Here is a 143389-nt window from a genome sequence, read left to right as displayed (position 1 = left end):
ATATTAGAGATTAAAAACTTATAACGAAAACATATGTTAAAGACATGGAGTAATGTAATTGCATCACATCTCTTATAGATAATTTTAGGCGAAAATACCTAGACATTTAATTAAATAGGTATGTTCGGTTATTAAAGTCAAATGTGACCTTCCTGTTTAGTGGACGAATGAAGATAAATCACTGGTACCATAGATCAAATTATGTATGGCAAAATCAAGCTAGTAAGAAAATTAACCAAGAATCCATTAAATTATGAAAACACATACATACAAAGTACAAGTTTAGAACTAGTACTTATCTACCAAATAGACATTAAGAACTTATTTTGTTAAGAACTTATATCTGTCATTCAGCATTACTCATCGCTCAAATTGAACTTCATTTTCTCAGACTCTGGATACTGCAACTCCTATATCAAAACAATTTTCCAAAGTATTCGCGCTAGTTGGTGCAGGAGTTACTGGACTAGTCAGTTTTGCTACTGTGGCCTCAGCCGACGAAGCTGAAGAAGGCCTGCATTCTGCAAGCTATCCATGGCCTCACCAAGGCATCCTTAGCTCCTATGATCATGCCTCGTAAGTACAATTACTAGACTACTAATTAATCATCATGTCACACCAACATATTCATATTAAAAGTTGTAATTTGGGGCTATTGTTGTTTTACTGAACAGGATTCGTCGAGGACATCAGGTGTATCAGCAAGTATGTGCATCCTGTCATTCAATGTCACTTCTTTCCTACCGCGATTTAGTAGGTGTGGCCTACACAGAGGACGAGGTCAAGGAAATGGCAGCTGAGGTTGAGGTTGTTGATGGGCCTAACGACGAGGGAGAAATGTTTACTCGTCCTGGTAGATTAAGTGATCGCTGTCCTCAACCTTATGCTAACGAGCAGGCTGCTCGGTATGCTAATGGAGGGGCTTATCCTCCTGATCTTAGTCTCATTACCAAGGTTCATACTTCAATATAATAATCTGAGTTCATTAATAATAAGTTCAAATAAAGGCGAATAACTTAATTTTATTAGGAAAAACTAGCTTGATCAGACAGTATATATGAACTTCCACTGTAAAATTATCAGATTTTTATATTACAAGGAAATTTTCCACTGAAATAATCTGAATTTCAATACAAGGCTTACTTATCGTTTGTGCATTACTTTCAGGCTCGGCATAATGGCCAAAACTATGTTTTCTCACTTCTAACTGGCTACCGCGATCCTCCTGCTGGTGTTTCGGTAACATTCAACAGTCTGAACTGTTTTTCATGCTGTTCTGTCATATAAGTACAATTGAGTCTATGTATTTGGGCTTATAAAATTTTTATCATAGGTTCGCGAGGGGCTGCACTACAATCCTTACTTCCCAGGAGGAGCAATAGCCATGCCTAAGATGCTGAGTGATGGTTCTGTAGAGTATGAAGACGGAACACCTGCAACCGAATCTCAGGTAAAACGGAAATCCCCTGTTTTGAGAAACGAAATTTGTTTCTCATGAGGGCATTTTTGTGAATAAATCAACAACTATTACATTATAATGGGCTCTACAATTGAATAAAGTTGAATAAAGTTGTTGGTTTATTTACAAAAATGTCATGTGAGAAACTGGGGCATCCCCTAGATAAAACATTTGTATACCTGTACTAGTCTGGTTGAATATTTAGGCACTGGAAACTTATTTGTTGTCGAATATTGTCACAGATGGCGAAAGATGTTGTAACGTATTTGACATGGGCTGCTGAGCCAGAGATGGAAGAGCGAAAACTAGTAAGTCAGGGCTACATTTTTCTTCTTCTTTGAAGCTAAGTACAAATGTACAATGATGAATGATGCTGATGAAATGGTTTCTAAAATGGTTGCATAATTGGTTGTTTCAGATGGGATTTAAGTGGATTTTTGTGCTTTCGCTTGCTCTACTTCAAGCTGCTTACTATAGACGACTAAAATGGTCTGTGTACAAGTCTCGAAAGCTAGTCCTGGATGTTGTCAATTGATCTCCCCTGTTCTATACCCTGCTTGATGCTCATAATTCATACTGTTAGAATAAAATGACACAAAATATATGTTAAAAAAAGAAAAACTATATTCTGAGTTGGTATTTGGGCCTTATTAAGAACAAATGAATAATTTTATTATAACAATAAATTTTAAAAAAATTGTAAAAATAGATACATTGATCCTGAAACATACACTTCATGAACTCTTAAACCAAATTAACATCTAGAAACCTTGAAAAACCTCCTAGATGGGGTTGATGATAGGCATATAAAAAGTACTACTAAGTACTAGTATCGCGTAATAAGTTATAAACCAATTATTTAAGCATTCTATTACACATGATTGGGAGTGTTACGGTATGAATGAGCATGAAGAACCTTAACATCGTCGAGAACAGGACCACACATAGACCCATCAATGGTCATAGTGTAGAATGTGCTCAAGAACCTAATGACCGTTTTATCCTTGTTGGCCTTAAACACAAGTTTACCTCTTGTAAATCCACCAGTACCCTTAGAGTTATATGTGACCCTAGTGGTTGCCCTTTCAGCGAATGCCTCAATAGCCAAAGGACCAACACACCCATTTTTGCCATCACCAACCATGAAAGTAAGGGCGTATGACCTGCCCGGTTGGGTCCTAATGGTTTGAGCAATGGCACTTTCTTTTCCTCCAACGAGCTCAACGGCTCTTTGGCCTTCTGGCACGAAGAAATGAAGGGAATCAATGTACTTGACGGCCTTAGAGGACTCGATCCTCCAGGCTGGTAGCGGAGAGTGACTGTCCTCGATGTTAGGAGGGATTAGGACACCCCATGATGAGCTATGGAACACATATGGCCCTTGTCCAAAGTCTCCATTCTTCACCAAGTTTCCTACAATAGATCAATAATTATAAGTCATTTAATCATAATATTAGTAAAGCAAAAATGTGGAAGTTTCCCTTCCACATGGAAAATTTAGGATGCTTGGTCACTTTTTTTGTCTAAGCATGTGCTTACACAATAACAATCAAATCTTCTCACATGACATCAAATCACATGTATTTTTAGCTAGCCAACTTTTACATCATTAAACAGTAGTGGAATTGCGGCAGTTATAAAAAAAATAATTTTAGTTCGGTAAAAATCAGTTGATAAAAATAGTACCTCCGGTAGGCTTGACTGAATCCAAAATAGTAAGAGCAATGATATCAAGAAGAGGTCCACAAGCAGGGTCTTCACCAGGCTGGCCAGGGTTGTGGAGGGTGACCTCGACGGCATTGGCCTCAGCACGGAACCCCCAAGCATAGGAGTCAAACCCAACACTAGAGTATACGGTTTGTAGGGGCAAGATCCCGGAATGTCCCTTAGAGCTAGGGGTGATCGTAACATTGAGTACTTCCTCTTGTGAGCAAGTCCTTCCAAAGCTGAAGGTAAGGGCATAAAATTTGCCTGCTTGAGTAGCCACCTTTTGCTTAATAGAAGCATTGGACCCTAGCCTTACGGCGTGTTTGCCCTCAGGTACGATTAAGACCATGTCTTGTTGCTTGGTTCCTGATGTTATGTACTCAACAAACCCTGTTACCTCCCATTTTGGGATTGCATACTTGCCCTCTATTTTGGTTCCGCTAATTTGAGTTGGGTTCGGCCTTGTCTCAAAGTCGCCATTTGGGAGCAACGCTGATCAAAATAATATAAGTAACGTTTATTAGTTTTACACTAAAAATTCATAAAGTATATGAACGATGGACTAGCTGTTACACTTAAAAAAAAAAGTCATAAAGACCAAATGATGTAGATATTTAGACGGGTTATCTAAATCTCGACACATCAAGGATAGTTGAAATCCAATTCAATAGGCATTTATTAAGCGTACGTAAATATCATCTACTTAATGAAATGAAATTGAATCACATAAGTTATAAGTTAACGGACCACTGACAACCATGACCCAGTTAATTATGAGTTTATGACCCATAATTTAGTATCTATCTATATTTTTTGATTCAATTAAAGTGTATTACAGTCATTGGACAACGTATATTAGTAGTAAATCTAAAAATCGTAGCAAAAGTAGTCTTAAACGTAAGTGAGCATGTGATTAAAGAGATTATTCGTCTACTCAAATCTAAATTGTCTGACATCCCACATAATAATAACATGGCTTGCATATATAAAACATCCTATCTGTCAAAAAAAAAAAAAAAAAAAAACATCCTAACTAATAAGAAGGTACCATGCTCCAACTGTAAGCTAATCAGTCACATTTGTTGGGTTGGATCCTAAATAATTTGGTTGTTAGCTTAGGGTGCTTGGTTGCGGTGCTACTCGAAACTTGAGATCGAATCATATCCACTCTAATGCTTTATTATATTATTATATTATTTTTTTAATTTTTGACTACTCGTGTAATGGCTTGTGTAATACGAAGTATATGATTTGTGTATCTATATAACGAGAAAATGAAAATAGTTTTAACATTCGAAAACTACTATATGATGTTAAAATTAGTCTATGCTTCATACTACTTATAAACCAAATAAAATTTTCAGCTGAATGGTTGTTTAGATTTCCCTCCTAAAAATAAAATTACTCCGTACTATATATGGCATTTATCCTCCATGTGCTTGGTTTCCTGCTCTCAACCAACCCTCAATCACTCATTAGAGCACATATTAAATATCAATAAAACGTCTCTTTCACACTAATTTATTGTAAAGCGATGTGTATAAAACTATCCCAAGATAATAAAATATATCTTGCTCGCATAAGGCTAATTAAAATTCACTTAAGAGTATATATGCAAGAAAACGTGTAGTACAGTGTTACTATCTACTATATTACTGAACAGTAATATTAAACTCTATTTAGATCTATCCACTCTTAAAGCTTGATAATCGAGATCTACTTAGTAATTAGAATAATAATACTCCCCATTTAGTTGTGTAACTAACTAAAAAATATTTTTAAATAGGGTGTAGTATTTCAACCACATTTACCAACCTAATCTTTCTCGAACGTAGAGAGAAAATGATGACTAATCTTTTTTGCAAATAAAAATGATAATTAATCTTAACTTCATCGGGAACTTCCTATGATGAACATGTAGTAGTTGCATATTTCTCGGCCTAAATTTCTAAACTAATGTTATTTCATTGTAGTAGTAAGTAGTTACCTAGAGTCCAAGCTTCTAGTCTTCTAGATAATATGGACAAACGTTTTTGCCACAATGATTGATTTGTTAGAATATATATATAAACTAACAACGGCTACAATAACAACAATTGACATTTTAATCTTAAAGATGAAATCGACTAGCTACATGATTCAAGATTTTATCTCTTATACTTACCTATCAGAACTAAACTAATGAATTAAATTTTAACTTAAAAATACAATTAAATGCGACATACCAAGTTCTAGACTCCGTATAGTGTCACACAAATTAATACTTGTACATTGAAAAGAATACGTTATAATAATAATGTTGTTTTGTAACATAATACAAGGGCTAAGATCATCAACTAACTAATTATTAACTATGATAGACTATTATATCATCCCTATCAATTTAGCATTGATGAATTGAAATGAAATAAAAACTTAGGAATATAAATAAATAAATAAACATACCTCCAAATGTAACACAAAAGCTAGAGGCTAAAAGTAGCACCACTACAAGCCCATTGAGCTTCGACATTGTATGTTAGAGAGAGAAAGAGATGACGTGAAGGAAGAGAGAGAAAGTTGATTTGAGAGTGTGAAAAATTAAGAGGGGGTGGCATGGAGTTTATATGTGTTTTGAGTTATAAAAAAGGACTTAATATTATTGGAATATTACATAAATGCCATTGGTTTGGACTGACAATAATCAACTGAGACTAGTAATAATTAAGTGGTAGTTTTTCATTAAAAAAATGGCTAATTATTAATTAAGTGTTAGTAGTACTAGTTAACTGTTTAGTTAATCAGAATTGATGATGACAGTTACTGGTGTTAGTTGAAAGTTAGGCAAAAACACCTCACCATTTTTAGAACATGCTCAGTTCATGGTCTAAAACAGCTCTAGTAAACATTTATCTTTATGAATATATTGTACAGTTTTATGTTTGGGAGTTCAAGTTTATTTATTTCTATTATTGATGAAATTTGAAGTGATTATAGTCGGGAGTTTTGGAGAGACTTTTAACGGTTATGATATATGTAGTCCTAATTAAGATCAAACAATCAATATAGAGTTCTCGACTTTTGCTAAATGATTTCATATATAATGTTATTTTCCTTTAAATAAGAATGTTTTAGTTTTAAAATACAACACTTTAATTTGTATGCTCTTTGTATCAGTGTGAAATAGCTTAAGTTTGTATGATATATTAAGTCATTTTTAATGTACATGAACAATTCAAGATGTGTTATACTTTTCAAATAATTTTTTTTGTAAACAAGGGAGACTATACAAAAACAGTGCAATTGTTGTATATCTTCTATTGCACCATGAACTAAGGGCTTGTTCACATTTACTGAACTGAGTTGAACTGAACTGAACTGAACTGAACTGAACTGATTGGAGCTGAACTGAACTGAACTGATTAGAGCTTAACTGAACTAAACTGAACTGAATTGAGCTGAAATGAATATTTAATGAGAAAGGCAAATTAGAAGCTGAACTGAACTGAACTGATTGAAGCTGAACTGAACTGAACTGATTGGAGCTGAACTGAACTGAAATTAAGTAAATATGAACATGCCTAAATGTAAATTCAATGAGTAAATTACATATTCTATTTAGTTTAAATATTTACCTTTTCAAATTCTCCACATATTACATCCTGTAGAAAAGATTACTTTGTTGACGTGGTGTAACCATAAAATAACTTTTGCGGTTGTAAAAACTGTGGTGATATACTCTAGATGTCATAACATTATGAGGTCGGTAGTGAATATAATTGGATATAGCCTATGTAGGAAACCAACCTCCTCAGTTGTATATATACATCATATACGGAGTATATCATAGCTTAGATAGCAAACAAAGATATTATATACAATGTTGAATTAAATGTTTAGACAGAAGATAAGTCTAATTTGAGCTCAATTTCTTTATAAAAAACGTTGCTTAAATTGTGTTACTTCTTAAGTGGAATGACTAGAAGAAGAAGGGGGAATTTCAAGGTAAATAACTCATGGAATCCTGCATAATAGAGGCGTAAAACCAGGGTTTTCTCCGGTGAAAATTTAATTAATGGACAACGCCATTAAAACTCAATCACATGCATTATGGCTAGGTTATTATCCTTATCTTCTGCTCTTCTAAGCATATCTGTCTTCTTTAAGTTTGACCATTGTCATTAATTTTCTAATTACATATTGACAATCTTTTAACATTAACTATTTGTGGTCCAAAATGCCATATGTTTATTGATTTGGTACAATTTTGGCGATTGTATGTGTAAGTGTGTAGCTAATGTAAGAATAGGACTAGGGTCTGTTCTCATAGCCTGAACTGAATATTTTATAAGAAAAGGAAATTAGGAGTTGAACTGAACTGAGCTGAGTTGAGCTGAAATGAAAATAAACGTATGAGAACAGACCCTAAATTAGTTATACGACAATCACATCATGTTAAAGTGATGAAACTAAATATTTTGTATGTATATAGCATCATAATAAAAGATTTTGTAATTAACCATATATCAATAACTAATAAAGAAGACAATATACCATGTATGGGGTTTTACAAGAATTAAATAATTATATTCAATTTGAGATTATTACACATATATAAGCTAGGAGAAAGTCCATGCCCATAATTACTAGTGTCATAAATGACAATAACAAGTATCTTTTGATATATTTATACCTGGATTCAGGATTGAGATATTGTATTTTATAAGAACTAGGGCAGCCAACGCGCGCGAAATGGCTAGCCATTTCGAGTTAGCTTTTTTCAGCTTGTGTTTAGGAATGGCAATATCCACTTATCACATGTGTACATAATTATCACAAGTGTAGCTAAAACTTGGTAGTGTTTGGGTGGAACAACGATTACTTTAGTTGTGGACGATTACTATGTTTAAAATAAGTGTTTTTTTTTAATTTTTTTTAATTTTTTTTATTTTTAAATAAAGCCTTACAAATTTAGGCCATAGTTTTAAGGTTTATTGGAACAACTAAAGCATCTAACATTCTAACCTAACGCATAATATTGTTAAACCATAACCTTGAAAATGTTACAAACAAAAGGTTCAAAAGCAACAATTACAACCAAACATTGAGCATAATGTGTTGTATGTGGCAGTGTTCTTGTATGAAGAAACACTGTGTACTTATTCATGTTGTTGCTAAGTTGTTTTAGTAGAGCCTAGGAAAAGGAAATGACTTTGATAGCCCACTTTAGAACCCGAAGTATAGTTAGGGATGTTGTTGATGCAATCTAAAAGTACATTAGCTTGGTTGCCAAGGTGGTAGTTATTACTTCAAATTCTTGCTAGTCACCGTGTGAAATAGTGCATTGAACAATACTAACTTTTTTTTTTAAAGGTGAAAGAGACATTAAGATTAAGGAGAAATAGGAAAGCCAAGTAAATAATTTGTTGGAATTATAAAAGAACTATCAGTTTCCTCAAAAAAAAAAAAAAAAAAAAAAAAAAAAAAAAAAAAAAAAAACTCTTGCAAGTTACAAACTCTAGCAATTCTTGAGCTTGGTTTTAATTAGAATTGAATTGATAATAGGAAACTAATGCACGGAATTTGAAAAGAGTTACAATTATTGTTTATGGGAATAATTATTTTCAAGTACAGTACTATTTTACGCTTTCTATGACATATTGATGACGTAAGATGTTGTGCAATAAATTAAATATAGCTTCCATTGATTGGCACACTTTTGGATTGTGCTTCATCTTCTCTGGGTTTTCTTCTACTCAAGGATGGTGAATAAAAATTAAGGAGATAAGAAATTAAAGTGCAAAACTCATTAATGGGTAGGGATTATAAAGGGGTAAGAAGGTAAATAAACATTTTGAAGGGTAAAAAGGTCCGTGCACTATTCATAAGAACAACTTTCCACTTTTTATAAGGTAGGGATATAGTAACCCATCAAAAGCACTTTCCGAATGAATTGAAAGATTTTTTTTTTCTATGAATATAATAATTTACAATCACAATAAGCTAGTCATCCGGCACCACTTAATTAGTTAATTTGGACCGAGGATACAATTTAGACTATCCGACCATAAAAACTAGAGAGCGAGGATCCTAACTTGTGCATACAACCCTCTTACCCTCATACCAACAAAGTAGAGAAATTCAAATTTTAAAATTTATAGGTACTGATTAATTAGTTATAGGAAGGATTACTTGGAGTAAATTCTAAGCAAAGTATGACTACAATGACTGCATCATTGGTAAACTTTCTTTATTACCTTTTTTGGATTTGTCATTGCTAATCAAGTTAAAATAATTGAAGGAGAAAATAAAAGCCAATGAGATGTCGAAACAGCCACAAAATATGCAATATAATTGATGAATCACCGAAAAAAGATATAATCCATAAGTCACTATTTCACGTGCATGAGGCACATGGAAGTTTAGATTTGCAGAAGTATTTGGATTTTTTTGTGAACCCTCTAAGAAATTGCAATAGATTCAACCTAAAAATTATTAAATTAAATATTACTTAGGAATCAATCAATCTCACAAATAATTTTATTAGTTAATTCAGAAAAAATCAAATTGGGGTCAACATATATCAGATACGAACGAAACATAAACCAGGTATTATCTAATATTCAACTTTGAGACATTATATTATAAATTATAATTAATATTAATACAAAGATCAATTAATCAATTAGAGACCTTAATCTCTTATGCATTCCATGTGCATTGGAGTGTTAGATCATGGTTTTTATGTATATGTGTATACATGAAGTTATTATTGAGTTTTAATTAATTTTTTTGGTGTAAAAATGATTGAGATTTCTTTTTAATTAATTGCATATTTTTTTATGTCTTTAAATTTATTCTCCATATTGTTTTTCTGCCTTCTGGTCGGCAATAATGTATTAATGGGTGTTTTATTTATAATTTGTGCCATACGTACGTACATGCATTGTTATGTTCTAGCTAGAGGTGATTGAGTTGTGAAGAAAGTATTATCTCGGCTTGAAGTTTGGACTACGATTATGCATTTGACACCTACTAGTTAAGTACATTTTTCCTGATTTTGATGAAAATTGTGACATTTAATATGTTATTAAAATCAATATACCACGTATATTTTCTAGTGGCAAATTTAGTGTGACAGTATGAGTTTAGTGGGTTTAAGTGAACATGTGCTTGTACTATATTTTGTATAGTAAATAAATAAATATATAAAGTAGACAACAAAGGATTTCTGAATCCGTCACAGTTTTTCAAAGTATTCTCTTCACTAAACTACTTAAAACTTAGGAGTAGTGATGACTGATGAGTAATATGCAACAAAAGAAATTATACTATTATAGCATATCGTTATATATAAGAACACAGTTGCGACAATTAATTTCAAATATGGGACTGTTATAATATAAATATACAAAGAAAAAACCATTTTCTTTAGCAACTCTTATACAAAGTATTAAAGAATAGATGGAGGGAGCCCCATTGATCTTGTTGATTAACAAATTATGTTTATTAAATGATAAAACCCAATTTCATTAATGAGCAGTAAAAAATTTGAGCACTTATTTACAATATTACCAGTACTAGATGAATTGTTGTTTATTTTGAATATCAACTTGTATTTTTCGATCCCTAATATATATATATAGAATAGAATTCACAGGTATACTCTTTTAATTAATTTTTTCCCTCCAAATGCAAGGATGTTGTCATATATTTTTATTCCTTTTAAGCTACCCTATTTATCATAGCTTTGAAAATATATTCTATTTGAATTTTTAAATTTTAAAATTTGGGTTTTCTACACATATTATGCTATTTAGTTATTTATGAGTTGTTAACGATTGTTAATAATATAATTTAATTGAAATATGAAAATTATGCACGTTTGGGAATTGTATATTCATATTTAATTATAAAAATTAGTTAGGAAAAATGAAGAAGTTATTTTCTTTCAATACGTGTTAAAAGTCTATAATTCAATTCTTATTTTAAAACCGTGCATCGCACATGATTAATCTAGTTATGTAGTAATAAAACTCTTTAATTTAAAATGTCTTATGTACCAATTACTGTCTTTATATGTCTTAGCACCTGGCAAATCAGCGCTAAAATGGGAGTTTTTAAATTTTCTCATCACTCAATAATTATTGCAATTGTAATAATTTGAAAATAACCAAATATATATATAAATCAATTATTACATGCTAAAAAACCTTCTGTTGTAAGACTATTCTTTCCTGATACGTACCCAACTAGCTATTGACCAATAATGAAAATTCTTATTCATATAATAATGTACTTTATAAATGGAAAATTAAGAAGCAATTTGTATTATTAAGTGGCAATAATGGTGAAACTATATGTCTATATGATTTTCTAACCGTGATCATCAAAATAAAGAAAACAATATGGTCAAGAGAATAATATGGATCTAAACGGATAGTTTTGTTATGAATACAACAATTTTTTTAGTCACGGTTAAATTTTAATCAATCATTGATTTTTAAGCATTAATACAAACATTCAATACTACTATGATTAGTCTCCAACATCAAAGGGGAAAATAAATTAATAATAACCATATTTATTTTATACTCCGTAATCATTTTTTTTAAAATCAATATATTTTGTAATGATTGGAAATCCTTCCATAGTTTTATTTGCAATTGAGCAAGCAAAAATTGTGGCCTTAAAGAACACATAATTCTCATACTGTGACAAATAATAACGTACACGCTTCTGAGAAGGCCTAAAAGCTTGTAACATAAATGAGGCATCAGAAGACACACAATTAGCTAATATACAATTGTTTAACAAAAATGATGAAATGATGTGACAAAACGAGTTAAATCTTAAATGTAGTTCAAGATAGTACGAGTACAACTAATATTGATATGACCATATGTAACTATCTACATCCATACTATCTACAACAAGTCAACAATGCAAATCATTCATTGAACATTAGACAGATGACAATTATAGTTTTAGAGCTCTAGAGATTTAATAATGTTTGGTTATGTTATGTATACTCAACTAGTTTGGTGTTAAATTAAGGACGATAATACTCAAAAGTGGGCTTTAATAGATGGAAAACTTTTGTATACACCCGGTTTTCAGTAATTTGTACATCAGGTACACTTTGTCAGATTTAGTGTCACTTTTGTCAAATTTAGTGTCACTTTTGTCAAATTTATCAGTAAAGCATAAATAACTCTTATATATGTCACGGTAACTTTTGTGCGTTTTAGTGTAACTTTTGCACATTTTATTGTCACTTTATAACGGATGTTCAGTAATTTACTGAACATCCGTTTTATTTAAAAGTTTGTATTAATAGATGCAATGTTTTTATAGATACGAAAGTTTGGGTTGCAGTTGATGACTATTGGCCCAAGTCTATGACGCCTAAGCCCAACTTCCATCCCAAATCCAGGCCCAAGTAAAAAACTGACACTATCGATGTTTCATTTTACGTCTAACTTTATTTTTATTTTTTTATTTTTATTTTTTTTTGGGAGAACATACATCAACTTAACACATCAATCACAAGAGTCATAACTAGAGTACTAGATTATGTCAAACGAAATCAAAGACTAATCATAGTTACGCAATCAAAACTAGACTTGACAAAAAAAAAATCCGATTTCAAATTCTCTGAGTCGACTTAACAAAATCAAAACTAGACTATGTCAAACAAAATCAAAGACTAGTCATAATTACGCAATCAAAACTAGAGTTGAAAACAAATCTAATCCTAAATACTCAAGTCAATATCTCATTTTCATGGATTTATTGAAATTTCACTTTAAAGCGTGGAGTAGTATTGAAATTTTAATTTAATTTTTTTATATTCTATCTCTTATTTAACAAATTAATAATAAGAAATCTATTTACCGATATACTGATTTTAAATAATATTGTACAGTAACACATCTTGTGTTATTTCAAACCAAAAGAATTGATACAATTTATTTACATGTACTACAAATAACAAATTTCATTAGTTTCCCGGAACATCAACTTAGGTTATCAATTTTTTTCAACTTTTTATTGTCTTCGATCATGATCATCAATATTATTTACCCTTGTCAAGATTGTACTTCTAAAAATTCTTCTTCTTTCAATCATACAATGTCTTCTGGATGGACCTGTACGCAAATATTATATATACAATTAGCCATTTAAAGTTCATACAGAGTGTTACCCGTATTATTATTTAGAGACAAAGAGAGTAATTAACTCCTTCTTACATACCTTAAAAGGTAGGTCATATCGGAAGCTCATAGCTCGGGGCTTCATTTCTTTTCTACCACTCGAAGCACATCTTTCGCTACGAAAGCTCATAGTTCTAATCTTTAACTCTCCTCTATGAGTTGTTAACTCATCCAAAATTTCGGAATCAGAAAATTCTTCTTCCATTTCTTCTTCATTGTCAAAAATGCTGTGGGTCCCATTTTCCTGTTCATAATATTAAGCAACATTATACGTACGTCTACACGTGTGTATGATAACACGGACTATAAAGTTGTACATTTAACATTTGATAGCAATATGAACGTACGTACCTTAAAAGAGAATGACATACGACGGAAAGAACGCCTAGAATTTCCTAGGACTTCCTCATATTCGTGAGCATCGAGTTCATGCAAGTAATGTGGCTCAAAATACCTTGGTAATATAAGAAATCTTATAATTATAAGAAAAAAGAATGGCAAAGGGAAGATAATTCCTACTAAGGGTATCCATGTCATGCCATAACAAATGATCAAGTATGCTAATTGGAATAATGTAAATGCCGCGATACATTTGAACGGTACGGTTTCCACATACGAAGCGTGATTCCTTTGTAAAACCCTGCCAATTAACACATACAACACACTAATCAGTACTCGTCGTTTCAAAATCAAATCAATAACACATAATATAACACGATAACAGAGAAATAAATAAACTTTAACCCGTCCTACTTGTTACATTTCTCTAGCACAAGTGCTAGATCTTAGAATTAAGCATGTTCACTAGTCAAAATTGACGTTAATTAGGCAATAATTTTGTGGATGACTATACGGAATAATCACTTTTGATTCATGTAACCGACCTCATTTATGATGGGATTATGACTTTGATTAATTGACTGATTGGTTTTATCATCTTTTTTTGACTTACTTGTGTAATCTACTTTTATTGACAAGTAGTAGTATGATTCTTTCCCAAAACTGGTTGCCAGGGAGACTATCAAAGGCCATATAGGCTAAGTACCCCCAAAGAAGTGAAGATGGAATTCGCTTTAGGGCAGGCATCGCGAAAACAGAAATCGCGAGGAGAAGAGATTGTATTAGGTTGCTCAATCTTTGCTCGTTAACACGCACCGGTAAGTAGTTCTCGATGTGCTTCTCGGGGTCAAATGTTGCATTCCCATTTTTCTCATCAATTTCTCCTTTCATTACTACTTGTTTTAACTCTTCAAGCTCCTTAACCACTCCATTTGTCTACAAATAAACCCAATGATGACATTAGATTTTTTTCATGTGTTACATGCACTTAGAAATACCTAAAAGATATAGTGTCATGCTAGTGTGTTTCTCATATGTATGTGTATACTACACTAGCAAAACCTTTTTTTAATTGTACTACCTCCATTTCTTATTATTTGCAACAAAGAAATATTTTATTTCTTGCAAATAATACTCTTTTGTTGCAGATAATAAGATACAGAAGTAGTAATTATTTTTGTATGGCTCTATATCATTTAATTTTTTCTTAGACTAGTATATCTTAGGCCTAATCTTTGCCTCTTTGGTATAAATTATGTATATACTATGCTAACTAGCAGCGAAAATTGCAATTAACGAAAATTTAGTAGTACAAAACTTACCAACTTGTTCATGTCCATTTGAAGGAAAATTGCTTGCATATTGCCATATATTTCATTGTTGCTAGCTCGTTCATGTATGCTCGCTTTGGCACTTTCAACCATCTTTCTTCGAAGAAACTGTCTTTTGAGGACGGCGAGTGCCTTAGTGTGCATAGGAGAATGTGGAATAAGAGCATAGGAAGGAGGAAGTCCAAGTAACCCACAAACCAAAGTCTGTTTTACACATTACACTAATATTAGTGATTAATAATTAATCAAGAAGACTATAAAAATGTTGTTATATACTTCTAGGAAATTTTTTAGGAAAAATTGTATGGGTTAGTGATGACAAACCATTAAGCCAAGAAGAAAGATGTCATAATGGTAAGTAGAAGGGTTTTTAAGATTGAAATCTCTTTGTTGTGTCATCTTTGAAGCTACATTTTGCTCGAAAAAGAATAGTCCTGCTACCATTAATCCCGGTATGAAGGCCCCTGCTATATATCTTCCAGGCACATCCCCCATTTTCTGCAAAATATATGCACTCTCTATAAATTAGGCCTACTTAAAAAGGTTTATCTTGAAATAAATCTCCAAGCTAAATATTCGTGGTTCGAATTGGTGTAAGACACAAGTTTACCTTAGCAATAGTCCAAGGGTGCAACGAGTCTGTGTCCCAAGGATGAGGACTAAATAACCTTCTAGGAACTTCTGAAGGAACTTTGCTAGGTACACCATATGACAATGCTGTCCATCCCAATACTATCAAAGGAACCCCAAAATTCGCGATAAAATTTCTAATACAACCTACACAAAAACCAGCCAATATTAATTTGAACGTTTATGATATTGATGATGTACCAAAATTCAATTCAGCCATAATATATATATGTGAGACAATTTCATTCAAGACTTGCACCTCGCCTACCTATATATATATAGTATCAACATAACAATTATCACTTGTTTATTAAATTTTGTTGAGTAGACAATTTATTAATGTTAGAGTAATTTATTTTAGTGAACTAACCTGTTCCATACCACCATGATCTTGCATTTCTACTTTTGAAGGCGGTATAGATAAACCCTAAAGAGAATATGACCGCGAGCAATCCATTGGAGTAAAGCCACTCGAATTCATATGCTTTAATATCATCTAAATCCTTCCCTTTGGGTACATGAAACTCGCTTATAATCCCCTGTAATAATTAGATCAATATATGAGTATACTCTAAATTAATTTACAATATTTATATTACGTAGTTTGTTGACTTGTATAATACCTTGATAGCCTCTTGGATGAAAAGAACAGCTATTAACATTTCAATAAACTCTTCAGCTATTCTTGTGAATCGGTCAATGATAACACACGCGTTAAAAATTGCCATTAGCACCAGTAAAACCGATGCCCATACACAAACCCTGCAACGTATAATCAAAGGTCGATATGTTAACACAAATTTACTCCCCGTTCAATTCATTTTGACACTAGATCAATAATTCAATATACTCTATCTTATATAGCCGTATAATCAAAGATATATACATAGTCAAAGCTCTACATTAATAAACGTGAAAGTCAAATTGTGTAACTAAAAACAATACAGAGTTGATGTTATTTTATGCATGCATATTATAAATTCCACGTGACATTAACAAAAATGTAGCAGTGTAATATTAAAAGTAAAATTAAATTACTAAATTACCATGCTGTCCAAGCCAAGAATAGTGGTCTTAGATCATCCTTTTGTTTAGCAAAATTGTACAAGAAAGTATACATAAGAACAGTTGGTTCTGCAACTCCTTGTATTAAAAGTGGTTGTCCACCAATTACTGATTGTAACACACCACAAATTGCTGCCGATGATATAGTTTGCACTGTGCCTAGGCTTCCGCCTATCAAATTATTCACATTCGTATTATCATGACAATATATAAACGAACACTAAACATTTAATAACATCAAACGACACGTGAAATTGCATTATTATAGAAAAGCTAAGCCTTATTCCGTTTATATTATTACGTACAATAATACTAAGAATTTAGACCTAATTTGTTACACAAATTTATTGTAAGATGTGAGTAAACAAACCTGTTTTCTTTTTCAAAAGCTCTCCAAAGGCTATAGCAGGAAGAGCCGAAGCAAAAAAGATGGAGGCAGCGGGTGTAAGTATCCTATAATCACATTTAGAATTAAGAAAGATTAACTAGGTTAATTTATATTAAACAAGATTAATAATAAGTTAAATTTGTGACAAATTAAGACCATACCCAACTCCATATTTGAAACCATTGGTCCAATCTTGTTTATAACATGATAGCCTTCCTCGTATATCGCTTGTAATTCCCCTAAATGGAGCCTTTATATCATCCATATATATTCCGCCTGTAATAATATTATTCTCCGTTAATTATTATGTGCAACAAACAAATATTTTATGTCTCACAAATAATACCCCTATAGTTAACGGAGGTAATATTATTATTCATGAAATATGATGAGGAAATAGTGTTTGTTATTATATATGATGAGCATTGAGCAAGCTAGAAGTACAAGTGCAAGAAAATATAGTTAGTGTAATTACGATTAATTAATAACTTATTATTTCATTTTAAACACATTTCTGATCGATTACATTGCTAAGAGATGATTGCATTCGATCAAGTGATTATATTAAAGAAGTTATCGTACCTTTGGGAGCAAAGTTGAAGGCTATAATCTATGGATTGAATGAAAAATTTTAACAAAAGTTTTTGAGGACTTTGGGAAGATTAGCAAAGGTTTAAGGGACTAATTGTGAGTTACTATGAAGAATGCAAAAGATTGCTTTATATAGTGAAGACGAACGACCTAGTGGACACCAGAACGATTTTCTAGCTGTTTGTCAATGATAACTACTTGCAATTTATTAATTACTCATAATTAATAAGTTCTATAATTAAATTAATTAAGGAAGTATTTTCTCGGTTCTTTTGTACTTGGCTTGTTTCTTTTATCACGATTGTCAATGTAAAACTTTAACGATCAATAACTTTAATTCTCCATAAGTAAAAATCATAAAATTAATATATTATGATAATACTTATTAAGACGACTTCAAAATGATCCAACATGAATTTGTTTTTCTTTACATATTATTCACAAAAGACGGTCAAAGAAAGAGGTTATAAATAGTGTAAAAGTCAAAGCGGGTCAAATAAAAAGAACGGAGGAAGTATTATTTTGCAAGGTTAAGCCACTAATTGTCTAATTCATTTTATGTTCCAATTTATTTTTGTTTTTTGGTGCCTGGTTCTTTTCCTAATTAATTGTATGAAACGTGGGCGGCATATTTATACTGCGTAATGGATAAATATATAGTAAGATAAAAGCGTTGATGAGATAAAGAAATGTATGATAATCGACAAGAATAGTAATTTATGTTTTTAAATAAAATTGCTATCACCATATGTTTATTGTCCATATATACATTGGAAGTATACTAGGAGGCTAGGAGTAATCTTTAAGGTTACTAGAGAAATATATTAGAAAGTTCTTGTCATTTGACTTAGTGTATATAAGTTGATTTGATCCCTTCATTTGGTTACCATGTCCAATAACCATAATATAATTTATCTTAATTTTATGAAAAGTTTAACGTTACAATATTGATAAAGATCAGATCTCGAGTTATCTTATAATAGGTATGTATCACATTTAGCAAGTACATATTCTAATATTGCACCGCATCACAACATATGTACACATAATAAAAAATACACGGATTGGAGAATCTAGCTATGTACAAAATATTTCTTAGGGATTATTGGAATTCTTATAGTAAATAATTCATTCACAATAGAGAAAAATTTATAAAGGCTTTTACTAAGCTTTAGTTTACAAGACACTATTGTTCAATCTAACAATTTTTGAATAACCTATAATTTCTTGTAAATCATCAATTCATTTAAATAATGGTTTTAATTTACTATAATGATTGTGACATATACAATCCTAATTATTAAATAATGTCTACATCTATCAATTTAGTAATGCATGGCATTATCATGTACTGATCGGAGTTATGAATGTTTATTTATTTGATAGTAATTCATTCATATACTTTCAAATTTATTATGGGATGGAGGTAATAGGGAGATAGTAACCAATTACTTACTCTAGCAGAGAGTAAGATATTGTGTGCGTGAAGGAGCTAATTCTTAAATTCTAACTTCTTCTTTTTTTATTTTTTATTTATTTATTTATTTATTTATTTATTTTTTGACAAGAAATTCTAACTTCATATATAGGATTCAAAGTCTTTGATCATCAAAAGAAATTAAGATAATGTCAAAATATATTTTAATACAAAGTATATATGATAATATCATCACCTCTTTTAGTAAAAGTCAACGTTTATAATTAGAAATTACAGACCATCCGACATCAAATAATTAAATTAGCTCCCATGTTTCTTCCTCTTAATCTTAATAATAAAAGTCACCTAAAATTGAACAACGATTATAGTGAGTTTAATCAACCAAATTTGTCTTATATTGTATCGTCATGCTAAGATGGAGACTCATGGAGTAATGTACAATTTCATGTTTCAAGGTTTTTATTTATTTTACTACGTATTTATTTATTTATTTATTAAGAATATAATTGTTAGAGGACCAACTCAACCAAAAGCTTAAGCTTATGGTTGAGGCCCAGGAATATGTTTTATACTCTATCACGCCCCCTTACACGAGAGCTCGTTGGGCTAGAAGTGTGGATGCAACATGGGCCCTCCACATACCCTGCGCTTAATATTCCACTTGAAAGTGGGGGGTGGATGAGATTTGAACCCGTGATCTTTGTGTCACGCTGGCTCCGATACCATGTTAGAGGACCAACTCAACCAAAAGCTTAAAAGCTTATGGTTGAGGCCCAGGAATATGTTTTATACTCTATCAACAATAATTTCAACTATCTAATTCATCAAACTTTTGCAAGATGTATGAAAATCATGATTATTTTGTCTATTTAGCTATATTTTGGTCTCGATCATCTTTTTCAATTACCTTGTTCTCTTTCATACTTTACTTGTAGAAGTAGTAATAATAAAACTATTAATGGACTAAGGGCCTATTCCAATTTACTGAGCTGAACTAAACTAAACTGAATATTTTATGAGAGAAATAAATTAGGAACTGAATAAACTAAACTAAATTAAACTTAACTTAATTTAACTAAACTGAATTGAACTGAAATTAAGTTGAAAAGAACAGACCCTAACTTAACCAAAAGGTTACACACTTAGAATTGATTTTATATTCTATATATTAATAGGTCCCTCACATACAAACCTTTAAACTTAAAGAGTATATGCAACATATATTGGCCTCACTATATATACCCAACGAATATCCGATCTTACTTTACAAGAGAAGGGTGAACGTGATTTGAACGAACGAACCTGTAATTTATTTTCTTGTCACATTGACTTTAATATTTAAGTTTGAGCGAATTGAAAGTAGTTTAAGAGAATAAGCAGATAATACATAAAAAGTGATATTTTGGTATGGAAATAACATCCGCTGAGTCAATCAGCTCAATTTTATATCAAATGAATATAGATAAAAACAATATACTTGGGCTTATTTTAATTTTTTCCCCTAATAGATTTGTTCATGTGTGTTAATGAAGCATTGCTTGGTAAGATGTCTTATCTACGAATCTGTATGATGTATGGTTATTTGACATTTAAATCAAACAAATCTAGAGGTCAACAATACCAACATCATAATCCAATTATCCACTAATCATGGGTATAATATAAGTCATCGTACCACAATGCAACTCCAGACAATTAGCTGTTGTATAATTACAAAATAATAAAGGTGTACGGTCAAAAACATGTACCTCTACTTGCATACATCTCAATATGATACGTTTTATTGCAAGATGCAACCTTACAATAATAATAATAATAATAATCCGCCACTCAATCAAATAAACCAAATAAGGCCCGTTTTACTCCACCTTATTTTTGCATATACTAAACTACGTTTATTTTAACAAAATTGAACTTTATTATACGAATTAAATTTTTTTTTTTTTTTTTTGAAAGAAATCGAAATCATTTTTACTGAAATAAAATTATTTTTAATAAATATTATTTTTATAAGATAAATAGAAGATGACTTAAATTAATTATGTAAATGAATAGATTTTTTTTTTTTAAATAAATTGACAGCCTACTTTGTATACCGTTAATTTGTTTCTTGTAGAAGCCAGGTTCCTACAAAAGTTCAATATTTCAATGAATACTTCATCTTGATATAGACAGCAAGCTAAGGATTCTTTTTGTTCTTTCTAATTTGTATGATCTTATTGAAATTTTTATACCATGTCATCATAAAGCTAAGTAGATTGTAGGCTTCGATATTAAATTATATTGCATATTCCAAACTGACTTTGTACTCATAAGAAGCAAGCTAATCGATATTGACTCAATAGTTTGTATTTTCAACGGTTTTGATATATGTAGCCATGTAGCTAGGGCTAATAGCCAAATGCTGAGATCCCGTGAACAACCCAAATTAATCAAATGAATGTAAAAGTTTACGTTTGTCTCACATGAAAAAGGTGAAAAGAAATATAACGAGTGTACGTGTTCCAACTTTCAATATCATTAACGGCCTAACGGGTGCAACTCAAGCCTGTTTTACTGTAACGGAATTTAATTTGGTACTAGTTATAAAGTAATGGCAACCCAATAATTTCTTATGCTTTGATGAGCTAAACATTTGGCATGGGGAGTTCATACATTGTAGCATTCAATAACTAATTTTTTCCAATTTATGTGATAAGCAAAGTGTGCACATATAAAATCCAACTGCATACTCACATATGTGATAAGATGCTTATCAATGGTCATCTCGAAATGGTAAACCTCTTATCAATTCAAAGATATTAAATTCATAAGCTATTTATGTATGTGATGTCATTTACGTAGGTACTATATTAGATTATATATCATATATTAGTTGTATAAGTACATGGGAAAATATTGACATTGTCAAAGAAAATCAAGCTACAGCTAGATTCAAATTATCAACTTCAAATTATTAATCACTTATTCACTTTAATATTTGAAAGAATTACTCGTAATAAAATAAAGTAAATCCTTTGGCTTTATTTATTTGTACTATTATTCTTTAAGTAAGACAGTCCAAAATGGATGCAATGCGAGCGGAAGTTTAACGGTAAACATTAATTGATGATTAATAATTTCGGAGATAACTTAATTTCAAATTTTAGCCACCTTCATCTCTAACAATGAGCTTGTTGATTAACTTGATAATTTTTTTATATAATTTTGCGCAACACGTAGGAACTAGCTAGCTAATTAGCATGATATAAAAGGTGGATGGAAGAGTTATCTTCTTTGACTTATGAACAGATAATTAGAAATAATTGTGTAATACAAAGTATGTATAACTGTATAAGTAAAGAGAGGGCCAGAGGGGTGGAAGTGGTGCGAATCTTTTACCAAAATGGCTAATTTTACAAAAGTATTTATCAAAACGGCTAATTATAAATTTAAATTCCCAAACTAGCTAATTAATTAACTTAGAAGGAGTTTATCTATTTCTTTGAACCGGTTTGGTTCATTTTTTTTTTATTTAAAAAAATAGCTTTTTTTTTTAAAAAATATTGGATTTTTGTATTTCTAAGGGAAATTCTTATGCCATAGTTTAAAATATCCCATTAATTTGAACAATAACATTCAACATAATATATTTGCAACAATTCTCAATTTTTAAAAATATTGATCCAAACTTCCAATAGACAATTTTTTTTTTTTTTTTTTAAAAAAAAAAAAAACACTTAAAGATAGAAATATATTAAGGTCTAAGGGCCCAAAATTTCTAATGAACTTTAAGGGAGAAAACGTGTATTAGAATAAGATAAAAGCCTAAATTTTAGAAAGCAAGTAGGAACATTCAAGTCTTAATATGAATACTTTATTTCCCTTATCGTGGTATAATTTGCGATAATCTTGATAGAACATTACTAGCTACTTGAAATTAATTTTAAATTTTTGTGACTGATATGATCTAGAAGAAAATTTATGGCTTTTTTTTTTATTGAAATTAGAGTTCTGCCACTGTTTGTATACTCAATATTTTTGTATATTGCTTAAATTTTCCTATCTAAAAAATCTTTTTGAAAATTAAGAAAAACAAAAAAAAATTAAAAAATAATAAAGTGAACCAAACAAGTTCAAAGAAAAATAATAAATAGTATAGATAAATTACTTCCAAGTCAATAAATTAGCTAGTTTGAGAATTAAATTTTATAATTAACCATTTTGGTAAATATTTTTATCAAATTAGCCGTTTTGTTAAAGATCCAAGTGGTGCCCACCTAAACTCAAAATATGCTATACCAATGGGGTCTTGACTTGAGTTAATTTTGATTAAGGGCCTGTTCCGATTGACTGAACTCAGCTGAACTGAACTGAACTGAACTGAACTGAACTTATTAATTAGTGATTTCTAACTATGGATTAGTGATCTTTGATTATTTATTGATTATTTATTACTATACATATGTGTATATACAAATGTACATATTATTATTAATATTATTATTTTTATTATTATTATTATTATTAATTTTGATTATTATTATTATTATTTATTGATTATTATTATTATTATTATTGTTATTATTATTATTATTATTGTTATTATTATTATTGTTATTATTATTATTATTATTATTATTATTATTATTATTATTATTTATTTGATGATTATTATTATTATTTATTGATTATTATTATTAGTATTATTATTTCAATTATTATTGTTATTATTATTATTATTATTATTATTATTATTATTATTATTATTTATCGATGATTATTATTATTTATTACTTATTGATTATTATTATTATTATTATTATTATTATTATTATTGTTAATATTATTATTATTATTATTGTTATTATTATTATTATTATTGTTAATATTATTATTATTATTATTGTTGTTGTTGTTGTTGTTGTTGTTGTTGTTGTCGTCGTCGTCGTTGTAATAAGAGCTTAAAAGAATGAAATTTGGCTTTATATCATTAGCAATATCATTAGACGTAAATTAAAAGCTGAACTGAACTGAACTGAACTGAACTGAACTGAGCTGAACTGAACTGAACTGAACTGAATTTCAACGGAAGAGAACAGGCCCTAAGAGTAACTGAGTAAGGGCATGTTCTCATTGACTGAACTCAGCTGAACTGAACTGAACTGAACTGAACTGAATTGAGCTGAACTGAACTGAACTGAACTGAACTGAAATGAAATAAATATTTTATAAGAGAAGAAAATTAGGAGTTGGACTGAACTGAACTGAACTGAGCTGAATTGAATTTCAACGTAAGAGAACAGGCCCTAAGGGTCTATATACGATAGGTTACAAGTTTAATATTTTCATACCTTAATTTGTAATTTGTGTTGCTTTTGCAGCTTATCGATTTAGGTTTTTTTTTTCCTCTCTCTCTCTCAATTGCCAGACAAAGAAAAGGGTAATAATAGCCCAACATGGAGACAAAGATAAGTTTATTAATCAAGCAAATAAAATGAAGTATACAATTAAAAAAAATGGTAATCAAGCAATCTTGCATTAATTGTTGACATGTGTTTATCTACTCAGCCAAATGGATCCAAAATTTGAAATACCTTATATCCTCTCTCTCTCTCTCTCTCTCATCCTAATAAAATGGCAAGGAGCCTGGTGAAAAAGATGTCCCAAAATTTGAAGTATATTCTTTTCCCTAAAATTAGCATGTTGATAATTAAATTCGAACTAAGGTGCCATATTTTAATTATTTCTAATTCCATGCGAGGAATTTGGAAAATAAAAATAAAAACTTTGTACAAAGGATTTTTTTTATTGGAATTACATGAATTATAAAACAACAATCAAGCCTACACGTAAAGATAGGATCATCAAAACCAATTGTATAATATTTTGTTTAGTCATATATATTCAACTCTTTCCAATTTACTTGTTACATGGTCATTTGTACTCCATATAAAATTTTATGAAAGTACTAGAAGAATAATAAGTGGGTTAAGGTGGACCCCAAATCGAGAGAAAGAAGTACTACATATGATGAAGATAATACTACCTCCGATTTTTTTTTTTTTTTAATTGCACATAAAAAAAAATCGGAGGTAGTATAACAAGTATCTAGGACTATATAATGAAAATTTCTGAAAATAGAGTGAGTAAAATGAGACGGTGAGTGTATTGTTACTTTAAAACACCGTTACATTTTCCTCTTGACAACTTCAACTGAGTTTAAAAATTTATTGTAACTTTGGTTATAATCCATTGCCAAGGCCCAAAGGTATCTCCTGTCTTGCATGCACTCCTTGGCTTTATACAATATTTTCTGGAAAGATCTGCTCATGTACAAAAATGTTGTGTTAATTAACAACCTATCTACCACAAGAATATGTAATCAACTAAACATATTATGTGACTTTTATATTATAATAAATATATCTTTGCTAGGTTATAATGTTAATTATAAATTAATATAGGGAGATATAACAAATATGTAGATGGTCATTACCTTGAAATCATGTCTCAAGCTTGCAGCTCTAGGGTGGTTCATCTCTGTACTTGTACTTGGAGCCCTTCTTTCGCTACGAAAACGCCGAAGGCTTACACTTCTAATCTTTATCTCCCCTCTATGAGTTGTTAATTCATCTAACAATTCAGAATCTGAAATTTCATCTTCTGCTTCTTCTTCTTCTTCATTGCCATTGTTGGCTTCATTATTGGTATTAACATCTTCCTGTTTATTGTATTTAGCATGCATTATAGTGAGCAAAACGTATATGGGGTGTTGAATGTTGATAACTTTTAATAATGTAACAAAATCAATTTAATTTTTTGATTTGTAAAACCATTTTCATTAAATTAATTCGGAAAATAAGAGATAATTCTTAAGAGATAATTCTTAAGAGATAATTCGGAACATAAAAATAATTAATTCAATAAATATACTCTGTAACCTTTAATTATATAAATTGGGGACAAAGAACAAACTTCATTTAACATTATTAATGAAAAAATAGTTTCAGTTAAAGATGGCCGCACCAGCCAAGCTTGGGCCTAGGCTGTGCATGAGTCATCCAATCTAACCTTTTGAAAACATCAACATAACATGGCATATAGCAAACTAAGTGAACTTAGTCATGAGCCAAACCAAACAGATACTAGACTAAACACAAGTCACAACCATCTTTAGTTTCAATATTATTTTTAAGCGCGAACAAAGGGTGTATTAACTAAAACTATGTTTTAAAGTAATTTATTATATTTAACAATATTACGAACATACCTTGAAAGAGAGGGGTATACGCCTTGAAGTGCCTAGGATTTCTTCATACTCATGAGAATCGAGTTCGTGCAAGTAGTGTGACCCAAAGAATTTGGGTAACAAAACCTGCCTTATGATTATAAGAAAAACGAATGGCAAGGGGAAGATTATTCCAACTAAAGGTATCCATGTCATGCCGTAACAAATGAGCAAGTACGTCAATTGGAACAATGTAAAAGCCAAAATCCATCTAAATGGCACTGTTTCCACGTACGAAGCATGATTCCTAGCCAAAATCCTGCCAAAATTTACAAATCAAACATTATTGGTCATATACGCGGACCAGCTTAATTGACACGTATAATTTTTAACCACATTATTTGGAGAGACAAGGTTAGTCAGACAAATTTATCATGTTCAAACGCCAAAAGAAAGAAAAAAAAATGTAGGACAACTCACCTGTGTAATCTGCTTTTATTAACAAAGATAAGTCGGATTCTATCCCAAAACTGGTTTCCGGGGAGACTATCAATAGCCACATACGCGATGTACCCCCAAAGAAGCGAAGATGGCAATCGCTTGAGAGCAGGCATCGCGAAAACTGCAGCTCCAAGGAGAAGAGATTGCAATAGATTGCTCAATCTTTGTTCATTTACTCGAACCGGTATATGGTTCTCAATGTGCTTATCAGGGTCAAATGTTGTTTTCCCATCACTTTCTCCCTTCATCACTACTTCTTTTAAGTTTTCTAGCTCTTTAACCACTCTATCCATCTACAAAATTGATGCCAAATTAAACATTTTATTAATCACAAAATTTATTCCAAATTAGTCTTTTTTTATTAAGTACTAATACAAATTAAATCTTACCGATTTGTTCCTCTCCATTTCTAGGAAAACAGCTTGCATATTGCCATAAATTTCAGAAGTACTAGCATTTTTATGTATGCTTTCTTTGGCACTTTGGACCATCTTTTTTCGAATAAACTGTCTTTTGAGGACGGCGAGGCTCTTGATGTGCATAGGAGAATGAGGAAGGAGAGCATAGGAAGGAGGAAGTCCAAGCAACCCACAAATCAAAGTCTGTTGATCATAACCATGTATTAAGCATTATGATATCGTTATTAGTACTAATAAGCGCGATTTTGTAAAAAAAAAAAAAAAACAAAAAACACTTATCCTAGCTTGTGTTAGATTACTTAAGAAGAGTGACTAACCGTTAAACCAAGTAGAAAGAGGTCATAATGGTAGGCAGAAGGGTGCTTAAGATTGAATTCCTTTTGTTGTGCCATTTTCGAAGCGACATTGTGCTCGAAAAAGAAAAGAATTGCTACCATTGATCCTGGTATGAATGCCCCAAAGATGTATTTTGTAGGCACATCCCCCATTTTCTGCAAAATTTCAAGTAGCTTGATTTATGAGATTATTAGTCATCAAAACACATAATATAAGCACTAATTATTAATTTTGGTCATTTAGTTAGTTATATGACTAGCTAAATTACTTACTGGAAAATTTAATTAACGGCTTATTTGATAGGTGATAATAAATGAATGATGTGACTCATATAAATATTAGAATATCTCGTGATAATCTTTACAGTGATGAAGTTACATATACGAATTGAAAGAGGAAGAGATTACGTACACTGGCAATAGTCCAAGTATCCCAAGAATCCCAAGGATGGGGACTAAATAATCTTCTAGGAATTCCAGAGGGAACTTTTCTTGGTACAGCATATGATAACCCAGCCCATATTATTATCATCAATGGAACCCCAAAATTTTTTATGAAACTTCTCATCAAACCTGCATGCAAACACATCAAATACAATTAATTAAATTAATCCTTATAATTGTGTTTAACTCATTTCATAAATTTTACAATAAAGGATATTATTTGTGAAACACTGAAACATATATTAAATTCAATTGTTGCAGATAATAAAAAAACGGAGGTAGTATGTAACTGTATATAAATTTACTTAGTGAACTAACCTGTTCCATACAACCATGACCTTGCTTTTCTAGTTTTAAATGCAGTGTAAATAAAACCTAGAGAGAATAAAATTGCTAGCAATCCATTTGCGTACAGCCACTCGAAATTATATGCCGGGTTTGACTCATCGTCCTTTCCCTTGGGAACTTGAAACTCGCTTACAATCCCCTGTGAAGAGAGTATCAATTATTAAATCACCTCTCAACAATATAACAAGCACGTGCAATTGTCATGCTAATAAGACATCAGACCATCTAGTCACGACGAAAAATTTAAGAGTACATATATACCCTGATAGCCTCTTGGATGAAGAGAACAGAAATCAACATCTCGATAAGTTCTTCGGCTATCCTTGTGATTCGATCAATGATAGCACACAAATTAAATATTGACATGAGCAGCAACAAAAGAGAGGTCCATACACAAACCCTGCAACACATAATCATTCATAGGATTTAATTTGAGTTGAATTATTCAAATGTGTATAAATTAATTTGGCAATATAAATGTATAAGTGTATAAATATGTATATATGATAAGTCGTGTAAATTACCATGCTGTCCAAGCCAAGAATAGAGGGTTAAGATCATCTTTTTTTTTAGCATAATTATACAAGAAAGTATACATAAGAACAGTTGGTTCTGCAACTCCTTGTATTAGAAGTGGTTGTCCCCCAAATATTGTGTGTATCAACCCACAAATTGCTGCTGAAGTTAAAGTTTGCACTGAACTTAGGTTTTTTCTTCCTGTCAAGTTATTAAACAAAAATAAATATATTAATGTTATTAGAAAATATGATTGATATGACTTTGATGAAATGAGCTCAGCGATTTGAATCTGTGACCTATTGTACACAAGACTTTTAGTTTTAATATATATAAGTATATAACCATTAGGTCCTTATAGTATAACCTTATGGCTTATGGTAGCTATGTGTAAAAAAAAAATAAAAAATTAATAGAGATTATATTTAAAGAAACCAAACTAACCTGTTTTCTTGTTCAACAGCTCCCCAAAGGCTATAGCAGGAAGAGCCGAAGCAAAAAAGATAGAAGCAGCAGGGCCAAGTATCCTACGCCATTTGAAAACATATATAATTAGAATAACCGAACAAGTTTTTAGAAGTTACATTAATTTTTAAAACGATTTATCTACGTTAAAACAAGAATATAGAACAAAGGTAAAATATTTTAGTTGTCAGTTTTCAAAATGATATTAAATTTAAGTTCATAATACAACACAGTAACTTTTAAGCTCATAATACAACATATATTGAACATACATACCCTTATTAAAAAAAACGTAACAAAAAAAAAGAACATACCCAATTCCATGTTTGAAGCCATTCACCCAATCCTGCTTGTAACATGCAAGTCTTCCTCTTACATCGCTTCGTATACCTTTGAAAGGAGCTTTTATATAATCCATCTTTCACCTGTAATATTTGGAGAAATTAAATAGAGAGAAAATAGCTTGTGAGTTTAAGTCGTGTTGAGTTATTAGCTGAGCTCGATCAAGCTACTCAGTTTCATTAGCACCCCTATGGCCTTATATATAGCCTTATTTATGGCATCATATCGCGTTGCACTTTATAAGTCTCAAGTTTGGGGTAGCAATCATAGTTGCGTACTATTTTTGGTGGTAGTGTTAGATATGTCAACACACAAGAGTTGTGTGCGCCCAATGCTACCAGCCTACCACGACAAATACATATAGATCGACACTCCAATCATGAAACATTGTGTCAAAACATATATATGTGTAGACCGACATATAACTTGAAATCCTATGTTATATATTGGAAAAGTCAATATATTTGAATATATAAACCCTTTAAATTATGATAATTGTGCAAAAAGAGAAAAGTAAATGAATATATACTCGGTTTATATGCAAAACATTATATGAAGAATATAGTCTTTCGACTTTGACTTATGGACAAGGACAGATCTAGGTGCGGGCTTACCCTAGTCATGACTTACCTCATCATCGATCATAATTTTTTAGTTAATCTTTAGTTTATATGTTAAACTTTTGTATATATTACACTAAAAATAGATAGTAGAGTTGGTTATATCTTCATAAATACCAATTTTATTTTATATTTAATCTGTTCTCTTACTTTATTTGTTACTCGTACTTTTATTTGTTGTTGGAAAAAGAAATTAAAGAAATTGCATGCATGCATGCAATGATGCAATCCTAGCTAGATCAATCCGTCATTGCTGATGTAAAAAGAAATAAACGAAATTACATGCATGAAATGATGCAATATGATAAAACATTAACATTTCTAAAAAGGACAAAATTTAATTTGTAAATGTCAATAAAAACGTTAAAATTATGTTAATATATACTTGTTTTCAAAAAAAAAAAATGTTAATATATACTTCGTATTGAATTCACAAAAAATGATGAAATTTCCATATATGTTGAATTATGTTAATTAAAAAAGCAACCTTCAATCACTGTCTAGCTTAGAAAACTATGTCAAATCATACAAAACCTACACCCATTTTCTTATAACTTGCCATTAATCTATCTACAGTAACATACATGCATATATACAATCTGAAGCATATAGCCTTTACAAGTTTGGTTCGAACAAATACCCTTATTATTAACCAATAAGTGTACAAAACACGTGTGACGTATCATGTATGCACCTCTAACTTGCTCAATAGTCAATATGCAAGAAGATAACAAATACTTCATAACATACGATTTCAATATGTATGCTCCATATACTCATATACATATATAGAGTCAATAGAGACAACCAATGTCATATCATACGATTGTATATCTTATATGCTAGAGATAACCAACTATCATATCATTGTATAGCTTATGTTAGAGAGAACCAACGTCATAGCATACAATTTCATAGCTTATGTCATACTTGTAAATAAAAGTGGCAAGAAAAAAAAATTAAAAGCTTACGTATAATGCATACCTTATTCACAGTTAGGTTGAAGACTACGAAAATAGATAAGATGGGAGTTAATTTTGAGGAGAAGATAAACGAATTGAAGGTGTGAAAGTGTGAAGAATGCAAAGGATCTTACATTGGTTTATATAGACTGCTGATAACAGGTTGATAGCGGACTATTATTAGCAAAATCTTTTAATTGACTAATTCTACTACGATTTTTTTTTTTTTTTTTTACAAAAACAGATTTATATCCTCGTACGGCATTATTAATAATTACTTGGTATTATTTACTCCTACTTCTAAGGAGTCCTACCCACTAACCCGATCCGTGTGTAATTTTTATCTAACTTTAAAAGTACGTGGCTGTTCACACCGTATGGCCAGGTATAATGGGGTTGCTCAGTTAGTCCTATAACTCTATAATGCCGGTATGTACTCTCTTACAGTTATAGGGGTAACTCGGTAATATAGGGGTGACTCTATCACGTATTGTTGTAGGTCTTACTTTGTTATTTAAGGGTTGCTCAATATATATAATAAGGGATTACTCTATCATCAGTGTTAATATATAGGGGCTACATACTCTGTTAATGTTATAAGGATTATTAATTTGTGTTTTTATAAGTGGCTACATATTATGGTCAGTTGCATAGCGCAAAAAATACTCGATTTCTTTATACTATCATTTCGACTGCATAAAATAAAATAAGAGACAACATTACATATATGAATCGTAAATTCGTATTCTATCTACTCTGTAATTCTTTATAATGTTTTTGTTTGGAACTATTTACAACTTGAATTATCTTTTAATTTATTTCCAATAGTTTAGAAATTACATAATTATGTGGGGTTTTCCTAAATTATCTCAACGAGTGTATTAATATTATCAATTTTTTTTCTAATTTTTTTTCTAATATGTAATGACTTTAGATACTAAATGATAACATGTGCAATGACCAAATATAAATATTCACATTATTTAGGAAATTAAAATTCATTATAGTATGACATTCACAAAGCATTACAAAACGAGTACTTTGAATTAACGATATGACAAGTTTGAAATGGCAATTGAATAAAAAATAACATCAAATAATTTCGTTTATTGAAAAGTATATATGCCCTCGAAAGCATAGAAAGTTAAACAGTTGACTACTTCGTATAATTTTACTGTGCAAAAATATAATTTCCAAACATATTGAATAGTAAATATGTTCTCGAAAAGCATAGAAGTTTTACAAAGTTAAAAAGCTGACTAAATCCATCTTCTTGGGAAAAATCATTATTGTACAAAATTCAATAATTAGTTTCATTAACCGTCACTTTATGTAGTTAAACTTACATTAAGTTGATAGTTATCAAACTCTTTTATACTATAATTAGCAATAATTCCAACTATATAGCTCTATTCCAAATCGGGAATAGCCGTTAGTATATATATACAGGGTATCTAATATATAATTGCAGAGTAAGTGAATGAGGAGCCTCCAAAACCCCAACCAAGCCTCCTCATTCACTCCCACCTAAAAAAGCTACTCCCTCCATTTCCTTTAATTCAAAAATTAAAAAAAAAAAAATATATATATATATATATATATACATAGAATACATCCAACTACTCATCTACTAAGGAGTACTAATACTCTCCAACTAAATTAATCTTATCTAAAACTAACTAATTATAATTTCAACTTCAAAAAAAAAAAAATGTAATAGACTAAATATAGTTATCTCAACAAGTCATCATCATTCAATCAACTCCACTTTCATTTACACTCCCCACACATACACTATTCCTTGACTACACATAAATTATGAAAGCTTAGATCACTACTATAGTATTCAATATCCGTAGTTAACCGAAAAAAAAAAAAATTAACTTTGGGATAGAATACATTTGTATTGGGTTTTATATGTAGTCCGATTTGATAAGCAATCATCTTTGCTTTAAATCTATGTTTAGTTATGATTATCTAAAATTTTAAATAATTTTTTTTTTGAAAGAAAGTTAGTGCATATTATTAACCATTGCTTAAGGACAAAGAGTCCGTAAGTACATACGGGGCAACATCACTAGGACAATGATTTTCCAAAATTTGCTCAACCCCAAAAGGCACTAACTTCGCGAGATGGTGAGCGACATAATTACCCTCGCGTTTAACATGTGACCAACTAATAAAATCAAAATGCATATTAGAAATAAGAATATCATAAAGGATTTTGTCAAGGTCGGAATAGATGTAGCTTGAAGTCTCGAAACTATATTTTGGCAGTCCAACTCCATAATTAGGTGCTTTAGACCATATCTTCATCCAAAGTTCACAGCAAACCAAACCGCACCGCCATCCATTCAGCAACCACATGTGGCCACCTGCCACACATTCGCCTACAACCAACAAAAAGAACCTTCCCTTTTTCCTTTCTAGCCACTACCCTAAGCCTCACCCAGCCTTCCTCCGCAAGGGATGCATTACAATTCACTTTAATAACCCCATTCACTTATAATTACTATGATTCCATTTTTATGGTTTTAAATTTGATTTTTCTGATTTATTGATTTATATTTTAATTATTTTGTGTAAGTAATCAATAATTATTTGTTTTTTTTTTCCACTATTATTTTAATATTTTTCCTAATAACACATACTACCCCAAAAAACTATCTATTTAATTATATTATCCAATAAATTTCTTTTTAGAAACATGATAGGCGTGTCGCGTACCTAACAAAAATAACCTAACAAGACCACTACTATGTAGACGGGCAAGTAAGGGTCGGATCCCAAGAGACTATGGTTCAACTAATTAAATAGACTCAAATAAATACTAAGCGAGTAACCAATCAATATCAATAGATCAAAACTAGAACAGTATTAACTAATAAGCAATAAATAATAATAATATGAAATTAATCAAGAACTAAAAACATCTAAGATTAAGTATCCCCACTAATATGAATCAATGCAATAGAACAATCCCTTTCCCTCAATTAAATCAATATATATTCCACAGGGCAGATGCTCCCTAAAACAATACTAAGAGTTTCTTTCGATCAACTAATAGCTTCCCTAACATGCAATCATACCTATTTCCATGGAATCATGCATATTAAAGACATTGAGAACGACATCCTATAAGTCCTAGCAAGAACAATTAGCTATTTTCATGCATAAAAGCTCCAACTTTTAATTAGGGTTCTAATATCAATTAAGAATCAACTTTCGTTGTAAACCTAATCACATTCAATAATACTATTTCTAGTTAATCATTGATAATAAAAACCAACCCTAACAAAGAGGAATTATTAATTAATTAAATTGGGAATTGGGAAATTAAATAACACATTAATCCATATTAGGGTTCAACCTAACCCTAGATTATGAAACTACTCACACATAATAATAGAAATAACAAGACAATTAATTAAAGAAAACATAATAACAATAATAAAATAAGAGAATAAGGAAGAGAAATCAATACTTGGAATTGGAATTAAATATGAAAACTTGAATCTTGAAAATAATAATGAAGAACGTAATACCAAAAGCTCTAAAATAATGTATGTAAAAGTGATAAAAAGTAGTGAATAAAAGATTATCTAAAACCTATTTATATCCTCTCATAAAACTAGGTATTTCTATCTTAATAGGACTCCTAAACGCTGCCCAAAACGAGCTGCCACAGGTGAGTTGTGGCATGAAGAAAACCGCCACAACCAGGCTGTGGAGCGGGCTGTCTTCGCCTCTCCTTTGCTCCAATAATGGACGCCCACAACCATGTTGTGGCCATAAGGTTGCACGCCACAACCAAGTTGTGGAGTAGGCTGTCAAAATGCTCCATTGGTGCTCCATTGGTGCTAGAAACGCTCCATATAAAGAAATATCTCGCGATCAAAATAAATTCCATGCAAATAGAGCCCTATTCCTATAAAAACAAAAACAAACAAACCAAGAAGAGTAGTATCGAAATAGGAAGAATAATAGCTCAAAAAGATTAGGAGAATGAAGAAAACACAATAAAACATGACCAAATATCACATATAAATCGTGTATAATATCGTGTTATCAAATTCCCCCAAGCTAAACCTTTGCTCGTCCTCGAGCAAAGCAACGAATATATAAATCAATACTTCACCCCAAAAATAATCAAAATCAAGAACAACCAATTCAAGGTAAATCTAACAAATATGCTTCAAAGTCAACCAATCTCATCCATTTAATCACTCATCCTCCCTAACAATTGTCAAATGGAGCAAACAACGAGAGCATATAGAATTCAAGACTAGTACTCACACACTCGACTCTCATTTATGTGGCGAGTAAAAGATGTACTCGATCACTCTCCATCCCAACCCCATCATGTGAACAATGCCCTCCCAACTCACGCACTCGTGTGTTTTAAAAAAAAAACATACACTCAACCTAATAGTAGACTCGGAATATGTCAAGTCATTCCTTGCATTGATAAGTAGCTACTTTCACATTCGCACAACTCTATGCACAAAGGTCGGAAGGTCTTTAAAGCTTGTAATTAAGGTCAGGGTAAGAGGTAGGATAAATTTGGGAAAATGTGAGAGAAAAGCAATGCTTAAGGGAGCTAAAATCCTAACAAAACCAAGACCAAAAATAGATAATGACCCATCATTTCCAACATAACTCAACTCCACCAAAAATTCACCAAACATAAATCCAATCATATCAAAAATTTCCAACACTTACAATTACACTCATAAAAATATAACAATGTAGAACTTGAGTGAATAAACAAACTTTGAACTCTTCAACTTGATTTTTCTTATTGAAGCTCATTTTTTCTTCTGATGAACCTTCACTTAGAACAATTGAATCATTAAACAATTTTTTTCCTTTTGAAGTTCACTTATTTTTTTTCTTTTCTTTTTTCTTGAACTTCAATTCTCTTTTTTTTTCATGCTTTATTTTTTTTTCACAAGAAATTCAACTCTCAAATCATCAAAAATAAACCACCATGAAAAACAATTACAACTTCTTAACACTACCTAATTGTGCAAATAATAAGCACACTACAAACTCTCTCACCTCACTCACTAATAGCTCCCCCAAGCTAAGCTTAGGACTAGTAACCAATGGGGCAAAATCGGCTTGTAATGTGGCTAATAAACAACAAAAAGGTCATGGCAACAACATGGGTAGCAAAAAGGGAACAATTGTATCTAATATCGTCTGAAGGCCACCTAAGAGAACAACGCCTTCGTCCTCCTCAATGTGCATAATAATGAGTCGTGAAACACTACTTATAGTCACAAACCAATACTCAAATTCATTGACATACCAGGAACTAACACACATTCCTCACCAAATCAACTAGTCAAGCACTATATTCACAAGTAGTTGGACAAAATTGACGCATGTTAAGGCATCAAATCAATCAAATTTCAAATCATGGCTAAACTATCCACAATACTCATCATCATATACCAAGAATCAAAACAAATTTCAAGTATGGGGCACAGGAAAGCATGATTTATCATTCATTGGAATGTATTGGTGTAATTTTTGAATTTTTCTATATTTTTTTTTCATTTTTTTCAAAGCGGTAAAACTATACTAAAAAGCAACAAATCTATACTAAACAAAAATGTACCATGCGTACACAAGAACCTCCCCCGCACTTGAATATTGCAATGTCCACAATGCAATAATATGATATGAATAAAATAGGGGGAAAAAGGCACTCACAAAGCTTCATTGAGGGGGGAAATGAGGAAGATTTTGAGATCCTCCTGATTGAATCCAACTGCTCAAGGTACCAAGAAAAGTGGATATGGACACCAACTGCTCTTTAATCTCTCTTTGCTCATTATTGATCTTATCAATTGAAGTAAGGAGGTCTGTGAAAACCTTCTCTGTCAATGTAGAGGATGAACTAGCGCCATTGGAGACATATGGTGCAGGCACTGGCTCAGAAAGAATTTGAGTCCGAGTTCGAGGGTGAACACCAACAAATGACCAGTTAGCCTTATCACGTAGAGATAATGCCTCTCTAGGGGGTAATTCGTCTTCATCATTTCGAATACACCAAAGAGTGGTGCCATCTTTCTTGCGAATCCAACCCATTAATGAACATGCAGGAATATCTATGCAATCGGTTCCCTCAATGGATTCTTCCTTCATAAGACGCTCCTTGTGTCCCAAATGAAGAGCAATAGGAGTTATGAGACCGCCAAGAACGATTGCTCCCTTTTTGGTAGTGGTGTGTGCCAACTCTTTCATCTGCTTGATGAGGAATGCACCTGTGTCAATGGGTTGAGCATGAAGCATTTGATATATCATGAATAATTCATCCTTTCGAGCCTTGCTCCCCTCTTGACGACCAAATACAGTGTTAGCTAATATCCTTTGGACATATCTAAGCGCTGGATGGCGAATATGATTTGTTGGGCTCATCTTTGAATCGTATGTACTCTCACCGGTTAATAGCTTCCAAACAGGATCTGCAGACCAACGCGGGGGAGTTAGTCTCAGGCCACCAGGGGGTAACCCAAGCACCTCATTAAACCTTGCCAAAGTCCAAGTATGCTCTTCATTGTACAACTGAAAACTAATAGACCCTTCACCGCAACCTGGTTCTGAGTAAGTAACCGCCTTCAAGGAGCTTAAAAACTCTAAGGTGACTCTTTTATATGTTGGATATTTATGCATGAGAAAATTACCCCACCCAACATTAGAGAATAGCCACTGAACGTCATCTTCAATATTTAGAGTTTTTAGGGTATCAACATCACAGAAACGAGTTGCAGTTACTCCTCTCTCAAACAATCTCTCATATTTCGCCTTGTGCTCTTCATCACGAAATTTAATGTCATAGTAGTCAACCACTACTTTATCCTTAGTCTTGGTCGATGACACCATTCCCTTAGTAATAGAGGATTTCTTCTTGGATGTAGAGGTCTTAGAGACGGGTACGGGTCGCGATACTCCAGAAGTTTTCTTATTCCTAGTTGTGGTGGAACGAGCCATTCGAGATTGAAGCAATTTCGATTGAACAAATCAATGATACGGTGAAATCAAGAGCAATAACCAAATCAACTAATTCCAATAGAACAGGGACACAACCAAGAAATCAAGCGTTTTAGGGGAGAACGGGCAATAATTTCTCGAAACCCAATAGTTTTCACCGGCAAACAACTGATTCAGAGGTTAGGGTTCGATAAAATACCTTGTCAATGAAACAGGGGGTTCAAGATTGCATTCGAAATACCCTTCGATCGAAAAATAGTATTACTCTCGAAATTTCTGCTGTGTAATTGGGAATTAATGCAACAACAATGAAGGTTACAAAGGTGGAGAGGTACGAAGAAGCTTGCTTGAAATCTCGTCTCTGCGCCGATTCTTGAACTTGTAATCTGATTTTTTTTTTATATATATATTTATGAAATCAGGTAGCAGGATGAATATGGTGGATGCTTGTGTGCCGCGGTGATGTTGCGGACTGCTCTGCCTAGGTAATCTGCCTCTCCTTTTTTTTTTTTTTTTTTCTTTTTTTTTTTTATTTATTTTTTTTTATTTCATCAGAAACTCGCCACAGGCTACCTGTGGATGGATGCTACTCACCGCGGGCCGGCTGTGGAGTGAACTGTGGTTATTTCCCTTAATGTACGCAAGGCCGCAAGTTACCTGTGGTAGGCTACTGCAGATCGCGTGATGGTTGTGAAGCTTCCTGTGAATATTTGCTTTGTGTAAATTGGTCCACCTGCATTCCACTCAATTGCATAAGAAGACAAGAAAAAGAGGTTATTAAAGCTGAGTGAATTAAAAGAGCTACATTATAATACTACCTAAACTACTTAAAACAAAATAAGGTAAAAACAAAAAACTAAAACAATACTCCAAAGTAGAAAAGCACTAACTAGACTACTACTACATAAAGACTAACGCACTAAGGAAAAAAATAAATAAATAATATAAATAAATAAATAAATAAAAACAGTAAAAAAAAAACGAAACTAAGTACTAAAAAACTAAAAGAACTACTCCATAATAAATTGAAAAGAATAAACAAAGAAAAAAAAATAAAATAAAATAAAATAAATTAAAATAAAATAATTGTAAAAAAAAACTTAAGTAAGAGTAGGAAAAATTAGGTTGCCTCCCAAAAGCGCTTGTTTATGAGGTCTCAAGCTCGACCTCCTATTTGCTCATTTTGAGTGAGGATCGGAAAGGGTAAAAACCGCTTTTCCTTCAACGGGTTCGCCTTCTCGATAGTGCTTAAGACGTTGTCCATTAACCTTAAAAGAACCAGTAGCTTCACTCCAAATTTCAACAGAACCATAGGGGAAAACCTTTTGTACTTGAAATGGACCGGACCATCTTGATCGAAGTTTCCCGGGGAACAATTTCAAACGAGAATTATACAACAAGACCAACTCTCTTTCGTGAAACTCTCGCCTTAAAATATGCTTATCATGCCATTTCTTAGTTCTCTCCTTGTACAACTTTGAGTTTTCATAAGCTTCCATCCGAAGTTCATCTAACTCGTTAAGTTGTACCAATCTCTTCTCGCTTGCTGCTTTAGCATCAAAATTTAGGCTCTTGATAGCCCAATACGCTCGGTGCTCTAACTCAACGGGAAGATGGCAAGCCTTACCATACACCAATCGATATGGGGTTGTACCAATTGGCGTTTTGAATGCCGTTCGGTATGCCCATAATGCATCATCAATTTTCATCGACCAATCTTTTCTTGTCCTTGCAACTGTTTTTTCTAAGATAGATTTGATTTCACGGTTTGACACCTCGACTTGACCACTAGTCTGTGGGTGATAACCAATACTGATCCTATGTTGCACTCCATACTTTTTCAACATTGCTTCAAATCGATGCTCCAAGAAGTGTGTTCCCCTGTCACTAATCAACACACGTGGTAAACCAAAACGAGGGAAAATAACTTTTTTGAAAAACTTGCTTACCACACGAGCATCATTGGTTGGAGTAGCAATTGCTTCAACCCACTTTGAGACATAGTCAACGGCCACTAAAATGTATCGATTTCCATTAGAAGAAGGGAATGGTCCCATGAAATCTATCCCCCACACGTCAAATAACTCGACCTCGAGTATGTTGTTGAGTGGCATCTCGTTCTTCCTTGAAATGTTGTCGGTCCGTTGACAACGATCACAAGCCTTGACATATGAGTACACGTCCTTGAACAAAGTTGGCCAATAGAATCCACATTGTAAAATCTTCGCGGCCGTTTTTGTAGGACCTGCATGTCCACCACAAGGTAAGTCATGGCAATGTGAAATAATGTTGCTTACCTCAACTTCTGGGACGCATCGTCTAATCATAGCATCTGCACATAGCCTATAAAGGAATGGATCGTCCCAAAAATGTCGCTTGGCCTCATAAAAGAATTTCTTCTTTTGCTGAGACGAGTAGCCGTGAGGCAATACACCTGTAGACAAGAAATTAGCTAAATCAGCGTACCAAGGTGATTCAATTGTAGAAAGGGCTAATAAATGTTCATCAGGGAAATAATCATCAAAAGGGAGTTCGTCTCCATCCCCCTTGTCAAGGAGGAGACGAGAAAGATGATCAGCAACGACATTATCTGTCCCTTTTTTGTCCTTTATCTCGATATCATAGTCTTGCAACTGAAGGACCCAACGAATCAACCGCGGCTTGGCGTGACTTTTACTCATTAAATATCTCAATGCCGCATGATCTGTATGAATTATTACCTTTGAACCAACAAGGTAAGAATGAAACTTGTCTATTGCATAAATTACTGCTAGCATCTCTTTTTCAGTTGTGGCATAATTCATTTGAGCAGAGCTAAGAGTTTTACTAGAGTAATAAATAGCATGAAGTTTGCCATCCTTTCGTTGCCCCAAAACGGCCCCTACTGCATAGTCGCTAGCATCGCACATAATCTCAAATGGTAGGGTCCAATCTGGGGGTTGCATAACAGGAGCGGAGATCAAAGCTTCCTTCAACCTGTTAAAAGCCTCAAGACAAGCATCAGTAAATACAAATGGGGCATCCTTGGCCAAAAGCTCAGTTAGAGGTCGAGCGATTTTCGAAAAATCTTTAATAAATCGTCTATAAAATCCTGCATGACCAAGAAAGCTCCGAACTCCTTTTACAGAATTAGGAGGGGGTAATCGCTCAATGACCTCTATCTTTGCTTTATCAACCTCAATTCCCTTATGTGATACCACATGACCTAGAACGACTCCTTGTTGTACCATAAAATGGCATTTTTCCCAGTTCAAAATTAAATTTACTTCTTTACATCTATGGAGCACCTTTTCCAAATTTTCAAGACATACATCAAAAGATGTTCCATAGACGGAGAAGTCATCCATAAAAACTTCCATTGAATTTTCAATAAGACCTGAGAAAATTGCCATCATACAACGTTGAAACGTGGCTGGAGCATTACATAATCCAAATGGCATTCTTCGATAGGCGAAGGTGCCATAGGGACATGTGAAAGTAGTCTTTTCCTGATCGCATGGACGGATGGGAATTTGAAAGAAACCAGAATATCCGTCCAAGTAGCAGAAAAAGGAATGCTTAGCCAAACGTTCAAGCATCTGATCAATAAAAGGAAGGGGAAAATGATCTTTCCGGGTGGCCTTATTCAATCTCCTGTAATCAATACACATTCGCCAACCTGTAACAGTTCTAGTGGCGATTGGCTCACCTTTGTCATTCTTGACAACGGTCATACCTCCTTTCTTCGGAACAACATGTACAGGGCTAACCCACTTACTATCTGAGATAGGGTAAATTATTCCTGCAGCAAGCAATTTAAGAACCTCTTTTTTAACTACCTCCATCATATTTGGATTAAGTCGTCTTTGAGGTTCTACAGAGGAGGCATGATCGTCCTCAAGAATTATCTTATGCTCACAAAAAGATGGGTTAATACCCTTAATATCATCAATGGTGTACCCAATTACACTTTTATATTTTCTCAAAACAGTAAGCAATTGCTCTAATTTTGTGTCATTAAGCTCAGCGTTAATAATAACAGGATATGTATTATGAGAACCAAGGTATGCATATTTAAGAGTAGAGGGAAGGGGTTTCAACTCTACCTCGGGAGGCGTAGTACTCTCCCCAACACTCGATACACTTAGGATTTCCTTCACTGAAGCTGTGATTGGTTTAGCTTTTGCTTCCTCAAGTAGCCTCGTGTACTCCCTTGTTTCCCAATCTTCATCATTGACACTCCCTACCAACACCGTTTCAAGTGCATCATCCGTTTTAATCAAGGGAAGTTGCTCACGTTCTAAATCATCAAGAACATCCACTTGGCAAATAGTCTCTCCCATGGAAGGAGTTCCCATAGCATTCAAGAGTGAATACTCCATTTTCTCGTCTCCCACCTCAAAAGTGATTTTTCCATTCTTCATATCAATGATTGCACCTGCAGTGGCTAAGAATGGTCTACCAAGTATAATGGGGACATGTGCATCCTCCTCCATCTCCATCACAACGAAATCGCATGGGATAAAGAATTTTCCCACGCGAAGAGGAACATCTTCAAGTATACCCAAAGGAAACTTCACCGACCTATCTGCAAGTTGTAGAGACATGCGCGTAGGCTTTAATTCACCCATTTGAAGCTTCTTGCAAATAGAAAGCGGCATGAGACTCACACTTGCACCAAGATCACATAATGCCTTGTTGATCTCTATATCCCCGAGCTTCACTGGAATTGAGTAGCTACCCGGATCACCTAATTTCTTAGGAAGTGTATTTTGCAAAATAGCACTACACTCTGCATTCAACGCAACAGTAGCATTCTCCTCTAGCTTCTTCTTGTTAGAGAGAATATCCTTCAAAAATTTTGCATAAGATGGCATCTCGGATATTGCATCTAAGAATGGAATGTTGATGTGAAGCTTCTTCAAAATATCGAGAAATTTTCCATACTTCTTCTCTAACTTAGCTTGGGCCAACCTTTGCGGGAAAGGAATTGTTGGCACATATGGGACAAGTGGTGGCGGAGTTGATGCCTTTGACTCTTCCTCATTCGCAGTACCATCGACCACCTTCTCTCTTGGGACTACCCCGTCAACAACCTCCTTGGATGGCTCTCTCATGGGAGGATCTTCTAATTGCTTTCCACTCCTCAAAGTCACAACATTCATATGCCCTTTCGGTGGTTGCTCTGTTTGACCCGGAAAAGTGCCCGGAGTCTTCAAAGATTGGCCAACTTGATGAGCAAGTTGACTTATCTGATTTTCCATGAGCTTGTTCTGAGCTTGTAGTTGTTGGATGTTGTGGTTCGTTGTGGTAACGAAGCTCTCAAGCATTAGCTCAAGGTTGGATTTTTGTGGAGGTGGTTGCATAGGTTGTTGGACTAGAGGTGGTCTTGCTTGAAAACCGGGTGGAGCATTATAGCTATTGTTTCGAGGTGGTGGTGGAGGGGGATTTTGTTGAGCTTGGGTATTCTTGTAAGAGAAATTTGGATGATGTTTCCAACCTTCATTGTATGTGTTTGAGTGAGGATCATATGACCTTTTGGGAATTGAAGTGTAGAATGCATTGGCTTCCTCAATCGACATCTCCTGTGAATTTTGTGGGCAATCAGGGGCAATGTGACCTTGTACATTACATATTTGACAAGTTTCAGCAGATGAACCAGAAGATGCCGCTTGGAACTTGTCAAACTTGCTTGTCAATGCCTGCATAGAACTAGTTAAAAGGGTTAGAGCATCAACATCATGCATACCTCCCTTTTTAACATTACGTCGTCCTCCTGGATGGTAATTATCATTTGCCGCCATCTTCTCAATTAGCTCCTTTGCCTTAGTTGGGTTCTTAGTCAAGAGAGAACCCCCAGATGCAGCATCAATATAGATTCGGAACTCATGAGTCAAGCCATTGTAAAAGGTTTGGATCAACATCCATTCAGGAATACCATGATGAGGGCATTGTCTCTGCAATCGCTTGAACCTCCTCCATGCTTCATATAAGGACTCATCATCTGACTGCCCGAAAGTAGATAGCTCATTTCTCAACCTCGCAGTTTTTTCCTGTCCCAAGAACTTGACTAGAAAAGCTTTCACCAGTTTGTCCCATGTGTCAAAAGAGCCAGTACCTTCATCTCTCAACCATTCCTTCGCTCTATCCCGTAATGAGAAAGGGAATAGGCGAAGTCTAATAGCATCATCTGTAACACCATTTAGTTTCATGGTATCACACTTTTCCAAGAAACTATCAATATGACTGACAGGGCATTCGTGAGGTGTGCCTGCAAATGAATCATTAGAGATGAATTGAATGAACTGTGGCTTCAATTCAAAGTTCTGAGCAGTAACGGGTGGTCTGACAATGCTAGAGAGGAGTCCCGTTGTGGTATCGGGAATGCCATATTCCAAAAGAGACTTTGTGCCTGGATCGACCATGTTTCTATGGTTTTGATTTCTCCTTCTTCTTCTACCTCCTCGTCTCCTTGCAGTTGCTTCAATTTCAGAATCAAATGGAATTAAATCGTCTGACCCTGAACGTCGAGTTTGCATGCAACAAAGAACTACAAGCAAAGAAATCAAAAACACAAGAGACAATAGCCGAAGCAACAAATAAAGCTTAGTAAAAACGAATCACAAATAACTAGTGTAAAACCGTTAGTCCCCGGCAACGGCGCCAAAATTTGATAGGCGTGTCGCGTACCTAACAAAAATAACCTAACAAGACCACTACTATGTAGACGGGCAAGTAAGGGTCGGATCCCAAGAGACTATGGTTCAACTAATTAAATAGACTCAAATAAATACTAAGCGAGTAACCAATCAATATCAATAGATCAAAACTAGAACAATATTAACTAATAAGCAATAAATAATAATAATATGAAATTAATCAAGAACTAAAAACATCTAAGATTAAGTATCCCCACTAATATGAATCAATGCAATAGAACAATCCCTTTCCCTCAATTAAATCAATATATATTCCACAGGGCAGATGCTCCCTAAAACAATACTAAGAGTTTCTTTCGATCAACTAATAGCTTCCCTAACATGCAATCATACCTATTTCCATGGAATCATGCATATTAAAGACATTGAGAACGACATCCTATAAGTCCTAGCAAGAACAATTAGCTATTTTCATGCATAAAAGCTCCAACTTTTAATTAGGGTTCTAATATCAATTAAGAATCAACTTTCGTTGTAAACCTAATCACATTCAATAATACTATTTCTAGTTAATCATTGATAATAAAAACCAACCCTAACAAAGAGGAATTATAAATTAATTAAATTGGGAATTGGGAAATTAAATAACACATTAATCCATATTAGGGTTCAACCTAACCCTAGATTATGAAACTACTCACACATAATAATAGAAATAACAAGACAATTAATTAAAGAAAACATAATAACAATAATAAAATAAGAGAATAAGGAAGAGAAATCAATACTTGGAATTGGAATTAAATATGAAAACTTGAATCTTGAAAATAATAATGAAGAACGTAATACCAAAAGCTCTAAAATAATGTATGTAAAAGTGATAAAAAGTAGTGAATAAAAGATTATCTAAAACCTATTTATATCCTCTCATAAAACTAGGTATTTCTATCTTAATAGGACTCCTAAACGCTGCCCAAAACGAGCTGTCACAGGTGAGTTGTGGCATGAAGAAAACCGCCACAACCAGGCTGTGGAGCGGGCTGTCTTCGCCTCTCCTTTGCTCCAATAATGGACGCCCACAACCATGTTGTGGCCATAAGGTTGCACGCCACAACCAAGTTGTGGAGTAGGCTGTCAAAATGCTCCATTGGTGCTACATTGGTGCTAGAAACGCTCCATATAAAGAAATATCTCGCGATCAAAATAAATTCCATGCAAATAGAGCCCTATTCCTATAAAAACAAAAACAAACAAACCAAGAAGAGTAGTATCGAAATAGGAAGAATAATAGCTCAAAAAGATTAGGAGAATGAAGAAAACACAATAAAACATGACCAAATATCACATATAAATCGTGTATAATATCGTGTTATCAAAACACGAATGTTATAAGAAATCCCATATTATAAGTGCACATTTTTCTTCCCTAAATTATGTACACTTCAATTTTTTAATCATAAGTTCCCGTACTTTTTTCTGTTTTAATTTCATACATTCCTATCAATAATTTAAAATGTGACATATTATTATTTCAAAAAAAAAAAAAAACAATAATGTACACCATATTTTTCTTTTCGATCATTTTAGTTATTTTTTTTTATAATTTTTTTTTATTTTTTTAGTTATATATATATATATATTTTTAAATCCCATTAATAATTATAACCCGTGCATTAGCACGGGCGCGTACTAGTAATTGTAATTTAGGAGAAAAAATAAGTGGTAGAGCCGTGTAGAAGAGATACAAGTAAATATTTGCCGTTAAGAAGATTATTGGCCTAGATTACTATACTTATGGACTTGTGGTTGCAATGAAAACTAATCATATGTCAACCATCCGTTTAGATTTTTTTTTTATTTTTTTTTTTTTGAAGGAATGCTTAGAATCGGTTTTTATACAAAGAACTTTATTAGTTGTCTTATTGAATTTGGATGTTCGAATCGGGTATGATGAGGTCGGGTCCGGTTCATTTTTAAAAGTTGAGTCATGTTAAATTATTATGTTCAAGCGAGTTGAAATCTGAATCGGATATTTTTCGAATTGGATGTGATTTTAACTAACACCTCTACATATTCGTACCATATTTACATTTTATGGGTATATAAAACCTTTAATCGTAACATCATCTACTTGATTTTTGGTATTTGCTCATATGCCTCGGAAAATAACTAAATTCTTGTTCTCCTTACCTTATTTTTGTTTAAATGAAAATGTTTTTGTTGAACTTAAATAATTTAAACTGATTAAAAATTATTTTTACAAATTCTATAATATTTGTTCTTTAAAATTACTATATTTTACTAATTTGCTAGAACTTATTCTTATTGAATTAGAACATATTTTACTAAATCAAAATTATTAAGTAGGATGATTAAAGTTTGTATTATTTATAAGAATGTCAGTGTAAAAAGTACAAACATATATCAAGTATGTGCTCTCCAAACAAATTTGCTTATTCCACATGATTATTTATATTTTGAACTAAAAAATAAACATTAAGATGATTCCAACAAGATCTTGGCAACACAAATATGAAATATTGTATTTTAATTTGTATATATAGTATCTACATTTTAGAATTACTAATACCGTTTGATTGACTTTCTGCATTGTTCATATACCGACTCTAATTATAGGGTTTTTTTTTTTTTCCTAATGGAGTATCCAAAGTCAAGGTTATCGTGTAAAATAATTGACATAAAGTTTCACAATCAATTTTAATTTTTTTTTGTACTAATATTCAATCATGATAATAATTATTTCGTATGAAAGTAGTGCATTAGCAAATGTGTCATGTTTGATTGTGTTAGTAATTCAGGAATTAACAAAGTATATTGACTTCTATTCATGCTCAATATTTCTCTGTTATCCAATAATTGAATATTTCAACCAACAACTTGAAAAAATAAGAAGAAAAAGAAAGACAAGGAAGTCTTACATTTTCTAAACTAGTTAACATCTAGTGGTTGATTATAGGGACATGCTTGAAATATACAAATCAAATTAAATCTCTAACTACGACTCTACAATTTTATCATTCAATCAGTCAAAGCCGTAATCCCATAAATTTTACCATAAAAAAGCCAAAAAAATAAGCATCGTAGTTTTACCAAATAGTTACACATTTACACTAGTGGAAAAAGACCTTATATATACGGTAAAAAATGAGCTTAATGTTGTATTTTTTGTGCCATGTATACAGTTAGCCACTTAGCCAATAGTCATAGCAGGACAAGCACAACACTCACACCCTTCACAAAATGTTTTGGTTCAAACCCAAAATCATAGCAGTTGGTAGTTCATATATTGCGGTTCAAACCAAAAATCATAGCATAAGAGGCCTCAAATAAGTTCTTACGACTCATGCCAAAATTCAGAGCATTTAAGGCCTTATATGAATAAATGATATTGCACTTTTTAGCCTGAAACACAACATTTGCATGATAAGTAGCAAATAAAATACATAGTGCATATTCTATGAAGTACTCGTATATGTTTAACACTTCTTTTTGTTTACTCTATTTTCTTGGTTTGTATGGCTTTGCTCTCACATATATACATTTATGGTGGAGTAGTTCCATAAATTTACTCTGATCTCATCTATCAAATTCACCTAATTAGAAGTTAATTAATTAACAAAACCTAATACCTATAGACCGAGTACTAGTACATCTGAAAGTGCACCCTATTCCTCACGTTAGAAAAAACTAAAGGGAAATTGACTATTGATGCATCTAGCAGACTAGCACCATTATCTTAAGTAGCAAACACGCTACGCTAATTAAGCAAGATCTTGAGTCAAATGCATGCACTTGGCTATATATTAGGATTATGCTACAAGACCCCCGGCATATGGCCCATTTATTTAAAGGGTCCCCGGTAATCGAATACACAAATAGTCCAATATCCATTCTCGAACTAAAGCCCATCTTCCCTCTCCTTTCGCATTAAGTAAGGCTCTGTTTTCTTCAATTAACTATATAATCTCGGAATAAATTAAACGCTTAGAATTTAAATTTATTTAATTAATGAAATATTTTAGATATAAATTATTATAAATTGGTCTAATTTAATCTGAGGGCATGTTCTCATATGATTATTTTAAGTTCAGTTTAGTTTAGCTCTAATAAGTTCAGTTTAGTTCATGTGCACTTGTTACTTGTGAAGGAAATGTGTCCTCGACTCTCGTGCAATTACTAATATGATATGGATCGTATTATGGAGATAATAAGTTCGTTAAGTTGGGTCGTCTTTACGCCTTGCTAGAGACCAATATTGATCATTGGGTTAAACTAATGCCAACTAAATGGATCCTATGAGATCACACATTACAATGTTAGGTCGAACAAGAATACCGAGTCCAAAAGTTGGGCTTAGTGAATGACTGACCATAAGGAGTAAGATAGGAATAAGTCTTGCCCTAATTAGAAAATATGATTATATATAACAAAGGGCTTGGGGAAAAATATAACGACGTTCATCTCTCATAAAGAAACAACGTAATATTTTTCCCTTCCTCTCTCTCTCTACAATCGGTTAGAAACTCTCCATAGAAGAGGAGATTAATCTCTCCCGTCCAACTAGCATTGGTGGAGGTTCGATCTACACTTGTGGACCAATATTAGAGGAGCAACAATTGGGGCTCTAATCTCCGCCAGAAGGTAGAAGAAAGCTTGGGAATTCACGCATCAAAGGGTAATTCTAAACTATTATGTGATCCTTTATTTATATATGCATGAGATCCTGTTTAGATGCGTATGAATGAGATTCATGAAATTCCGCTCAGAATACCTAAAACCCAACAACTTGTTAGTCATGTATTAGAGTAAGATGAAGAGAACGAAGTGAAGAGAGCGCCTTAAATGTAATTGCCCTAATTCTTAGGGTTTAAGAGTGCAAAAGGTGATTTTGAGTTGGGGACTTTCATGGTGCTTTGAAAGCTTGCATATAAACTACATTGTTCTTCATCAAAAAATTACTCTATAGTGGATAGATAGGCGGGTTTTTTTCTCTCAGTTCTTGGGTGCCCATAGTAAATTCTCCTTGTCTTGCATTGTTTATTGCTTTTTCCCCCTATTTTCATTGTTGTTAATTATCGTTAATCACAAAGTAGTACATTCATTAATCTAACAATGAAAAGCGTGTATACAATCATCATTATTATAAAAAGTAACTTTAAAAGCTCACTATCAACTTATGTACCTAGTATGTGGTTGGCCACACTATGCGAACAATCATATAGGTTACCTTAATTTGTTAGTGTTATAGGAATCACTTGATCAGTATTACAGAGGTTAGTTCATCAATACTACATAGGTTACTTAGTGAGTGTTATAGGATTTATTTTACTCTCTATTTTTTTACAAGTAGCCACATGGTGTGATATACTGAATGTCACGTAAAAACACGTTGTTTGTAAAATATTCAAACTAAATTACTAGTATCCAAAGATTAATCTTATTCTTTATAGTTTATTTAAATTCTCAATTATCATCGGTTAGATTTGCTGTCACATATTGCAAACAAAAATCAATCAAATTCTCAAATTGAAGAAAAATTTCCTTCAATTCAAAGTTACAAATCAATTAAGGAGTAAATAATACAATAAAAGTATTACTCGTAATAAAATAGAAATGAAAATGAAAATATTTAAAAGGCGCAGCTCCAAATCTCACAATCACTTCTGAACAAACTCTCTCTCTTTTTTCCACACTCGCTCTTTTGCTCGGAGATCTACCATTTCTCCACCTTCCGATTCGATTCATCCCAAGTAAGCCATTTTCTCTCTCCTCTTTTCTTCATCTTTTTAGACGAATTAATTTCATTATGAGATCTATCATTGTTGATTTGATTGATTATATTTATGATTGTTTCATTGGATCTGATTTTTCGTGATTTATATTGTTTGAATTTTGTGATTGTCGAATGAATTTGTTTGATTTAGTGTTAATTTGATCAGAATTGTTTGATTAGGGTTTTTTGGATTAGAAATTTCGAGAATATATCGTAAATCAGTTAATTTTGTACCGCATTCGTGATTTCTAATCGGATAATAGTGTTTTTTTTGTCAATTGTTTTGGTGATCTAGATATTACAGCCATAGATCTTCTGCATTGCTAATTGTTAGGGTTTTGAATTATGCTTATTAATTTATGACATTGTATGTATTTCAGGAAATTTGCGTGAATTTGTCTTTCGTTTTCAATTGATTTTGAGCTGTTGGATTTTGTGAGGCGTAATCATGGTAAGTCAATTCCTTCGCAGTTCCATTTTAATTGGATGAAATTGCCAATGTTGTGTGGCTTTGCATTTATCTATAATTTGCTTGATTTCGAAGTGATTTTGGATGAAGCTTATGAAGTGGTATTAAGCCGAATTATCTTGATTGTTTCTGTTTGACTCAACCGAACAGCATATGAAGTCTACTTTTGCATCACATTAAATCTGTCAAACGTCCGATACTGCTCTGTTGCTGATAAGGTTTTAGTGTGCAAGGAATATTGCTTTTATACGTATTTTAGACAAGAATGACCGTTGTTTGGGATCTCTAGCTACATTGTTTACCTTTTGCCTTCTTGTACTACGTGCACTAGAATTGGAGTTAATTTTCTCTTTGTTTTGTCACATTCGATTTTCAATTTGTTGAAAGTTGAAGCATTATATATTATGCACATGACCTTCACTTTGCCCAGCTTCTAAAGATGTTTTGGTATCTGGGGGGGTAAATGAAATGGAAGCGACTAAGCGAGTACCGTTACATCATTTATTTATGAAGAAAAGTTGAGTTTTTTTTTGGGGGGCCATCAGAGTGCATGATTGTGTGATTAACAAACAGGATTTTGCTAGCTTGTTAGATGATGTGACAAATTATAAGTTTCTTTCTGCATATTTTCTCTGGCATTATTATTGATTGTATGATTCTTGATGATGCAGGTTGTTCTTGCCGCCTCCATCATCAGTAAATCTGGCAAAGGTAAGATACATGTCTGTTCAATTAATATGCATTCATTGAATCTCATGCGCCTTTTTTTGTTTGCATTTTTTGGTGTTTTTTTTTACAAGGAGTATAAGCTATTGTCTTCAGACGTCTCATACCCCAGTTCTTTATTAGTTTTTCAATTATATATCTTTGAGCTTTCCACAATTCTCATGTTTCTAGTGGTGCCTGACTGGTTTGCAGGTTATTGGTCAGTAGTCATATTAGCTATTTTTATATGATTCATATCTAAGCTTATTCCTCTAATTTTATTGCTTCTTTTCATCATTCTTAATTTGTTATATTGGCCCAGCCTGCCATGGACTGTCAAATTTCTCTCTAAGAATCACACAACAGCCAAAATTTTTAGCTGTTGTTTTTGTGCATTTATTCTGGATTCCCAACGTTCTAATTTGATTGTCTACTCTTCAACTCTTGGTTCAGTTGACTTTGCTTGTTGCTTCTAACCATAGTCCATGCAGTTCAACATTGTGATTCTTTAATTCTCGTCAGGATAAACATTTACGTGTCTTCAAATATATCTGATGTATCGTGTTAAAAAAAATGTGCCTTAGGTGATAGCTGTTTAGAGTAGAGCGCTTTTTTTGCTCTAGGAAAGGTGCATTCAAAGAGGCGTGCCAAAAGCACATGACGCACACTTCAGTAAATTTTTATCCTTTATATTATATAAAGGAACACGCTTATGCGCAAAAGGACCTTTATTGCTCTAGTGCACCTTGAGCTTTGTTATATGTTGATGATGTATGCAGTTCCATAGATCCTTTGTAGTTTTGAAGTTTTTGCATTGTGTTTTGTTTCAGTTTAATTATAGTTAAATGCAGATTTGGAGGAATCTCACTATTGATGCTTAGTCTAGATTGGAATTAGTGCCAGCATATAGCTGAAAATATGCTTGTGGCTCTTTAGTTTCCGTTCTTTGCTCATTGAAGGTATCGTAGGACATGGTTCGTGAATAGCATGGAAATAGGTGTTGCAAGCATAATTTTTTGCTGTTAGAATATTTGATGAAACTTTGTTTCTGTGTTTATGTCTGACTTTTGTTGTAGTGGCATTAATTCTTTTTCCAACTTCCTTGCAGCTCTTGTCTCCAGGCAATTTGTGGACATGAGTCGCATAAGAATTGAAGGCCTCCTTGCTGCCTTTCCTAAGCTGGTTGGGACTGGAAAGCAGCATACTTATGTTGAGACTGAAAATGTCCGATACGTTTACCAACCTATTGAAGCTCTTTTCTTGCTTGTGGTTACTAACAAGCAAAGTAATATTTTGGAGGACTTGGAGACCTTACGGATGCTTTCTAAACTTGTATCCTTCATATGTGCTTCCTCAGACTATGAGCTCAGAATTTAATTCAATTTTTGTTGACTAAATTGCTGGAAACTAGATTGATTTCCTTTCTTACTTATGTGCATGTCCGTGCTGCTGTTATTCTTGTTTTTGTATGTTCTATTGCTCCTTCAGTACTATAAAGCTCCTCCTCTTTCATGTTGCTGGATGTGATTTTAGTCATATCTTACTGTCTTATGAGTGTTATTCCTTAAGCATGCAAAGGTACCAGAATATGCTTACTCTTTGGATGAAGAAGGAATATGTAGAGCAGCATTTGAGCTCATATTCGCCTTTGATGAAATTATTGCCCTTGGGCACAAAGAAACTGTCACCGTTGCACAGGTGAAACAGTACTGTGAGATGGAAAGTCATGAAGAGAAGTTGCACAAGCTGGTGATTGCAAGTAAGATTAATGAAACCAAGGATATAATGAAGCGCAAAGCTAATGAAATTGAGAAAAACAAGGTATCATTTTATTTTGCCTCTCTCCGTGCCTCTGCTGTTTCTATCAGTGATAGACGGGCAACTGGGTTGTTGTATACATGGAGGTTTATCAATAAAATGATGTTTGACCTTGGCAGATGGAAAAGAGCAGGGGTGACAAAGGTAATTACATGTCGTCCATGGGTTCTTCAAGACTGGAAAGTACTTTCAGTGACATGAGTATATCTAGCAGCACTAGTGGATTTGGCAGTAATTCTGGGTTTGGACCGTCAACTGATCTGGATTCATTCTCCACCAAGCCAAAAGGTATGATTCAGATGCTTTATTTGATAGCTCAAGTATTTTATCTTTTGACAATATCAAGGTAAGGGTAAGGTTGTGATTCCTTGTGAATATTTGACTCCTTCTAGTAATTAAGGTAGGAGGTTCTTTAGAAGCTTTGGGGTGATTATCATGTTGATTGATAGCAAGCCAGAGTGAACAAAAATAATAACGCATATGAGTATTTCGTACTTCCTCTATTTCATAATTATTTGACATATTTCATTAGGCATGTAACATGTTTGCCAATGCATACTTTCAAATATTAATATATTTGATTATGTATAACAAAAAATATAAAATTTTGATATTTGGATAGACGTTGAGACAAATCAAACAAGACTCCACACGACTATGTTTGTTTCTTGTGAATAAACCACGCAATGACGTCAAATTAACATATGTGAATAGTAGTGCTGAAAGTCAAAAGGTGTTGACTAAAAAGAAATGGAGGAAGTATACATAATGTGAAGGGACGATTACACAATATTCTCATATTTTTAAAGCTGACTTTATAAATTCTGACGCTGTTGGTTTGTTGTCAATACTTGCATCATTTGAAGTATATAGCTATCCAATTGTTACACATCTAGAAAGTACTGCCAACTGTATAAATTAAGGTTTAGTTGTTTGGGGTCTGATATAGGCTGCTGATATCGTGTCTCTGTCATATCAAAGGTTGACATAAATGAATCACAGTCTTAACTGATGATCTTGCTTGTATGATGTTTTTTCTGTACATGATACATTCTTTGGCTTGTTCTATTATTCTTGGTAAAGTGGTGATTTGATTTTCACTCTACCACTGCTGATTCTCTTTGTTTGGTTGGTGGTATCAGGTCGTCCAGCAGCTCCTGTTTCTGCTCCACAGAATTCTGGTATGAAGCTTGGTAAGTCACAAGGAACAAACAAATTCTTGGAATCCCTGAAAGCAGAAGGTGAAATGATTGTTGAGGATGTCCCACCAACATTAAGCAAATCTAAGGCTGCTGCTCCACCTCCTACTGATCCTCTAACATTGACTGTGGAGGAGAAGCTCAATGTGACGCTCAAACAAGATGGAAGTCTCAGTAACTTTGATGTACAAGGCACTCTGTCTCTTCAGATTCTTGAGGAGAAAGATGCTTTTATCCAAGTTCAGGTACTTCTTTCTGCTCCTACTTTTCTACTTGGTGGCCTTCCCAAGTCTTAACCTCCCTCTCAAGGCCATATCTCATAAATAAATTCCCAGTCTATAATTTGGCAGGTGATGAAGTTAGGAAATAAGTAATAAAAGTTACTATAATACCTTAAGATTCTTCCCATGGTTAATTTGTTTCCAATCCCTTATCCCACTCATAATACATGCTCCCTGTCCCCCTCCCTAGATATTAATCTGTTGGGATAGTGGGGTTTAATCCCCATCCCATTCCCAACAAAGACTCATGCCAGCGGTTGGGAATAAAATAATAAACCAAGCCTATAGGCCTCCAAGCGAACACCCCATAATAGGATTTGTTCTGGTTTATTGTATTTAGTAGTACTTCAGGTTGCATATGCTTCGTTTATTCTAAACTATTTATGCTAGATATCATGCTCTCTGTTATAAATGGTTTGTCTGCTATGCAATATGCAGGTTGAGTCTGGTGGCAATCCTAGTGTCTTGTTCAAAACGCACCCTAACATCAACAAAGAGCTGTATTCAAATGAGGGTATTTTGGGTCTTAAAGATCCTAACAGACCTTTTCCCACTGGCCAAGGAGATGGTGTTGGTCTTCTAAGGTGGAGAATGCAGAGTACAGATGAAACAGCTGTTCCTTTGACAAGTGAGTTTATTGCTTTGCATACTTATCTCTATAATATCTACACTTGGGCTTTTTGATTTTGTTGGTTTTCATCTTCTCATGATTTCTCTTTTATGGCAGTCAATTGCTGGCCTTCCATTTCTGGAAGTGATACTTACGTCAGCATTGAGTATGAAGCTTCAACAATGTTTGATCTACAAAATGTTGTTATCTCAGTACCCCTTCCTGCTCTTAGAGAGGCACCAAATGTAACGCAAATTGAGGGGGACTGGAGGTGAGTAAAAGTGATTAATATCATACAAAGTAATTTTTATAATCTTGGTTAAAGATGTCAAGCATGAGATCAACAGTCAGTATTCCTACTCATGGATGATTTGGCTTTCTGCTGGCATTGCTGTAGTTTTTTTTCATGCTGTCGGGGTCCAATATATGTTTAAAGTGCTGGAAACTTACGCTTTTGCATATATCTCTTTGACAGATATGATCCCAGAAATTCTGTATTGGAGTGGTCCCTTGTTCTGATTGATGATTCTAATCGCAGGTGATTATTTTACTATGGAGTAGTATCTCCTTTATGAAAGATAATGTAGCAACTATAAATTATGTTTTTTGGTAGAAAAAAGAGTTGAAACATTGAATACTGATCTTTTATGATGTTGCAGTGGTGCTCTGGAGTTTGTTGTGCCTGCAGCAGACTCATCTGCTTTCTTTCCCATCTCTGTGCGATTTACTGCTACAAAGACGTTCAGTGACTTAAAGGTATGGTTTTTTGATAAATACCGAACACCATTGTATATAGTCAATGTTGTACCTGATAACTTGTTCTTCCCTTTTTTTTTTAATGTTGATGCTGGGCTTGAAATATATGATTTGTGTCAATACTTGAGAATTTGTGTTATTTTTTGGAAGAGTAAACATTGATTTGGGTTTCTTTTCTTATCAGTTACTTATATGTTATGGGCTGCTTATTCTTGTTTTGTTTATGTTCTGATTTAGTTCTTGTTTTTAATATTCTTGTGATTGTGCAGGTTACCAACATTTTGCCACTAAAAGGTGGACCTCCTCCCAAATTTTCACAAAGAACCCAGCTTTGCACAGAAAACTACCAAGTCGTCTGATGTAATCACAATCTTGGCATCATTTGTCATATGGTTTTGCTTGTGCACCGTAGCATTTTAATGGATTTTTTTTCATTACATGCTTTGATTGTTCTTGCATGTAGTTAAATTGTTTACATGTGATTTATTTTTGTATTTTGTGTAGTCGCCACTGTTGAGGATTGGTTTTTATACAACTTTGTGAGGACTGGTTGAAACTAGCACATCGGAAATTTGAATAGCATCTTGTAATAGGTTAAGACTTTAATTGTTGGAAGGAAATTTTCAAGCTTTGTAAAATCTTCTCTTCCTGAAATAAACATGTGAATGAAATATAGAGTTAGGCTCTTTGTGATGGATTAAATGTATGCAATGAATAGTGAAACAGGAAGTTTAATTTGGTGGCATTCACTTAATTTCTAGTGCACCATTGTTCCTCAAAGAACGGCAACAATAGGGTGGACTTTTGTTTTGAGTGTTATCTATTAGGGTGCTGTAGCTGGTACCAATGCTGGTGATAATATGATAATTGATAATTACCATCAACGGTGACTGCCCAGCACTGGCATCGCTGAACTGCTGCCCACACGAGCTGCTGGACGAGCCAGCACGCTGCTGAATAGGGGAGTCCACAGCGAGCTGGGCTGCGGTTTGGGGCAATCTGCCGCAGCCTGGCTGCGGTACTCTCTGCTTGAGACTGTTGCTGACGGAGCTGGGCGCTGCTAACGGGAGGGGCTGGGCTTGGTGGCTGTTTTTATTTTTATTTTATTTTATTTTTTTGGTGGCTGAAGGGGAGGCATTTAGGGTGGCTAAGGAGGGAGTGGTGGCCGGAAGGTGGTAATGAGGGTAGCTGGATCTCACTAATGGAATTATTAACGGATTCCGTTATCTGGTAGCGAAATTTAAAATACAGGATTTGATAGGTAGTAAAATAAAATAAAAGTTTTGATAATAGCGAAATTCCGTTATCCCTACAATTAATCTTGGGGACCAATCACAAGATTCTTTGGTTATTGTGCCTAATCGGCTAATCCTACCCCCTTTAATTTTGGGAAGAGCAGCCAGGAAAGCCGATTTGGAGGGAAACAAAATAATAAGAAAAAAAGACACTCCAAAAGCAAATAAAATTCCTACAAAAAATACTCAGCCACTTGTACCTAGTACGAGCTTGAACATGCAAAAAGAAGAAACTCAAAAGTCCTTTACAAAAGATAACCCTGGGAAAGAGAACGTCAATTTGATAAGCCATAAACTGTAATTCAGAAGAAATCAGAGGAGATTCCAGAAGAACCTTTCACCAATATCACTACCAGCATAATGAATAGATAGATGCATGCTAACATGTAATATGGTGATCATAATACTTGAATCGAACACGTGACTGAGGCTTTTGGTAAATTCTTCAATGTGTTCTCGACTGACATCTGATTTTGATATGGTATTACATATTCATCTCGAGTTAAGTATATGACTAGCTTCTCCAAAACTAATGCATGTCTTAGGAAAAACTTGGTTATCACCACTTCGCGTTCTATTCCAAAGTATTTCTTTATCACTATTCTTCTGAGATGAAATCTGCAACATATAGGAATTTCATGATCTGTACTAAAAAATTCTCGCTCCAACTCGAGTTCATTTTTTCTGGTAGGCGAATTAGCATCATCATCCTCGTCGTGTAGTCCCTATAAAAATAAGCAACAATAATAATTAAAAATTTTGTAAAACAAGTTTCGCTTAGAGTTTCAACATATGTACATAAGATAATACTAAAATAACACACACACCAACCTCTTGAAAAACAAGTGTTTCTAAGACAGGTGAACAGTTGAGAAAGGGCAACAACAGTTTATTCCAGCAATACATTTCAATTCCATCCAGCTCTAGATGTTTAAGGTTATGAAACACGGGCAGTTGATCCTTTAAGACCTTTTCATCAACCGTGTCGAATCGCTACAACCACAAGTTAGCCAACTGGTAAATTCGACAGTTGATAGAGTAGAAAAATAGTAATATAATAGCATCAAACAAATTTAGAGATAGAGACATACCGACACTAAGAAGCCCTTCAACGATAAATGTTGAACATAAGACAAGGGTTTAACAAGGCTAATTATTTGCTGAAAAGCTACTTGATACCCATCATATTCCAACATCTCAAATAAACACAGAACTGCTTTAACAAGACGATGCATTATTGATATCGAGTAACATTTTGCTAAATTATCATCATACACAAGGTACTCAAGGTTGGGAGTATTGATAAGCACCAAGTCACTGTAATCTTGTTGAAAATTACCACACATACGCATATTTAAGCACATTCTTCGAAGGGATGTTGACGTAATAGCTGTGATTTTGGCACGGTTTGCAATGGCTGTGAATGTAAGGTCTTCGAGTACAGGGCAACTCGAGACTAGCCTTGACAGAAAGCCATCATCAGCAATAGAAGACACACACAAGAAGAGCAATTTCAAGTTTGGAAGACGATAAGATGGCATGGTATAAACATTATCAAGGCCAATATTGAGCTCAAGCTTCAACACCTCCAATGTTTCACATGAGAAAATTGCCGGGGGCAACTGCGTATCACCAGGATATCTCACCAGAATACAGAGGTCAAGCTCCCTAAGGCCACAAAGGGTGAATGGATAAGAGATCCACGCATTAAGTCGCGAAGAATTCAAGTCAGGGAGGCAACCTTGCCTACACTCATAGGCATAGCAACCATTATAATACAGTGTGTCAAAGTCAACACTGCTAACTTGAAGTCTAAACTTGGTAAGATACCGCGATTGGTGTGGTTGGAGTACATTATCAACAAAGCTCACGAAAGTGGGGAAACGTTGAATTGCATAGGGATGTTTCAAACAAAGAGATATAGGTGAAACATCAAAGTCGAGGCTAGTGAGCAAAGGGAATATACGCCTCAATCTCTTAGACAAGGAACAAGTAGCAGCGGCATCCTTGGTGGGAAGCAACGAAATCACCCGAATTAACAATTCATCAGGCAAATTGGTAAGCCGATCCATATACCAAGCAATACCTGCTCTGGATATAAAAAATTAATAATTAATCGGTTAATTTAAAACCCAGACATACAAACACTGCTAGGTCTGCTACCAAATACCAAATACCATAACCCTAAGTCCCTAACCCTTGTTTCAAAAAAAATAAATAAAAATTTGATCAACGATAAAAGCTAGATTATGAAATTGATATTTGATGATTAGAAAGGGAAAACAAAGCTTACCACAAAAGCAGGTTCAATGGAGGATAGAGATAGGCGTATCACTGAGAGATGTTGAATGGGTTAGAGTTTCAGAGATCTTATAATAAACGTATCAGATATCCTTAAACTTATAAAGAGCTGGGCCTGTAATCCTGTATTGTTAAGGAAAAAATATTTATATAATAGAAAATTATTTGGAAAATTCTCTTTGATATCACTGTATCTTTGGAAACTTATTATTCTTAGTAAACTCTAATTTGCTATAATTATTTAATGGTGACATTAATGATTATATGTAATTATAATCTAATCATGGTTAAATTTAAAATAATTAAAAAATAAAAAACTCTCCACTCCCCACCATAGCAACCCACCTCCCTCATCAGCAACCCACCCGGCCAGCCCTATCCCCTCTTTCAATTCCCGGCGCCACCCCTTCCCTTTTGTAGCAAAAACGTTGCACAAAATTTTTACAGACAATGTCCTTTCAAAATTCTACAGTGATTCCTAAAGCTTGCTAACTTGGTTAATTTTCGAGTTTATACTTTATATGCATCCAGTATACAATCATCTACACTCCTTCTGTGTTTTTTTTAATATGTATCTCTTTAACAATTGCACTATTCACATACTATGGTTGACTTAGTTTTTTCACCTCTAAAAACTAAATAAATATTATTATATAATATATCATTAGATTTGTCATAATGTCAAGTTTCATAAAATAATAATTTTGTTACAATTTTTACTAATACACAATTAAAGATATTAACTAGCATAGTGCCCGTGCGATGCAAGGTTTATAAATCAAATTATTAAACTTGTAGGAAAAATAAAAATAAAAACAAAGGTAATTCATTTACTATTAAAGGACTAGGTTACTAATGGTCAATAAAAAAAATTAAAGGAACGTAATTTGAACAGTATTTTATGTTATTTGAATTTCTTTTAATTTTTTATAATGTTATTTTATTAATTGAAAATAATTGAATAATACTCCACATAGCTATATAAGAAGTGGACTAATTTATTTATACCTCCCGTTGAGAACAAACTAAAATTTTCTTATCATACCATCCGCATCAGTATCTACAATCAATCTAATATATACATGTTTTATTTACCCGAACAGATCCTCATTAAATCTATAGACACAATAATAACCTTATATTTGACCTACCAGAACATATATTTTCCTAAGTTAAGCATTGTGCCAAAAACTATATATTATATAATAGTCATATATATAACCAACAGCTGATTGAATATAGTATACAACACAAATACTTCGTATATAGGTATGGATACTGATAATTTTATATAAATAAAATATACGGAGTATATATTACTAAGATTTATCCCTACCTTAATTATAAATGGTTAACAAAACTCTTATAATAGTGCATGGACATTTATATATCTAAAAATGTTCTTTTTACATATATTTTCTACCATTTAATTTTAAAAGCCTTAAAATTGTCTCATGAATTCACTAAATTGATTTAAAAGGTTATGTTTATTTCAATATTTAAAGTCATTTACTATTTTCATTTCCTTTTGTTTTAATTTTTCTATTTAGAATTTATTAGACTATTAGGTTTCAAGATCGAAGTCAATATCTTTTTACCGTACAATCACTAAATCAAAGTCGCTCAACTAAAGTTTTGGACATTGCATAGCTACACAACATCCAACACATTTAATGATTACATGCAAATAATTTTAATAAAACTACGCATTCGATATAAGTTATTAAACAATTTAACTATATATACATTTTGATAGGTTTATATCTTTCATATTAACAAAAATTTACAAATGTTATTATTATATTTTGAAAAAAAAAATTAGACTTTGGAGTTTTGTATAAGATAGATTAAGGATAAGTTAATTCCCGTCATATATGCATTGAGTTTTGGGTGTTCTATCCGGTTCACCCTTTGGGCTAATCCAGATTTGAGGATCTGTTCTAGGCTATTAGGTTCCACTCCCCTTCCGATTGTTGTTGCAGGGGAGCGAACACAGGTCCTCCCTACCAAGTGTAGTCTCAATCACCACTACACTAACAACCAAACACTTGATATGGAAGACACGTGTTATAAAATATTATATTATATACATATACTTTTTTATATTATATAAAATATTATATTATATACATATACTTTTTTATATTATAAAAAATATTATATTATATACACATACTATTATAGTTAAAAGTATTCTATTATGTATAAAACAACATAAATTATTGCACATGATTGTTGTATATCTAGTATAGTACATGAGCAATGCACGGTTTTTAAATCAAAATGTTAGTTTTTCTAACAAAAATTCAAGTGATAGCATTGTTAATATGAATATTAATTACAATTTGAAACACGAGTAATAGTTATAATACATTTTATATTTATCCCTTTTCCGTCAAATGTCTAATTCAATTTAACTTTTATTCTTCTTGTTTAGATTGGTTATTGGTTCAGTTTTTTTTTTTTTTTTTTTTTTAAATGTAAGAAAAACAAAAGGTCATTGTAAAAGACTTTTTCCAAAACAACATTTCGGCTCAGCATTCAGTATTTGTCAAGGAATATAACAAACGATAAAAGTAATTTTTACACTATTTTGTATCTTTATCAAAAACTTTTGTATTCATCCGATTACTTGAATTGAATTTAGGATAACTTGTAGACTATTTTGAGTAACTTTTATCAATAAAGTATAAATAACTTTCATTCATTACAGGGTAACTTTTATAATAGGTGCACAATATTTTATTGTACATCTGATTTTTTAAAATGTTTGTATTGATTTCATAATTGACGTCAAACTAAATTCTATCGATTTTATTTAATTTTCTTAAAAAAAAAAACAATATTAGCCTTTCAAAATATGAAACAATTGTTTTCTTAATTATGCCACTTTAATCATATTGCTTCAAATTAGTTATTATTCTTTAACTTGACTATAAATTAAGATTGGAAAGACTTTATGTATTATTTGTAGTATTGGAAAGTATATATTTATTATAAAAAAATTAAATCAATATTTATGTTAGGAAATCATGAAAATCTTATGCATGTATAGAAACTTGCTTTTATTGTTTGAAGTTTAAAATGTCACTCTCTCATTGGCGCTTGTCTTTTAGTATAATATATAGATAGATAGATAGATGGTCAAAGTAGTGTCTTGGCAAATGTGTCGGTCAAAGTGATGCATATAAAAAAAACAGAGGGAGTACTAGTGCGATGCTCGGATTATTTATTGAATTTTAAGATAAATTTTTAAACTATCTAATATCTATGTGTCAAATTTTAAATTTATCATTGACACAAAATTGCTCCACAAAATCTAACTTGAAATTAAGAGATCCACTTGTTTTGGCCTTAGGGAGCTTGACCTCTGTATTCTGGTGAGGGAACCAGGTGACGCGCAGCTGCCCCCAGCTATTTTCACATGTGAAACATTGGAGGTGTTGAAGCTTGAGCTTAACATTGGTCTTGATCATGTTTTTGCCATGCCATCTTATCGTCTTCCTAACTTGAAATTGCTCCGCTTGACCGTGGATTTCATTTCTGATGATGCCTTTCTGTCGAGGCTAGTTTCAAGCTGCCCTGTACTTGAAGACCTTAGATTTACAACCTATTCGAACGATCTCAACATTGTAGAGATCACATCCACTTCCCTACGAAGATTGTCTTTAGCCGTGCCTAAGTATGATCATCCTACATCTACAGAAGTTCACAGGGACCTGGTGCTTATCAATGCTCCCAATCTGGAGTACCTTGACTACACTGATGATTTAGCAAAATATTACTCGCTCCCAATTATGCATCGTCTTGTTAAAGCACTTCTGGTGGTAATTCAGATGTTAGATTATGATGAGTTGTCGATGCAAGAATCTTTTCAAGAATCTTTTCAGCAAATGATTAACCTCATTAGACCCATGTCTTATGTTCAACATTTATCATTGCGCGGTTACTTAATGCCGGTATGTCTCAATCTCTATATTTGCCTGAAGCAAAATTATCTATTTGGCTTTCTTCCTTTTGTAGTAAAAGGAATAATGTTTGATTTAACCTATGGTTCGTTGTAGGTGTTCGACTATGTTGATGATAAGGTCTTAAAGGATCAACTACCGGTGTTTCCTAATCTTAAACATCTAGAGTTGGGTAGAATTGATTTAAGTTGCTGGAACAAAGTGTTGTTGCCCTTTCTTAATTGTTCACCTGCGTTAGAAACACTTGTTTTTGAAGAGGTTGGTGTGTGATTTTAGTATTATCTTATTACGTACATGGTATCAATTACATATGAGCAATCTAATTATTATAGCTGTTTATTTTGTAGGGACTCAATATGAATGAAGTTCCATCTGTATTCAGTCCTAATATTAGAGAGGAACTGGTGTTGGAACGAGAACGAGAATTTTTCAGTACAGATCATGAAGTTCCTGTATGTTACAGATTTCATCTCAGAAGAATAGTGATAAAAAAATACTTTGGAGTAGAACGCGATTTGGTAATAACCAAGTTTTTTCTGAGACATGCATTAGTTTTGGAGGAACTAGTCATATACTTATCCCGAGATAGAAATGCAGTTCCATATCAGAATCACATGTCAGTTGAGAACACATTGAAGAATTTACCAAAAGCCTCAGTCACGTGTTCGATTCAAGTATTATGATCACCATAGTCCATGTTAGCATCGATTTATTCATTAGTGCAAGGTTTTTGTGCTTCCAAAGATACTTCCTTTCCTTTGAACTGTTCGTGCTCAATAAAAGTAGCTGCAAGATGGAGTCTAACAAGCTAGGCTACACTCTGCAGATTATTGAACAATGGATTTCAGTTTGACGGTTTTGCACTTACTATATTAATCTTAAGAACGAATAGATATCCTACTATGTAGTCTGATTAGAAATAATTAGCATTTTTTTCCTATAATTTTTTTTTTTTATAGTGATATAGTGATGAAAAACACATGTAATAGCTAGGTTTGGTATGTTACATGTCTATTACAGGTTTGATGTTAACTTGAGGATCTTCTTAGGAGGGCTGGCTATGCTTTGCTCTGCTTGTGCTTGCTTGTGGTTTTTTGGGTTGCGTTACCATTGTTACTTAACTGCATGACTTTTGTAGACTTTACACAAAAATTATAATCTTAGAAAACTTAGTAAGAGAACTTAGCTTTAGCTTATTTTGAGACATACAATTAATAGAAACTTAATGATATTAGTTATTAATCATTTATCAAATTAAATACTTATTATATAACTCCCCCGGAGGCATTCGTTAGCAAGATACATGATTTAATTTTGTACCAACAAAATATATTTACAGGATTTCCACAAATATTAAAGGTCGTAGAATTCATGTTCATACAATAATACATCGATAAAGAAATTCAATCAATCAAAAATAATTCTAATACAAAGTAGATTTTTTAATCATTTAAATGATTTGTATCTATCTGTATCATTTTCACATTCGTTAGTCAATTTAATTTATACTCCATACATCATACGTTTGTTTCACACACACACAAAAACGAAAAAAACAAAAAAAAAAAAAAAAAAAAAAAAAAAAAAAAAAAAAAAAAAAAAAAAAACTATCATACGTTCTACTCCAATGTATGGTAATTGGACACCTTCTTTTCTTTTTTTTTTCCAGATAACGAAACGGATGAAGCTTTCAAAATTCTTGCCTTTCGCAGCAAAAAAGTTGAACATAATTTTTACAGACAATTTCCTATCAATATTCTACAATGAATTTATGATTCCTAAAGCTTGCTAACTTGGTTAATTTTCGAGTTTATAATGTATGTGCATCTCATCTTTCTGAATTTCGACCAAAAAATATTGTGACATCCCCCTCCTTACCAATCTGCATGCTTACTTGCATAGGCATGCGATTAACTTTGTTAATTTTCAAGGTTTGACGTTTCTTATGCAAAATCTTTCTGAATGTCTTTTGTATAGAAGCTATCTTTCATCATCATTAGCCTTTTCCATCTGCCTTGTACTATGCTTGTGTTTTTTTATTCTGAACTAGTACTATTCCCTTGAGGATGAATCTGGAATAAGCACAAGAAAAAAGGATTAATGAATAAGAGTTTAAGAACAAGAAATCTTATTAAAAGTACAGGATAGAGTAAAAAACAAAGCAGCACTCTTAGTTCTCACCTGAGGATTATCAAAGCTCATAGCTCTGATCTTGAACTCCCCTCGACTAGTCGTCAACTCATCTAGTATCTCAGAATCATCTCCCTCATCATCATCACGAGTTTCTCCTTCCTGATTACAGACGTCAAAATAAGCCAAAGGTCACCAAGATATGCTTAAAGTATGCAAGAATTATGTAAGTATGTATGACAAAGTTGACAGCATTTACTTACCCTGAAAGACTTGCTATGAGAGCGTCTAGGTGCACCAGCAATCTCCTCATAGCCAGCCGCATCCAGTTCTTGAAGATGAAAGGGGTGAAAAAACTTCGGGAGGATATGTTGGCGTATGCTTATGAGAATGAAAAAAGGCAAGGGGAAGAGTATCCCTGCTATCGGTATCCAAGTAACTCCAAAGCATATCAACAAGTACACGATTTGGAATACTGTGAAAGCAGCAATGGATTTGAAAGGTACTGATTCCACATATGATGCATGAGCTTCTTCCAGAACCCTGCATTCAATGGGATGGATAACAATAGGCTTAATCAGATTGGCAAGCATACCAGGTATTAAGGTTGTAAGCATCATAATCAGCATGATAAAAATTTATTTGGCATCAGTTTAAGTTTTTATATTGTGGTTTTCAAGAGCCAAAATGTTCATATGTAGGTTTCTGAAAACAAGGCCTTAAACTGGAAAACCACAAGTGGTTTCTGAAACCCTGTTCTATTTTTAAGTAACCTCAAAACTGATGAATTGTGAAGATACAAAACAAGCAATTACTCTAGTTTTTAGGTAGTTGGAAAACTTACTTGTATCGTCTTGCTGGTCTAATGAAGAGGAGGAGGATTCTCTCCCAGAACTGGCTTCCCGGGAGACTGTCAATGGCCATATATGCAAAGTATCCCCATAGGACAGAGGTGGGTATTAGCTTGATCACCGGCATAGCAAACATAGCACATGCTACAAGGACTGATTGTAAGATGTTGCTCACTCTTTGCTCGTTGACTCTTACAGGTAAATAGTAGTCAATGTGTTCAAGTTTAAAAGCTTTGTGTTCCTTTCCGTCTTTGCTATCTCCATTCATAACTGCCTGCTTCAAATCTTCCAACTCCTTCACAACTTCATGTGGCTGAAAAATAAGAATTAACATGGTCCTATTCATGTACTACACTCAACAGAGCTTATTTTCAATTAATGAGTTTCTATAATGTATGAGCAAGTATGTTGAGAACTTCATACATTGGGATTCTGATCCATTTCGATGAAAACATCCTGCATCTGACCATATACTTCAGTGCTGCTAGCATTTTTCTGTATGCTTTCCTTTGCAGATTTTACCATTTTTCTACCCATCAACTGTCATCAGACACAATCACATGATAAATACAAGTTGCTGAATCATGTAATTGCTAACAATACGATAAATCACTGTAAAATTCCACACTCTCACTGTCTCACAAGTCTCACCTGCCTTTTGAGGACAGCAAGGCTCTTTGTATGCATAGGAGATTGAGGAAGAACTCCATTTGATGGAGGTAATCCGAGTAGTCCACAAAGCAAAGTCTGGAATAACAAAAATATAGTTTAGACACGAATATTGGTCACCTCAATATTTCAATGTAATGGAAAGGTTGTATGTAATTACAGATTACATTTCTTGGTTAACATACCGTAAATCCAAGCACCAAAATGTCATAGTGGTAGGCAGAAGGTTTTTTCAGATTAAATTCCTTTTGCTGAGCTAGTTGTGAAGCGACACTATGGTCGAAAAAGTACAGTCCTGCAACCATCAGAGCAGGAATGATGGCAGCAAAGATGTAAGCTATTGGCACCCTAACCATATCCTGCATTTAAGTTTATTAAAATCCATTTAGATAAGTGGTAGAAGGAAACAATTCCAAGTAAATTGAAACAAAGATGTTCAATATAAGTAGCCAGTTAGGATTATTTGATACATATAAACATATAATGCTGTGTATATATATTTGTCACGTATTGTGATACAAATACAAAACACTTCTGTCAGAAATCCAACAATTCCAACTCCCATGGTACACAGACTTAGAAATCCAACAAATAACAGCAAAAGGTTAGTGATTGCATATTGAATGATTACCTTTACTACACTCCAATGGTACACAGACTTGGACTGCCAAGGCAGAGGACTATAGAGCCTTCTAGGTACACCCTTTGGAACTCCAGAAGGAACGCTGAACGACAAGGCAGTCCAAAGCACAACCATCAATGGAACTCCATAATCTGCAATGAAGCTCCTCATACGACCTGTACCATAGCGCCATGACCTTGCTCTACGGCTCTTTAAGGCCATTACAAAAACACCAACAGTAGATATTATTCCAAGCAATCCATTGGCATATCGCCACTGAAATAGATACTTCTCTTGGTGTGGATCCTCATCTTTGGGAATATGAAATTCACTTACAACTCCCTACAATAATTATAAGAAATTTTAAGCAGAATGCACATATTTCAGGGTACTAATGCAGAATTTTTCAGCAACAAACAAGATTAGCAAGTTGTTAAGAGTACTTTGATAGCTTCTTGGAAGAAAAGAACTGTAATCAACATCCCAAAGAGCTCCCCAGCAACCCTTGTAAACCGTTTAATGATCGTGGCAACATTGAATATCGAAAGAAAGATCAACATGAGGGCAGTCCACACACAAACCCTGACATACAGCAACATAAAAATTTCAGCAACTACATATCAAATTCATCATGCTTTTCTAGGCATAATTGATATATGTCAATCATATACATACCATCCAGCCCAAGCAAGGTAAAGTTCCTTTCCCAAACCTGACCGCCCTTTCACAAAGTTATAAAGATAAGAGTACATGATCACAGTTGGTTCTGCAACCCCAACTATCAAAAGAGGCTGCCCACCAATTATTGAGTGAATTATCCCACATATTGCTGTTGATGCTAATGTTTCAACTGTGCTCAAACTTCCATCTACAAATAGCAGGAAAAACACATGAGGTACATTTGACCAGTATTGTTAATACATTTTCTGTATTTTAAAGTGTCGAGTATCAGACACGGGTACTTGGGTAAGATTGCTCACCTGTATCTCTGCTGAGTTGCTCCCCAAAAGCTATTACAGGAAGAGCAGAAGCAAAGAAAATATAGGTAGTTGGTGCCAATATCCTATACCCCCACCAAAAAAAACAGAACAAAAACTCTTAAAACAATTTACTAAAAATTTGAAGTGCAACTGCAATTTTTCATGTATATAGATTGAATCTGAATGAAAATAAACATGAAACAACCCAAAATTACCCGAAACCGGATCGAATTTCACCACTCCAATCTTGCTTGTAACATGCCCATCTTCCACTGAAATCATTTACAATCCCATAAAATGGCTGCTTCATTATACCAATTCCAATATCAAATATTCCCTAAAAAAACAAAATTCACCCCATTAATATTCAACATTTATTTTAACAAAATTACCAATTAAGCTACTAAGTATGTGTATTTCATCTCATACATTAATTATTCCCAGTAATATTATTCAAATTTAAGTGAAAAAAATAAATAAATAAAATAAAATAAAATTGTAACTACCCAAATTTCAACAATGTAACTGGAATTGCTTAGTTAATCAACATTGAAGGTAAAATCAAGGGTTGCAGAAATTAAACCCCAAATACGGTAATAATCTTTTCTTTTTTTTTTTTTCTTTAACAAAAAAGTAACATTTTCCAAGAAAAAAAATCAGTGAAAATCAAATACGCGTTTTTTTCCATATTCTTCAAGATACTAAAAACAAAATTACTACTAAAAACAAAAATCAATAAGAAATTATGACACAAACAGAAAAAAATAAAAGAAAAAACAGAATTAAAGAAAAAAGAGGATACCCATAAATTTTCCGAAGAAAAAGCTATAAAAATTTGACCTAAGAAAACATGTTACAAAAAATTAAACTACTAACAATAATGTAAATAAAAGAAATAAAATGACATTTAATAAAATCATGATGAAATCTTTATTATTCTAGTCATGCTAGCTGTAAAATATTTACTCCTAAAAGTAATAAAAATGACTAAAAAGAAACTAATAATAATAATAATAAATGAATGCGAACAATGTGATGAGGAGAGAGATAGAGAAATTTACGACGTAGTGTTTCGCCGGGAAAAAGCGTCGGACGACGGTTAATGTGGTGGAAAAGAGGTTAGAGTTGAAGAGTAGGAGGAACTGAGAAGGGAGGTTTAAAAAGACCCGCGCTGCTAGTGTTATGTGTCAAAGTGGGGCCCATTTCTCATTTCATAGGAGATTTTTATTTTTATTGTACTTGGAAATGGAATTTATGTTTTTTCATTAAAATTTGATTTGAAGATTCTTACTGTGATTTTGTTATGACTTGTGAGTAATAGCTGTCATTTGGAGTATTTTTTTGACTAATTATGGATTTATTGTACTGCATGGTTTTTGTGTAAAAGTAGATGGAAAGCTGAATGGGATTTATATTTAGGCTATTGAAACATATACAGATATTGGTTAAACTTTTTATACACATTCAATTATTTCATTTTGACGATGGCTCAGTCTTGTTAGATGGATCGTTCACTTAGTATTATAGTTATCACAATGTTTCTTGTTATCGAGTCCATTATTTACAATTAAAAGTGGTAGTCATACTACATTTTGACGATGGCTCGGTCTTGTTAGATCGATCGTTCACTTAGTTTTACAGTTATCAGTTTATCACAATGTTTCTTGTTATCAAGTCCATTATTTACAAGTACATAAAAGTGGTAGTCCTATACCTTGTTAAATGTTAGGGTACTAAGGGTGTCTTTGGTAAAATATAGTTGTGTAGGTAGCTGTTAGTTGTGTATATAGTTGTTAGCTATCAACAAGTCGTTAGCTGTGAAAATAGATAATTTAGGTATGAGAAAATTTGTAAATTGCAGCCATTTAAAGTTCGTATTTTGCAAATTGCAGCCATTTAAATTTTCTTTTGCAAATTGCAGCCCAAAAATCCGTATAAATTGTAAATTGCAGCCAGATTCAATTTTTTCATCGGTTTACATGTTGAAAAATCTTCGGTTAAGGTTTTAGGGGTCTTTTAAGATCTTAGGGACCCGAATTGAGCTTGGAATTAGCAAAAAAATAACGTAAGTGTCTCATATTTACAGTTTTTCACAAATCGATACATTTTTGTTTCGCAAAACGAGATACTTGCGTTTTTTTTTGCTAATTCCAAGCTCAATTCGGTCCCTTAAGAATTAAAATGGCCCCTAAAACCTTAATCAAAGATTTTTCAACTTGTAAACCGATGAAAAAGTTGAATCGAGCTGTAATAATTTACAATTTATATGAACTTTTGGGTTGCAATTTGCAAAAAAAAAAAATTTAAATGGCTGCAATTTGCAAAAAAACAAACTTTAAATGGCTGCAATTTGCAGATTTTCCTTTAGGTATGAATGTTCAATAAAGTAGTAGATGACTAGCTGTTACATATAAGAATCAATATTTTATTTTTATTTTTAAAACTATATATTAAATTTTCAACAGCTACCTCAAAATCTACCTTTAACTTCAAAAACTAATAATTCTAACTTTTCATAAAAGCTACCTCCACCACTAAAAACTACTTAACCACAAAAATTTATCAAACACTCACATTTTTTGTTAAGTAGTGGTTTGACGACTTGACTTGGTCAACCCACTAAAAGCTACCTAAAATTTACTCAAAAACTAGCGCCAAACACGCTCATAATAAACCTTTAAAAACTCTGATAGATGATCAATGTTAAAAATCTACAATGTTATCTATTTTATTGGAAAATTGTAACCAAACCGCAAACTTCATACCTTCATTTTGCTCTCAAGTGGAATGTCATGGAAAGTATCCCTTCAATCACCCTACTTATACTAAAATCCGTACAAATTAATTATTTCTAGGGTCTTTTAAAAAAGTAATTAGACTACCCTTTACTTTTGTTGGCCATTTGTATGCATTATCCCTTTTGTATAATTTTTTCTTACTACTTTTTCTACTCCTATAAAATTAGACCTCGCAAGTCGCAATTATTATTTTCTACACTTCTAAGGGTCTTTTCTCTTCAGATTATTTTCAGTTTAGTTCAGTTCTAATCAGTTCAGTTTAGTTCGGTTCAGCTCCAATAAATTCAGTTCTATTCAGCTCAATACTGAACAGGCCCTAATTCCCCAAAATTCGAGTTAAAAGCATTTGTAACAATAAAGATGGGCAGAGTAACGAATTATGAAAATTGCAAGATCATAACTAATTTCTTTTAGAGCCTTAACTAATTTGTACTACATCATTTGATTTTTCTTTAGTCAATTAAAATTATATACTACGAATTTGTTTAGGAGGGTAATCGTTTTGAATTATTCTACTTAATTTCACGTCTACCTCATGATTGTGAATGTAATGCTACAACTCTAGCATCATCTACCAAACGTTTAAATGTGTTGAAATCAGCAGCCTATACTACACTATATGGTGCAGAAATGAAAATGGTCATTTTCATATTCATGAAATTGGTAGTAAATACTAAATACTTCTTGAGTGGAATTTTCCATATTCATGCATTTTGTTAAAAGAGAAGAGAATTATAGTAGTTGGAGAAATGAAAATCATATGCATAACCAACCTAAAAGTTGTTGACGGTAAAATAAAATTCTCAACGTTTATAAATGTGTGACCACACTCTTTTTTTTTTTTCTTTTTCTTTTTTTTTTTTTTTAATGGAATCATCATTGGTTATGAAGAAGATTATTAGCACTCGTGCAGTGTATCTTTCCTTTTTTTAAAAAAAAAAAAAATATAAATAAATAAAAGGGTCGCTTTAGCTAATTTTAATAATTTCATGGAATTTTCTATGTAAAAATTCTATCTCAATCGAAGAATTGTCAGAAGATTCATTATTCCATGTATATGTGCATGCATTGTTATTCATCTTAGCAACTTCTCTTTTTTTTTTTTTTTTTTTGAAAAATAGCAACTTCTCTTTTCTTTCATCCTTTTCACTAGTTTTTGTGATGTTTGGATAGACAAACAAATAGTGATGACGTGATTTCTTATTAGACACCTTTTGTGTTTTCAAAATATATCAACTTTTAAAATTTTCGATAAATGATAATTAGAGATATTTATAATTAAACTTATGCGGCATTTACAAATATATGTGATAGAAAAAAATATAAAATATTTTAACTAATCTAAAAAGAGGAAGTGCATACAATGTAAGGGGTATCATTATTCGAAGTTGATGGTGTCCTAATGTAAAAATATCCTGAATAAAGGAACGATACCATTTAGGGTCTATTTATATTTATTGAACTGAGCTGAACTGAACTAAACTTATTGGAGCTGAAATGAACTAAATATTTATGAGAAAAGGAAATTAGGAGCTGAACTGAACTGAACTTATTGAAGCTGAACTGAACTGAAATTAAGGGTCTGCTCACATTTATTGAACTAAACTGATTGGAGCTGAACTGAATTGAACGAAGCTAAAATGAATATTTTATGAGAGAAGGAAATTAGGAGCTGAACTGAACTGATTGGAGCTGAACTGAACTGAAACTGAACTGAAATTAAGCTGAAGGAATAGTCCATAAACTGAAGTGAACGGTCCCTTAAAGTTTGAAAATGTTATGATACAACACATACAAGAATCAACATAAGGTCATGTGCATACGAACATAAAGCATTACTAAAATGGGGGCTAGGCACCCTAAGCACTTTCATATACTAATAGAGTTTGCTTGTTTGTTTAAGTATACAGCTATTACTGGTCACAGTCATCATAATATTGCTTGTATGAGTGAATAATTCCGAATATGATTATAACAATTATACCATTTAATTGACGATCACATTTTTTGGGACATTCAGTGAGCTAGCTGGTAAAAATGGTTGCTCACTTGCTCTTATCTGATTTCCCAACATGATTGCTATAGCGAATAATTTGTGTCAATGAACACGAACTTAAATAAAACACCATGTTTACCATTTATAACAAGCGTATGTAATACGCCTATTTATTGTATTATTGCTTGCTTCTTTACGTTATAGACTAGTTGATTTCACTAATCGGTATCACTAATTAATTTAATACATACAATATACTACATACATATGAAATGTTTGTTCATCTTCTAAAAAAAAAATTGAAATGTTTGTTCATAATGCTCTCATACTCGAATAACAAATTTTTGTTTTCACAAAATAAACAATAACGCTATATCCTTACGATATTATTGATATCGTAATAGAAATACTATAGAGTACTAGGGGTATGTTCTCTTCAGCTTAAGCTCAGCTTAATTCAGTTCAATTCAATTCAGCTCCAATAAGTTCATTTCATAATTTCCTTCTCTCATAAACAATTCATTTCAACTCTGTTTAGTTCTGCTCTAATCAGTTCAGTCTAGTCCAGTCCAGTTCAGCTCAGTAAATTAGAACATGCCCTAACTCCTTGTATGCTAAAATTTTTTTACGCAATATTAGATAATCTATCAATATTCCTTTAAAAAAATAAAAATAAAAAAAACTATCAATATGCATTAATTTCCACTTGTTTTTTTTTTTTTCTTCATATATTTTGGTTTTACTTTTCCTCTTTTTCTTTTTCTTTTTTTTTTTTTTTTTTGGAGAAAGAGTTTTACTTTTCTTTTGGTTGCGGTGATGGTGAATCATAAATGTTTAAGTCTGAATTTATTGTAAGAAAACATGTAACGTACCAGTTTAATTCAATGCTGGTGAGCAATAAAATTGGAATTCGACTGACGTATCGAGACTACCAACTGACCAAAAAAAGGAAAAAAGTAATTATATCCCACTTGGATTAAGGGCTTGTTTTTTTCGGCTTAATTTCGGCTCAATTCAGTTCATTTTAGCTCCAATCATTTCAGTTCAGTTCCTAACTTCATTTTCTCATAAACAATTCATTTATGCTCTATTCAATTTAGCTTCAATCAGTTCAGTTATTTTCAGTAAATCATAACAGGCCCTCAAGATAGACTAATTGACCTCAACTTGTCCACTTTCCAAAGTATAGTACGGAGTATCTCATTTGAACTAATTGATACTTTGAATTTTATTTTTTATTTTAGTTTTTCAATCTTTATGTTTCTTTACATGGGAAGGACGGTGAGATTATATCATAATTACTTGACTAGTAATTTTAAAATAACCAATTAATTAAGTCAATTGAAAAGCAAAAGAATTTCTTGCATATCTACTTCGTATAATTCATGTGATGACATTGTAACGAGTTGTATTGAATAAACTAAGGGACTGTTCTAATAGACTGAAATCAAATGAACTGAACTGAATTGAATTGAAATGAATATTTTATAAGAGAAGGAAATTAGGAGCTGAACTGAACTGAACTGAGCTGAGCTGAACTGAAAATAAACGTATGAGAACAGGCCCTTAATCTAAACTCTTAACTAGCATAAATAAGTTGTAAAACAGCAACATAAGTTGTTATTCAAGGTAAATGAGGGTTTGTTCTCATACGTTGAAATTCAGTTCAGTTCAGTTCAGCTCCTAATTTCCTTCTCTTATAAAATATTCAGTTCAGTTCAGTTCAGTTCAGCTGAGTTCAGTCAATGAGAACAGGCCCTAATACTGGTACAGTCGTACATAAGAGTGATTATTGATGGATTTTTCAAGGAAGATGTGATAATAAAAGATAACATTATTGTATGCTGTTAATTGGTAAAATAAAACTTATGCACGTTGAACCTAGGTGACTTTATTTACCTAAGATGATCGTTCTTCTACCATAATTGTTGCTATACATTGGGATCATACTTTGTTCCTGATAATTGATGTTATATATTGAGGAATTTACTAGTAGTAGTACACAATTGAATCAAACTTTTGTGACTTGAATTGTGACATAAATAATGATCATGCATACTATTGAAATATATATAGTGGATTGCAACTCAAAAAGTAGGATGTGTTGTATGCATATATGATTTCCAAATTCACCCTAGTTTTCATATGTGAAAGGAAAAAGAGACTTAGCAAATTGTCTACTACTCCGTAATATTTGTTTGAGTTATTTCCTTGAAAGTGTTTCTTTTCGAATTGTAACTTGTCAGCATTAAGATTTGCATTGTTAATTGTTCCCTTATTTCAGACATTCATACATATTCATGTTTTATACGAAGTACAGTAATTAATAAGATCATAAAAGGTGGGAAAGTAAGGACTATTTTCAATTCATATGTTGTTCTTGTTGGTATGACTCATACAACGTTTGATTGAATTTGGACAAAAAATAAACGTATAATGTATCTGTAATTACTTACAGCTTACAATTAGAGTAATTGATATTTCAAAGTAAATTCGTATTCAATTAGAAAATGGTGTGTTGATTGAGCTATGTATGTGCGGGCAATGTATAAGAGTAATTATTGCATGGTCTTGAACCAAGGTTTCCTCACAATAGGATGATATGTACTGTTGTAAATAAATCTCACTTTACTATCCCACATTAGCTTCATGTAGACATGTCGATTTGGGTCAACAGGTCGAGTTTGGGTCAAATTTTGGGTTGTTTGGGTTGTTTGGTTCGAGTGGTTTGGATAGCTTAGATCATTACAAATAATGATAAAGGGATCAAATCGCGTCTATTTCTAGTCATTTGGGTTGATTCGGGTTCTCTCTCAGTAAAATGGGTTTGGAATTAGGTCAGGTCGAATCGGGTTATTGGGTTGGGTCAGAAATTGACAGGTCTAGCCATATGTCATATTTGCAGGCCAATGATACGGCCCACTATGTGGTATTGGGTCAGAGAATTTAGACATCAGGTCCAAGTATCAGATCTTAGCAAAATTGAGGCCCATGAAACAAGCGTTGCCAGTTATTGCAATATTTGCAAGCCCAGCCCATTACAAGCTTTCATGTGGATAGGGAACAATGGCCCAAAATCATACAAAGTATTAGTCACTCAATCTCATCTTGCTTGCCTCATTAAAATATATTTTGGGACAAACTTTCGGATCTAATAAAGCAAGTAAATGAGACGGAAGAGAGTACTATTATCAATTACTCCGTATCTGGAAGCCTTAACAGCTTAGCCTGGGCAATCCATACCCACTTTGGAAAAAGAAAATCACATTGGACATTCAGCCAGTTCTTCATTGCAAAACACATTCAAAAAATTTTTGGGAGGGGTTTTACTACTAGAAACACATTCAGAACAACATGCAAGTTTACCAGGAAAAATAGAGAAAGCTTAAGATTTTTGTAAGGAAATTGATCATATAATACAGTAATACATGAAAAATGAACTAATGAAGGGAGATCCAAAATTAGGATCTAATGTACCTACAACCTCAATATTAACGAATTCGCTAAGATGTCATTGGCTACTCCTATAGAATTTGGAAAGCATGTTAATCACAAAATACATGATATCGCCATCCTAAGCCTAGCACAGATTTTTACTAATTCCTACAAAGAATGAAATGTTTTGTATACTTTTCAGTTTCTTCTAAGTTTTCAGCTTCCTGATGCAAAGTCAGTCCCCCTCTTCTTCCAAAAAGGTATATCTTCAGATCATCACTGTCAACCTTCCCTGCTTGCTGCCTTGCTCTTACTATACTATTAGTACTTCATTGTGGACGAGCTGAGCTCTCTCTTAAGGATGAACCTGAAAAAAAGCACGTAAGACATGCGTATAAGAAATAGTTCTCACTAATCAATCCAAGCTAAGAAAAGAGGCAATCATACCCCAAATAGAATGTGTCATCAACTAGAATAGAATACATGTCTCAAGCTAAGTAGCTTAGCAAACCAATGAAATGCACAATACAAAGGGCATTGGGGAATTTTCTTTCAGCTAGGACAGGCTGAGGCAATACATTTTGTGCTATGGTCGGACTAGGGCGAGGATTTCATGTTGTTACTGATGCTTCTTTTTTTTTTTTCCCCTGTCTACATTTGTTCTATTCACCCGAAAGGAAGGTTTTGGAGTTTATATAGTAAAATCAACCTGGTCTTCTTTCAAAACAAAATATAGTAATGTTTGCAGGCAGTAGACAGCGGAAGGAAGCAAACATAATTCTCACCTGCGGATTTTTAAAGCTCACGGTTCTGATCTTGAACTCCCCTCTGCTGGTTGTCAGTTCGTCAAGTATCTCACCATCATCTCCCACCGGTTCATCTTCAGGAGTTTCTCTCTGTAAATCAGTCATTATTGATGTCACGTTGTTTCTCTCATACATATAATTAATAAGACCGAGAAAGAGGAGATGGTAGAGAGCTTAAAATACCTTGAAAGACAAGCTAAGATTACGCCTTGGTGTAGCAACAATCTCTTCGTACTCAGCAGCATCCAATTCTTGCAGATGAATTGGATGAAACATCTTCGGGAGAATATGTTGTCGTATGCTTATAAGAAAGAAGAATGGTAAGGGGAAAAGAATCCCAGCAATCGGTATCCAAGTAATCCCAAAGCAGACCATCAAGTACACAATCTGAAATAGTGTGAATGCAGCAATGCTTTTGAAGGGTACTGATTCCACATATGAAGCATGAGCTTCATCCAAAATCCTGCATAACAAGATCAGATTTTGATATCAGGGTTCAAGTTGTCATAAATACTTATTCAGTATTGTTTCCAGTTTTCGGATTTCACTTTCCAAGTGCCGCTTTTTATCTAGGAAGTTTAAAACCATCAATTGTATTAGACCACTTGAATGTATTTCAGGTTTAGAATATCAATTAAAACTTACTTGTATCGTCTGGATGGTGTGATGAAAAGGAGGAGGATTCTTTCCCAGAATTGGCTTCCTGGAAGACTGTCAATGGCCATATATGCAAAGTATCCCCAAAGAACCGAGGTAGGTATCAACTTGATCACGGGCATAGCAAATACAGCTCCTGCTACAAGGACCGACTGTAAGAGGTTACTAACTCTCTGCTCGTTGACTCTAACAGGCAAATAAGCATCGATGTGGTCGAGTCTAAAAGTACTGGCTGTACTGTTGTCCTTCCCTTCTTTTTTGTCACCCTTCATGACTGCCTGTTTCAGCTCACTAAGCTCTTTGGCAACTTGACGAGGCTGAAAAAATGAAAAAAATTATCATCCAACATTATCCAATACTTTAAAGATAAATTATCTCAAGTATCTATCTTGAAAACTTACATCAGCACTTTGATCCATTTCAATGAAAATATCTTGCATCTGGCCATATATTTCAGTACTGCTAGCATTATTCTTTATATTTTGTTTTGCAGACTCTACCATCTTCTTCCCAATCAACTGTAAACAGTGTATATTATTTAAGGTCAGCGAATGAACTAATCAACAAATTCATTTCCACAGGAACACACTTACATGCTTCTTGAGAGTAGCAAGGCTCTTGGTATGCATTGGAGATTGTGGAAGGACACCGTTTGATGGAGGGAGTCCAATCAGTCCACAAAGCAATGTCTACAATGGAGCAACCAAATTATAAGGGATGAGTATCAGTCACTCTAATCGACTTTATTGAGATATAAGGTTGAAAAAAACAGGCTATTACAGATTTATCATACCATAAAACCAAGCACCAAGATGTCATAGTGGTAAGCAGAAGGCTTTCTTAGATTGAATTCCTTTTGTTGTGCCAGTTGAGAAGCAACACTATGGTCAAAGAAATAGAGCCCCGCCACCATCACAGCAGGAATTATTGCAGCAAAGACGTATACAACAGGCACCTTAGCCATATCCTGTATTATGAACACAATTTCACTAGTTAAAATCCAAATACAATGAACAATTTCAATGATACAAGAGCAGCAAAACGTTAATTGTGATATTGAATCAAGAGTAATTACCTTGACAACAGTCCAATGGTATAAGGATTCAGATTGCCAAGGAAGAGGACTATAGAGCCTACGAGGGACTCCCTCTGGAACACCTTTAGGAACACTAAAAGATATGGCAGTCCAAACCACAACCATGAAAGGAACCCCGTAATCTGCAATGAGGTTCCTCATACGGCCTGTACCATACCACCATGATCTTGCCCTGCGGCTCTTTAAGGCCGTTGAAATAAGACCAAAGGTAAACAAGACGCCCAGCAACCCATTTACATAACGCCACTGGAACTGGAATTTCACTTCACTAGGATCCTCAGCTTTAGGGATTCCAAACTCACTCACAGCTCCCTACATAAACAGCATCATAAGAACACTAAATCAAACTCATGTGAACAATGTAGCACATTTATATAAGCTCCTAAGTTTGCCTGATCAAATAATAGGATATGTAATTAAACTAAGCACCTTGATTGCCTCTTGGATAAAAAGAACAGTAATCAACATCCCAAAGAGCTCCCCAGCAACCCTGGTGAACCGATTGATGATCGCAGCAACATTGAATATCGAAAGAAGAATCAATATGAGGGCAGTCCATACACAAACCCTATGAAATCAAAAATGAAAACAAATTCTAAGATTACTCAACCTTGTATCAAAATCATCATCCTATTCAGGTTCATTCAGAACTAAAATTATACCATCCTGCCCAAGCCAGATAAAGTTGTTTGCCCAAATCGGGCCGCCCTTGGGCGAATTTGTATAGATAAGAGTACATAATCACGGTTGGTTCTGCAACCCCAACTATCAATAGAGGCTGCCCACCAATTATAGATTGAATGATCCCACATATTGCTGTTGATGCTAAAGTCTCAACTGTGCTCAAGCTTCCATCTACATATAGTCAAATAAATAAATAAACATCCAAATTAACCTATGAATTCTTTTTTTTCATTCTTTTTAAGTGTCGAGTATCTAACACGGGTAGTTAGGTAAAATGAAGAGTCAGAGTAACATCGAGTAATTGAGTAAACACCTGTGTCTCTGCTGAGTTGCTCCCCAAAAGCTATAACAGGAAGAGCAGAAGCAAAGAAGATGAATGTAGTTGGGGCTAGTATCCTATACACCAAAATTAAGACAAAAAATAAATAATTAAAATGAAATGATCAAAATTTGAGTTACAATTAAATTGAATTCAAATAAGGATATGGAGAATTGGAATAATACCCGAATCCGGATCGAATACCAGCAATCCAATCTTGCTTATAACATGCCAATCTTCCATTAAGATCATTTGCAATCCCCTGTAATGGTGGCCTCATTTTCCCAAGTCCTAATCTTGCTTCTAACATTGTAATCTACCTTCATCAAAATAATTAAAAAAAGACGATTTAAATTACTAAAAATATTCAACAAAATTATTGACAGCAAAATGAGGCACTTTAGCTTAGGCAGTTCATTGTAATTAACAAATTGTGTAAAGGGTAAAATTATGAATTAAGCTAAATATTATGCATCATTGCTGTTAATTTCAGCAAGAATTGCAAATTTCATCAAGATATTTGTTGATAAATTACAAGATCTAAAGGTTGTACTTTGCTGACTAATCTATTCTTTCTTACAAGAAAGACAATGCACCAATTGACACCTAATTTAGTCACGTAATCGTAAATATATACATTAAATATATGTTTTTAAACAAAAAAAATTGGAAGAGTGAAAATTACAAAATAAAAATCATATTTTTATGCTATGAAAAATAATTTAAATAATAATCATATTTTTATGTTGGTGAAATGAACAGAAAGAAAAAGGCAAAAGTAACTTTAAATAATTAAAGCTTTTTAAGAAAAAGGATCCAATGAAGTTTGAGATACACCGTTTCTTCCTAAAAAATGTCATATTCATAATAATTACCCTGAAAATTTAAATAAATCACATTCACATATTAGTGAAATAAAGTACATTGGAAAGCAAGTGAAAGTGAACATACAACGTAAGACGAAGTCGCCGGAAAATGTTGCCGGAGTCGGAAAGTTTCTCTGACTAGAAAGTGAGGAATGTAGTGAGAGAAAGATAAGAGAGAGAAATGAAGGGAGTGATAATGTTACATGGGAGGTTTAAAAAGACCCGCGCTTAGAGTTGTACTGCAAATGTTTTTATGACATGAACTGGAAGTGGGGCCCATTTTCTGATGAAATTCTTGGAGTGTGGTGTTGGGTTTGTTGGTGTGGTTTCATGTTTGTGTACAAAAACTTGTGCGCGTTTTACGACCTAATTAGCTGTCACTCTCACTCTCTTTGTACTCACTAATCACTCTTTTTTTTTTTTTTTTTTATGTAAACTCACTAATCACTCTATTAATCTACTATTCTTAGTCAATTTTGGCTGTTTATTTTCTTTTTCATAATTAATTCTTTTGTTGACTGCTTATTTTGTTTTTAATGTTTGCCTTATTTCCTTTTTGTACATGTACAGACTACTCCATAGTTGTTTTTTATGTTTGCCTTATTTTCTTTTTGTAGATGTACAAACTACTCTTATTATAGGGTATGAGCTAGACGGATGAGCAGATGGATCAAATACGATACAAAAATGGCTTGATTCGTTATGATATTGATAAAAGACAAGAGACACATCAGTTGGCCAATGGCTATACATAATATCATTTTCAAAATCTGGCATGAGAATCGAATTGAAGCATGGCAGGTTAACTTGTTTTATTTTTGACAAATTAGCAAACATATACAATAATACAAATTATTACGAGCCCTAATCGTAGACGTAGAACGAACACAACATATGAGCCAATTTTACATGAGCTCTACTATTTATTTAATATTAGCACAAGCCAACATAACATGTCTTTTACTTAACTCAAGCACGGCATGACATGTGAGCTTGTATAATTAAATTATATTAAGAAATATTAATTTTCAACATCATGCACATCCAGACAGATCTATCAAAAACACATATTAGTACATTCAGGCCCTGTTCTTTAGAGTTATTCTGCTCTATTGTGCTCTATTCTGCTTTATTTTGCTAAAATCTGCTCTGCTCTACTCTGCAGTGTGTGGAAGTGCTGCTCTGCTCACCCGAATTGTTCTGCTCTAGTGAAATTTGTTTAGCTCTACTTTGCTCTGCGCAGAAGCTCAAAAAAACATGATCAGTAATATATTTGGAGTACAGTTTTTTACAAATACATAAAAGCTCTCAAACTCAACAAGAGTAGATAATAGAGCCTGATAACATACCTCGTATATTGAAATTATTTTAAGTATATGTTTATTATTAATCTTAAATTTATACCTAAGATTAGGTGTGAGGAGAGCTCAAGTAATAATGATACTATACGTCTATACCTAAGAATAGGCAAGGATGCCGAACTTCTCATTTACTGTACCTTTATGTATTATCAAACTCATGGTGTGTTTTTTAGGCAACACATTAAACTTTGGAATTTATTTAAATGGTACATCAATTATCTTTTTGCAACTATGCATTTATGCATGATATGGAGTGCTTCCCAAAGGTGAGATAATTGTTTAAAAATTCTGTCCAAAATTTTCGGTAATACTTTTATGGACAATGAGTCAATGATATGTGTAGTACTTAAGGATACAATTAAATAATTAAAAAAAATTTATATATTAGAATTTATACTGCGTATTAATGTAACAATATAAAACAAAAACAAGCGTTGTTAATAGGTACGGTATAATTTATGTTTTTATTTCATTTATTATTTTTGCTTTGATTTAAATTGGCTTTATAATTTATATATAAACTAGGTTAGTTCTTGTGCCATGCACGGTATTTTGAGGAAAATAAAGGATTACGAAAGATATGTTAGATGTTTAATAAGGTAGAAAATGAGCAAAATTACGTTAAGAATGTGTTTTTATAACCAATTGGATGTTGGTGTAGTGGTGATTGGGACTACACTTGGTAAGGAGGACCCGTGTTCGATCCCCCGCAACAACAATTGGGAGGGGACTGGAACCTAACCACCCAGAACTGATCCCCGAATCCGGATTAGCCCAAAGGGTGAACCGGGTAGAACACCAAAAAAAAAAAAAAAAAAGAATGTGTTTTTATAGCTATATAAATATTTGTATTAAAGATATGTCAAACCTTTTTTTTATTTTAAGTTATTATATTGTGAAGGTTACAGAATTTTTGTAAATAAGATTTGTTTCTTTTATTGAAATTTATTCAAAAAAAAAAAAAAATACTAAAGGACACACCAGAAAAAGACACGTGTCATTACCGTTGTGTCTTTTAGTATATAGTTATTGATTGATTGATTTAATTTATTTTTTTTTAAATCTGTTTTCTTTTATTAATTACAATCAATTTTAGTAAACTATATATATTCTGTTGACGTATCAACTAACATTTATATGAATGAAATCAATCAAAGTTAGCAATTTAACATATTATTCACAAAGCTAGCCAAGTTATGCACAACTCACAACTGTTGTGTCAAACTCAATATCAAGTAGAAGTTTGAATGGATTGAGTAATTTTGAGCCCATGTAATTGACAAGCAAGTAGACTCAACAGCTAAGGAAAAGGGATGGAATGCACATGGTCTTCTTTTGTTTGTTTTATGTATCACTACCGAAAATTTTAATTTTGTCAATACTTGATTGACGGGGCTAGGGTTGACAATTGACAAGTATGGTCATGTAAATGATACGTGAACCGTTTTTCATGGCTCAATTCACGTATTTCCTCTCTTTTATATTATTTGCACAATTTGATATAAATTAAAGAGAAAAATTGTCTAATTGTTACAAATAAATAAATAATATAAAATGGAGATAGTAACTAATTTAAAACTTAAACTCATATTATAGTTTGATTGCTAAACATTTTCTCACTTTTATCTTTGGAGACTCAAACATAAACATAATCTACATAAGGGCGCAAAAACACACCAGAAAAATGATTATTTAAAATTTTGAGCCGTCATCCTAATGCAACCATTCTATGAAAAAAAAAAAAAAAGCCTCTTGAGTGCCTCATAGGCCCACAACTTAGAATGCCATAAGCCCATAAGAAAATGAGCATGCTAGTTACAAAATAAAACACGTCAACGTTGAAATTTCATTTTATTTGGTCATACAAAGCACCAAATCCAATAAAAAAAATACACATAAAATGGAAAGAATTCAACCTTAAAACCTTAAACATGTACTTGTATTATATATAACCTCAATGTTAACCATTTGGCCAGGATGTCATTGATAAGTTTAATACAACGACGAACAATTTATGAAAGTAATACAATAAGTTTATGCATGATGAACTAGTATATGATTAGCCCCTCCTAGCAAAGTTTACATAAATACTCGTGTAATGAAGGGATATCAACTTTGTACCTTAACCTATTCAATTCTTACAGGTTATAACCTCAATCTTAATTTTTCGACTAAGAAATCATTGGTAGGTAATATCATACAAACTTAAAGAGTTCAAATTATACCGAAACTTTTATGATCAAATGATACTTTTTTCGATCTACTGAGTGTAAACATTCTTATTTGCTTCACTCTGGATGAACAACTTCGTGTGGGCGAACCTGAAAATGCACAAGTATAGCTAAGTTAAGGTAGTGAACAAGTTTTAATTTGATGTTTCTTTATTCTATGTGCTAGTGCTATTATCAACTATAGAAAACTTAATGATCTTTTTTATAAAAAACAATTAACCTGAGGATTTTCAAAGCTCAAGGTTCTGAGTTTAAACTCCCCTCTGCTGGTTGTCAGTTCATCAAATATCTCACCATCATCTCCTACCAGTTCATCGTCGAGAGCATCCCTCTGTAAACACGATCAAAATCTTATTACCCTTGTACAAAGTATGATTTTAAGATAGAAGAAATATAAGGAGTGTTGCAATATTAAGCTGTCAAATAACTTACTCTGAAAGACAAACTATGAGCGCGTCTTGGTGCACCAGCAATCTCCTCGTACTCTGCAGCATCTAGTTCTTGCAGATAAGCCGGGTGAAACAGCTTAGGGAGCATGTATTGGCGTATGCTTATGAGAAGGAAGAAAGGTAAAGGAAATAGAATCCCAGCGATTGGAATCCAGGTGATTCCGAAGCAAATTGCCAAGTATATAAACTGGAATATTGTGAAAGCAGCAATGTATTTGAAGGGCACTGATTCTACATAAGATGCATGAGCATCTTCCAGAACCCTACATCAAAAGGACTTATATCAGCATAATTCGATGACTAAGGTTTAGTGACATTAAGCATCTAAGTAAGTGCATATTAGTAACTCAGAAATGTAGCAGCCAACATTTTAGAGTAAAATTTTAGTTTATGTGAGCCTTACTTGTAACGCCTTGATGGGGTTACGAAAAGGAGGAGGATTCTTTCCCAAAATTGGCTTCCAGGGAGACTATCAATGGCCATGTACGCGAAGTATCCCCAAAGAACAGAGGTGGGTATCAACTTGATCACGGGCATAGCAAACAAAGCGCCTGCTACAAGGACTGACTGTAACAAGTTGCTTACTCTTTGCTCATTGACTCTAACAGGCAAATATGCATCAATGTGATCGAGTCTAAAAGGCTTGTTGTCCTTTGATTCAGGGCTGCTGTCTCCTTTTATTACCGCCTGTTTTAGTTCTTCAAGCTCCTTGGCAACTACATAGGGCTAAAATAACAAACTATTATGGTCATATTCATTGTTAATACTACTCGAGAATTACCGTTATTTAAAAGCATCTTATTGAGAGCTTACATCAGGACTTTGATCCATTTCGATGAAAACATTTTGCATTTGGCCATAAATCTCATTGCTGCTAGCATTCTTCCTAATGCTTTCCTTGGCAGATTCAACCATCTTCTTCCCTATTAACTGTAATTCGATTACAAAATACGCGAGTTAAGCTAAAATTATGACAGCAGTACTAGCAAGTAACAAGACTACGATCTTAATTAAATTTTGAACACATACCTGCTTTTTAAGACTAGCAAGGCTCTTAGTATGCATCGGAGATTGTGGAAGAACACCATTTGCAGGTGGCAGTCCAAGAAGTCCACAAATCAATGTCTACAATTCGCATTATTGTAGTTTCAGATAATCAACCACTTTAACAAGTTTTGATGAAATAGTAGTATATGATAAAATGAAAAGGAAAATAATTGATCATACCATAACTCCAAGAACCAAGATATCATAGTGGTAAGCTGAAGGTTTTCTTAGATTGAACTCCTTCTGTTGGGCCAATTGTGAAGCAACAGTATGATCGAAAAAATACAGTCCTGCTACCATCAAAGCCGGGACTATAGCAGCAAAAATGTATGTTACAGGCACCTTTGTCATATCCTGCATTTTAAACACCATTTCATACATCACAAAATGTTTAAAATTTTACAGCAGAGTTAATTTTACTGTTATATAAACTTGATGTTGCAGAATGAATGCTTACCTTGATCACAGTCCAATGGTACAAGGATTCAGATTGCCAAGGCAGAGGACTATAGAGCCTTCGCGGTACACCCTCTGGAACTCCTTTGGGAATGCTATATGATAAGAAAGTCCAAACCACAACCATCAAAGGAACTCCATAATCTGCAGTGAAGCTTCTGATTCGCCCTGTAGAATACCGCCATGATCTTGCTCTACGACTCTTTAAGGCCGTAGAAAGAACACCAAAGGTAAAAATGAGGCCCAATAATCCATTTACATACCGCCATTGGAACTGGAATTTTTCTTCACTTGGATCCTCGGCCTTGGGGACTCCAAACTCACTTACAGCACCCTACATAATATAAAATCATAAGATCAATACTGAGTTTATGAAATAAAACAAAGTTTATCTAGTAAAGTACTTGATATTAAAACTACCTTGATTGCTTCTTGGATGAAGAGGACTGTAATCAACATGCCAAATAGCTCCCCAGCAATCCTTGTAAACCGGTTGATGATCGAGGCAACATTGAATATCGAAAGAAGAATTAACATGAGGGCGGTCCATACACAAACCCTGAGTAATAAGGTAACAAATTTTTGTGAGAATATTGTACATGTTCTAAAGAAATGTTATATATTTATGAAATTTGAAAATTATACCATCCTGCCCAAGCTAGGTAGAGTTCTTGTCCCAAATCAGACCGCCCTTTGGCAAAGTTGTAGAGGTAAGAGTACATAATCACAGTTGGTTCTGCAACCCCAACAATCAATAGAGGTTGTCCACCAAAAAATGATTGTATGATCCCACATATTGCTGTTGAAGCTAGAGTCTCAACAGTGCTCAAACTTCCATCTACATATAGAGGAAAATATATACATCACTCTTGGCATACTACATAAATTTAGTAATGAAATAGTGGGTTTTTACATTCATTTTAAAAAGTAACATATGTACATTGGAAGGTCCAGACTCTAGAGCTAAGCAATACTATATAGGAAATTTGAAACTCAGTATTTAATGTTCATTGAAATTTTGGAGTCTATCTTTTTCAAAGTTGGGCTTGTACATGGGCTAACCTAATACTTGAAATAAGGGGGTCCAGCCTAGGCCCATGTGTACAATGATCCCACATGACTATATTTTTCCTAATGGATAATTCACAAATGATGGTCAAAGAAGATTAAGTGAATAGCGTAAAAGTCCTAATGGTGCAATAAAACAAAAACGGAGGAAGTATTACTATAGTAAAAAAAAAATAAAAATAAAAAAATCACTAATTTATTTGTTAATTAATTGTAGGGTTAATCCTTGATTTTATTTATATTAATAATTACCTGTATTAAAGTTGTGCGTGAGAGTATAAAAGTCAATATATTGTACACCTTACGATTAATTATTAAAAAATGTACTCCGTATTTTTTTTTCTTTTCTTTTTTGATAATCCTAGGAAAACAAAAGTCAAATAACGGTGTAAGAGGAAGAGCACCTGTATCTCTGCTGAGTTGTTCCCCAAAGGCTATGACAGGAAGAGCAGAAGCAAAGAAGATGTACGTACTTGGGGCCAATATCCTATACTCCCAACATCATAAATAAATTTATCAATTTTTTTAAAAACAGACTTCACTTTCATTAATTAAAATCAAAATATAAAAATCAATATTCTTTTAAATATTGACTTAGAGGGATAAAAGTTTACCCAAATCCAGATTTGATACCACCAACCCAATCTTGCTTGTAACATGCCAATCTTCCTTTGACATCATCTACAACTCCTTGTAATGGTCTTCTCATTTTACCAATTTCCTGGATTTAATATTTACCTAATTATTCCAAATAAATTAGATATGATAAATTATCCTCGATTATATATAAATACATATATACTTCGTATTAGATTATATATACTACATGTTTCTTTTGTTTTGCATCCGTTACTATCAATTCAGATAATGCTAGTTTATGCATTGATATTGTTAAGTAGTCAAATACGATGTATCATATATATATTCATATTATCTAAAATACTTCATATAATATTTGGTCATACTAATACATACAAAAATTATTAGTATATGGTTTTAAAATGCTTTTCTATTTTATAGAGACACTTATGAATTGTAACAATTTGAAATAGATAAAGTATTATTATTGCTAAGACGTTGAATTGCTAACAAAATTTGTTGTGTACTGTTTCATTGCAAAAAAAAAAAAAAAAAAAAAAAAAAAAAAAAAAAAAAAAAGTCTCCCATGAACATATATACATAAATTATTTAGGTTATAAAAACAAAAACTTTTATTTTTCTTAGCTTTAACAAGAACTAGTAAATTGGTAACTCAAAAAAATATTAGATAAGTGCCTAAACTTAAAGAAATTGCACTAATCGTTCATTTGAAGAAGAATTTATATTTCATAATGTTTCTTTAATATGTAAATATACATACATGTAAATATTACAAGTTTTTATATACATACATCAATATGACATGATTTACATAATACACACTTCTATATACGCAATACAGAAGATAAGGGTTAAAACTTACAATATCAAAGGAAAGACGCCGGAAAATACCACCGGCGTCGGAAGTTTCTCTCTGTATGTAGAGTTAAAGGAGTAGAAAAAAACTTTGAAAAAATTAGAGATAAGAGAAATGAGAAGGGTTCAAGTGAATATGGGAGGTTTAAAAAGACCCGCCATAGGACTGGTATTGGTAACGTAAGACTTCTTAGTGGGGCCCAATTCGTTAAGGTTTTTTTTTTTTTTTTTTTTTTTTCCGGCAGGTTGGTGGGGCCCAGTTGATGGAGTAGATTGTGTGAGGATGAATACGAGTATTCCTTATTTTTCTGTTTGAGATTTCTTGGAAGAAGGAACTAGCTGTCACAAGTACTGTATGGTTTGTGTCAACTGTCCGTGATCGTTTTTTACTCGGATCTTTCTAGAATCTAGAGTAGCTTGATATGAGTAGGGATGGCAATCCATCAGCCTGGTTCCACCCTACTCCGCCCCGATTCGAGGGAAAAAAATCCGCTCCGAGTCCGAGAAACAAGTAATCCGAATTCGACTCCGATAAAATAATTCAATTTTGAGTCGGAAGAGGGTCGTAGTCGGATCCTACAAAAAATCCGAGAAAAAAATGTGACTCCGACAAATGTCCGACTCTGAAGGATTATCCAACTCCGACTCCAATAGATAGTGGATTTTTGTGGGGGTCATAGTGGCATTGGGTGTAGGTAGTAAAGACCCAAATAACCCAATTTCTCAAAGTATATTGAATAACGAAAAAAAAAATTCGAAGTCGGGTCAGATCGGAATCGAAGGTCGGATATTGAAATCGGAGTCGGATTCGGATTTAGCCTCCGACTTCCTGTCGAGTCGGAGTCGGATTTAGCATAATCCGCTCCGAGTTCGACCCGTTGCCATCCCTAGATATGAGTATGCTTTTTGTCCGAAATTAAAATTTAAGGTACTCAAATCATATCACAACATTATTGATTGTATTGTTGGTAAGATGAGAAGATTATTCAGAACAAGAGATAAGTTGGAGCAGGAAATGATTTTGGCACACTCTTAATTGATTTTGGCACACCCCTATGTTTCTTATATAGGGGTCGGGTGTGCCAAAATCAATTTCCGTTGGAGCATATTTATGTAAGGGTGGTGGAGTATTTTAGTTAATCTCCTGCCACTTGCTAGAGTACGTCCTAGGTAAAAATGTCTGATCTTAATTTAAGAGAATACGAAATAGTTTTTTTTTTTAAAAATAAAATTCGATCGGGCAGTCAGCATTCAATCGGGTGCGAGTGCTTGCGATTTCTGGGTCATCACTCGGGCCTGAAAATGCCCGATCGGGCGGTGAATCAGCAAAATTCATCTCCACTCTCGCGCTCGATCGGGCTGCCATAGCTCGATCGAGAGAGCTTCAATGTTGCTTCGTAGCTAATTGTTCATGCTCTAGTTCATGCTCTAATCCTTGTTTAATTAATTACAACACCATAACCTAAGTAATTAATCAAACAACATGGAATTTGTCTTAAATACTCTAAATTATTCAACAATCCTCCCCCATTTAGAGTATTAAATAAGACTCGTTGCAAATAACATCATCATCACAAAACAATCTTATGCATAAATGAAAGTGTACAAAGACTTGAACTCCCACTTAGTGAAACATACAATTTAAGAATTTGTTTCCATTTGATATCGTAAAACGAAAGCAACACATATTGGAAACTTGAAGACATTACACACACATCATTTAACAAATCACGGCATCAATTTTTTTTCTTAATTACAATAAATTATGTAACTTAACAACTTAGGGCGTCATTGGTGATATATACTTACTAGCTATTCATTAATAGACAAAAATATATACGAGTATGAATAGTTATTTAATTAATGTGTCATATATATTGATGTTGAATTGGAATTGGAATTGGAATTTCTATTTGTGTGGGTATTAAGAGAATTTCATTAATATATATTCTGTCAATATGTCGGATTATGGAGATAGTGCACTTACAAACAATCAAGTGAATTAATGACGATTGTTTGGGAGGGTAGGGTTCCAAAGACGTCAAGATCAACCTAAATTAACTAAATCCAAAGATGATTTATGTATGGCTAAAATGCTCAAATCCACATGATGATGCCACATAAAAAGAAATTAATTCTGGCTCAAAATTCATCTAATTAAAATATATATGTGCATATACGAGCACCTAGTATCATACTTCGTATTATATAGTGTTATTATGAATGTTAATTAGTTTAATTGGTTAAATTATTCAAAGTGATACGTCAAAGATCAAATCTAGTACTTTATATACATTATTTGCTCTTTGTAGCTCTCTCTATACTAATAATAAAAACAATCTTTGATTATTGTTACATATAGAAAAATAATACAGGAAGCTAGATTGTTAACATAACTGAATGTTTAGTAAAAAAAAAAAATTGTTATAATGTGATTGCTTTAAATATGTACCACATCATAGGCGAAGCTATGTCATAGGTTTTGATGAGATCAATTGACTATTAAAAATTAAAACGTACTTTTGAATTTTCATTGTAAACTTTGGATTGTATATAGCCATTATTAATCCTTAATTAAAAAAAATAATAATAATTATATATTAACATCACTCCGGAGGGCACATAGCCACAGACATCCGTACCCTTGTAATAATGTTTTCTTACCTTGCAAAATTTTGAAAATTTTATTTTTCCGTAATTTAGGATTTGCATTATTTTCTCTTAATCATGCACCCTAGCTAAGTAAGTAGAATAACAAATCTAAGATTTGACAATTATCAAATTCTTTTACGGAAAAAGGACTTTGAATGGTGATTTATTTCGGTTCAAGTATATTTCCTTTGCCCTTTATTATATGTATCAATGAAATATCACACTTACTAATACATACATAACTACCAATTGGTTGTTGGTGTAGTGGTGATTGGGACTACACTTGGTAGAGAGGACTCGTGTTCGATCTCCCGCAACAACAATCGGGAGGGGACTGAAACCTAACCACCCAGAACTGATCCCCGAATCCGGATTAGCCCAAAGGGTGAACCGGGTGGAACACCAAAAAAAAAAAAAAAAAAAAAAAAAAAAACTAATACATACATAACTTCAACTATTAATATATTGTGTTAAACCACGGAATAGTAACTATTGGAAGCACAATCCAGAAACATTTTCCTAATAATCCTAATCAATTAATTATTAATTCATGATTAGCCCATCACCATGCCAAATTTCCACCGACTAATATAATGTTTAATTAGGGACGGCACTAAATAGTTGTTTAGTTAAGGCAACAACAAAATACCTGATATTATGCCCTAAAGCTTTCCTCAAACTATATGAACGTTTTGAAGAAGCTTATCTCAAAATAATAATATATATATAATATGGTTAATAATTGCAATTGGCTAGTTATATGAAAGGGTCTGTTCACATTTATTTAATTTCAGTTCAGTTCAGCTCTAATCAGTTCAATTCAGTTCAGTTCAGCTCCAATCAGTTCAGTTCAGCTCTTAATATCCCTCTCTCATAAAATATTCATTTCAATTCAATTCAGCTCCAATAAATTCAGTTTAGTTCAGTTCAGCTCAGCTCAGTTCGGTAAATGTGAATAGGCCAAAAGTTAAGTAGATTAATAGAGTATATTGAATTCATGTAAATCATAGCTATAAGAATAACATAGAGAGCTATTTACGATTTGTGAAGAAAGTAGATTAATAGAGTATATTGAATTCATGTAAATCATGCAGTTAAGTGTTTGCCAATTTTGCTGATATCAACACTTACGATTGTGAAGAAAGGACAATTACTTAAAAACATAATTTACATAACCAAAGTCAATCAGCCAAAAGTTAACTGAACTACTCCTGCCTTGGCATTTTAATTATATTATCGCTGATTTTAATTATACTCTATATATTAATTCCATATGTACTTGAATATATGTTCGACTCATTTACTGATTTTTGCACGATTTTAAAATTAATCACATGCAAAACTTGAAATCGGATCTCATTTACATCATAACCACCCTTTGACCCTTTCTATAGCTAGTTATACCAAAGTTAAATATCAATAAGAGAATATTTGTGTAGAATTATTTTCCTCATCATAAAACCGTATTAGCTACTTTTATGAGTCACCGTAAACATATGAACTTATTTTAATTTCTCTCTTCTCTTGACCTAATTCATGTACAAAGTGGTCTTATAATAATAAGACGGTCCTAATTCATGTTGTAACCCCCTATTTGTATTCTGATCTCTAATGCGTGAACTTAGGCAAAAGAAATTTATTGAAATTCTTGGTCTAAAATACTTGGTACGTGATATAGTGATTTGTGGTCTATTTGCCTTTTCGTAAGACATTTCTTCCATTTAGAAGGAGCATATGATGTTGACTGCATTTCTTTTTCACTTAAGTCCAAATCTTGTTTGATTCCCTAGTATTTTGCTGGGATTCAGAGTACTTTTATACAGTACCATATTTAAATACTCCGTATTCACTTAATTTATACGGAGTATTTCGTGTTTTTACTAAGTACGGAGTACATTGCAATTACCAAGCTTGGAGTTGGTGTGTGAGTTTGAGGTCACAAGTTCAAGCCCCATTAACTGCAAAATGTTTAGGAGTAGGGGGATTCTCTTACCTCTCTCATCTACTCTCAAGCACTGACCTGCGGAGTTGGACTGGCTAAACCTATAAGAGGTATCGGTTTTGTAGGGTTGCCAAGTGAAAGTACTTGGGGGTAAGTTACCCTCCCCTCTAGTCCCAAGTGCTTGACCCACATATATTGAACCAAAAAAACAGTGAGCTTGAAAAGCAATACAGTACTATTTAACAAATGGTGAAAAAGTTCAATCTTGACTTGCAAGATGTATAAACCATAAACAATGCAAAAGGATGCGTAAAGTTGCAATCTTCTAATTAATTAATTACATGTTTAATTATAACAAAACGAATGTATGAATATATTCTATTTGGTTTTATGTACTATTTTTCTTAGTTCTCCGCAAGCATCAAATGGACAGATATGTCGAGGACCTTAATCATAGTACTAAACGTTTTTCTTGTTCATTATAAAATTAACTTTATGATACGTTATTTGAAACGTTTTTATTATAGTTCTAAGGTTTATCATTTTGGTTTTAAAACGGAGACTGTAATGCTGGTTGGTTCAATAGGTTTGATGTGAAGCTATGTTAAATAGATTCTTCGTTTCACCACAATTATTCATGTTGGACCATCGACACTTGGACATAAGTTTTTATTATAGTACTTCGTGTATCATTTTGGTTTTAAAACGAAGACTATAATGCTGGTTGGTTCAATTGGTTTGACGTGAAGCTATGTTAAATATATTCTTCGTATCACCTCAACTATTCATATCGGACCGTCGACACTTGGACATAATATGACACTCGAATACTTCACTTTTAGTTGAAAATCATGAAATCTTTTTTACAAAATAGCTGAGTCGGACATAGGTACCCAAGTTCATATAACTAGGGTGAAGCTGAGCATCATGACCTAGTTTTTGTAAGGGTGGCTCAGGCAGGGAGTCGGGGTGAGATGGGTATGAAGTCAGCCGAGAAGGAATCGCATATCCTGGCACGGCGTAGAAGAGGATTGTTTGCAAGTTGCGACCTTGACTCTGGTTGGCTCTTGGCTGGGTTGGTTTCCTTGACTTAGGATTGGGTAATATGGGTTGTTACCGTTAGTTACATGGTAAGGGAATGGTCACTAGCACCACGCTCAATGTGTCAAGCTTGCAACGGACAGTCGATGCCTCAGTGGGTGAATTACTGAAGTTTCCTTCAGAAAATGTTGCAGCAGAAATCTTGAAGTTCAGGGTTGCATCTTTTATTTGATGAAATTATTGACATTTTTTAGTGCAAAGCAAACAAGAGCAAATGGGAAAATGTACACCACAAAACAATCATAATTGTTAATGGAATGCAAGGAACCACAGCACCAACAATGGTCAATGAATGGTATTGCAAGAATATATCTTTAAAAAAAAATCCCTAAAACGATGAAAACTAATTTAGACAAAATACCAGGAAAATGAATCCCAGATAAAGATTATGATACACTCTAGTGTACAATGACTAACAAAAAACTCCTAGTTCTTCCACATGTACAATGCAACTGCTACCAATATCACATTCCAAAGAAGATCCAAGCCAAGCCCTAATGAAGTGTCCTAACTCGACAAATACCAGCCCTCTAATATAATCATGAGTTGAGATAGCAGTTCACTGATTACCAACAGCTTCTCCCGCTAATCTTCAAATGAAGAAGAAGTCAATCAAGTATAAGGACAAAGGCAACATAATCCAGCAAAGCTGTCAAAGTGATTCACTGGACTAGTACCAAATGCTCACAAGGAAAGCACAGTACGATTGTTCTTCTGAGTTGTCAGTTATATTGGAATGGTGAGTCACAAGTAAGACAGACCACATCTTGCCGTTTAAAAGCATATAGGAAGGGAAGAAGAACAAACCTCAAAGCAATAGCGTGAATTTTAATGTTGTCCAAATCTTTTCTGCTGCAAGATTTCTCCAAGCTTCCGGTATAGATCAAGCTGCTCCTCAAATGTAAGGTTCATCAAAATCTACCAAAGAAATGATGTCAGTATAAAGACTTCATGCAATAACTTTAACAACAGACAAAAAAAAACCTTTCTATTATGTATCTGAACAAAGGGAAAACTACCTGGTCCAAGATAGACTCAACTGAGAGGCTTTGTGACTTAACAAAGGATTGATGGTAGATATATGCAAAGACGGCCATTACCATCTGAAAAAATTATAAAAACACTCATGTTTAAATACCGAATTATTATAAAATTTTATTTGGATGCACAATTGACTGCTAAACTTAACATATACTTTGCATATGATACTGTGCAGACTTCGGATTTTCAATTAATTGACTATGCAATCCCCAGAATGCATACCATAATTTTATAAATTAAACAGATTCAATTAGTAACAAATATATTTTGCAGCATACCTGACAATCCATTCTGTCAGTAATTCCACCATGTCCAGGGATGCTATCACCAAAGTCCTGTCACAAGAAAAAGGGTTGTAATCAGATATTGTGGAGGCTTTACATCTGTGTGTAAAGTCAAAGTAATGCGAGTGAACCTTGATCTTGAATGCTCTTTTAAAGCCACTGGCAAAAAACCCTCCAAAAGGTGCTATGATTGATGCGAAGAGGCCTAGACACAAAGCATGCCATTGAACCGGCATGATGGGAATTTCTTTCCAAGGGATCTGCAAAAGATACAATGACAATAAATTCGGAATTCATAATATCTCCTGCAATATTTCATAGCAACATCTAATTTTAGTAGCCATGACTCCAGGAGTAAGGCTTTATCAATCCCAAAATAAAAGTGTCTTCATAGGCAAGAGCATTATTAGTGTCAATGAAGCAAGTGTTGAGATCCACGATACTTTGATGCCAACATATTCTATAAAACATATGGAATACCAAGGATGTTAAAACAGAAAATAAAAAAGCACAGGATATCATCCTTACAAAACAGACAGCAACATCGTTATGCTCTCTAAGTCTCTGTCATCTATTCAACATACAATTTGTCAAATGAGTACCAATTCTTTGTTTAACTACAGAATAATGAGGCACGTCTCTTAGATTTTGTGATACTTGACACTATAGAGCATAATACTTAAGATCCTAGTCAACCCAATTTATATTATAGCTTGACAAGGTAACTAGGTGTTTGCTTCAATACAACTTGCTGATCTTTCTCCGACTTTGGCACAAAGAAATTTTAATTTAATAGCTTAACAAGAAGATTCAAACATTAAGGCTTTTAACTCCATCACAAATAAAATTACTCAAAGAATAAGAGGTATTAGTTCAACATGGAGCCCTTATGATAACAGGTTTTATCACAGCTTGCCTGGCAGTTTCTTACAAAGTGTTCGATAATCTTATTGAATGAAACTTCCTGCTGTAGCAATAAGTCATGTAAAACTAACTTTTTACAGAACATACCAATCTCCAGAAATTCACTCCTTATCTAGAAGAGGAAACTTAACATGTAGTTCGAGGTGATATAATTGTCATGTAATCATGATGGAGCTTATTAAAAAGGCCGCATTAAAAAAAAATCAGACAGCCTGAAATCTATGCTCTTGCCAGTAGATAAAATTCTAAAAATGTTTAGGACAAATATATGATTAATTTAATGTCTGATATCATCAGTATTATATAAAAATGGAAGTGATGAGAAACATCCTAACATATATGGTGTTGGATCAAGAACCTTAATGCCCAAGTTCAATGCCCACTTGACTGAGACAAAAGTATGATTATTTGAATGCGAACAATGACCAAAATTCTGAACAGGTGCTATGAAATATAACAGTTATTGTCACCTCACACACCTTCTGCAAATCTCACATTCTCACCTCCTTCCATCAGTTCTTTTTTAAAAATCAACTAACCAAGTTAACCACCGTTAGCTGAAGGGTTTTTTCATCAAAACGAAGAATAGCTATCCACATACACCAACAGCACACTGGGTTAAAGCTGGTCACTCGCAGTCTAGCTCTCATCATGATTTTTTAAGAGATTGCTGACAAAAGTGTCAATTTCTCTGGGCTTGAAGTCAAACATAAATTCTGGAACGTAGAAATTTTTTGGTAATGAAGAGTTACTTCAGATGGCACAAAAAGACCAATCTCAAACAGAATTCCTAAGCAGTCAGCTCTCATTGTCAAAATAGCACTCTTCAGTGAATTGTTAAAGTGAAATGTAACTCCAAACATACTGCTGCCCAAGACATGCATGAAAATGGATGAAACCAGAACAAGTTATCCGAAACTTTTGATGTTATATAAGTGGTCACTGATCAGTATGAAGCTATAAGACCACATTAGAATGAGAAGCTGACATGGTTACTCCAGCACCACCTTTAGCAATTAGGACAAACAAAAAACAGCAGCCAATAACATATAACTAAGTACAATATAATTTGAAGCATAACACTGAAAACAATGTACGTATCTTACCCAGTTTGCAATATATCCTGGTAAGTGGTAATACTCTGGCTTAAACAGCGGCCCAGGATCACAGTGAAGCCAACCAGTAGACAAGTCCTTCATATATACCAAAGAAAAATACAACAATTAGTCAAGAGATATATTTTGATTTCTTAGAAAATCCTTTAACATTAAGCAACAAAAATATATACCGTTCGTGGACATGTTAGCCACTCAAACCGACCCATGACATTTGCAAGCTGCAATAGAATAAAAAGTTTAACAGATCCATACGTGAAATAGAAGTAAAGAACATTATAGTCTCCTCAAGGGAGATTCAACTTTATGCCAGGGTTAACTTATGCTTTTAAATGGGTCCTATGTTTGCAGCACAAGGACAAGTAAAATAAATCCAAACAGGTCAAAAAGCTGAAATGCATGCCAAAATTTGAAGAGTAGTACGGACCAAAAATGCTGAAATGATGGTTGTAACCGAAGCCCCAATAAATCCTTCCCAAGTTTTCTTAGGAGAAAGCTTAATCAGAGGAGTTTTTCCAAAGAAAAACCCAAATAAATAAGCCGCAATGTCATTTATGACGATAAGTGATGCAGGAAGAAGAAACCTGCAATCATATCAGACTGAGTTATTGTCCTCAACAGCAGAAAGAAAGAAGATAATATGTAGCAGTCTATAAGAATGAAGGATGACAATTCATCGTAGAAGCCATGATACATCAGCAGGGAGAACAAGGCTATAACACAAAATCTCTTGTCAAAGTCACAATCACATTTATCCTAGTAAGTCAACATTATGTATGAAAGGCTTTGCCAGATCCTCTAATTTTGATATCTTAGCCTTACGAATAAAAAAGGCTTTTAATTAATCATAGAATATCATAGTTTATCACACCCAGGAACAAACTATAGTCTGAAAATATATTAAAATCATTTGAAGAATGTGTTGTTAATATTCAAAAGACAGAGAAGTTTCAATAATCTTCACACAGCATTCTCAACTTTTGGTGCTAATAGTTTATTCATGAGAAACACAGAATCCAAAAGTGTATACAGAATTCACAAACTAAAGCTCACCACAGTGTCACGCTTCTACTTCCTTCTAACAGGAAAGGTTCAATGGCACAATTGAACAAATATAAGCAAGAGAAAGAAAGAGGATTTTAAGAAAATACAGACACAGTATACTTTGTACTTTAAAGTAACAAGAACAAAGGTAACAAAAATCTTTAATCTAAATAAATTATTTCTGAGTGAAACTCTTATGCAAACAACAACAATTAGATGTAGAAGCAAAGAAAAATGGTTGTTCACAGTGTATGAAAAGGCATGCTTGAGGCTAAAAAGATGGTAACCTCTAGGGCCAGTGAGGTGGTCTAGAGTAAAACCCACGCCATATCCTTTAAAGTTTAAAGTGTTCCGTGTAATTAAATATCATGACCGCTTTAATATGTGATCCTATTGAATATGTTCTTATTAAAAAATAATGCCTTTACCCCTGTACTTGTTCCAAGGCTCTAGGATACCTATCACCTCAGTGCATGCCTTTTAAAAGGCACCAATTGGTTAAATAAAATAGGAGAGCTCGGCTTAGATTTAGATTTCATTTTGAGCTTCTGACCAAGTAAACCCGCTTACATGAAAGTGTTGCTCCCAACATATATAGTCCTTCACTCCTTCCTCTGCAGGAACCCAGAACCATCTGGAGAACTACACATTTGGATCCAGATAGATGAAAAATACTTGAAGCACCAGATTTACATTGCTCCGATACTGCTCACTGATAGCCTTTAAGGACAAGAAAGCTATGGACTATGATAATGATACTAAAAATAAGGCGCCGACACTGAGACAGATTATCTTGCAAGGTCATAGCTCATCCATTTACATTCTACTGAGCTTTTATGAGAATCCAAACAAAGAACTAAAAATAGAATTATGCATACACCAGCGTCATTCAGTTTCAGACTAAAGGATGAAACAATACATCTTCGCTTCTTTTTCCTTTCTTTTTTCTTTTGAAAAAGGTAATGTAGCTTTCTTTCAATGCATCTTTAGTAATAAGATATAACAAAGGCTATGTTCTCTTCACCTTATTCAGAAGCTTATTATTTATTCCTGTAATATGACCAGATTAGACCAAACCAGAATATATTCAAACTCGACCATGTCAAAATGTCTTATTATCATTTTCTTATTGTCAAAAGAGCTTTTTAATTCCATGGATTAGATAGACCTGACATTTAGACAAATCTAACAAGATTTCTCACTTGGTAATTTCTTATAGACTTGCATGCACATATGGTTAAAGTTGAGTCACACAAGGAGACCAGGCCATGCTTTAGAAAATTATGATAAAGATACAAAACGACAGAACAATTCATCTTCACACTTTTTTGCCAAAGAGAAAAAAGAAAAGATTGCCATAAACTGTAGGCAATTTATCTTAGATTGGGAAAATAAAATAGTTAATTTACATCTTTCACTGTGTACTGAAAGTTCTCTTACCAAAACATTCCTTCAAAGATGTTGGCCACCGTGAATGATGACTGTGTGAACACAACAGTAAGTATCATGTGCGTCCATGCATACTGGCCAAACTGATACTTGTACATCTTCTTCTTCAGAGAGAGAATAAACCACACAAAACCTGAAGTCAATTGCAAAGTAACTTCAGCAACTTTTTTTACCAGATAAAAAATGCATATCAAATAGAAAAAGATAGACAATTAGTGGTAAATTTTCACGGAGCATAATACTTCAATATCATAATTTACAATTATCAAATCTTATGGCCAAAACACTTATATATTGATTCCCCTTTGAAATCGCTCCTCATGATAAAACATTCAGATGCCACTTAAACATAATTAAATAGGCTAACAAGGATAAAGACATCCATTCTGACAAAGTTCATACTTCGTAGATAAGTACTTTCATATAAAATAAAAATAAAATACTCATACAAAGTATTTAAGTATATCCACTTGTCAGTTGTGACTAAAGTTAAATATTATTCCTCATAAAATAAGTTTTGGTAGCACTTCTATTGACAAAGGATTATTAAAAAAAACACTTCTACTATTTTTTTCGGAGATTTGAGTACAACCTCCCCCCATCATAATTCACAAACAGTCCAACAAGATATAAATCCTATGGGTTATTTTCTAGTTTTGCTTTATGCATATCCCAACATCTGCATATTGAATATGAAGCATAAAAAATTATACTTTGAAGGCTGAATGCAATCAGGTTCATACAAGCAGAATTGGTTAGAAAAGATTGAAAACTATAATAAGGGAATAGACAATTAGACATCTATATTACTCACTCTTGTACCCATGTCAGATACTCAACACTCAACTTGGGTATGGAGACACTTCATTTCAAACTAAAATCATGGGAAATTTTCACAAAATAGTCAAGTCCAACACTTGGAAAATAAAGGTGTCTGACAAGAACAACCAAGTTCGAGTAACATAAGGAATAGTATTTATTGATTAGAAACATCAACATAGATGGGATGCATGTCTCTTACAATATCACAATCTCAAGCAACAATACTTCCTGTCTTCCACTTTTGGAGGATATACTCAGCAAACAGTGTAAAGGGACAGATTCCAGACAACTAGAACACTTGGGGCTAGGAAGAAAAAAAAAAAAAAAACCTTACACGCTTGCAATTATACTGTAGTCCAATTAATTAATCAATCATGTCTTCATTTGCAAAACAAGAAAACAAAAAGGAAAGCTGACCAACCTGCGATATACAAGAAATAACAGATAACCATATGGTATTTTATAAGAATGCTAACAAGCCTATACAATACTTTGTCTGAAGTGACAGTATTGACAAGCCGCTGACTGAGGAATCGACCATAGACAAACAACATTGCAGTGAAGAAAAAGTGCCTGAAAAGGTAAAATAGCACATACAGAATTAGAACGCCATGCTTTCATTTGCTATTAAAGATATTCTAGGCAATTCAATCTAGATCTTATGAACTTGAAACTCTCACCAATTTAATAGCCGAAAACCAGGAAGATCTCGATCCTCTCGGACCTTCCTTAGCAGATTAAACAGCTCTTTTGCCATCAGGATTTGGATCAGCATCACCATGGCACAAATATAAAGATGGCCCATGTAGATGATGAGGACAAAGGCCCCAATCATCCAAAGGGTAGAATGTGTACGGATCCACATTGACTTGTACTTGTTACGATCATTGACAAGTAAATTCCCCCCATTTGGTTTAGTGTCATCAGCAGGATTCTAATGGGGAATATTTCATCAATTTTGAAATGAGAGATGAGTTAGAATGGCTTATAGCCTTATAGAGGCAATTCAACAGATAATTTCAATGAAAAATGAGTTTAGCAATCAAGAGGTGAACGAAAGTAATGGAAATAAAATAATCCCAGTACAAAGGAATGAAAATTTGGAACAGGACAATTTTCGTGTACATCTAAATGAATTCAGAAAACACATTAAGAAACAAACCAACCTCATTAGACTGCTTACGGCGCCTGAGCTTATTCATGACTCCAACTTTCATCCCTTCTCACACCGATACCAACAGTACACATACACACTAACTATCTGAAAAGGGGACCAAGTAAGTCATTCAAATTGGGCGCATATGTTATCTGATATAGAGCTCAATATTTCCAGACAAACCAAAATAACAGGGCTTGAGAAGACTATGGCACAACAAAAGATACTGAGCAGTGAGCACAACACAGACATCAACTGATAAAGAGATAATATTAAAAGAAAGGATGGAAAACACCAGACTAATGTTGAGTAGGCATGAACTTAGTCACATGACCTGTATGTATCGTCTTATGGTGCTCAAATAAATGATGTATCAAGTAAGCAAACAAAATATTGCTAATTATAATTCAAACACATTTAAGGAAATAAGAAAACAGCTATAAACTTTGTACTTATTCACATGAGCAAAAATTCAAACAACATAACATTTGTGCCCATGAAGAGGAGTATTGCATTTTTCTCACCCTACAGCATAAGTCCATTCTAATCAAACATCATTTACAAAATTTCAATAAACCTATTTTAGTCAGACACCTCATTCTAGTGTACAATATCCAGGTTTTCATGACATCGCCAATAACATGTGCTGCATATACCCCTCATTGCACCTCAAATACTCGTGTAACATCCTCAACCCTCCAATTTTGGTATGAACACTTGACACTTCATGTTAGACAACACTCATAGAAATTATTCATAAATAGTCGAGTTTAATACTTGGAGACTGCTTTTGTCTGACCCAAGCACTCGAGTCCAAGTAACATAACCAACAATACCATGATTCAAATCAAACCTAAAACAAGTCAATCCTTCAACAAAACCAACCCATGACATTTTCCACCTTCCAAATGCAAGGTACCATTGCTATCAATCAAGGTAAAGAACAATACTTTCCAATTTCTTCAGTGTATGAATCATACAGAAAGCTCAATATAACAAAAAGGTCAAAAACCCAGAAAAAAAAAATAATAATCCAGCATTCTTAAATATGCTCATCATTTCGTTCATTAATCAATGTCTCCAATTATAAAGGAATTAAACTAGAGCTTTCTACAAACATCATATCAACCCAAAAGCACAAGAAAGAACTATCATTTAATCGAACTGTCCAATCAATTAACCGATAAAATTCATCCAAATCTCCCAAACTTCAGATTCAACAAAATACCCATCAAGAAATTAAGAAAATGAACCAAAATTAAGAAAAGGAGTTAACTCTAATTCTCAATAATTGCACAAATGCATAATATTCAGTTGAAAACTACAAAAATCATAAATTAAAATAAAATTTCGAATAAAAATTAGAAGAAACAGGCGAACTTACCAGAGAAATACAAGTGTAAAGATTGTAGAGATTTCCGAAGAAAATAAATAAATAAATAAATAAAATAACAAAAAAAAAAAAAAAAAAAAAAACCCACGAAAATCAAATGAAATATTTCGTATTTTGAGTTTACGAAACCATTTGAAAGTGATTTGGGTAATGAGAGTGACAAAGAAAGGTTGATAAATGAAAAGGTCTTTCGGTTTTGCTGTTAGCTTAACACTCTGGAGGGAAATATTGTAGGAAATTTTTTTTATTACTAGTTACTAGTAATAATTAAAATTATATTTGGAATTTAATTTATGAGCTATTAAAAAAAAAAAAAAAAAAAAAAAAAAGCATCAAAAAGCATTTTTCATGTCGATGCCTTTCTCTTTCAAAAAGTAAATTCTTTGAATTTTTGCACTATAAAAGATTATTAGTGATTTGTAAGGGGGAAAAGGAGAGATGATAAGATGAATAAATTTCAAATGGGAAAAATTGCCCTGTTTAATCTCAAATTTCGTTTATTTTTTATCACTCTCAACTTTATAGCCTATTAATTTTGATCGATCATTCAACTTAATATTGTAAGTTACCAGACACGTGTCCACACATGATAGGTCTAAAAAAAAAAATTTTTTAAATAATAATAATAAAAAAATAACCTTTACCCAGTTGCAAGGTGGTCGAGACACCTTTGTCAGGCGGCGCCCTGTCGTTTTCGGTAGGAGGCGGCTTCTACTATCGCCGGCAAGGAGAAAGCCCTTGTCGTTTCGGCTAGGCGGCAACCACGATGCTAACTCCGATCGCCGACATTCTCCCTTCCCCAATTCTTCCACCGTTTTCGCCCTGTTCCCTGCCGTTTCACACCTCCATCTTCTTCCCCGTCCGTTTCTACCCCTTCCCCACTGGATTTCGCCATCCTTTCCTTTCCCTGTAGAATTCCGACTAGCCACCTTCCATCCCTATTGAATTTTGACCCCTTTCCCCATTAATTATGCCCCCTTTCCTTTCCCCAGCTTTTTGGTGCGCGAGAGAAAAGAGATCGATGGGGGCATGGGGCTATTGCTTTGGTGGCCGGTGCTCCGAGGGAAAGGGAATAATGGCTGGCAATGGGTGGTTGCAGGCTGTCGTTGGGTCTTGAGTGTTTTTTTTTTTTTTACTTATTAACCAATCAGGTTGCAACATGCGTACAAGTAATCCCAAGTTAGCATGGTTTACCTCTTTAACCGGTTTCAAGTCACTTAAGGGTGATAAAAATTAACATGATTTAAAGTTAGGAGTGATAGTGAATAAATTGAAGTTGGGATTAATATTGTCGGATGGAGCAAAGTTAGGATTAATGGTGGCAATTTTTCCTTTCAAATGTTCGATTGGTAGTTTTTTTTTTTTTTTTTTTTGAGAAACATTCGATTGGTAGTTTTATCTATGTAAAATGATGTTATTTAAAACCGAATATGTCATTTTAGGTAAATAAAGGAATTTGAAAAAAAAAATATAGGAATGAAAATTGAATAACTAGAGTTCAGAATTCTATGGGTTTGTTTTGGTGCTTCCCCTACTAATACCAAATCATTGGATTTTTATCGACTTGTTTATTATAAAAATAACTATAGGGTCAAATCTACTTGGAATATGTGGACAGAGTCGGGTTGGGCTTTTCGGACATATGCTAGCTAAATTTTCAAGCCAATATCATGTTGAAACCGGTAACATTGGTTATTTTACTAGTGTTTATTCATGAAATGAAAATAAGAAAATAAAATTAATGAGAAAATTCACATTAACTCTTTTTGATACTTTTGTGAAAGAGGTAGAGAATGTGATAATAGTAGATGTTTATAAGTTATTGTTATTATTGGATTCGACACCACCACTTTGATTAAAATGTCTTTAGCATAAATTCTTTTTTTTCCCTCTCAAAGCCATTAGCTTTTTTATTTATTTACTTTACCTAAGGATAGTCTATTTAAGCATGTGATGAGAGTAGGGAAAATCATGAGTACTTGGTATATAAGATATTTAGTTTTGGCTTTATTCTCTAATCTTGAGTTTAGTTTACGTACTATGCATGCAATGTCAGTTGTCTGTTATTTTAAAGCATAGAGCGAGGATTTAGGGCCTGTCCCGATTTATTGAATTGAATTGAACTGAAATGAATTGTTTATGAGAGAAATAAATCAGGAACTGAATTAAACTAAACTGAACTGAAATTAAGCTGAACAGAACATACTCTTATTGACACTAATAGTCTTGAGGCAAGTGCAATAAAAGAGTGTGAGAAATATAGGTTTACCTTAACTGATGAACGTCAACCTCAATATGTGTAGAATGGTTAGAATGAAGCATATGATGACATATATTGAATGGTGCATGGAATTATTTTATGGTAATGTTGGTTTAGAATGCAAATTTTGTGATAGGCTCATAGCTAGAGTTTGAGAGTGATACATTAACTTTGAATGCCATTAACTTAGAGTACCTAAAGCCACATGTCTCTATAAGCATTCATGTTAAGATACTTGATACTTAGAGTATACATGTCTCCAAATAAGCGTTTCAAGGGTTTCTTTGGATGGCATTCACGATTATTTACTTTGCAATTTTAATAAACTCAAGAGACACTTAATTCTGTTATTATAAGGGGATAGAATAAAGTAGTAGATAAGCTTGTCAATTAGGTTTCATCCAAGAGGAGAGGATGATTATTTCAATGTTCCTCCGATCAAAATAATTGATCTTCTTTGGGAGAATGTGATAGGTGTGGCTACGTCGCATTTATTTGTTTTATTTTTTACGCTTGACCTTTTTTAATTTGCACCAAATAAATAGTTTAATCATCTATCTAAACTTTGAACTCTTTCAATTCCACTCTAGCTCACACATGCCTAAACATGTACAAATATGTCATTATGACAAAGTAATCACATATATAAGCTACCTAAGTTTATTTGATTAACATTCTAATTTTCTAGTGATTTCCATGAAAATTGCTTAAACAAACCAAAATTCCATCATAACTCTATTTTTTTTTGATAAAAATTCCCTACACAATGTCCACATCAGTAAATAAGCCGAGCTTTATTTTATCGCTAATTCAATAGCATTTTAGAGTTTCGCCATATTCATAATTTTCCGAATCTAGCCATTTGATCAGTATTCCATGAAAAAAGAAAAGAAAATGCTCTATTCTCTAGTATTATTCCTCACTTGCCGTGGTGCACAACCTCCCTCATCAATGCTACCATGGTAAGGCCTTATGCACCGCCGCCTCCCGCAACCAAGGGCAGCAAGTCAGCAACAATCACTCTACGCAAATAAAAAGATTGCCCTAATTTGATACATTTTTATTAATTGATAATTGATGTAATTGATAATTGATGTAATTGCTAATTAAATTCAAAATTGATATTAGTTTAGGTGTGTGTAACATTATTATACTTCATGATTAGTATGGCTTCGCTCTTTTTTTTTTTTTTTTTTTTTTTTAAAAAAAAAAAACTAATTTATGTCTATCCGCTAATTGAATTAGTGGTTTCATGGATGGTAAATTCGCTATTAATATTAGCGGTTTTATACTGAACCAGATTTTTTAATAAGTTGGCGTGGACGGTATATAGGTAATTTTAAACAAAAATAGAGTAATTGTGGAATTTTGTTGTGTAAAAACCAATTTCAGGGAGATCACTCTATTTTTTTTTTTTTTCTCATACTAAATTTTTCTTATTCTCAAATAAATGTAAAATAACTAAAAAAAAAAAAAGTAAAGTTGTAAATCCTCTTGCCACATTGCAACATTTCACAAGACTTACAACATGACTAAAAACGTGAATTGAATTTGGTCATGATCAATTTATCATGACTTTAATTTGCTTGGTCATCAAACTCTCTATCTTTCTCCTTATTCACATTTAATTTCTCATACTCTCTCTTTCTCTCTAACCCATGACCATTGGGCATTGGGGCATTGACTAATGGTTACTGGTTAGTTGGTCATATTGTTACACTCTACTTGCATGCCATTCCCTTAAATAAAATTTAGCCAAGAAGTTTTTTCCAAATTTTATTTTTAATTAAAATTAATCTTAAGTTGTAAAAATAAAAATGGAAAAAAAATTATAAAAGCTCTAATCAATTTTTTAAAAAGTAGTAAAAAGTATAAAAAGAATATATCATAACTTTTATGTATGAAAAAATTCTTATTAAAAAAAACCAATAATTATTATTACAAATTTAGAACTGCTAGGCAATAATCACGTGTCAATAAAATAATGTTGGGAAATTATCTAATTCCCAAATTACAGCTACTCTTTTTCTAATTCCCACCCTACCGTCCACGTCACCGGTTCAGTGGGTATTTTTTTAAAAAAACGGGTTTATTAGAAAACCGCTACTTCAAGTAGCGGTTTACATATTAGAAACCGCTACTTGAAGTAGCGGTTTGTATTTACTAATTACTGATTTACAGATATTTTGTTTTTAAAGAAAAACTTACAAAACAAACCCATAAACCGCTACTTGAAGTAGCGGTTTTAATTTCATAAACCGCTACTTCAAGTAGCGGTTTGTTGCTGGACCGAGAAAAAAAAATGGTTTGTTTTCCTTAGCTGACGTGGACGGTATAATGGGAATTAAAAAAAGAGTAGCTGTAATTTGGGAATTAGATAATTTCCCAACATTATTTAGGAAAAGGGCTCGATTTAATTAAAGTATAATTATAATAGTTTTAATCAATTATAATTTTTTTTAGTAATCGTATGTACGGGACCGCACCTAAGCTAGTTCTAGACTATAGCACATGTAGCTATGCAAGTTGGAATATGGATTATGAACACCAAAGCAAAATATATGAATTTTACCAAATGCTATATACTTCCTCGTAGATAACATGTTTCTTTTATCACGTTTGTTAAAAATTCGATAGAAAATATATCTTTAATTATATCATTAAAAAAAACTACTAAAAATCACAAATATTAGTCAAAGCATAGTTAACAAATAGTGTCAAATGTCAAAACATGTCATCTAATTTAGAAGGGATCAGAGGAAATACTTATTTAGCGACCATGAACAATGACACTAAGACACATTTCTTGATGAATTTCGAATGTGTATGTAACTAACTAATAAGCACATTGCATGAAACATGACACATCCACCACAACTATATAGCTCATCACAATCAATCCATGATACGAATCCGCGTTTGAACCTAACAATCATTTATCAATTACCACTCAGTTACCACTTCGAACAATTGACTTTATTTTATGTGAAGTTTTAAAAAATTATTATTGACTTTAATTAACATGGATGCAAGGGTGGAAAATCCGTCAATGCGTCGGGCTTGGCATTTATTTATTTATTTTGACAATAGGGCTTGAGGTTGATTTCAGGTCAATTTGAAGTGTGCTGAAAAAAATTAATTAAAAAATAGTGTAAATTTAAGTATCAGTATCCAAATTCTCATTTAAACATCAATGAGGAAAAAAAACATCATTTACACGCCTATATAAAAAACTAAAATACTGCATTTATTATTCGGATAAATTAATGTAAGACTACTTCTCTAGTTATGTGTGATATGAAGTATAATTGTATGTTAAGTTGCGGAGAATCGGAGATATATAACATAGAATACGTCAACAAATATACTCTAAAAATAATGGTAGTTATATATAGACTTAAATCTTAATTACTAAAAAGTTTTTTTTGATGAATAATTACTAAGAAGTTAGAAGTTTAATTTTATGTGTACAAGCACATGGTCAACTATAACACATCAAAAACGTCGCCGTTTAAAATTGTCCATGTTGCATAATGCATAACGTCCGACTTACAATTTAATTTTAATTTGGGTGCATGCCAAATAAGAGTATTATATATCATGAACTTTTTTCCATTAAAATATGGTAAACAAGCCTTCACACCAAAATTCCCCTTTAATACAACTAACCAACAATCAAACTTTTGGTGTTGAAGAATGTCAATGGAGAGAGAAATTGAGAAAAATAAATGATTATGGAAGTTCCCCCTACATGTAATGTGATTTGACCAAGCATGTTTTGGTGCATAATAAGAAGTATTAATAATTATTAAACCCACCTTCCAAAACTTCCCTTTAATCCAACAAAAAATCAATTTTTTGGTCATAAACGAGTTATTTATCAAGTTTCAATGGAGAAAGCAAAATGGGAGTGGAAGCTCCTCCTAGCCCTTTCTCTATCAATTGCTTTTGTTGCTTTTTCAGAGGACTTCCCCTCCCAAGGTAATCCCCTCCTAAATTGGTGTTGTGTTAAAGTGTTGATAGCATAAGTTGAAATAGTAATGTACGAATAATGTGACAAATGAATTTATCCTGGGTATAAATAAGTTACATATGAAATTTGCAACTTTTTTGAAACATAGTTGATAAATTTCTAATAATTGGTTGTTTTGTTATGGGAAATTTAGGATGCTATTGGACTAAAACATGCCTACATAAGTTGAAGGGAGAATGTGGAGGTCTTGTGTATAATCAGTCAAACACCTGCTATGGCCAATGCCAGGGGAAAAAATATTCACCCTGTCCTCCTGACCATACACATTTTTACTGCTGCATAGCCGGTAATTTAATTTCTTTAACGGTTTCATGCTAGGAAATTCAATCATAAACCATACCATTACTGTATTTTAGTAAACGTGACATTTGTTTTTTTGGCCATGCTAAAATAATATGTGCGAATTAATTAGTACTGATTCTGTTGGTGAAGAATATGCGATAATATAATAATTCCCTAAGAAGCTTGTTATTCACATATTCGATTAACAGGAAGTCCCACAAAGGTGAAAGATGGGTGCAAAAAGTGTGAGAATAAGGTGGAAGATGGCGACGAATTCGTCTGTTGTGCAGACTGCTCTTATCCGGATATGGTGTATGGTGATACTTCATCAGGGTACTGTAAAAGTGGTGCTGAATTGATTTCACAACCAAAGCCTAAAGGTATTAATTTGTTATGTAATACTGTTAGTACAATTGTTGTAAAGCTAGTATACTACAGCTTATTTTAAGTCTGTTTTACATTGTAGAGGTGTTTGAATGGGTTGTTGGACCGTGGTTACCGTGTTCTGCTCCTTGTGGTGGTGGGATTCGGAGTCGAAGAGTTGATTGTTATGCTGTAATTGAGGAGACTTCGTCCCCTGATTATCCAGTGTATGATGAGCAATGTTCAGATCAAGAAAAGGTGAGTCCATAAGTTTATAGAATTATTACTCATCACAATATTATGAGTTTGGATGTGCTATACTGGCCTAAGTATGTTCATTATCTTGCTTGATTTTAAGGATTATCAACATTATTTCTTGTTAAATTGTTATTATAATTGATCCTACTTCCGCGACTTGACTTATAATACTGAACAAATTACCTATATTAAGTACTCGTCTTGGAGACTGTGCAAAGTCAAATGGGAAAAAAAAAAAATAGGAACACAGGAGTATGATTATACGAAGGAAAATAAAATGTCAGAAGTGGGATTTGAACCCACGCCCTCGTTAGAGGACCAGAACTTGAGTCTGGCGCCTTAGACCACTCGGCCATCCTGACTAGGTTGAGGATGTAACATTAATCTCTAAGAATATAATTAAGACGTTATAAAAAGTATACAATTGTATAATAAGGTAAGAAATTAATTAGGAGCAAAAATTGTCAGAAGTGGGATTTGAACCCACGCCCTCTTTCGAAGACCAGAACTTGAGTCTGGCGCCTTAGACCACTCGGCCATCCTGACTTCTGTGTTATTTATAGAGAGTTTATAAAAATATTTAAACTAAGTTTTAGGCTTATGTTTTCACCAATAAAACTTGATGGGCTAGGAAAAAAGGTCATGGATGAGTTGGATCGTTGATGTGTTAATGTGTGGATATTTAGTGACACATGTTTAGTTGTTTACTCATCCGATTGGGTCAGATTTAGATTAGTATAAAGCATTAAATATCACGTACAATTTTGTTTAATTTTTTGGCCTCCAATGATAAAAGCAATTTTTGTGTAAAAAATAATGATTAAAGCATTTTAATTTGTCTAAAGAATAATTAGATCAATTTATTTGTCCGATTATTTTTAATAATAATAAGATCTTGCTAACGAACGTCCCCGAGGGCGTTGGATACACATTTAAAATACTACCAAAAGTGATACATACTTGGGAAACCATGACAAAATCACGCGTTGATCGGTGTAATTAATATTTATTTTAATTTAATCTTTCTACTTTTAGCTAGTTTATCCAACGCCCCCAAGGCGTTTGTTAGCATTTGCCTAATAATAATAATAAGGAAAAATTGATGGGAATAATCCCACCTTTTGAGTGTTGAAGATTAATAATCCCACCTTTGGGATTCTTTTCAATAATCCCACCTTTGATATCAATCCGCTCAAAATACTCCCGGGTGACCAGTGACCGGCTGAAGAGGTAATTTTTTTTTTATTGAGTTTATTTTACACGTGTCACAATTTGATTTGTCCCAAATTATAAAAAAAAAAAAAAAAAAAAAAACAACACCTAAGCTACACCACAGCCACCACCATCCCCACCACCCAAACCCAAAACCACCGCCACCACTAACCGGACCCGAAACCAAACCACCGTATTGCTATCCACCCCAGCCAACCCAACCCTAAAACCACCTTCGAAAATCAACCCACAAGCAACCCCGTCTCCCCGCAACTAACCTTCGTCACCACGCCGCTCCGGCCAGCCATCCCCAACCCAACTCCGACCTTCTCTGTCCCCTATTTCCAGCGCGCCGATCTTACCTGTCCTCCATTCCCACCGCGCCTTCCTCCCCTGACCTCCATTCATGTCAAAAACCCACCAAATAAACCCAAAACTACCTTCCAATTTAATAATCGAAAATCCACCAAATCGAAGCCGGAGAAAATGGAGGGAGGCCGAGATCGGGACGGAGGAAGGGGAGGGCTCGGGATTGTGGCGGAAAAATGATTTTCAAGGGTTGTCGGATGCTTGGTTTTCGATGGTTTTTGTGGCGGTGGAAGGGAGGTTGGTGGTTCGCGGGAGGCGGAGAACGGGCGTCAGCGCTAGGGGAGTCGATTTGGGCGATCGGCGTTGTTGGGTGGCTAGGGCTGGGCAGTTGATTGGTGGCGGGGAGGGTGGCAAGGGGCTGGGCAGCTGATTGGTGGTGGGTGGTTTTTTTTTATATAAAATATCAAACTTTTTTTAAAATGTATTTTATTTTATTTTTATTTTTTTGACCATTCATAGGCCGCCACGTGTCAAATAACCTGTTATAACAGGTTACTTGACCTGTTGGGACTATTTAAAGTGAATTGATATCAAAGGTGGGATTATTAAAAAGAATCCCAAAGGTGGGATTATTAATCTTCAACGCTCAAAAGGTGGGATTATTCCCATCAATTTTTCCGTAAACGTTCTCATTAAGTGCCTGAACTCAAAAAACAAAATTCAAAACAAAACGAACTTTTTAAAATGGAAAGAGTATTAGATTAGAGTTATTGATTATCCTCTCATTACATATGGTTCTCTTTATTATTATGATAATAAAAGCATTTTATTTTATTTTATTTTGAATTGGCAGCCCATAGTAAGAGAGACATGCAATTTACAAAGTTGCGTAGTGAGCAAAGGCAAAGAAAAGGAAAGAAGGCATAGTAGAGCATCCAATTTGATGATCGCATTTCTCATCTTTGTTGGGCTTGTTGCTCTTGGGTCTGCAGCTTTTGTTTTCTACACAAGGTACCTTTTTTTCCCCCTTTTGACCTAAGAAAATCCAATTCAACAAACAAAATTAAGATTAAAAGAAGAAGTTAAAATAATGTTTGGTTTGGCCATGAGCCCATGAGTTGAGCTGAAACGACTAGACTTTCTAGATGATTTTATCGAGATTGATATTGAACTTAAAATAATATATGAGCTTCTCTTGATAATAATTAATAAACCAAGTTTGATCTGAACTTGAACTTGAGCTTGATAAAGGATTACATGATTCGACAATAAGTCAATACGTATAATATACAAATAATAATGTTGTTAATTAATTAGAAATATAAGGTAGTATTAGGCTTAAGTCTTGTTATAAAAAAGCTCTTAACTATGTCATTCTACTAATAATTTAGGCTTTAGGGTAGAGGATATATAACAATCTAATAAAATATATGTTAGGTGTACAAGACGAATGTCTTAGACATTGAGTTTAGCTCGATTAAATGGCTAATAAAAAAATGAAACCATTTGTTCAAACCGATTATAAATTGTTCATGAGTATGTGGGTTTTGTTCGTGTTTATTATCCCTATTAAGAGTTTCATGCGTTTTCTTTACTTGATTTATATCCATCACGATTTTACCTTAATTTGCTATGTATTTCCCTCTTAAATTCGACATTTTCAAGCCTATTTATGTGACAATTAAAATAATGCACTTTCTATATGGTTATTTGCAGGAGAACATCTGGCGACGAACAAGGCTACGTTTACATCATGATGGAAGGATTTTCATAAAAATTCATACGTAGAAGTGTAGCATGGGAGATTAGTCTTTTAAATATTTTTTTTAATATAAAAAATACATATATATACAAGTAATGCAAGTATTATTCTTTTGTCAATAGTTTCATCTTACTTACTTGTATATTTTACAACATTATATTTTTCTTTTCAAGGGCTAATTGAACATACAGAAAGGTTTTTATTTGTTGTTGATTTTTTTTTTTTTTTTTTTTTTTTTTTTTGGGTGCTCTTAAGTTGAATTATTCGGAGTAGAATATAGTTTCGTTTATAAAATGTAAACAAATATGTATCAAAGTAGTCTATATACTCACACCCCAAAATAATGCTCTTGTTTTGACTTTTAGGACAAAATATAACCAAACATATATTCTTATTACATTTCTTCTATTTTAATTTATTAATACAATATTGCATTACTTCGGGCTTGTTCACATTTACTGAGCTAAACTGAATTGGACTAAAATGAGCTGAAATGTGAGATGTTATATTCGTATTAGTCTATTTGATTTAATATTCACATTTAACTATACTTTAACCTAATGTTTATAAAACAATTGTATTAATATACTGTAACACCCCGGCCCTTTCCAGAAGGTCACCCATCCCAATACTACTCCCAGGTCCCAGCCAAACACGCTTAACTACGGAGTATCTCAGCATATGAACTCTCTAAAAGGAAGATGCATCTTGTTGATATGAGTAGTATATCAAATCCATTTAAAGCAATCATAAGGGATATTACATATACTATCAAATGAATTGTTAGTAATAATAAAGCGAGTGAAAAATGTGCGAATACTATAAAATTAATTGCCAAGACACTATAAGTGTATAACTCATCAAATTTGGCCCAAGATGACCCATGGCGTGTTCTAGCCTGGACGAACTTTTTCATAGGGGATCACAATTCACGGATTAGATCTTGCCTAAAAAAGTGGTGCGTTTCACGCCAAGGTTATGGATCGAGAAAATCATGCTCAAACTTGCTACTTGGGGGGGGGGTCAAAATTAGCGGGTTTTCGGGTCAAAATAAATTCGGCTCAAAATTTAACTAAAAATTGAATTTGTAGGTTGCCCAAACCCCCAAAAATTTAAAAATCAAATCGGATTGAACCGGGCCAATTTGAAAAGATCTACCTTAATAAAAAAAAATACAACTTAAAAGTCCAAATAGAATATCGAATATCGGATATGAATATGGGTAAAAAAACAATACATTAAAAGTCCAAACATAAATGTCGAGCATCGGGTATGAATATGGGTACATCTTTCGAATACGGGAGTATTGAAACTTTGGAAGGGATAGTATCGTCAACTCCTAGTCATATCAATAAAATCTCAAGAAGTTGTTTCCTTTTCGGCCACCTCCCTCTTTCTCTCTCCTTGATTCCAAGTATAAATCAAAAAAATCCACACTTCCTCTCAATCTCCCCCATCTCTCTATCTCTTTCTCTCTCCTCCCCGAAAATCCACTTTGGCAATCCGGGTGTTTTCCGCAAATTCCCAAACCCAACTCAAAGTTTTTCTTCTTCTTCTTTTGGGAGGGAAACCAAAAACCCTTTCATTTTTTGAATTAACCCCAAAAATGTCAGGCAAAGGAGCAAAGGGTTTGATTACTGGCAAATCTTCCGGATTGAACAAAGACAAAGATAAGAAAGCCCCCATTTCTCGTTCTTCTCGTGCTGGTCTTCAGGTCTTTTCTTTTCCCTTTTTTCTGATTTCTTTCTGGGTTTTTTGATGTAATTTTTGTAGATCTACGCTTGTTTGTTCAAAATTTGAGAAATTTTGCTTGTTGGGTTTTGTTCAAATCACTTTAATTGTCTTGTGATTGTGTTATTTGATATGATTTTCATGAGATTAGTTGATGGGATTTCTGGGTTTTGAATTTGGTTGCCAAAATTCTTTATTTGGGATATTTTTGGGGTGGGGGCTGTGTTAATTGTCATTCGTTGTTCCGAATTGATGTTGTAATTTTGGGTATGAATTGTTGTAATGCTTGTTGGATGTGCTGGTTTTGGAGGCCAGGATTGAAGTAGAATTAACCTTTGAACATTGAGTGATGTGAAGTTCAAAACTCATCTTTTCCGATTAATTCAAGATTGTCCCTGGAATTGCTATTGAAATGGATTCTTGTAGGTTGCAATGAAGTTTTTGCGATGAGATTTGACTTGGGTTTTGGCTATTTGTGATGCAATTTTTTTGAAGTATAAGATTAATTTAATCATTAATAAAGTGAATTTGGTTAGGATTAGTTGACTGATATATGATGTCAGTTGTATTAGTCCTTGGGAATTTTGTATTTCGTGTTTTTGTTAAAGCATCAATTTTGGTCAATCTTGAGTCATTAAAGTCACAAATATCAGGTTCAAGGTTCTTGACTACGACCACCAATCTCATGAGGTCTTGTTTTTGTTGAGTGTTATTTGATAGTCATATTCATAATTAATCAATTATGAGGAGTATTGCCCTCTCCATCTGCTTCCTTTCAGTCCACAGTACTGTTTTGCATAGTTCATCTGCATTTGTAAAAGAAGACTGTTTTGTTTAAGCTGTTGTATCTGTGGTTTCTGTTCTTTCTCCAACTATTAATTCAAAGACATGATATGGCTGGATAGTGGATAGGGTTAGGTTGTGTGCTTTTTAGTCCCTGAAAATATTGTCAACAGCAGGACATCACATTGTAAAGCGATGAATTTAACCTTTGTGTTCAGAGAAACTTGAGGTTGAAACTTGGGGTTCTTTGTTGCATTTATCTTGGTGGGACAATGAAGTTGATCATTTGATTGCGTTATTTTTATGTTGAGCTTGAAACTTGAGGTTGAAACTTGGGGTTCTTTAGTGAGCAATTCAAAGGTTAAAAGAAAAAGGTCTGGACCCTGGAGAATGACTTTCTTTTCCATAGTATGGTGATAGGTGTGTGTGAATTTGTAATAGACCAATCTTTAGAAAGGGCACTTTAGGAAGTTTAGTGTTATTAGTAGCCTTGCTTGAGTATAAATAGAGAGAGAGTAGAAAGAAGAAAGTAGGCATGAATTGGGTTATAGGAATAGAGAGTTGCAACCTCAAGTTGCTAACTTGCTAACAGGAGAGTTGTAGGCTAAACCTACTACGTACTACCTTTGTAAGCTTTCAGCCATTATCTATCAAATTATCAAGCTTTTATCTTAACTAATTCTTGGAATTCATACAATATTAACATCAGAAAATCAGTCTATAACAGAGTTCTCACAGAAACTAAACTGCAGTAGGTCCCTTTGAGTGAGGTTTTACAAGTTTTAAATATGAGAGATTTGTAAGATTGTAGTGGATAGTGTCATATTTTTCCAGAGAGATCTTGCTTGAATGATTTATTATACATATGCTGTAAGGAGGTGAGAGGAGAATGTCTACAATTGGATTCATTGCCAAAACTAAAAACAGAAATTGATAATGAATTTGGGTCGAAACATTCTGGATCTGGTTTTAGTATCTTTCTACAAAATAGCAAGTCATTCTGTAGCTACTTAGCATTGACAATTTTGTGAATTACATTTTTGGCTAGTGTTTTAAGAAGAATTTCTTTATTTTTTGTTCTTGTTGTGAAATGTATCATTCTATGCAGAAAAAAGTATACTTGTGTTCCAAGTAAGTTCAGCTTGTTTGTTGCATCTTTATAATTGGTGCTGGCAATAAAATAATAAAGCTTGAATCGGAAGGAATCTAGTTTAAGGGAATCCTGGTGAAGCTGCAATAGTGTTGGTAGCTCTTTGTGGAGTAAATAGTAAATTTACCTTCCTTTACTTGATCTGTCATTAAGTGTTGATTCGTTGACATGCCCCTGTTTTGAAAATATTTATGGACATCGTGCCAAAATAGATGGGTGCATTATATGTTCACATTATGTCAATTTTAATGATGAAACAAATTTTGTTGCAAAAAGTTGAGAATATATAAGAAATTTGTCATCATAATTTCCAGCTGATGTTGCAATATCTCTCTTTTTTTTTTTTTCAAATAAAAAGAAGTCCTTCATGGGAACTCAATTTTTTTTTTTAAAATTTATAAACACTACAAATTGGCACTTTAAATGCTTCATTTTTGGGCTATTTGCCTCGTATCATTGCTCTTTGCTAGCCTGTAAAGCTCGTGACATTCATCCTGAAGGCTGAAGCCCTCTTTGACTGCTGATACTGAAAGCTCTTTGCATTAACTATTGCTGCACAGTTATGTTTAAGTTGATTTCTGATGTTTTATTATTGGTGAGCTATTTATTTTGCTGAGATATCTTTTTGATTAATGTGCAGTTTCCTGTGGGTCGTGTTCACCGTCTGCTCAAGACTAGGGTAACTGCAAATGGGAGGGTCGGTGCAACGGCTGCTGTTTACACTGCAGCCATCCTCGAGTACCTGACTGCTGAAGTATTGGAGCTTGCAGGAAATGCAAGTAAGGATCTGAAGGTGAAGCGTATCACTCCTAGGCATCTGCAGCTGGCTATCCGTGGAGATGAGGAACTTGATACGCTGATCAAAGGAACTATTGCTGGTGGTGGAGTTATTCCTCACATCCACAAATCTCTCATTAACAAGTCATCTAAGGATTAGACCTTATTTATATGATTATCTGGTGTTAGATATCTGCAGTTTCATGCAGAACCCTCAGAATGGATGTGATTCTGACAGAGACCCTTTAAGTAGGTGCCCTTTTTTTTTTCTTTCTAAATTTTAAATGTTTAAATCAGCCACAGGATGGTGATTGTGTTACTGATGTGTTCTGTAGGTGTACTTGAGTAGTTTATAATTTCATTCTGTGGATTATCCGTTTAGTTGCCTAGCTTGCTATCATAATAACCTTATGTTGTTCGATTTATGCTTTGCCATTCATCAATTCTATCATCAATTGTTAGTTGTTACATGATTTACCTTGTTAGCAACTAGCATTCTCAGTATAATCACAAGCTCTAGTCAAACAAGTTCAGTTATATACTTGTCTGTTGTACCTATTGATTATTAATTTAGTAATGCAACTTTTCTGGACTTGTTCTCCCTTGTGCTTGTACACTGCCAACATTGGAGCTATATCAAGAGACCGTTGTTGGATCGACTGTTATTGCTGCTCTCTTGCCGTTGTGTTAGCAGTCTCCAACTTGTGCAACCTTCACAAGCTTGGTTATCCAACAGTTGGTCTCAGACTCTCATCCATCTCTATGTAATATACAAACAGCCACTGACTAATTCTGCCATTATTCCTCAGTCCTCAAAAAAGACTTGATTCGAAATATAAGTTTTTATTCAATATACTAGTAATATAATAAACAATGTAAACTTAGAAGATTAAAAAATTACATACAATAACTACGTAGCTAAAACTACAACAATGAAGCCACCAAGATAACATTACATATATTATACGACCATCGTTACATTAAATGATGAAGTATTGTTGATCGCATCTTGTGTCTTTCGCCTTTTTGTCATTGGGGTACAATCATGTTGTAGCAAGACTCAATTTAGTCTAATTCTTAATCTCTTTGGCTTGCTCGTTGCTACAACTTCATCAACACCAAGCTTTTCATCTTTGTCATGTTGTTCTTGATTCGAACAACCAAATTCCGGCCGGCTTATCATAACCTTTTCAAGCTCTTTTCTTGCATCCTTAGCAGATTCATCCTTTTCATTACCACCATCATAAAATCCATTATAAACACCCCTTAATATATCAAGAACCCTAGCAAGCTCCCTATCCAATAACACCTTTTTCTCTTCCTCTAAAGGAACAAAATCATAATCATACGGATTTATTTTTATTAGGTTAGCCTTACAAGATTCCTCCCAAACACTTTCGGTATCATCCACAATCAATGTTGCTTCTCGACATGATAACACCACATCCAACGCCTTTTGATTTGCCTTCACGCAATCTTCCCTAGCGATCACCCACAAAAACTTCTCCAATCCACCGAGTTTTTCAACCACCTTGTGAGCATACTCACGGGTTCCCATGGTGCATATCGACAAATCGAACATAGTGCTAACTTTCTCAAGGAACTCATGTACACCGGGCCTTAACTTCACAACAAACTCCTCACCACTCGAAAGCTTAAACTCGGAAATATCATCGTACAACATCATGGCTCTTATGTTTTGTCGTCTATGCTTAGACTTGAACTTCTTGATCTTTCTTGCATGAATTAGGGTATGGTCCAAATCAAGAACTAAGTGAAGCTTCTTGCGGTTAAACAAGACTTGAGTATAATCATATTGAATATGTGTAACTTCATCAAGATTGAGGATTAAGTTGGGATGGATGAATCGAAAGGGTAACTTGATAGGATCGCCACAATCGAATGTCCATGAACACTTGTTATCCATGAATGATGGATGAGAGCATTCCAAGCTTTTCATGCACAACTCTAGTATTTCTTTCATTACTCTAAAACTTTTTTTTTTTTTTTACCCTCTTCAATATCTTTGTTCTAATAGTTCAAGAGTTAATTTATAAGGAGTAGTAAAGAGTGTAATTGGATTACTAGCTTGCAACTTGCAATGCAAGTACATTAACTACTAACTAGATAAGATCTAAAGATTAAACGCTTAATAATAACGAATTATAAAGTTCCTTTTTTTTATTTTTTTATTTTTTTTATATGAAATTTTTTTGTAGGTTTTGTTAATCCTTATTATTGTTTAGTTACTTTTCTTCTATCTATTTTAACCTTTCTAATTTTGTAAATTTTTTGTTTATACAAAATAGGAAGAGGTGTATTCATTAAATAAATATTTTTTTATCCAAACGTTAAATAAATAATAATTTAAAACTTACAATCACCCTATATTCAATACAAGTATTAAACACACCTAATTTAAATCTCACCGTGATGGAACCGACTAAACCCTACATGGAGGGATGGACTATAAGCATCAAACTGTTTGTAATTATTATTATTTTGACGAAACGGTTTGAGTTTAAAGTTCCCTAATATAAGTTGCCCCAATATACTATAAAAATCCACTGGTATTTTTTTAAATAATAAATACACATATTATATAATTAACTTAATCAAGAACTAAGGCCTTGTTCTCTTCACCTTAAAAAAAAAATACTACATCCGGTCCAATTTATTCGCAACAAAGGGTTATTATTTGTGAGACATAAAATATTCCTTTGTTGCAAGTAAATAGTAACAATAATTTCAGTTTAGTAAAAATAAGTTCAGTTCAGTAAAATTAATTTCAGTTCAGTAAAAATAAGTTCAGTTCAGTAAAATTCAGTTTTCTTAAAGAAGAATTATAATAGAAAATCAGTAAAAATAATTTCAGTTCAGTAAAATTAAGTTCAGTTCAGTAAAAATAATTTCATTTCAGTTCAGTTCAGTAACAATAATTTCAGTTCACTAAAAATAATTTTAGTAAAGAAAACCCTTGTTCAGTTCTCCAAACTTGAGTTTGATCATTAGGCGCAATTGAGCATGAAGTGCCTTATTAATTATTTTATTATTTTTTTTATTTATTTATTTTTTTCTTTTTAAACCGCCTAATTAAGTATTTTCTGTTTATTATAATTTTATTTTTTTATTTTTTTTATTTTTTTATTTTTATGATTTATTAGTTATTATGATTTATGATTAAAAAATAAAAAAAGTATAGCATATCCATTATCTATATTTATTTATTTATTTTTTGTGTTTTGGTTAAGAGATACTAACTCTGTTTTAAACACGCAAGTGGGAAATCGAACTTGAGACCTCCTCTAACCAAGCAAAGCTCCAACAAACCAACTTAAAGCTCCAACAAACCAACTTGGTTATCACTAACAACATGAAATGCAAGACAAATATTAGCTATTTATTAGTTATACATATATATTACATATATTACTAGTTGCCAGTTGGGGCACAGAGATATATTCTCTAAATAATATGTTCCCTAAATATTATTTTAACATGCTTTGACTCAATATTATTTTATTTATTTATATATTTTTACCGATAGTTTTCGATAAATTATAGTAAATTTGTTAATCAAAATATTAACTATTAGGGGAAAGAGTGAATAGAATGACTTGATTATTATTCATCAATAGGTGGAGTATTTATACAAAATCTACGAGGATAAGATAGGAAACAATATTTCTCCTAAAGATATATTCTCTAAATAATATTTTAACATAAAATAAACCTAAATATATTATTCTCTTCGATTCAAAAAATATTTTAACATAAAATAAACCTAAATATATTTTCCAATATCTCATATCTCTGACAAACTCCTATTCCTAATAAATTAAACTCCTTACGCACTCTTAATAATTGCTTTATATAAAAAAAAAAAAACACCCAAAAAAATTCTAGAGTGAAAATACTAAGTTGCCATGGATTCATCAGAAACAAAAAGTGAACATGGTGATAACAAAATCAATGATCCCACCACTCTAACCTTCCGCTATATCCAACCGGAATTAACCCTCACACTCGAAGAGATCGAACGTCTTCGAGACGATAATTTAAATTCCCTTTATACCCGCAAGAAGCTCCATTTACTTCTTGACTTAGATCACACACTAGTTCATGCTAGGGAGACCGTGACATTCAAGTCCGAGGAGATAAAATCCTTTAAAAACATGAACGATGTGTTCGAAATATTTAATGGTAGTTTTATAGTGAAGTTAAGGCCGGGTGTTCGCAAATTCCTTAGGGAAGCTAGCTCCATGTTTGATTTGTCTATATATACTCGAGGCGAGCGAAGCTATGGACAAACCATGCGTGACATACTCGATTCTAAGGAAGGTGGTGAGTCGATGTTTTCGTACGTGATTGCTAAGGAGGATTGCTTAAAAGCGGAACGAAAAGGTTTAGACAATGTGTTATCACATGAAAGGGTTGTTTTGATTGTGGATGATAGAGAAAAGGTTTGGAAGAATTGTGGTCATAAAAATTTAATTAAAATTGAGCCTTATTTTTATTTTCCTAGCAAAAAAGAAGGAAAAAGGATGGACAAAGAGTTAATTAGGGTTTTGAGGGTTTTAAGGGAAGTCCATAATTTATTTTATTTTGATGACAAATTCAAGTATGTTGATCAAAGAGATGTGCGAGATGTGCTCAAACGTGTTATGAGGAGACCGTTAACTATTTTGAATCGGGTCAAAAGGAAGATCGGTAGATTCTTGGTATGTCTTGAATCTAATTATTACTCCTATTTCATTAAATTTTATTTGTGTTTAAGGAAATTAATTAGGAAATAAGTTAGGACTTATTTGGTATTGTTTTTTGTTTACACTTTTCTGTTCTTGGTTTTCAAATTTATCATGATTTTAATAAGTTTGTCTAATTTTTGTTTTATTATATGACATACTTCATATATCAATATGAGTTTGAAATTCGAGAAACCAAAAAACACAAAACCACAGCGATGCCAAATGAACCCTTAAATTATTGTTTAGGTTTGTTGTGACATTGCAAATTTGCTTGAGTAAAAATATAAATGTTTTGCATGTATGTCTAATATGTTATATATTCTATTAATTATTAACCTTCACTTTTATGATTTTATGATTTTTTAATTTTTTTGACAGGATCAATTCTTAACTTTAATTAAAAAAAAAAAAAAAAAAAAAAAAGGTAAGGATATATATATGTAACAAAATAACCTAAAAATATGGAAGTCAATCCTAACAACATTGACTAGATAAATAAAAGATATTTACATAATAACATAATGAATAATAATCAGATATTCTTATTATTTCTTAATAGCTAAATCTCTAATTATATCATGTCTTGTGTGATGGTGAAGCTATCGCCAATGTGAAGCTACTGCGATGAGACATGCCTTGTGCACATTCATGGAAGCAAGCGGGTTTTCAAAGATTTGTGCTGGAGAAGGACAACATGTGATGAAGGGTCTTGCTCCTCCTTTAGAGTTTGGTAGCATTCTTAAAGACATAGAATGCTTTGTAATGTGGCTGGGAGGTTTTAACCCCTACTGTAAATAAGATGTGTGTGTGTTTTTTTTTTTTTTAAAAAAAAAAAATCTAATTATGTTTGTGTAAAACTTTTAAAAAAAGTTTATACTTTACATTGAAATCAAACCCAATAATTTTTAAAGTATATATATACGAAGTCTTTGAAGTATATGATAACTTCTATTTTTGTATATTTTTTCAAAAAAAAATAAAAAAAATCAAAAAAAAAAATTCAAAAAAAAAAAAAAAAAAAAAAACCCTTCTATTTTAGTATAGGTAAAAAAATGTTGTTTAATGTAAGTTAATTTAATTTATACATGTGGTTTATATGATGCAAAATAAAAGTCAATTGAAATTTTAAATAAAAATCAATGTGTGTACGGGACAATTAAAAGAGTAAAAGGAACTAAGGAAGTGTATTGTATTTTAATTTAAAAGTGAGCTTATACTTGAGTGAACCTTTGACATGTCGTTCACTATCAAATATTATCTATTATCTACTCCCTCCAACCTGTTAAAAAATAGTTCAAACCCTTGCTTAGGTACAAATTTTTAGGTTATAGCTGCTAAAATTTAGGTTATAGCAGCTAAATAGTTCAAACCCTTGCTTGGGTACAAATCTTTAGGTTATAGATATTTTTTTTTTAAGGGGAAAATGTACTTCAATTCCTACTTTGATCAATTTTGTCTTACAAAAAGATTATTGCAAATAAGATAAACAATATAAAATCAATAACTATATGCTAAAAGACACAACAACAATAACACGTGTCATCTTCTGGTATATCCTTACTGGTTTTTTTTTTTTTTTTTTAAAAAAAAAAAGATATAAATTATGTACAACATACGTTTATTATAACAAGATTATATAATTTTTTTTTCTTGATTTTTTTTTAATTATGTAATAGAAGTTACAAGCTTAAACAATGAAATGCGAATATCAAATCAACAAATGATACTTTTGTTTTTTCCTTGAATAATTTATGATTAGAATTTCAATCAATTAGCACTCCATGAAAACTTCAATAATACTTGCTAAAGTTGACATATGTCGCTGATTAGTAGTGTGATTTTTTCTTGCCATTTTTGGTTGTTTTTTAGGATTCAATTGATATGAATGTATGTAACATATGAAAATATATAATGTTAATTTTAAATATAGTTAAATTATTGAAAATTCTGTGCATGGCACAGGACCTAACCTAGTAGAGTAACAATTTTCCTCCTAATATTTGATCTTTTTGTTTTTTTCATTTAAAGAGAATTTTTTTTTAAATGTTAAATTTTTTACCTTTGTCATTATCAGGTTCTTTGTAACAAAAAAATTTACCCCTCATTAATTTTCAAAATGATATACTTTCTATAAAAATAAATAATAGGATTTTTTGACTTTTACCAAAAAAAAAAAAAAACAAAAATTTGTTTTTTACCACCTAAACTTTTAAAAATTTTATTTACCACCAAATAAAAAATAAAAAATTATTTTTTACTACTTGTCGTCAAACCTAACGTAATTTTTTACTTTTTTCGATTTTCATGTCACACACATGGTTTTGGGGGTTATTTTGGCAGAAAGACTTGCGTGGACCTGACCCACAATAACATTATTGTGGACCCGAGGTCTATACACACGCAACTGACATTATATTGAACATAGTGACCCTTATTTTTAACATAGTAACCTTATTTTTAATATAGTAACCTTTATTTAAAACTAGTACAACGTTTAATAATATTGTGAACTTGAAATACGATGCTATTAGCACAATTTTACCATAGTGGCCTTTATTATTCATATTGATTAGTGTATAAAATATTTCATTAAAAAAACTAACCACTTAGGCCTATATATTACCAAAATGATTTTTATTTCAACATAGTGACCCTTTTTTTTAATTAATAAAACAACCACAATTTCTCTAATATTAGTGGTCCACAATAAATTAGTGTGAACCAGATCCATATAAGAATTTGTACAAAACTCTAATCTAATCAAATTTCAGAATTACATTATTTTCTAAAATAAAAAAACCCAAATCTTGAAAAAAAAAAAACAAATCGATCAACACAAAATTAATAACATATAGTTGGCTGTGGGGTTTTTTTTTTTTTTTAAATTCTTTGTTATCGGTCCTTCGCCGCTTTTGTTGGGTTAGTGTGACCCAAATTCCATAGTCCAACTCGTTATATGTCAAGTTTCTTAAGATTTCTAAAAAATTCTAAAATAATCAAGAAATTGATGAAGAATGGTAGAAGAATCTAAAAATAGTGAATGCTCATTAAAATTCTAGATTTATGTGAACAATTTGAAGAGCTTGTGTGTAGAAAATTCCACACATTTCCTCCACCTGCTTACATCACCTATAAATATAAGGTATTTGGCATCATTTGGAGTATGTATCCACTTACATATCCTCTAATACTCCGATACTCCCAATGTACCTACAAATACAACTCTCTAAGATATATATCATGATCAGAGTTTCTACATACACACAATCTCCCTAATACACTATTCTTAATTTGTATTACTCCTTTGTGAGTTCTTATAATGAAAGTTCTCTTGTAATACTCACCATTCCAAGGGTTGGTGAGTGCACAGCGGAGGCAAATTAAAGATGTAGAGATTGATAAGATAAGTAGGAAAAAAATAAAGGCAAGGTAACTAGTGAAAATGGACACACAATATTTAACGTGGGAAAAATTATCAAAAAAAAAACATTGGCTAGTCGTATCAACATTAGATACTCATCTCATCATTGTGCCAAGAAATGTAAATTTTATAAAATAGTCACAATTGTTGGCGGTGGTTGTCGAAAAAGTCGTCCCACCCGTGATATAAATAACGGTATAGATGGTTTCTGTCGGGAGATACATAGTACTCGAATCAATACTGCCTGCGATTGGGTGCAGCAATGTTTATTGCTGGAACCATAAGGGTTCAGAGATTACTCTATCTGCTCTATTTTCATACATCTCATGACAATATCTAAGTATGTCTGATTTGATAAATCTAATGTAAATTCAATTGGGAATATGAATTTTACCGGCAATAGATGTGTATGTTAGTTCAAGCTCTTCTTCCATGTTAAAAAAGAGATTTAAAGATTGGATGGAAATTCAAAGAGTTTAAAGAAGTTATTTATTGAACTAAGTAAATGACGATTGAGTGTAAAGGAAAAGAGGAGGGAAACCAGAAAATATAACGTTCTAAATACTTAGTTAGTATATTTATAACCGGAAAATCCAATTACCAATGTGTATCTATAACAAATGAAAAATAAAAAAGAAAAATAATAAAAAAATTATGAAACTCATCTTGCATATTTTCTCTATTTTTGGGTGTTGTTGTATTCAATTCCACCATAACCGGCTCGATTCTTTCGGTGGAGTGGCCGGTAATCCTATTAGAAGTAGAATTTTATCTGCATCCCAATAAAGCTCGATGTTGGAACCCGCTTGTAGCTGTGGGTAATATTTGACAAACTTCCTTCACCCCTCGTAAAAGTATCGGTAAAAATGGCATTCTTCCGCTTGATATTGTACTCGAGTATTCTTTACCACCATCTTCATCTCTATTACGTGCTAGTATTTTCACAGGATTATTGTGGGTCAAACGTTCCGCTCGCTTGACGTAGTTCTTCTGACACATAACTAGCATGCTCGGGATGATGAATAAAGGGCTATTAAATATATATCCAAAAAATATATATCCCAAAATCAAAGTTACTATCTCAATTATAAAAGATACTATATTATAAAAAAAAGTTACTATTCCAAAAACTATATATCCCAAAATCAAAGTTACTATGTCAATTATAAAAGACACTATATCATAATAATCAGTATTCAATAAATGATTTAAGCATTTTATTTCTTGATTTTTTATCTGTTGAACACTAGAAACCTTGACACAAGGGAACGTGAACAAGAAAGCTTTACAACAAATTAAAAGTAGCCTTTGGTGTAGTAGAGCGAGCTACCAATTATATTTCATTGAAGCTGACAGCTATATAGAGCAGAAACTAAATCACCTAACTATATGCATTGAACCTTAAATAATATAACAACCTTTCTTCTACACTAATGTAGTAATAGACATAGTGACCTTTATTTAAGCATGTTGTTAGCCTCCTCCCAAAGTCTCTATACTTCCATTTCACAGGCCTTCAACTGGACGAAAACCATAAAAACCCCAATTTTTGTTAATTGTTATGAAATATTTGTGGATATCCATTATCCTCCTTTGTATCATTCTGGAATAATCTAAATCTAGGGTTTATATTCTTATCTAATCAAACCCTAATATATTGTATGTATATATACACTTATCATATGGAATAATTTATATAGATTTATTCTCTTTCAATCTCTCATCTTTCCCCTTATTTCACAACACGTTATTAGCACCAAAACTCTAATCAATATGTAAATTTTATACTCATTATTATCTTGTTGTGTCGCATCTTGAGAAGAAATTAGAAGGAGATTAATCTTGATCATCACACGTTTTAAGAATGTCATATCATTCCCAATCCTCATTAATTAATTTGGGACTAGTACAAGGAGTCTCACGGTATTAATAATTTGGTTACAAAGAACTACTCATATTATTTTTCGATTGCATTGGTTTGTTTATCTTGAATCATCTTTATCATCTATCCATAATATTATAGATTAGCCTTAATCAAGGGCTATACTTTATTACTTTATTTTCTTTTCTTTCATGAGTTACAGGCTAACAGATGCCGTTGACAACATGAAGTTGACGATAAGGCTGGTTTTTATAGTGGAAAAGGTTTTGATATCAGGAAAGTTCATTCTCAACTATCCTGTTATTGTTAATTTTAAACCTTTACATAATATGTTTATATTGTTTCTCAAATTTTCGTATTTTTATTATTTTTGGAGTTCAATGAGCAATTTGGGAATAGTTGGATTTGATGTAGAATAACTAATTAGTAGTTTTGTTTTGACTATGAGTTTTGTTTAGTTTGAATCTAAAAGGGTATTTAGAATTATTATTGGGGTTAATTTTATGAACGTATGGTTTTTATGAACTTGTAGTACATATATTTGCTAGATTTTGGTATTACTTTTCCTATCCGTAAATGAGTTTGGTTATTTCTCCATGCTTGATAGCAAATATGAATGGTTTGATTTAGCAATTATTTACCCATATAATTTGTTTGTGAAATCCTATGCTTAATGCCTTGAATGTTTGTAAATTGTACGAAGTAAGCCTAAGGCAAATGTGAAACTATTTATAATTTATGTATTAAATTATGTTTTTATATTTCAAGTATGATATGAACCATGTGGTTTTCCACTAACGTGAACGTGTTAATGTTGGTTGTTTATGTGCTTGTTTCTATTTTCTAATTAAGCTTTATCAGGCAATATATTGATATAATTGATCCGACAGTATAGTTGATTCAATCAATTCAGGTATGTTTTTATTAAAGCATGAAGTAGTAGGTTCTCATATTGTTTTTACCTTCTCATTTAGTTATATTATTATGTACCTATTATTATTATCCTTATAAGTTGATAAAATTATGAAGCATACTATATACATTATATTGATTGAATTCAATTATAGTATTATGTACCTACTTAAAGTTAGATTATTGGAATGAATGTAAGTTGAATATGATGTGCGGACCTGAAATTCCTTATATTTATAAAGAGTATTCACACACATAGACTTAAAGTTCCTAGCTTGAACATATAAAGGGCTCAAAACCCTTAAGGATAATAAAAAGAGATGTGCATGATTTACAAAGCTAAAACATGTTGCTTAGATATCCACTACATACTAACGTGATTCTATAAACACAACGTCATGAAATAATATTATACAAAAGATATTGAATAGTATTCAAGTTATTGAACTTTGGGTGAGAATTTGAATGATTAAAAAGGTAACAAGCATGTTTGCATGAAATTATTCTTGATTATAAAGTTCATAAGTATTTGAGCAAAGAATAGTGTTATGAGTTCAAGAAATTCATTAAACATGTTATTTTGAGCAAATTACTTGAAGAATGTATTATGCCCATAGTTTACAGAATTTTCAACATAAAGATTAATATGATTGGGCTTGATACATGACATTACCAAAATAATTTATGGTTTAAGTGTAAGGGATTTCAAAGTTGTTGGATAACTTAATTTATTTCATATCCCCACATGCAAGGATTAGGGGGAGATATTATTCATTTCGTTATTATATGTAATCCTTGCACATGAATTGTATGATATATTGATGGTCTGTAGTGCATACATAGCATTAATATCAGTGTCAATAATTTATTTAATAAAAGCGACCATATAATATTACATATTTACAAATGACACCATCCTGAAGATGGATGTAAATAAATGAATGTCATTGATCATTACTAGTTGTAAATGCTCCAATTAAAATGCTCCAATTAAATTTATTATCCCAAAAGGACAACATCGGTTACTAATGAAACCTAAAGCACGGCTGAAGCATTGTAGTCCAATAGATTAAAAATAAATAAATAAATAAATAAATAAGAAGAACCTTCGGAAAAAGGAATGGAGCAAATATTGACATTGACAAATTTGAGGAAATGATAAATCCCATTACATTTCTAGAATAAAATCATTTTTAGTAAAATCAATATGTCTCATGATTATACAAAAGACTCTAAAAGAGTATGAAATATCCAACAAGATTAATTAACATATATCAAGATTATAGTCAAAACTCCAGCAGAGTATATATAAGTAATTATTGGATAAAATATTAGTTGATTGTCTTTCCAATTGTATAAAGAAACACATTTTGGTGTTCTAATATCACAATACATTCATGGTCATGCATGAATTAAGTTTAATAAAGTGATCACTAGTGTTGGAAAACTAACCAGAGTTCAAATCTATAGAAGTGATTGGATGTGATAATTAAATTAGGTCATCCGGGTTTAATAATTACCCGTTATAGAAACCTGAAGTTTCATTTGATAATGTGCTAACGCTCTCTTAATGTTAAATATATGAAATGAAATGAATTGAATGGCAAGACATAACATTGAGATTGAGCTATATTTGGATTGTAATTCATAATAATTTGTATATATGAAAATTTTCAAGGGTTAATAAGTTTTGATTTTTTATATAAAAGAGTAATGGGTGACCAGAAGTTCACCAAAATAACTTATATATTATTGTCAACTATCAAGTGACTAGAAGATCACCAAATACACTATTTAAGTCTTTACAGATCTAGAAGATCACCAACTAGTAAAATTACAAGCAAGTGATTTATGCTTGTATAACAATTCTTTTGACTGGGGCTATAATATGTCAGCACATAAGAAAAAAGGAAAATAAGGAAAGTCATCAACTGTACATTATATGTCTCCCATTGATATTGAATTATTGATCTCCTAAAGAGAACAAATTATGAAAGGGTTAATAATAAATACATATGCGTTATGAAGAAATAATTTAAAATTGCTCTCTAGAAGAGATTAAAGCTTGTTTTAATATAATTATTCCGAGAGATAAATTTTGTTGATTATGATTGTTGTATATTTGGAGTATCAACCCGAAATATACAAGGGATGAACCAAGATAAGTAAGACTAATGAACCAAATAGCTTCTTAGCTACAGTCACACCACTAAGAAACGAAATGGGTTCCTAAGATCACAAGCCAACTAGTAGTCTAAGCTAGTTAACTAAGCAAAGGAATTGAAATTCCAAATCCAAGAATTTCAGGTTTGTTTCTAATCCAAGAAACGAGTGTAAAACACAAAGTTTGTTTGTTCGAAAATAATCTCATTTTTCATTCACATTTGCTTGCTATTTATAGTAAACAAGCATCCTTAAGTACAAGCTAATTTAAGTGGCTGTTTAGCTCACTTGTTACACGCCTAAGCTAAAGCTAAGTACAAATCAGCTTTTTGTTGTCTAGATACATTAATAAAAGAAGCCTTATTTAACTAGATACATCAAAGAGAAAATGGTGGCTTATAACCTCCAAATTAAGGCTGAAATAAAATCAGAATTAAGAGAGTGTAACTCCCCTTAATTCACGCCCATCCAAGCAGCAAGTTGGAGATGTATTTCCTCCAATATTCACGCCCAAATTCAAACAGCAAAGAAGTGTAACTCCTCCTTGGTTCAAGCCTTGAAATTAGCTTGAATGTATGTGGACAAGGGTGTACTTGGACGTCCTTTAGTTGCTCCAAAAGCTGACTGAATTAAACAGCCAATTAAAGGCTGAAATTAAGGCTTAAGATGCTCCAATGTTGACTGATATCAACGGCCACTTGAAGGCTGAAGTTAAGGCTTGTAATGGCTTGTAATTCCTCTTTGAAAACTGATTGTAACTCCCAAGTCAAAGCTTTGAAATTCCTTGTAAAAGAATTTCGGATTCCAAGCTTAAATGGCTGCCATTTTGATGTATCTTTTGGCACTTGTACTTTTGTGTGAATGTGACAATATTTTTTGAACTAAAATCAGCTAAAAAGAACTAAGAAAAATATAACTAATTTGCAAACTTAAAATGACTAAAGTTTACAATTTATTCAAAGCATAAAAAGAACTAGAATAAACTAGTTAATAAGAACAACAAGAAACTCAAAAGATTGAATATCTTGCTGCACATGGATAGAATGCATAGCACCAATACATGATGCTACGTCTTGAACCAAAGAAATGTCCATAACCAAGTTGTTAGGCTTGGCTACAACAATGATCCTCCTATGAAATGAATTTTATTGGAAATTTATATACTAAGTTGGTGAAGAACTGTGATGCCCCTATATATGAGATATTTTATCAACTTAGGGGGAGAATTGGAGTAAGTTGGAAAAAAAAAAAAAAAAAAAAAAAAAAAAAAAAAAAAAAAAAAAAAAAAAAAAACTGATGATTCCTATATAAATAATGGTAATTTGAAATGTTTTCTAGCAAACTTTTATCCATATGCTATCAAGATATGTTGCACATTGAGATAAAGCTTGCCAATTGTATATACTTGAAACACTACACCTAAAGTGTAGATTGTATAATCAGTTTCAAAATAAAGATGTGGTATATGGCAAGATAGTGCAGTTGACACTTTTAATAGTGTAATAGTATATTAATACCAGGTGTATGAAATACCTTTGAAGTTGTGTAGATATCTGAATTGTTACAATAGATGGCCTGTGATGTAAGAAAAATTATGTTGGTACCAATGAAAAATGTATTCAGATATCTTTGTCAAAATAGCATGCAAATTAAAATTGTAACTTTATATAATGATACCGGTATATGATGGAACCGATAAATAATGCATATGCATGATATAATGGACTAGTGAATAAGGGATCTGGAATATATGTCCATTTTAATGTCGACATAATGATAATAATCATAAGTTTATCATGGACCAGAAGTCTAATGAAATATGGATTTTTAAATCCACACTGTACAGTGTCTTGCAGAGTCTTATGTATGTTCATATACATGTGTGAGTCATAGGTTAATGAATTATTCTTTGCGTATATTGAAATTTGTTAGATGCATTACTCATTGTATATTTTATTTTTTATGTCTCATATTGATGCATTAGTTATATACATTAATTGTGGTATATGTGAATATTTGTTCAAAATATATATAGTATGGCGTATTTGTAACTTTGAAGGAAATTACAAAAAAATATTTATATTCCAATGGGCTTATAGTTGTGATGAAATTATTGAAAACACCGATTTAATAATACAACGTATTTAAATAACTAGTCCTACAAAAATTTTTTAATATTACAATTATCAAACTCTTGAAAATTTTATGTGATTACATCATTGACATCTCAACCTGAAATTTGAGTATATAAGAGTTAGTGAGATTTACTATTTGTATTCGTAGAAAATTATCGTGTAGTTAATTATGAAACTTCTAAAGAAATAGGATACTTATGTGTGAGACTGTTTCTTATGGTCCAGAAGAACCATGATTAATGTATATAATTGCATATGTTATATAATAATTCATATGAAATTGAAGAACGGCATTGATAATGTCAAGTTTTGTCATCAAATGATCATTAAGGAATGTTTGATCAAATAATAATTATCAATTTCTATTATTAACGACTTCCAGAAAAAGTCATAACCGCATAAGTTTAATTTTTAAATCAACTAGCATAAGTTTAATTTTTAAATCAACTATTAAACAGAGACTTGAAATAATGATATTAGAGATAAACACATGTATGGTGAAATGAAAGACACTTCACATGTTCACGTGAATGCTTGAAGAATTGAAGATGCAACTTCAGCTTAGGAGAGTCGAAGATCAACGAATGATACTTTATTTACTACATATGAGAAGATATCCAAACATATTGGATTCATCGTTGCAGCACTAGAAGATCTCAAGTTATGTATTCATCAGGGGGAGAAAATACGCGCTGCACTCTTTTTCCCTTGACCATGGTTTTGTCCCAAATTGGGTTTTCCTGGTAAGGTTTTTAATGAGGCAGCATCTCGAGCGTATTACGAAGAGTGATGTACTCTTTTTCCTTCACTATGTTTTTATCCTACAGGGTTTTTTGTAGTAAGGTTTTAATGAGGCACAGTCTTCGATAATGGACATCCAAAGGGGAGTGTTATGAAATATTTGTGGATATCCATTATCCTCCTTTGTATCATTCCGGAACAATCTAGATCTAGGGTTTATATTCTTATCCAATCAAACCCTAATACATTGTATGTATATATACACCTTATCATATGGAATATTATATATAGATTTATTCTCTTTCAATCTCTCATCTTTCCCCTTATTTCACAATATTAATATTATTTTTTTAATTATCTTTTCCACACTAAAATTCACTATTAACACTGCATAATTAATAAATCAGAAAATTTAATAAATTTAAAAAATAACACAAATCAAAATTCTACTCACAATACAATTAATTTTATTTAAGAATTTGTAAGTAAAAACATGGTGCAGCAAAACCGTGTAAGATCTAAATTACAAGCTAATTTGTCATCGCTGTGGTTCGTTTGGCATCGCTGTGGTTTTCTGTTTTTTGGTTTTTTGTTATTTAAAAGTATATTATATATGTCACAGAATCAAAAAAAATTTAGACTTATTAAAATCATGATAATTTTGAAAACTGACAACAGAAAAGAGGAAACACCTTTTTCTTGTTTCTAGTTTTTGGTTTTTAGTTTTCAAAAAACCAGGAAACTGAAAACAAAAAATGATGCCAAACAAGCCCCGATTAGCTGATTTGTTTTTTTTTTTTATTTTTTTTTATTTTTTTTTTTTTATAATAAAATTATAAAATTTAAGGCGGCATGGATTAGGGATGGAAATATGGAAAGTATATTATAGATATATTTTTATTAATCAAAACATCAGCTTTAATTTCCTATTAGTTTTAAGTATTTTATATGTCGTGTATAATCTATATATATCTTGGACCAAAACCTAAAAATTTGTTTCTTTAGTCTTTCCTAAAGCAATTCTAATGATTTCATCTATCCAAAAAATTACAATGAATTCATCACTAACAAAAAGTGAGATTAATCGTATTCGAGACAATAATCTCCAATACTTGTTAAACTCAAAGAAACTCCACTTAATCCTTGACTTAGACCACACTCTAGTCCACTCTAGAAAGTTGCACAAACTCGCGTCTACGGAGAAGACAACTATTGACTCGAACAAGAACACGAAATCGATTGAGGATAATGTTTATAAGATTTGCGGTGGTGATTATATGGTGAAGTTAAGGCCGGGTGTACGTGAATTTATTAAGTTGGTTAGTATGATGTTCGAGTTGTCGATATACACCATGGGAAGTCGGTATTACGCACGACAAGTGCACGAGTTGCTCGTGTCTAAAGCCGGGTTTCCGAGTAATTGTTCGATTGTTGCGAGGGAGGATTGTGTAAAGGAGAAGCGAAAGGGGTTTGATAATGTTGTGTTATCACATGAAAGAGTTGTTGTAATTGTTGATGATACGGTGACAATTTGGGAGGAATGTTGTAAGAGAAATCTTTTGCAAATTGGCGGGTATAAATACTTTCCAATTAAGAAAGGGTTTATTGATCAAGAAAAGGATACGGAACTTGTTAGGGTTGTTCGAGTTTTGATGTTGGTTCATACTTTGTTTTATGATGATAGTTTTGTGATCAACAATGCTTGGCCCCGGGAGTATGGTTCAAGGGACGTGAGGGACGCGCTCGAGGCGGTTTTGATTACATCGCGTTCAGGTTTCGGGTTGCGAGGATAAATGGGGTGATCAAGTGTGTGGCAAAAAGATAAATGGTTTTTGATAATAGTGTTTAGGACAAATCTTAGAAAAGGATTTCTAGGAATTTGTTAAAGGTTTTATAGGGTTTTAGTAATCAAATCTGCCAAAAGAAAATAAACACAACCTCCAAATGAATTAGTTAAGATCAATAAAATAATAGAACTATAATAAAAGATCAAGATAAGATAGGCATTTCTGAGTAAGGACGAAGTGGTGTCAGTAAGGACGACATAAATCAGAGACTTTATAAAATTGTAGTAAATTGTATTAGACAATGTATGAATGTGAGTTCTCTTCTATTACAATGAGCATCCTATTTATAATGATTTATACGTCTAATAAAGGTAAATATTGAAGAATCCTCGCTATTATGGTAATGATGACAATATTGATTGGAATCTTCTTATCTTAGGAAATGTTGACTTAGTGATTGATATTTCCTTGATTTGCTCCTTCAATCATGGGACTTGATTATGCTTGTTGCCCAAGCATTCATTTCGTGTCTTCAAATGGTCCGAACTTTGAAGTGAAGCTGCCTTACTCAAAAAGGCTTAGTAAGGCAATCGACTTATTCAGAAAGGTGCACCTGAGTCCGTACTGTCCGTACTCAGCAGGGACCACTGCGCGGATAATATATTCCATCAATCAAGTTATTCATTTCCCGATTTAGCTTTATTTGATTGATTCCATAGTCTTCATAAGATCTTTGATTAATTATTGACTTCTTAATTGGACTAGTTAAATCCTTGATTATTATTCTTTGATATCTTTGACCATGTATGCTTCCTATTTCACCTGATTTCCTTATTGAGTGTAATTGATTCTTTTATTATTATCCTTTTCCTAATTTGTAGCTTGCTTGGAATCCACTCCCAACAAATAGTATGGCTTGTGTTGATTCTGTTCAATTAGCAAGTGTAGTACATTAAATGTGGGGTAATTTAGGGTTAATGTGTTCGTTAATGTTTTAAGTTTTGTGGATTGTTAAAATGGGTCGTTCTAATTGTTGTGTTAAAGCCCTAGGAATTGGGAAGACCCTTCGATGATCATTTATTGTTGTGTTGGTTAATGTTTTAAGTTTTGTGGATTGTTAAATTGGGTTGTTCTAATTAATCCGATTTCTAGGGTTTTTGTATTTGCGTGTTCATTAATTCAATGAGTATCTTAGAAAAATTGTTCTAGGATTAATTTGCGCCCCATATTGATTAGGGCTATTATGATAATATAATACAAGTATGAATTCTCAATCTTCATTTAGCATTTAGTATATGATTTTAATTTTTTAATACTGTTATTTGAGCGCAGGAGGTCTCTCTACTTCTGTTCTATTAGGTGCATCTCACGGATTCCCATGGAGCATATTGACAAATCGAACATAGTGCTAACTTGCTTAAGAAACTCATGTACACCGGGCCTTAACTTCACAACAAACTCCTCACCACTCGAAAGCTTAAACTCGGAAATATCATCGCACATCATTGTAGGCACGAAAAATTTATATAGGTGCCACATTGGATATTATATGGGTCAAAAGTCAATTTATTGACTTGATGCTAATTTGACTATTAATTAAAATTAATTAAATTGGGTGAATAAATTAAATTGGCCCATTTTAGTTATTTTAATTAAATTGTTTGTTTAATAGTTTAAACCCATTAAAAATGGGTTATAATAACCAAGCAGGCCCACCTCCATTGTACATTAAACCCTAACCCTAGGGTGTCTCACTCTATAAATAGAGACTCTCTAATTCATTTGAGGAGGGAAAAATTCAGAGAGAAAAAAAAGAGAGAAAAACCTAAAGGAAACAAGGAGAATCAAAATACATAGAAAGCCTCTCATATACTCAAAACCTCTTCAAATAAAACCTCTCATAAATACTCTAAATCTCTCCAGAGAAAACCCCTCATCAAATACTCTAAACCATTTTAGAGAAAACATCTCAAAGCCTAGAAGAAGAACAACAAGCATTTGACGTGTCGTTCTACTCTAGAAGATCACTCGTGGAAGAGATCAAGCCTCGACGGCCCTCAACACGAAGGAAAGAAGGACTTCAAATCATCAAAATCTCTACATCAAATAGTCATTGATCGAGATCAAGCCTCGTCGGCCCTCAATCAAGAATTTAAGTCAAAGGTCTACATCAAATCTTTGATCGAGATCAAGCCTCGACGACCCTCGTTCGAGAATCAAGTCAATCTTTGAATTACGTCAAAGTCAAAGTGGAGATCGAATCAGAGGATCAAATTAGAGATTGTACCCAAAATTATCAAATTAATAAAATTCACACTTTGTTGCATTTGTTTTGAATCTATATATTGCAGATTTAAAATTTGTGTTTACAATCATGGCTCGCTCTTAAGTTGACTTGAACTTCTTTATCTTTCTTGCATGAATTAGGGTATGGTCCAAATCAAGAACTAAGTGAAGCTAGCTTCTTGCGGTTTAACAAGACTTGCGTATTATCAATTTGAATATGTGTAACTTCATCAACATTGAGAGATAAGTTGGGATGGATGTATTGAAAGGGTAACATAATGTTTGAAATATAATTAATATAATATTTTAATGATTATATAGCTCATAATTGATATATTTTATCCAAAAATTTAATTATATTACTTTATTTATGATATTAAATAGTATTATCAAAAAAAGTTCTTGCAATGCAAGTAAATTAACTAATAACTATGGCCTTGTATTACATTGTTTAATTTTATTGTTTTCAATTATGTGTTTTTTTAAAAATAAAAAATAGGAAACAAGAAAAAGGTATTTTAGTTTTTCGGTTGACAATTTTATAATTATCATGATTTTTATAAGTTTGACTAATTTTTAATCATTAAATGACATATATTATATGATTTTTTTTTTTAAAAATACAAAATACAAAAAACCACAACCATACCAAACAAAACCTATTGTTTTCTTGTTCTATTTTTTAATATAATTTACTACCATCAAAAAATAAGGAGTACATTGTTTCAAAAAAAAAAAAAAAAAAAAAGGAGTATATATGATCCATTATCTAGCCCTAAAACCCTAACTAACTACTGAGCTATACCCAATTAATTCCCTAGATAAATAAAATTTGTTTATCTGGGGGTACAATCGTCTTTTAAAGTACCAGTTGAGGGGTACATATGTCTTTTCATGTACTTGTTGAGGGGTACATATGTAATTTCCTCACCAAACAGTAAAAGCAAGTTGCAAACAGTAATTGGACAGCTCACCAAAAGCACTGAAATAATAACCACACTTTTTCAATATATTTACAAAAATGCCATCAGATTAACAAAAAATCGTTTATCAGGCAGATAAACTTGTATTTGCCCCTAACTACTCCAAAGAAAAATAAAAAATAAAAAATAAAAGGGAAATTCTCAATGGTAATCTTAAGGTTTCTATTTTTCTCAATGGTAAACACTAAAAAAACAAATTATCAATGGTAATCTTTAATTAATAAAACTATTCAGTGGTAACATTAGTTAAACATTTTAAGGAAATTTTAACCAAGGTTAATGCTTTACAAGAAAATTGCCTAAAATACCCTTATTGAAAAAAATACAACACCCATTTCTTCCCCGCCACCCCCTTCCCAGCCCCAGCCCCACCCCTTATCCCGATCGGCGCCAGTCGCGACCACCTAGATCCCCTCCCCGGCGCCGGGCTGAACCCCCCTTGTCGTTGCAACCCCTAAACCACCCAATCCCCCTTCTTCACCACCGCCATTTTCAAAACCGTCCTTCCACCTCCTCAACCCCACCTGCATTCACTGAAAACCCCAGAAATACTAAGTTAAAATCCCCCATATTCGATTCAAACCCATTTTCGAACAAAAATCGATGAAAATCCCCTAAAATACCTTGAATCGAGCAAAAAACGACTTAAAATTCAAATCAAAAGCTGATGGAATTTCGTCAGTGCATGGTTGATGCAAATTGCTTCAAGATTTTCATTGCAGGTTGTCTAACCCTAAGTCGAGATCGACGAGGTTTTTGGGGATTTGTTGGTGGTGTAGTTTGATTTGGGTGAGTTGGAAATCGAGGGTAGAGGGAATCGGGGGAAGGAGATGGTGGCTGGCTGGGAATCGAGTGAGGAAAGGTCAATCGGGAAAGGAGATGGTGGTTGGGCTGGGAATCGAAGGAGGAGCGGGAATCGGGGAAGGAGATGGTGATTGGGCTGGGAATCAAGGGAGGAGAGGGAATCAGGGAAGGAGAGGCTCACCGCGCCGGCGCTAGGAGATGGGAGGGAGGGGGGTCGCCGCCCGTGGCCGCCGCTGGCAGGGGAGGGGGGCTGGCAGTGGATTGTGGTTGGGGTGGCAAGGGTTTTTTTAATTTTTTTTATTTAATTAATAGGGTTATATTAGTCATTTTGCCTTAAGCTAACTACGGTTAGGCTAATAATTATGAATTAATGTCATTAATGTTACCACTGACTGAGTTTTACTAATTGAAGATTACCATTGATAATTTGTTTTTTTAGTGTTTACCATTGAGAAAAATAAAAACCTTAAGATTACCATTGAGAATTTCCCAAAATAAAAACTACAAGAAACTAGATAAGATCAAAAGAATAAATGCTTAATAATAAGGAATTATAAAAATTTCTTTTTTAAAAAACTTTGAGTTTTTCAAGATTTGTCACATTCTTTTTAATACAAATATATATTGCATTTAAATAATATTATGTCTTTTGGGGCTATATTTTATTTATTTAAGTAAAAATTTTGTAGGTTTTGTTAATCGTTATACTGTTTAGTTACTTTTTTTTTTCTATCTATTTTAACCTTTCTAATTTTTCAAAATTTTGTTTATATAAAATAGAAAGAGGTGTATTCATTTAATTTAATAACTAATAATAGTCATTCAGAACTTACAATCATCCTATAAGAGATTTAAATTTTCAATTAAATACACCTAATCTAAATCTCACCGTGATGGAACCGACTAAACCCTACATGGAGGGATGGACTATAAACTGTTTGTGACTATTATTATTTTTTTGACAAACCGATTTGATTGTAAAATGATCAGCAAGAGTAGCCCTACGATCTTAAGATTTTAATCCATTTTCACATCAGATTTAATATCAGATTTAATTATTTTTTTTAATTTTCAATTATGTTAAGACTCCATTAGATTTATCTTTTCAATCCAATTCAACCTATTAAAAAATAGTTCAAACCCTTTCTTGAGTACAAATTTTTAGGTGATAGTTGCTAAAAATCTTCCTCGCTTTATACTGTTCTTCAATTCCTATTTCGATCAACTTTGTCTTACAAAAAGATTATTGCAAATAAGATTAACAATATGAAATCGAGAGAGTATCAATTATCAAGTTCAAAAAAAAAAAAAAAAGTACAAATTTTTTCTTACAAAAAGTTTATTTTTTTTTTTAAAAAAAAATGTTAAATTTTTACCTTTGTCATTATATCAAGTTCTTTGTAAAGATAAAATTTACTCGACATTAATTTTCAAAATGATATACTTTCTATTTTAGATATACATTTTTACAATTTGAATATCAAGAAATTGTTTATTTATTTATAAATTTATTTATCCGTTTATACCTAGTAAAAACACGGTGCAACAAAATCGTGTAAGATCTTT

General features: G+C 32.8%; 15 protein-coding genes and 3 non-coding genes across 22 annotated transcripts in view; 7 read left to right on the top strand and 11 right to left on the bottom strand.

The window, feature by feature from the left end:
* The window catches only part of LOC145557915 (cytochrome c1-2, heme protein, mitochondrial-like), a 3457-nt gene extending 1463 nt beyond the window's left edge, over positions 1–1994 (top strand). The window contains exons 2-7 of the mRNA XM_081619092.1: positions 392–576; positions 675–954; positions 1168–1239; positions 1334–1450; positions 1702–1767; positions 1878–1994. Of these exons, the coding sequence (XP_081475218.1) occupies positions 392–576; positions 675–954; positions 1168–1239; positions 1334–1450; positions 1702–1767; positions 1878–1994 (837 nt within the window). The remainder of the gene's footprint in view (positions 1–391; positions 577–674; positions 955–1167; positions 1240–1333; positions 1451–1701; positions 1768–1877) is intronic.
* Positions 1995–2106: 112 nt separating this feature from the next.
* Positions 2107–5740, bottom strand: LOC145560110 (BIIDXI-like protein At5g11420). Its single transcript, XM_081621373.1, has 3 exons — positions 5612–5740; positions 3146–3658; positions 2107–2872 (listed from the first exon to the last, which is right to left on the bottom strand). Exons 1-3 carry the CDS (start codon positions 5676–5678, stop codon positions 2331–2333), a joined length of 1122 nt encoding a protein of 373 aa, XP_081477499.1. The 5' UTR covers positions 5679–5740; the 3' UTR covers positions 2107–2330.
* Positions 5741–13272: 7532 nt separating this feature from the next.
* Positions 13273–17380, bottom strand: LOC145557914 (boron transporter 4-like). Its single transcript, XM_081619091.1, has 12 exons — positions 17277–17380; positions 17098–17180; positions 16709–16898; positions 16286–16424; positions 16033–16201; positions 15643–15809; positions 15357–15530; positions 15024–15236; positions 14315–14637; positions 13714–14002; positions 13403–13606; positions 13273–13296 (listed from the first exon to the last, which is right to left on the bottom strand). The coding sequence occupies exons 1-12, from the start codon at positions 17378–17380 to the stop codon at positions 13273–13275; spliced, it is 2079 nt and encodes a 692-aa protein (XP_081475217.1).
* Positions 17381–25251: 7871 nt separating this feature from the next.
* LOC145560109 (boron transporter 4-like) lies at positions 25252–29800 on the bottom strand. The gene is made up of 12 exons (XM_081621372.1): positions 29697–29800; positions 29362–29444; positions 28926–29118; positions 28663–28801; positions 28372–28540; positions 28022–28182; positions 27592–27765; positions 27245–27457; positions 26835–27148; positions 26397–26673; positions 25623–25847; positions 25252–25449 (listed from the first exon to the last, which is right to left on the bottom strand). Exons 1-12 carry the CDS (start codon positions 29798–29800, stop codon positions 25426–25428), a joined length of 2076 nt encoding a protein of 691 aa, XP_081477498.1. The 3' UTR covers positions 25252–25425.
* Positions 29801–44221: 14421 nt separating this feature from the next.
* On the top strand, positions 44222–44328 carry LOC145560884 (small nucleolar RNA R71). Its single transcript, XR_014093480.1, has one exon. It is a non-coding gene; the product is annotated as a small nucleolar RNA R71 (small nucleolar RNA).
* Positions 44329–50582: 6254 nt separating this feature from the next.
* Positions 50583–57264, top strand: LOC145558719 (coatomer subunit delta-like). The gene is made up of 12 exons (XM_081620037.1): positions 50583–50717; positions 51121–51191; positions 51881–51920; positions 53023–53246; positions 53493–53735; positions 53852–54020; positions 54875–55176; positions 55651–55840; positions 55940–56093; positions 56298–56360; positions 56482–56578; positions 56848–57264. Exons 2-12 carry the CDS (start codon positions 51189–51191, stop codon positions 56935–56937), a joined length of 1575 nt encoding a protein of 524 aa, XP_081476163.1. The 5' UTR covers positions 50583–50717; positions 51121–51188; the 3' UTR covers positions 56938–57264.
* A 60-nt stretch (positions 57265–57324) lies between these two features.
* On the bottom strand, positions 57325–59945 carry LOC145557913 (F-box/LRR-repeat protein At4g14103-like). The gene is made up of 5 exons (XM_081619090.1): positions 58965–59945; positions 58705–58866; positions 58281–58598; positions 58074–58168; positions 57325–57511 (listed from the first exon to the last, which is right to left on the bottom strand). The coding sequence occupies exons 1-5, from the start codon at positions 59943–59945 to the stop codon at positions 57325–57327; spliced, it is 1743 nt and encodes a 580-aa protein (XP_081475216.1).
* A 3369-nt stretch (positions 59946–63314) lies between these two features.
* On the top strand, positions 63315–64825 carry LOC145557912 (putative F-box/FBD/LRR-repeat protein At5g22670). Its single transcript, XM_081619089.1, has 4 exons — positions 63315–63334; positions 63533–64133; positions 64239–64400; positions 64490–64825. The coding sequence occupies exons 1-4, from the start codon at positions 63315–63317 to the stop codon at positions 64823–64825; spliced, it is 1119 nt and encodes a 372-aa protein (XP_081475215.1).
* A 562-nt stretch (positions 64826–65387) lies between these two features.
* On the bottom strand, positions 65388–70363 carry LOC145558717 (boron transporter 4-like). The gene is made up of 12 exons (XM_081620036.1): positions 69610–70363; positions 69395–69477; positions 69090–69282; positions 68858–68996; positions 68424–68756; positions 67978–68151; positions 67775–67870; positions 67547–67663; positions 67117–67436; positions 66536–66815; positions 66324–66434; positions 65388–66214 (listed from the first exon to the last, which is right to left on the bottom strand). The coding sequence occupies exons 1-12, from the start codon at positions 69702–69704 to the stop codon at positions 66179–66181; spliced, it is 1977 nt and encodes a 658-aa protein (XP_081476162.1). The 5' UTR covers positions 69705–70363; the 3' UTR covers positions 65388–66178.
* Positions 70364–77557: 7194 nt separating this feature from the next.
* LOC145558716 (boron transporter 4-like) lies at positions 77558–82269 on the bottom strand. 3 transcript variants are annotated; one of them, XM_081620034.1, is made up of 13 exons: positions 82137–82269; positions 81371–81505; positions 81180–81262; positions 80845–81037; positions 80612–80750; positions 80162–80494; positions 79880–80053; positions 79680–79775; positions 79488–79604; positions 79075–79403; positions 78613–78892; positions 78409–78519; positions 77558–77990 (listed from the first exon to the last, which is right to left on the bottom strand). In XM_081620034.1, the coding sequence occupies exons 2-13, from the start codon at positions 81493–81495 to the stop codon at positions 77979–77981; spliced, it is 1992 nt and encodes a 663-aa protein (XP_081476160.1). In that variant the 5' UTR covers positions 81496–81505; positions 82137–82269; the 3' UTR covers positions 77558–77978. The 3 variants fall into 3 exon arrangements, with proteins under 3 accessions (XP_081476160.1, XP_081476159.1, XP_081476161.1); XM_081620033.1 differs by having other exon boundaries at positions 81371–81501; XM_081620035.1 differs by lacking the exon at positions 82137–82269 and having other exon boundaries at positions 81371–81888.
* A 3060-nt stretch (positions 82270–85329) lies between these two features.
* On the bottom strand, positions 85330–90278 carry LOC145558715 (boron transporter 4-like). 2 transcript variants are annotated; one of them, XM_081620031.1, is made up of 13 exons: positions 90126–90278; positions 89278–89401; positions 89068–89150; positions 88241–88433; positions 88016–88154; positions 87597–87929; positions 87320–87493; positions 87122–87217; positions 86906–87022; positions 86496–86818; positions 86076–86355; positions 85864–85974; positions 85330–85733 (listed from the first exon to the last, which is right to left on the bottom strand). In XM_081620031.1, exons 2-13 carry the CDS (start codon positions 89370–89372, stop codon positions 85701–85703), a joined length of 1977 nt encoding a protein of 658 aa, XP_081476157.1. In that variant the 5' UTR covers positions 89373–89401; positions 90126–90278; the 3' UTR covers positions 85330–85700. The 2 variants fall into 2 exon arrangements, with proteins under 2 accessions (XP_081476157.1, XP_081476158.1); XM_081620032.1 differs by having other exon boundaries at positions 89278–89384; positions 90126–90265.
* A 5893-nt stretch (positions 90279–96171) lies between these two features.
* LOC145560108 (phosphatidate cytidylyltransferase 1-like) lies at positions 96172–105283 on the bottom strand. 2 transcript variants are annotated; one of them, XM_081621371.1, is made up of 13 exons: positions 105033–105283; positions 103659–103753; positions 103173–103426; positions 102914–103065; positions 101662–101803; positions 99605–99761; positions 99351–99398; positions 99169–99255; positions 97270–97398; positions 97133–97189; positions 96833–96916; positions 96621–96731; positions 96172–96398 (listed from the first exon to the last, which is right to left on the bottom strand). In XM_081621371.1, exons 2-12 carry the CDS (start codon positions 103707–103709, stop codon positions 96642–96644), a joined length of 1251 nt encoding a protein of 416 aa, XP_081477497.1. In that variant the 5' UTR covers positions 103710–103753; positions 105033–105283; the 3' UTR covers positions 96172–96398; positions 96621–96641. The 2 variants fall into 2 exon arrangements, with proteins under 2 accessions (XP_081477497.1, XP_081477496.1); XM_081621370.1 differs by having other exon boundaries at positions 96172–96403; positions 105033–105281.
* Positions 105284–111079: 5796 nt separating this feature from the next.
* LOC145560107 (uncharacterized) lies at positions 111080–115639 on the top strand. The gene is made up of 5 exons (XM_081621369.1): positions 111080–111282; positions 111826–111996; positions 112083–112237; positions 114612–114769; positions 115475–115639. The coding sequence occupies exons 1-5, from the start codon at positions 111192–111194 to the stop codon at positions 115530–115532; spliced, it is 633 nt and encodes a 210-aa protein (XP_081477495.1). The 5' UTR covers positions 111080–111191; the 3' UTR covers positions 115533–115639.
* TRNAL-CAA (transfer RNA leucine (anticodon CAA)) lies at positions 112516–112599 on the bottom strand. The gene has a single exon. It is a non-coding gene; the product is annotated as a tRNA-Leu (tRNA).
* On the bottom strand, positions 112700–112783 carry TRNAL-CAA (transfer RNA leucine (anticodon CAA)). The gene has a single exon. It is a non-coding gene; the product is annotated as a tRNA-Leu (tRNA).
* Positions 115640–116933: 1294 nt separating the features above from the next.
* On the top strand, positions 116934–120409 carry LOC145558714 (putative histone H2A variant 3). The gene is made up of 2 exons (XM_081620030.1): positions 116934–117234; positions 119825–120409. The coding sequence occupies exons 1-2, from the start codon at positions 117127–117129 to the stop codon at positions 120119–120121; spliced, it is 405 nt and encodes a 134-aa protein (XP_081476156.1). The 5' UTR covers positions 116934–117126; the 3' UTR covers positions 120122–120409.
* A 612-nt stretch (positions 120410–121021) lies between these two features.
* Positions 121022–121945, bottom strand: LOC145557911 (RNA polymerase II C-terminal domain phosphatase-like 4). Its single transcript, XM_081619088.1, has one exon. The coding sequence runs from the start codon at positions 121943–121945 to the stop codon at positions 121022–121024; it is 924 nt and encodes a 307-aa protein (XP_081475214.1).
* Positions 121946–137015: 15070 nt separating this feature from the next.
* LOC145557910 (RNA polymerase II C-terminal domain phosphatase-like 4) lies at positions 137016–137756 on the top strand. Its single transcript, XM_081619087.1, has one exon. It carries the CDS (start codon positions 137016–137018, stop codon positions 137754–137756), a length of 741 nt encoding a protein of 246 aa, XP_081475213.1.
* Positions 137757–143389: the final 5633 nt, after the last annotated feature.

The sequence above is a fragment of the Chenopodium album genome, chromosome 9 (genome assembly GCF_948465745.1).
Source record: "Chenopodium album chromosome 9, dcCheAlbu1.1, whole genome shotgun sequence".
Lineage (NCBI taxonomy): Eukaryota > Viridiplantae > Streptophyta > Magnoliopsida > Caryophyllales > Amaranthaceae > Chenopodium > Chenopodium album.
Note: the sequence above shows the minus strand (reverse complement) of the source record. Positions and strands in the feature narration are given on the sequence as shown.

What these genes read in the sequence shown, in the direction of transcription:
- LOC145557912 (XM_081619089.1), top strand. Translation starts at nt 63,315, where the DNA reads ATGGTCAAAGTAGTGTCTTG. An exon ending in ATGGTCAAAGTAGTGTCTTG is followed by an intron (nt 63,335 to 63,532) that starts GCAAATGTGTCG and finishes TTTTGGCCTTAG; the next exon opens with GGAGCTTGACCTCTGTATTC. An exon ending in AAACACTTGTTTTTGAAGAG is followed by an intron (nt 64,401 to 64,489) that starts GTTGGTGTGTGA and finishes TTTATTTTGTAG; the next exon opens with GGACTCAATATGAATGAAGT.
- LOC145558719 (XM_081620037.1), top strand. An exon ending in CAAATTGAGGGGGACTGGAG is followed by an intron (nt 56,094 to 56,297) that starts GTGAGTAAAAGT and finishes TCTCTTTGACAG; the next exon opens with ATATGATCCCAGAAATTCTG. An exon ending in ATTGATGATTCTAATCGCAG is followed by an intron (nt 56,361 to 56,481) that starts GTGATTATTTTA and finishes ATGATGTTGCAG; the next exon opens with TGGTGCTCTGGAGTTTGTTG.
- LOC145558715 (XM_081620031.1), bottom strand. Translation starts at nt 89,372, where the DNA reads ATGAGAAGACCATTACAAGGAGTTGTAGATGATGTCAAAGGAAGATTG. An exon ending in ACCATTGGACTGTGATCAAG is followed by an intron (nt 87,494 to 87,596) that starts GTAAGCATTCAT and finishes TTTAAAATGCAG; the next exon opens with GATATGACAAAGGTGCCTGT. An exon ending in TCTTGGTTCTTGGAGTTATG is followed by an intron (nt 87,218 to 87,319) that starts GTATGATCAATT and finishes TGCGAATTGTAG; the next exon opens with ACATTGATTTGTGGACTTCT.
- LOC145557914 (XM_081619091.1), bottom strand. Translation starts at nt 17,380, where the DNA reads ATGGATGATATAAAGGCTCCATTTAGGGGAATTACAAGCGATATACGA. An exon ending in ACCCTTGGACTATTGCTAAG is followed by an intron (nt 15,531 to 15,642) that starts GTAAACTTGTGT and finishes TATATTTTGCAG; the next exon opens with AAAATGGGGGATGTGCCTGG. An exon ending in GTATGTCATTCTCTTTTAAG is followed by an intron (nt 13,607 to 13,713) that starts GTACGTACGTTC and finishes TATTATGAACAG; the next exon opens with GAAAATGGGACCCACAGCAT.
- LOC145560108 (XM_081621371.1), bottom strand. Translation starts at nt 103,709, where the DNA reads ATGAAAGTTGGAGTCATGAATAAGCTCAGGCGCCGTAAGCAGTCTAAT. An exon ending in GGTTTTCGGCTATTAAATTG is followed by an intron (nt 103,066 to 103,172) that starts GTGAGAGTTTCA and finishes TTACCTTTTCAG; the next exon opens with GCACTTTTTCTTCACTGCAA. An exon ending in ATCTTTGAAGGAATGTTTTG is followed by an intron (nt 99,762 to 101,661) that starts GTAAGAGAACTT and finishes ATATGATTGCAG; the next exon opens with GTTTCTTCTTCCTGCATCAC.
- LOC145558716 (XM_081620034.1), bottom strand. Translation starts at nt 81,495, where the DNA reads ATGTTAGAAGCAAGATTAGGACTTGGGAAAATGAGGCCACCATTACAG. An exon ending in GGTATTCGATCCGGATTCGG is followed by an intron (nt 81,263 to 81,370) that starts GTATTATTCCAA and finishes TTTGGTGTATAG; the next exon opens with GATACTAGCCCCAACTACAT. An exon ending in ACACCATCCAGACGATACAA is followed by an intron (nt 78,893 to 79,074) that starts GTAAGTTTTAAT and finishes CTTGTTATGCAG; the next exon opens with GATTTTGGATGAAGCTCATG.
- LOC145557913 (XM_081619090.1), bottom strand. Translation starts at nt 59,945, where the DNA reads ATGGATCGGCTTACCAATTTGCCTGATGAATTGTTAATTCGGGTGATT. An exon ending in CAGTCACGTGTTCGATTCAA is followed by an intron (nt 58,169 to 58,280) that starts GTATTATGATCA and finishes TCTGAATTACAG; the next exon opens with TTTATGGCTTATCAAATTGA. An exon ending in CATGTTCAAGCTCGTACTAG is followed by an intron (nt 57,512 to 58,073) that starts GTACAAGTGGCT and finishes TGGCTCGTCCAG; the next exon opens with CAGCTCGTGTGGGCAGCAGT.
- LOC145558714 (XM_081620030.1), top strand. Translation starts at nt 117,127, where the DNA reads ATGTCAGGCAAAGGAGCAAAGGGTTTGATTACTGGCAAATCTTCCGGA. An exon ending in CTTCTCGTGCTGGTCTTCAG is followed by an intron (nt 117,235 to 119,824) that starts GTCTTTTCTTTT and finishes ATTAATGTGCAG; the next exon opens with TTTCCTGTGGGTCGTGTTCA.
- LOC145557910 (XM_081619087.1), top strand. Translation starts at nt 137,016, where the DNA reads ATGAATTCATCACTAACAAAAAGTGAGATTAATCGTATTCGAGACAAT.
- LOC145560107 (XM_081621369.1), top strand. Translation starts at nt 111,192, where the DNA reads ATGGAGAAAGCAAAATGGGAGTGGAAGCTCCTCCTAGCCCTTTCTCTA. An exon ending in AGAGGACTTCCCCTCCCAAG is followed by an intron (nt 111,283 to 111,825) that starts GTAATCCCCTCC and finishes TTCGATTAACAG; the next exon opens with GAAGTCCCACAAAGGTGAAA. An exon ending in TTCACAACCAAAGCCTAAAG is followed by an intron (nt 111,997 to 112,082) that starts GTATTAATTTGT and finishes TTTACATTGTAG; the next exon opens with AGGTGTTTGAATGGGTTGTT.
- LOC145560109 (XM_081621372.1), bottom strand. Translation starts at nt 29,800, where the DNA reads ATGGATTATATAAAAGCTCCTTTCAAAGGTATACGAAGCGATGTAAGA. An exon ending in AAATGGAGAGGAACAAATCG is followed by an intron (nt 27,149 to 27,244) that starts GTAAGATTTAAT and finishes TCAATTTTGTAG; the next exon opens with ATGGATAGAGTGGTTAAAGA. An exon ending in AATAAAAGCAGATTACACAG is followed by an intron (nt 26,674 to 26,834) that starts GTGAGTTGTCCT and finishes AAATTTTGGCAG; the next exon opens with GATTTTGGCTAGGAATCATG.
- LOC145560110 (XM_081621373.1), bottom strand. Translation starts at nt 5,678, where the DNA reads ATGTCGAAGCTCAATGGGCTTGTAGTGGTGCTACTTTTAGCCTCTAGC. An exon ending in CTTTTGTGTTACATTTGGAG is followed by an intron (nt 3,659 to 5,611) that starts GTATGTTTATTT and finishes TATTTTGATCAG; the next exon opens with CGTTGCTCCCAAATGGCGAC. An exon ending in TTCAGTCAAGCCTACCGGAG is followed by an intron (nt 2,873 to 3,145) that starts GTACTATTTTTA and finishes GATCTATTGTAG; the next exon opens with GAAACTTGGTGAAGAATGGA.
- LOC145558717 (XM_081620036.1), bottom strand. Translation starts at nt 69,704, where the DNA reads ATGAAGCAGCCATTTTATGGGATTGTAAATGATTTCAGTGGAAGATGG. An exon ending in TCTTCCAAGAAGCTATCAAA is followed by an intron (nt 68,757 to 68,857) that starts GTACTCTTAACA and finishes TAATTATTGTAG; the next exon opens with GGAGTTGTAAGTGAATTTCA. An exon ending in CTCATAGCAAGTCTTTCAGG is followed by an intron (nt 66,435 to 66,535) that starts GTAAGTAAATGC and finishes GTCTGTAATCAG; the next exon opens with GAAGGAGAAACTCGTGATGA.
- LOC145557911 (XM_081619088.1), bottom strand. Translation starts at nt 121,945, where the DNA reads ATGAAAGAAATACTAGAGTTGTGCATGAAAAGCTTGGAATGCTCTCAT.